This window comes from Antechinus flavipes, chromosome 2, assembly GCF_016432865.1.
Source record: "Antechinus flavipes isolate AdamAnt ecotype Samford, QLD, Australia chromosome 2, AdamAnt_v2, whole genome shotgun sequence".
NCBI classification, from domain to species: Eukaryota; Metazoa; Chordata; class Mammalia; order Dasyuromorphia; family Dasyuridae; genus Antechinus; species Antechinus flavipes.
Window position 1 is genome coordinate 10768816 of NC_067399.1, and position 143485 is coordinate 10912300.

At 44.7% G+C, this 143485-nt stretch overlaps 3 protein-coding genes across 4 annotated transcripts in view; all 3 read right to left on the reverse strand.

Moving 5' to 3' along the window:
- Nucleotides 1–29427: 29427 nt before the first annotated feature.
- On the reverse strand, nt 29428–76278 carry DGUOK (deoxyguanosine kinase). Its single transcript, XM_051974142.1, has 7 exons — nt 73767–76278; nt 64248–64360; nt 49585–49772; nt 37209–37356; nt 34917–35032; nt 33505–33604; nt 29428–32081 (listed from the first exon to the last, which is right to left on the reverse strand). Exons 1-7 carry the CDS (start codon nt 73906–73908, stop codon nt 32052–32054), a joined length of 837 nt encoding a protein of 278 aa, XP_051830102.1. The 5' UTR covers nt 73909–76278; the 3' UTR covers nt 29428–32051.
- A 14764-nt stretch (nt 76279–91042) lies between these two features.
- Nucleotides 91043–114865, reverse strand: ACTG2 (actin gamma 2, smooth muscle). Its single transcript, XM_051974143.1, has 9 exons — nt 114758–114865; nt 105413–105574; nt 102663–102791; nt 101408–101518; nt 99627–99711; nt 97663–97824; nt 94924–95115; nt 92791–92972; nt 91043–91278 (listed from the first exon to the last, which is right to left on the reverse strand). The coding sequence occupies exons 2-9, from the start codon at nt 105536–105538 to the stop codon at nt 91135–91137; spliced, it is 1131 nt and encodes a 376-aa protein (XP_051830103.1). The 5' UTR covers nt 105539–105574; nt 114758–114865; the 3' UTR covers nt 91043–91134.
- Nucleotides 114866–128799: 13934 nt separating this feature from the next.
- Nucleotides 128800–143485, reverse strand: part of STAMBP (STAM binding protein) — a 22713-nt gene continuing 8027 nt past the window's right edge. For both annotated transcript variants that reach the window (XM_051974144.1, XM_051974145.1), the window contains 8 exons: nt 135792–135867; nt 135308–135403; nt 133780–134155; nt 132159–132283; nt 131763–131900; nt 131118–131230; nt 130651–130750; nt 128800–130405 (listed from right to left, as the gene is read on the reverse strand). In XM_051974144.1, the coding sequence (XP_051830104.1) occupies nt 130349–130405; nt 130651–130750; nt 131118–131230; nt 131763–131900; nt 132159–132283; nt 133780–134155; nt 135308–135403; nt 135792–135867 (1081 nt within the window). In that variant the 3' untranslated portion in view covers nt 128800–130348. The remainder of the gene's footprint in view (nt 130406–130650; nt 130751–131117; nt 131231–131762; nt 131901–132158; nt 132284–133779; nt 134156–135307; nt 135404–135791; nt 135868–143485) is intronic.

Here is a 143485-nt window from a genome sequence, read left to right on the forward strand (position 1 = left end):
GGAAACTTGATGTTCCAGAAGTCTGCCCACCTTATGATTAAGATATGATGAACATGCAGATCGAGGCACACATTTTTGAACACAGTCAATATGGGAATGGTTTTATTTGACTGTGCTTATTTATTACAAGGATTTCCCTTTTTGCAGTATGGGGAATAGTGAGGAGGGGAGAAATTGCTGATAATTGAAAAATATGGTGAATATCATGAAAGTCTTTCCTCCATACTCTACGAGATCCAATTGTGTAATTCTGACTGTTGTATATATCCCCGATCTATATATCTAGTAACTATGGCAAAGAAATAATTGAGGTCAATTAAACAAGAATTTTTCTTTAGTTAGTCCATGTCAGCTCCTAGTAAATGCCACTTCCTTTTCTATAGACTTACAAATCATCTTCTTAACTTCTCAATTAATTCAGTATATCTGTCCCCTATCCTCAACCTAAAGGCCCTCACCATTACCATACCACCCCATCTTCACCTCTCCTTCTTTGTCTCAGCCTTCCGATTCAGTATTTTTCACCAAAGCCAACATCTAGCACATTGCATCCTGGCATTCCCCTTGGATCATTCTTTGACTCCCCTCTTTGTCTTCTTCCCTAATAGTTACCAAATTGGCTAAGTTTCCTCTATTTCTAAAAAGCCTTCATTTGTACTTGTTGCCTCCTCTATTTAACACCTGACATCTATCTTCTCCAAACAAGTTTTTTTTTTAAATGCTATGGCTAAAAAATCTTCCTAGACCACAAATCTGTCCCTGGCAATGCTATTCCTTTATTCAAAACCTTTTTTCCCCAATGGTTTCTTAGACATGATTGATCAACAGCAACAATGAGCTAAACTCCAGGTTTATGAAATCCTCAACAATCTTTACCTTTCCAGTTTGACTTTCTACTATTACCCCTCCCAAAACTGGACAAAATCCAGACAGCTGGATTTCAAACTCAGCCCATGTGCCACCACCTCCTGCTGGGCAGAGCTTTTCTAGATTCCCTTGTTGTTTTCATTCTCGCTCCTCAAAGGAACGAGTATAAACAGAGAAATTCCAGGATCACGGGGTTGGAAAGCCCACCACCTTATCCAATCTAAAACTGTAGAGAAATCCCTTCTATGAGTAAGTATATACCCTGGGCTTGGAAATATCAAGTTAGGGGAGAAAAAAGGAGAAAATATCAAGTTAGGGAAGAGGGTTATACTTCCCAAACTGGAACAGTCCATTCTACTTTGGAAGAATTAATGGTGAGCTTTGTTTTTAATTCAGTCAAAGTTTATTCTCTGCATCTTCTCCACATTGGTCCTAGTTCCATCCCAAGCATCCCATTCCATCAAAGACCAAATACAACTTGTCTAACTCTACTTCCCTCTAGGAGTCTTTCAAATCTCAGCTCTCATTCTCTGGCTCCCAGAGCTTCTGGTATAAAACAGGTCTCCCTTTATTCTCACTTACTTCAGGGCCTTGAAATGTCTTCTGATTAATCAGTGTTTATGAAGTCCTGAGTATGTCATAGAAATGTATTTCAGAGCCTGCATGTAATAAGTGCTTCATAAACACTGATTGAATCTACTGTGGCATTTCTATAATCTAGTTGAGTAGAGACACCGAGGCTCACTCCTCTGCAGGTGTCCAGTCTCCCTTTCCCTTTTTATCCACATTTGCCTAGCTTTAGCCTTCTGGAAAAGTTGGCAGAAAAGTAATGAGCAGGAGCCAAGCACAGTAGTGTCACCTATAACCTCAGTTCTAAGCTGCTGCAAAGGGTCAAGCCAAGTGAGGGTCAACGCTAAGAGCAGAAGCAATAAGGGGAGCTTCCTGGAACAGCAAGTCATTAGGCTGCCTAAGGAGGGGTGAACTGACCCGGGTAGGAAAAAGAGCAGGTCAAAGTTCCCCTGTGGCTGAAATAATGGTCAGTGTCCCTCCAGCTTGGGCAGGAGAGGCCCACGTCTCATATGTGTGCGTGTATACATGATGTGTATGTGAAGTCTTCTATCACTTCTGCATGTTTCTTCAGGCTTAAGGATTGTATTCCTCCTGGCCTGGACCTCTGAACCCATTAAATACAAAGACACTTTTAGTTGAATTCAGCAAATTGACTAAGCCTCCCTACCCACTACAGAAAGCCCTGTCCTAGGTGCTGAGAGACACACAAAGAGAAATAAGGCAGAGTCATTGTGAAGAGCTCACAAGTTTGTGAAAATCTCCTTTTAAAAATGCAAGAATCCACTTGCAAGGAAGCCAAGAAGACCCTAAATGTTAGCATCAAGTCACTCATCTGAGTTTTTAGAGAAAGGGAAAAGCATCTTCAAAGCTAGATGAATCAAGAAGGCTTCATAGCATCAGGAGAGAAAAGATGTTTGCAAAAATAGCATTGATAAACTAGAGAAATGCAATTTTCAACAACTCTGAGGTCTCATCTCACACCCGTCAGACTAGCAAAGATGACAGAAATGGAAAATGATAAACGCTGGAGGGGATGTGGAAAAATTGGGACATTAATTCACTGTTGATGGAACTGTGAACTGGTCTAACCATTCTGGAGAACATTTTGGAACCACGTCCCAAAGCTATTATACTGTGCATGTCGTCTGACCCAGCAATTCTGCAACTAGGTCTATACCCCAAGGCAGGGGTCCTCAAACTACGGAGCGCCAGCCAGATGAGGCAGCTGAGGACGATTATCCCCTTCACCCAGAGCTATGAAGTTTCTTTATTTAAAAGCCCACAAAACAAAGTTTTTGTTTTGACTATAGTCCGGTCCTCCAACAGTCTGAGGGACAGTGAACTGGCCTTGAGAACCCCTGCCCCAAGGAGATCAAAGAGGGAAATACATACAAAAATATTTATAGCAGTTCTTTTTTATGGTGGTAAAAAATCACGTAATATGGGAATGCCCATCAGCTGGGAATTGGTATATCTATGCAGTAAGAAATGATGACCGAGACAGTTTCAGAAAAACATGGGAAGACTTATATGAACTGATACGTAAGTAGAATCAGAAGAACAGTTCACATAGTAATAGCAATACTGTAAAGATAATCAACTATGAAAATCTTGCTAACTCTGATCAGTGCAATTACCCACCACAATTCCAAAGGTGATGATGAAATTATTGATGGATGCTGAAAAATGCTGCCCCATAGAGAGATTTAGAGAATCAGAGTACAAATCAAAGCATTTTTTCCCTGTTTCCTTTTCATGTGTGTATGTGTCTTCTGAAACATGGTTAATGTGGAAATTTGTTTTGCATAACTTTTTATTGGTAATGAATTTTATATTTCTTGTTTTCTCAATAAATAATGGAGGGGAGAGAAGGGAGAGAGAATTTGGAACTGAATTAAACAATAAAAATAGCATTGAGAAAAGTTTAATATCCAAACATACCTAGCCAACTGACAAACAGCAATTCTCAACCACATAGGTGTTAAAAGGATGTAATTTTTTCTTTCTTTCTATTTCTTTGCCAAGACTTAGCCTAGGATCAAACAGCTAGGAAGTATTAAGTATTTGAGGCTGGATTTGAACTCAGATCCTCTTGACTTCAGGGCTAATGCTCTATGGACTATGCCATCTAGCTGTCCCAGGTGTAATATTTTCAAAAGAAGTTTTGCAAAGAGCAAATCTATGCTACAATTTACTACTAATAAGAAAAATAAAAAAACTTAAACAAGTTGAGGTTTCAACTCCTAGCAGATTGGCAAAGATGATTGAAGATGGAACAGTTCAGTGTTAGAGCTGTGAAAATAAAGGTATTATTTTCTTCTGGTGTCAGTCATACATGCCTATGGATGCAGAAACGGATTTTTTTTTAAAAGCCACTGGTACAAAAATGTAATGGAATAAGAAATATTCATTGTCCTAAAGACTTCAGGGAAACATGGGAAGATTTGTATTAACTAATGTGGAGTCAATTAATCCAATAAGATTAATTATTCCCACTACATTTACAACAATAGAAATGAAAAGATCACTAAAATGAAGTGGGACACTGAATAATTGGAAAACCCAGGGAAGAACTAATGAAACATATCCTGCCTTCCCCCATCAAGACAGAGAAGCAGAGGACTACTCTGACAGAATAGTGTATACAGTCTCAGAATTGATCACTGTATTGGATGTTTTGTCTAATCGCTTCAATTTAGAGGGGTACTGAAATGGAGAAGGCAATGGAGTAAGCACTTAAACAGCATCTACTGTGTGCAAGATACCATGCTAAACACTGGGTTGATGTTATCTCACCTGATTTTCATAACAGCCTTGGGAGGTAGGTGCTATTATTTCCATTTTACAGTTGAGGTCATTGAGGCTGACAGCAATTAAACAACTTGCCTAGGTCATATATCTAGTCAATGTCTGAGGTCAGGTTGGAATTCAGGTCTTCCCAATCCAGGCCCACTGCTCTACCCACTGTGCCATCAGCTACCTTGAAATGACTAAGGTTAAAGGTTAATACAATGTCTATAGTCTGTTATAGAGTGTATGTGTTTAAAGAGGCTCTAAAAGACTTGAATCACGTGTGTGGTTATCTCTATGAAATCGAGGAAGGCATTTTAGACATAGGCAACATTGAGCTGTCAAGACTGAAAAGTGAAGGAACCAGAGTTGAAGTTCCCAGCGTGTTCTTAGCCTCTCTAAAATTCACTTTTCTTCTCTGTGAGATTTTGGGCTAGGGAAGAGAAGGGAAGGAGGGGAGAGAATATCCTCAAAGTGGCTCAATGGGAGCACACAGGGCTAAGGAAGGGGACGAAACTAGCTGGGTCTAATCAGTAAATCATGGCTAGCTAGCTCGCCTCAAAACTCCTACCAACACTTTCTTGTTGTGCTTTCCACTTTGAAAGTCCCCAGAGAAAAGCCAATGACCTTGGGCTTCCTGCCAAAAGTAAATTTGTTCCCTTCCCTAAACCCCAAGTTGATTCCTCTATAGAATGAGAGGGGAGTGAGCTGATGATCTTCAATGTCACCTCTCCTCTCTACCATTCTATGATGCCATTCTTCAAGTCTGCTGACTTGGATAAGACACACACACACACACCTTTCCTGAATTTATTTAAATTCAATAAACATCGATTGACTTATGCTATGTTTGGGCATTATCCTAATTTGGAGGATAAAGTCAAGCATGACATGAATCTTCTTCATTCTCCCAGAGAATGAAGCTTATATTCTTAGGGGAATGAATTATATAAACAAGAAAATAAAGAATAAATATGAAGTGATTTCTAAAAGGAGAGCACATTGAGGGATGATTGGGGAAGAAGGGAGAAATCAGGAAGTGCTTCATGAACAAGGTAGCCTCTGCTCTGTGCTTTGAAGGAAGCTGGAAATTCGAAGACACAAAGGTGAGGAGAGAAAATGCTTTAGATTTGTTCTAAAAAAACTGAGTCCAACCAAAACTCCAGCTCTAGAGGAAATTTCTAGGGGAAATGGAAAGCACTCCAAAATGGAATTTTGAAGAAACCTAGAACAATTCAGATAAGAAGAGGAAAGAGAAAGAACTGAGATTAAAGTGCTAAGAGAGGTTGAATATAAATGCTAATGACTCGGCAGGAACATCAGGCTTGCCCAGATATCAGTGAGATAAGGTTGACAAGGAAAGCTAAGGGCAGACAAGAAGGAAGCGCTCCAGTCCAGCTATATAGGGGAAAAGATAAGTCCATTACTTAGGGTGGATGCAATGATGACATTAATGCTGGGGAAATGGTAGAAATGCATGCCCCACCTTAAGTGGGGTGGGGAGACAGCTAATCCACAGACTTTTATGACTGGTTGAATGGATTAACAAAACTCAAGAGGGATAAATGTAAATCTGTACACTCAAGTTCAAAAATCTGACCAGAACCAAGCAGAAGAAGTATGTCCAGCTTGTCAAGAATTTGAATTCCAAATGTCTCAGAACCATAGGACATCAAAGCCAAAAAACGTTAGAAAGATTCTAGGAAACCATTAAGGAAAGGCTTATCTTTCTAGAAAAGAGAAAGCCACGGGGCCCTCTATCTTCTGTTCTGGACAGACTAGTCCTTAAGAAGAAGGGTTATTATTGTGAGCTCCATTTTAGAGGGAAAAGGTTGGAGAGAAGTTAGAACTGAAATTAGGACAGTTAGCAGGTTGAGGATAGGAGGAAACAAAGGACTTTGGGAGCTCCAAAGGACTAGTAGAAAGTTAATCTAGACACTGGGAAACGAATGCGAACTATCTGCATCTTTGTTTTTCTTCCCGGGTTATTTTTACCTTCTGAATCCAATTCTCCCTGTGCAACAAAAGTTCAGTTCTGCAAACATATATTGTATCTAGGATATACTGCAACATATCTAACATATATAGGACTGCTTGCCATCTAGGGGAGGGAGTGGAGGGAGGGAGGGGAAAAATTGGAACAGAAACGAGTGCAAAGGATAATGTAAAAAAAAAAAAATACCCTGGCATGGATTCTGTCAATATAAAGTTATTATTAAATAAAATAAAATAAAATATTAAAAAAAAAAGAAAGTTAATCTAGGAGAGAAAATCTGTTGGTCCTCAAACAGGGTTTGCCTATTGCCTCTTATCTCAAGTTTAGCTCTTGGCTTTTCTTAAAAGAATGCACCCTTATCACAGATGGGTGGAGAGAAATGAGTAACTGGCCCAATTCGCTCTTCCTAAATCAGGGTACTTTGGGAGTATAGTGTTCGCTTTGGAAAAAAACGTTTTTAGAAGTTCAACGAGCATTTAAGCAGCATCTGCTGTGTGCAGGCACTATGGTGGGTATAGGGGATACAAGACAAAAGGGCAAACAGGCCCCACCTACTAACTGCTCCAGGAAGAAGGGAAATACCCCTTAATGGAGTCCTTCCAGAAAAGGAGGAATACTCATTTCCCAGTTAATAATGTGGGTTGGAGAGGGAAATTTTGTTCAGATTAAGCTGGATTAGCAGCCTCTAAGGAAGCTCCCTGGCAACCTGATTCTCCACTATCACACTATATATATAAAACCTGAGACCTGTTTATGCGTGGGCCATATGCCTGAAATTAGAGTAGAGCCTCCTCAAGGTCAGGCCCTTCACTTGGGTTCAGGGCCCAGAAATAGTAATGTACTAAATAAATGGCAGTTGACTTAATGGTGGTGAAGAGGGCTAAGGCTGGGCAGAGGCTTGGTAGGAGGAATTAAATCTGGTAAGGCAAATTCCTGAGATTCAAGGGGTGGATTTAGGTGATCTTCCAGGGCTAAATCATTTACCCAAGGCTAGGCTGTGCTTCTAAGAGTGAAGAAGGGGTGGTCCTGTTTTTGAGGATTGATCAAGTAGACAAAGGCAAGTGACAGTGGGATCATGGTTCAGGAGAAAGGACACTGGCTGTAATCAGAAGAGCCAGCTTCGGTAGTCTAACCATTCTGGAGAACATTTTGCCCACAGGGCTATAAAACTAAGCCTACCCTTCGACCCAGCAACACTACTGAAAGATCTATACCCCAAAGAGGGAAAAGCGAAAAGGATCTATTTAAACAAAAATATTTGCAGTAGATCTTTTTGTAATGGCAGGAAATTGGAAACAGAGGAAATTTTCACCAACTGGGGAAAGGCTGAATGCGTTGTGACGGGGTAGAATTGTGCTATAAGAAGAACATCTGGAAAGACTTACATGAACTGATGCAAAGTGAAGTGAGTAGAACCAAGAAACCATTGTACACGGTAATAGCCAACATTTTATAAAGATCAACTGTGAAAGACTTAGCTACTCTGAACAAGACAAGGACCCAAGACAATTTCAAAGGACCGTGATGAAAAATGCCATCCGCCTCTACAGAAAACTAATTAAACTCTAAATAAAAATTGAAGCATACCTTTTATTAAACCCTATTTTTATTGCTTTATTTTGTGTTTTCTTTTGCAATATGGCCGATACGGAAATATGTTTTGAGTGACTTTACAGATATAATGGATATCAAACTGCTCTTCTTCTCAAGGTTAGTAGAGGGCTAAGAGGAAGGGAGAAAATTTGGAACACAATTTTTAAAAAAATGATTGCCAAAAAAAATTTACATGTAATTGGAAAATAATTAATGCAATTAAGTAAAAATAATTTTTAGAAAATTAGAGCCAAGTTTCACTGGGTTACAACCAGTAAATTCTAAAATTGATTAATTAGAAGGGATCTTCCAGGGTCAAGCCACTCAACCTCTTCAGAACCTCAGGTTCTTAAAATGTAAAATGAGGGGATTTGCCTCAAGTCCCTCCCAGTTCTAGAACTGCAGTAGCTATAAAAGTTGGAACATTTGACTTCCCTGGGCTTCAGTGTCCTCATCCATAAACTTGAAGGGAACCTCAGGTCTCCTCCACCTCTTAATCTGATGGATATCTCCATCCTAAAGTTCCAGATCCAAGGGCTTACACATAGTAGGTGTTTTCACAAATGCTGCCAAATTTTAACCAAAACTGCTCCAGATGGCAACACAGAACCATAGCCCCAATATTAGAAAGAAAACTGTGACCCGGGTAGCTGCTGTAAATCTGGACTGGAAGCCTGGGATGCAATCTTACCTTATAGTTAAACGGAAAATTCTAATTCTAATGGCAGTGCCTATCCCTGCTCTCAGAAGGGGGTGGGGGGAACCCTCTTTCTAGATTTCTCTCATTGAAGGGGAGGGGATTAGTAATGGGGAGGGCAGCCGTAGTATTACCCTCAGCCCAGTTTCTCTGACAGGAAAGAGCCTCTAACAGAGCCCCGTCTATGCATCCAATAGCTCCCAAGGGGCCGGAGTTCCCCTTCCGATGCCTGAGCTGTCAAGGAATCCCCAGGTCAGGGCTTCGTTGGGCCATCCCTTCTACTGTTGAAAGCTCTAGTTCTCCCCCCACCCCCAAACCTACTAATTATCTGTAGCTCCGGCCAAGCCTCCAATGTTGAGATTAGAGTCTCTCACAACAGATAGGAATTGGGTGCAAGGGAAACGGCAGGAGGATGGAAAAGCAAACCGATGGTCTGCCATTCTTTAGGTCTCTCATTTCCCCTCTATTCTCTTTCCTTAACCTTCCTTTCTTGCCTTCTAACCACCCCCCCAAAAAAAAAAACCACCCTCAAACCCAAGTATAGTTTAGGGCTCAAAAGGACTTCAAAATCTATCTGGTTTGAGGACCATGGATACAGAGCTAGAGGGGTTGACCTCCCGCAGGAAAGTTAAACGTTTTGACCAAGGCCCACATGTCTCGGAGCGGAGCTGAGAGTTTAAACCAGGCGTTCCAAGTCCAATAATTTTTCAGCTGTACCCATCCTGTCCTAAGGCTCCATATCTAGGACTTCTGAGATGGAGAGGAATGGGATAAAGACAAACAGCCTGTCAAAGACACACGCGGAGCAGACTGACGTCCTTGACGGAGGATTGTGGGAGACTTTCCCAGAACGTTAGGTCCCTAGGTGCCCGTCACTGCTTTCCCTCGCCTGACATTGGCATTAGATGCCCATTCAAGTTCAGTTGAAGGTCTTGCCCCCCCCATCTCCAGAAAGAAATAAAAGCCACATGCTACTCAAGCGGGACATCCCACCCCTCCCAGTAGCCCCTGCACCTTTGTTATTGCCCCTTTCACAGGTATCTATCTCCTCCGTAACCGGTTAAAAGCACCTCACATTTTCTCACCAAGAAAGGAGAAGTTGAGAAAGCTGATTGCCTTCTCCTCTCCCAAGTAAATTAAGGACAAACATCAAAGAAGAGGCTAATGGCTCACAGCTGTCCAAGATTAAGTGGCTGGGCAGGGAGTGTCAGATTTTTTTTGCCAGATTGTTAACCCTGCATGGCTGCTGGACCCTCCCCCCCTTGCCATCCCCCACCATGACTGATCCAACACCTTCCAAAAGGGCCGCCCCAAGTTGGCCCAGCGGGCCTTGCCAAGGAATCCCCTCGTCCTTCCTCCCAGTCCCGTGCCAGGCGGGAACTTTCCAGTGCCACGCTCGGTCCGTGCCAGATGGGACTTTTCGGTGCACCTGCTCACCCCAATGGCACCAAGCTGGGGGTCATCCTGGTGCCAGGGGGACCCCCTCCCTCTGCCTGTCAGGTGGCTTACCTCCTTGAGCAGGCTGGCTTTCTTCTTCAGCAGCTCACACTTGCGAAGTTTGCAAATTTGGTGGGTCCTCCGGTTGGTGCAACTGGTACACGCCCCACAGTTTTCCAGTCTCCGACAGGGCTCACACATCCCACAGCGCTTGCGCTTCTTGCGGCCATCTCCAAACCCCCCGGGCTGCTGCTCTGTGCTCCCTGTCACCCCAGCGGGGAGCCCGGCCCCTCGGAAGCTCCCCGGCATCACTTTGCCCTGAGGGAAGTTGGGAAGGCCCGGGGGCTCCTGCTGGACGGGCACTGGCATCTGAAACTGGCTCATAGCACTGCCAGAGTGGGGGACATAGGACCTGCTGCCGACACTTCAGGGAAGGGCCTCCACACCTGAAGCCAAAGAGTTGAGCTGCCCGCCGTCCACCAGGCTTCCTTACAAGCTCGGCCGCTCTTCACCTCCTATGACCCACCGGGATCTGGCACAGCTGGGGGCCACTTTCCCACTCGCCGGGGCCTGGGATCTGGGGAAGGACACCAGCAGCAGCCTCCTGGGAAGGTATCATTCTGACCCTAGGTGCTGTCCTTCACCCTCCCTGAGGCGGTGCCAGGAGCACCAGGTAAGGACGCTGGATGGGGAACGGGGACTGGTGGGTAGTAATGGGAGGGGAGGGCTTCTCAATGGGGGTGGGGTTTCTCTTCCAGGAACCAGGATGAAGTGGAACGAAGGTGGTACAGCCTGGGAGAGGAACAGAGAGAGAAGTGGTGGGGGGAGAGGCTCATCACCTTGGGATCAGGGACAACTTTCCCAAATCTTTTTTTCCTATTTCGGGGGAGGGGCACACGAGCAAACCTAGACTAGCCTCATACCCTCAGCTTGGGGCGCTGGGGAATTGGGGGTGGGGGTGCGGGAGAGCGGGGGAGGCACTAATATTTACCGAAGGCCCAGTTTAAAAGTGGGGAGGGGGGAGATGAGGAAGGCTCCACCCCTTGTGGGGGACTTCCAAGGAAGTTGGGCCCTAGGAGCCTTCGGCAGTTTTTTTTCTCCCCCGAAATTCTCCGGGGGTGGGGGTGGGGGTGGGGTGGGGGTGCCGGCCTCACCCACGGGGGTCTCTCAGTAGTTAAAATGAAAAGTTTTCCTCCAGCTGGCAGACGCTAAAAGGTTAGGGGGTTTCTACCCCTCACCCCCGGGGAGAGGTGGGGGTAGGGATCCCCCTTCCTAGGCCCCGGCCCCAGTGGCTAAGCGGCGCCCCCCCCACGCCAGTACTGGAGCCTTTTGGCCGGCCCCGAGAAGCAGCACAAGGAGCAGGGGTGCGGGGAGGACGGCCCGGTGCACGGGGTGCAGAGGGCTGGAGGGGCCGGCCGCCGCGCGCCGCAGCTGCCACCGCCGCCGCTCGGGCTCCTTTGTTCTGGGAACTCGGCGGCGGCTCGGGCTCCCGGCGGCTTCCCCCGCCCCCCGCCCGGCGCTCCCCACCCCTCCTGCTTCTCTTCCTCCCCTCCCCTCCCCGCCCTGGCTCCGCTACACTGTATCTCTCCCGCAGCGCCCCCGTGCAACAATGTAGCGGCCGCCGCCGCCCCCAAGCCGGGCCAGGCTGGCCGAGCCGGGCTAGGTTAGGCTAGGACGCCGCAGCCGCCACCGCCGCCTCCCCCGCCCTCGTTCGTCCGGCCCGCCTGCTCACCCCGCTGGCACCGGGGCAGGGTCGTGCCCCGAGCCCAGGCTTGACTGGGGCCAATTTCCCGGCCCCCTCCCCCGCGGCAGCCGGTCTGCCCGCTTGCCTTCTTGCCTGCCTGCTCCCCCGGCTCCCGGCCCCCGGCCCAGCTCAGCCCAGCCCCCCTCCTTCCTTCCCCCCTCCAGGGCCTCGGAGCCTCCCCCCTCCCCCAGCCCGGAGCCGGAAGAGGACCGACTGCACCGACCTGCCCGCCGCCACCGCCTCCGGGGCGGGGCACACAAAGGGGGGTGGAGGAGGAGGAGGCGGCGAGGCTGGGTGCTGGGCTCTGGGCTGGCGGCAGAGCGCCGGCCGGCCGGCCGGGGGGCAAAGTTTCCGCAGAGCCACTGCCGCCGCTACTGGCGCCTCCCGGAGTCCCCGGCGCCGAGGGTTAGAGTCACCCCCCCAGCGAGGGCCCGGAGCCGGAGCGGGAGCGGGAGCGGGAGGAGGTGGGGGCCGCGGAGGCGGAGGAGGAGGAGGAGGAGAAGGAGGAGGAAGCAGCAGCAGCAGCAGGAGCAGCAGCAGCGGGGCAGAGGCGGCGGCGGCGGTGGCGGCGGCGGCTCGAGCTTCCTCGGGACTCCCCGCCCCCCGCGCGCCGCGGCACGTGCTCTCCCGGGGACTCCCCCGCCCGGGACGGCGCACACGTGCGGCTCCTCCCGGGCCCCAGCGGCCAGCGCGCTCCCCCTCCTCCTCGCCCCCCTTTTCTCCTCCCCTCTGCCAGCTGTAGTTGGGAGGTCCTTTCCTTAGAGGAGGGGGAGGGTAGAGGAAAAGGGGGGGAAGGGAGGGAAGGGAAAGAGAGAGGAAATGGGGGCTGGGCCTGGCAGTGCACCTGCTTTGCTTTCCTTTCACCCCAACATCTCCTCGGCCCTTAAGACGGAGGAGAGTCCCCATCCTGCCTCCCCTCTCCTGTCCGGGCCATTGTCCATCCTTCTGACACCGCTGCTGCCCGTGACCTTTTGGCCTGGCAGCCAGCTGGTCACTCGGAGAGCGAGGTCAGCCCCGTGTTGCCCGTCCTGTCCGTATGTTGGCAGGTGCATCCCCAAGAAAGGACGGGTCCTTTTTGAAACTCCCTCCTAGGGAGGGGGGCTCCCCCGCCTGGGTCTCGGTCCCTACCAGGCCCCAAGAGTGCAAGTGCCCAGGCGGGAGCAAGGAGCTGATCCTGTACCCTAGTCCCGAGCCACTGGGACAAGTTCTCCCAACCTGGCACGCCGAGTGCCCTCAGTTTCCTCATCAAGGAACACCCAGAGGCCTCCCCGTTTCCTCGAAGGAACAACTCTCCTTGCCTTCAATTAGGGAAATGAAGATGGAAATTGAGATCGGGACCCGATTGAGCTTAGTGACCCATACGCTTTAAATGAGCCGGTCTTCGGCTGTTATGGCTGGGAAAAAAAATCATCAGTGGGGGGCAAATCTGATTGATGAGCTGCCTCCGGCTGAGCCGGCCCGGCCGGGCTTGGCAAACCGGACTCAAAAGTCTCTAGTCAGGATCTAGAGAAAGACTTCTGACCGCAGCCCTGGGCAGCAGACCAGGAGAGTAGACTTGGACTTTTCTGAAAATCATAGATATAAACCCTAACCTACTGGAAGGGGGGGTGGGAGGGAGGGAGAAGGGGGGGGGGTAATACATGCAAGGTCTCCGCTTTGTCAGATCCCTTCAAACAGGACTTTTCTAAAGAAGCACAAGGAGAACATACAGTTACTAAGATCGCCTTCCTTTTTAGAGGGGTAAACATCCCGTAAGAGGCAAAGAGATCCTGACATGGCCAGAACACAGCTCTGATGCTGGATTCCCACTCCAGCCGGCCAAGATCCCAAAGCTCTGTGCACTTTCCCACTCCTCCCAAGCCTCAGAGAACGGCCTTTTCAAACAAATAGTTCATCCCCTGAGCATTGCCCGGTGCTTTGAAATGCCGCTTATTTAACAAATTTCAGAGCTTCTTGGCAGCCTGGGCCCAGTGCCAGAACAGGCACCGGGAAGGAAAATAGAAAGGTAATGAGGACTGGGTCCTTCCCCCGCCCAAACAAGTTACTTTGTATATATTTGGTGGCTACTTACTTCTCTGTACACAAGTTATTCTTCCCCAATACAATGTAACGTCCTGGACGGCAGGTAATGTTGTTTGTTATGTATCTTATTGTATCGCTGTGGATCCTTATTACCAAGTTCAATGCTGATTGGTTACAGGTAACTGATCAATATTCAGAAATTGACTATGTATCTTTTCCTTCGAAATTGACTTTGTATCTTTTTCTTCTAGAGTGTGAGTTGCAAAAGGGCAGGAACTATCTTTTTCTGTCCTATCTCCTACTGGATACCACATATTAGGGAATTAAATGCGTGGAAGATATGATCACGTCACCCATTATGGAACATGTAAAACGGAGTGCTTTTCAGCAGGCAATCATAAGAATGAAAGACTGGGCCAGATTCCGCAGACCCAGGTGGCTCTAGAGATATCAGATCGTTGCTCCCTTTACGGGCTGTGCAGGTGGAGTTCAAGGCCAGGGTCAAGGGTAGACTAGTTCAATTCTGTCTAATAAGCCGCCTTCTAGTCTCACCATAGCAAAGGCCAGTCCTCCTCCTGGCGGCCACTTGCTGCTGCTGTCCCTTGTCTTAGCCGAGCCCAGATCTCCCGCGTAAGAGAAGGACTGAATTAATAAATCCAGGTAAAGGCACAATTCTGGCAGCCTGTGAGCTGAGAGTTCCTCGAGGGAGAGGGTTGGTGTTTAAGGAGAGCAAATCTCCAGACCCCAAATCCCTGCTGAGAGAGAGATCGTTCCAGTTCCTGAACCTTGAAGTGCCTGTCCCAAGAGAGACCCTTACAATCCCCTGAACATCCCCTGAACCAAGAGCCATCTGCTACTCTAGCCAGGACCCAAGCAAGGGAGCCGGGCAGCCTCTTTCCTGAGAAAGAGCCTTATCTTCCCTCTCCTGAGAACCTCTGCTCCAGCCATTATATATCCTTAGTGACAGAAGCTTGAAAACGAGTGTTTCCTCTGGGTATGGCTTGTTTTTAAGGGGAAAATATCACACATCAGAATGAATCTTCTCAGCTCCATTCACCAGAATCTCTCAGCAGCCAATGAGAACTCCCAGGGCACTGCTGTGTGTGTATGCGTGCGCGTGGGCGCAAACTCTTATGGGAAGGGGGGAGAGTTCTGGGATTGTAACCCAGGGCTGGGAGAACCGGCCAGGATGCTTGCCAGCTCTGTGTATGTGTGACCTTAGCCAAGCCACTCAATCCTCCCTTAGCCTCCATCTCTTCATCTGGGAAGTGGGCATAATAGCACCCACACTAAATAGTTGGCTTGGTTGTTGACGTACCTGTTTAACTTTAAGTCTGCCCAATGAGTGGCCATTGCCACTGTTATAAGGAGTCAGTATGGATGGCCAACTAAATTCAACCCCAGCCTCAGACATGTATTGGCGTGCAACCTTAATCTGATTATTTCTTAATTTCTGGCTACCTCTGTCAGCTTTTCTACATTTGGTGGTCATGGTGGAGTGTTCCTCATCAGGAACATTTCTTTCTGATTCTGTCCAGTGGGAAATCTTGCTTATTGCCTCAGTTTCCCCCTTTGTGAAATGGCCTACTGCCCCTGAAGACATAAAGAAAAGTTGAGATTAGGAGATGCAGAAACAATCTTTCCAACTGAATGAAAAGTTTCACAGAATCATAGAAATCAAAGGAAATCCTGGATCTTTGTCCCTAGAGACTAACCCAGTTCCTTGAGCTTAGGAGGTGCTTAATATATTAGCTCCCCAGAGTTGAAAGGAAACTACAGTTGACATAATGTTCCAGACAAATGGCCTAGCAGATTTTAGTTGAGGATCTCCTGGAAGGGAAAAGGGAATGGGACCCACCTACTGAATTTGACAGATGTGACATCCCTGACTTCCAGAAAACCAACTTTAATATGGAATCACTGATAAAAGATCCAATGCCATAATCTCAGTACTTGGGCCCGTAGTCACAAATATTAAATAGTCACCAATTGGGGGGAGGGGAGCAGAGAGTCAGTCAGTCAACAACTCTGGTCCAGAGACTATATTAAGCACTAGGGACCCAAAAACAGACAAAAACCCACTAAGTACTTGAGGGTGGTAATATTTATAGGGTCTTACCTTGCAGGATTTTTTTGAAGGGAAGTCAGGGGGAGGATTTCAGATCTGTGATTTCAGCTGTGCTGGGAACTCCTACTGGGGAGGCACTAGGGATACTGGCATCCTGAGGCTGATTGGCATCGGATCTGTAAATAGGAATGGTATGTGGGTTCATTTGAAATTGGGTTTTTCCCAAGATCTCACAATGAATCAATCAAGAAATTGATACGAGGTGCCTACTGTGTGCCAGATCCTGTTTAAGCACTGGCCATGCCAAAAAAAAGAAAGAAAGAAGAGCCTTCTCTCAGGGAGGACACAGTCTAATGGAGGAGAGCAAACCTATCTGATGGCATGAATACAGTTTCCATAATATTCTTAGAGAAGAAAGCATTGATTCGGAGGCACTGCCTGGCAAAGATGCCACAATATAATGTGAATGTAAAAGGGAAGGCAGAGAAACTAGGAAGCCATGGGATGTGGGATCTGAATGTAGACCTTCCTGCCTCTGACCAGCAGCCTCTGCCACACCAGGCTGCTTCTTCCACAACAGTTGTGGGGCTCAAATGAGTCTGATAGGCTAGAAAGCAGTTTGCCAACTTTAAAAGACCATAGAAAGATCAGACAACATTAAGACAATAGTTATTCTGACAGCCTGACATTCAGGGAGCTCTCTTGTTTTTCAAATCTATAATCCATTCCCAGGTTCACAAACTACAAGGAAGAAGGATGTTTAGAGATCATCTAGGGTGGGGCTTCTTGTGACCCCTTTTTTATTATTATTAAAGCTTTTTTTATTTACAAAGCATATGCATGGGTAATTTTTCCAACATTGACCCTTGCATAACCTTTTGTTTCAAATTTTCCCTTCCTTCTCACCCTCTCCCCTAGCTGGCAGGTTAAACATGTTAAATATGTTGAAATACATGTTAGAGCCAATATATGTATGCATATTTATACAGTTATCTTGTTGCACAAGAAAAATCAGATCAAAAAGGAAGAAAAAAATTGTAAAAAAAAAAAAAAATGCAAGCGAACAACAATAGAGAGAGTGGGAATGCTATGTTGTGGTCCAGACTCAGTTCCCACAGTCCTCTCTCTTGGTGTATTTGGCTCTCTTCATCACTGAACAAGTGGAACTAGTTTGAATCATCTCATTGTTGAAGAGAGCCATGTCCACCAGAATTGATCATTGCATAATCTTGTTACCATATATAATGATCTCCTGGTTCTGCTCAGTTCACGTAAGACTCTCTAGGCCTCTATGATAATCCTCTTGCTGGTCGTTTCTTACAGAACAATAATATTCCATAGCATTCATATACCATAATTTATTCAGCCATTCTTCAATTGATGGGTATCCATTCAGTTTCTAGTTTCTAGCAACTACAAAGAGGGCTACCACAAACATTTTGGCACATGTAGGTCCCTTTCCCTCCATTAAGATCTCTTTGGGATATAAGCCCAGTAGAAACACTGCTGGATCAAAGGGTATGCACAGTTTGATAACTTTCTGAGCATAGTTCCAAACTGCTCTCCAGAATGGTTGGATCAGTTCACAGTTCCACCAACAATGTATCAGTATCCCAGTTTTCCCACATCCCCTCCAACATCCATCGTCATCTTTTTCTGTCATCTTAGCCAATCTGTCAGGTGTGTAATGGTATCTCAGAGTTGTCTTAATTTGTATTTCTCTGATCAATAGTGATTTGGATCACCTTTTCATGTGGTTACAAATAGTTTCAATTTCTTCATCTGAAAATTGTTCATAGCCCTTGACCATTTATCAACTGGAGAATGTTGTAACCCCTTTTTACCAGAGAAATTTTATGTGATCCAAGATATGTAGGTATATAAAATAGGTATGCAAATCAAAACATCTACTGATAATAAATCATAAAAATATTATTTGAAAATAATTCTAATGAGACGGGTTGCTTATTTATTTTAATATAAGGAATTAAATCTTCACAGAATATTTGCTATCTTTTACAATTGCCAAATTTTTCGTAAGCCCCCTATTCGGTTACTTGCTCCTATATGGGGTAGCAATCGTTTGGTCTAAGGGAGCCCCTTCATTTTTCAGAGAAGGGATATGGGAAGGAAAGGACTCAGGCTCTTAGCATCATAAATCTAGAGCTGGAAGAAACTTCTGAGGTTCCCAGGTGACTCCTATCCTCCATTTTACAAAAAAAAAAAAAAAATTAGGGAAAAGGGACTTCTCCAAAGTCACTTAAGGTAGTAATGCAACATCTTGAATTCAAATCCAGATCCTTCAAGTCTCTGTCCACATTGATTTTCTTCTGATTAATTTCATCGGCATCCCTTCCTCATCTTCCAAGGATAATATTCTCTCAAAATAAAAGTCAAATCAGTTTGTATTTATTTTTTTCTATACATGTTGTCTTTCCCCAAGAAAACGTAAGTTCCCAAAAGTCAAAGATGGTTTCCTTTCTCTTGGCATCCCCAGCACTGGTAGTGGACACAACCACTTGAGTAAAAGAATTTTTTTACAACCGAAATGACTGGACAACAACAACCCTTTGAAGAAGAATTTGAATGTTACAGAACATATAGTAGACACTTAAATGCCTTTTGCTTGGTTGATGAAGTCATTAATGAGCATTTATTAAGTGCTCAGTGCTGGGAATTCAAAGACCAAAAACATAAACAAAAAAAGGTCTCCAAGAGCCCTCAGCTTAAATGCGCTAGACCGGATAAATTGGTGATAGTCTCAACGGAGAAGAACTCGTATTTAGGGGGAATGGAAAGAGTAGAATTTTAACTGGGAACTGAAGGAAGCCAGGAGGTGGAGATGAAGTGGGAGAACCTACTAGGCCTGGGAAATAGCCTGTGGAAACACAGCCCTGACAATGGGGCATCTCATGTGAAGAAACAACTAGGATGCTGCAGCAACAAAGGGTATTTGGGGACTGTGGGGTGGGTAGGTGGATTTAAGGAGTAAGGAGTCTGGAAAGAGAGGAGGGGATCAGATTATAAAGGGGTTTGAATGAAAAACAGATTTTCTATCGGATCCTGGACATGGACCTTTCTGTTTAGTGAATAGCTGGATGACATAACTGACTTAGGAAGATAAATCTGACAGATCCTTGGAGGATTGGGATAGGGAGAGTCCTGAGACAGGAGACTACCCAACACGCTATTATAGTCCATAAGTGAGGTGATGAAGGTGTGTCTATAAACCTTGAAGTTTCTTTCAAGGCTATGTGTTGCAGCTCTGTGCTCCTCCCTCTCTGGATCTTCTCCTTGATGCCAAATGATAGAGGACAGGGAGGTAGAATGGAGGATGGGAGGGGAGAAATATTGCAACCAAGGAGGATAAAGAATTTTCAAAAACACTATCTCCCTCCCATCGGGATGAATACACTTAGATGATATTGAAGTGAAGTCATGTGTGGTAATAGGGCATCAAAGTGAGAGCGAGGAAAGGCTAGCTAGCTTCCACACTTGTCTCAGACGTTAGCATTGTGACCCTAAGCAAGTCATTTAACCCTTCTGTAGGTCTTTTCTTTCTCTCTTTCTCTCTTTCTTCCTTCCTTCCTTCCTTCCTTCCTTCCTTCCTTTCTTTCTTTTCTCTCTCTCTCTCTCTCTCTTTTTCTTTTTCTTTTTTTTTTCCATATCTCCATAGTGGTTGTTTATTGACGGACTGAGTGTGGGTTAGCTTTGGTCACTTGCTTAATTTTAAATATCTCAAACTCCTTTTTGAGGAGTTTGCATTCAGTGACTTCCAAGATTCCTACCAGCTCCCAAGAGATCCCAAAAGAGCGATATTTGCTCTTTCATTCTATCTGCTTCCTAGCTCCTAAAATCAAAGTCTTACCATTTTGGGGAATTTAAGACCCCATCTCAGTTTAATTTTTAGAACTTTATTTGAAAGGAAATTCCAGCCCAGCTCAACCCCAAATAAAACTATCTACACACTTCATTAAGATATAGAGATAGGGATCCAGAGTGCTAATGATATTCCAAATTCTTGGAGTATTTACTCCAAAGCAAATTGAGGGGCAGGGACAAAAACCTAGAATGTAGAAAGCATTGTTCTTTGCTCTAGAATAATGTTATCACAAAACCAAACCAAAAAAAAAAAAAAAAAGAAAGAAAGAAAAAAAGAAGAAGAAGAACCAGAATATAGGAGTCTGGTGACCAAAGAACATCCCCACCCCTTTGAAGGGAAGGGTTTACACAAAATGAGACAGCCAGATTTGGTACGTTTTGAGACAAACTGCTGAGGAAAGCTCACCTTTTTCAGGTCCTTTTCTTCTTGACTCAGTCTGATCAATCTCTGATCAACCCCAAAGTGATTGGCAAAGAAATCTGACTACAATTCACCAAGCTAAGCATCTTGAGAATAATGGTTTCCATATAAACCCAGGTCCCATTCTGATAGTAGGTATAAACTCTCAGAACAGGCCGTACTTGGCACAGAAAGCTTTCTAAGTACCTTTGTCTCGGTGCCTGTAGGTAGACACATGTGTCCGCATGCCCAAGCCTAGGGGAATTTGAGGTATTTAAAGTTAAGCAAGTGACCCAGAGCCAACCCACACTCAGTCAGTCAATAAACAACTACTATGGAGATATGGGGAGAGAGAGAGAGAGAGAGAGAGAGAGAGAGAGAGAGAGAGAGAGAGAGAGAGAGAGAGAGAGAGAGAGAGAGAGAGAGAGAATGAAAGAAAAAGAAGGGAAAAGACAAGAAGGAAAGAGGAGGGAAGGGAAAGGAAGACAATTCAGTAGTTATGGGAGAGATAAAATGCAAATAGCTTTATACAAACATCAGATAAATTGGAAATAATGTCAGAGGGAAGGTACTAGAATCAGGGAAGGTTGAGAAAGGCTTCTCATTGAAGATAGGATTTTAGCTAGGAGGTGAAGATAAGGAGGAAGAGTATCATTCTATAGGTCTGATGAAAAGGAAAAGCATTCAAAGTGTGAGGAATAGCCAATGAAAAATTCTAAGATGATTTGGAGTCAAGGGTATTGTCCGGAGGGACAGCAAGGAGGTCAGTGTCATTAGACTGAAGAATATGTGATAAGGTCTTACAAGGGTCCTCAAACTTTTTAAATAGGGGGCCAGTTCACTGTCCCTCAGACTGTTGGAGGGCCGGACTATCGGTAAAAACAAAAACTTTGCTTTGTGGGCCTTTAAATAAAGAAACTTCATAGCCCTGGGTGAGGGGGATAATCATCCTCAGCTGCCGCATCTGGCCCGCGGGCCATAGTTTGAGGACCCCTGGAAGGTATAGAAAACCTGGAAAGGTGAAAGGAGTATAGATTGCAAGGACTTTTGAATGCCAGATTGAGGGTTTTATATTTGATACTAGGGGTGATAGGGATTTACTAGAGTTTATTGAAATGGGGGAATGTCAAAGTCAGAACTATGTTTTAGGAAGATCAATTTGACAGAAGACTAGAGTGAGGAGAGCCTTGGGGCAGGCCGGTCCACAAACAGATATTGCAATGGGGCAGGCATGAGGTGATTAAGATGTAACTACAGGGGTGTCAGTGTCAGAGGAAAGGGGACACATGAGAAATATTATGGAGGTGAAATGGACAGAGTGAGGCAACAGATTGGCCATAAGGAATGCGAGAGAGTGAGAAGCTAAGGATGGCACCTAGATTGGGGGTCTGGGTGAGGGGAAGAGGGTGGTACTGTCCAGGGGAATAGAAAAATGGCAAAGAAGGGAGGAGTTGGGGAAAAAATAATGAGTTCAGTTTTGATCATGCTGAGTTTAAAATCCCCATGGGATACCCAATTCAAAATGTTAAATAGGGAGTTTGTGATATGAAATTTGAAGACAGCACAGAAGTTAGGGTTGGATACATAGATCTGAGAATCATCGGCCTAGAGGTGACAAATTGGATCCATAGAAATTGATGAAATAACCAAGGAAATAGTACAGAGAAGGAAGAGAAGAGGATCCAATATCTAGCCTGGAGGGACAGCCACCATTAGAGGAAAATGTAACAAAGGAGGTTGAGGCTGAAAAGCAAAATATAGGCAGGTAGGAGGAGAATCATGATCTCATTCTATCCTGATTCTCCTCCCATCTATCTAAACTGGAGATCTCTGAAGTCCTTCCAATCTGAGATTCTCTGATAAACTGTAAACGACCAAAATAGAAGCTTTGGAGACAAAGGTAAAGAGATTCTAGAACTATGTGAGAAATCTTAAAATAGAGGACCGAGCATCAGAGGGAGGGAGGGAGGAGGAACTAGAATGGAGGATATTCTAAGCTGGAAACACTCTTAAAAATAAATCATCTGGTCCATCCCTCTCATTTGTTAGAGAAGGAAACTGGCTCCCAGACAAGGGAAAGTGAGGTGATTTATCCAGGATCCCGTGGTGGGTGGAAATCTTTGGACTTCCACTCCTGAATTATACCAGACTGCCTTCTCAATGTACTGTTTGCTCCTATTATTTCCTTCCTTGGTGAAATTTTCTTGGTGTAAAGACTCGCTCCAGGGACCGCTCCTGCTTCAGGAACTGCTGACTTCACAAACTTGCCTCGAGATGCCAAGGGAGAAACTGACCAGTACATGTTCACACAGCTGGCATGTGAAGGCTGGATTTCAGTTCTGTCCCCTGTGACATGTTCTGGCTGGAATCATCAAACTAAAACTTTCTGGATATCCACAGAATTGGAAGAGATCTTGTGCCCCACTTAGCCTATGGTTTTATAAGTGAAGAAACTGAGGCTACAATCAGGGATAGGTGTGTCATTTCAATTCCATCTTTAGCTCCTTCAGGTAATAAACATCCTAATCTCTGAGCCTAAGAAGGGGAAAGTTAAGAAAAGGATGTCAAGAAAATCATTTATTATAAATGATTATAAAATCAAAATTATTATGATTATTATGTCATCATAATATGTTGAGATTTGTTTGAGGTTTGGAGAGTGCTTTATGAATATTCTCATTATGTTCTCATAATAACCCTGAGAGGTAGGTGATATTATACTCATTTTACATATAAAGAAATGGAGGCAGAAGTTATTGTCTTCTCCAGTCACACAGCTAAAGCTGAAGCAGATTTTGAATGCAATGATTTAAATATATATATATATACACATGGATAATTATATATGCACATATACACATACACCCAGACACATTCATACATATAGGAATTAGGGGGACAGTGGATAGACTGTCATGTTTGGAGTCAAGAAGACCCCAGCTCAGTTCTGCCTCAGACACTTACCAATGAGCAAGTTATTTAATTTCTGTCTGCCTCAGTTTCTTTAACTGTAAAATGGAATCCCACCTTACAAGACTATTGTGAGGATCTGGTGAAATAATAATTTGTAAAATACTCAGCACAGTGTCTGATACATGTTGAATGATACATAAATACAAGGCATTTATTTGAATGATGATGGTGAAATATATGTGTGCAAAGTTAAAGAAATGACTCAGAGGCTCCCTGGGGAGATATACATGTTGTTGTCCTTCATTATCAAAGAGGAACAAAATGACATCACTGTTAGAGTTGAGTTACAGTGTGTCCGACTGTTGTGATACGGGAGCCACCTGCCAGTGGCTGCTGGAGGTCTAACTCAGACCTGTAGAATGGATCTCTTCCTGTGAGAGGATGATGATGATACAAAGAGATTGAGAGGAAGTTGCGTTGTCTGACCTCTCTCCTCTTCCCTCTGCCTCTAATTCATTTTATTCCCGCTCCACAAGGAACATCTGCAAAGGCTGCTTTGCAACTCCTTCAAGTGTTATGATTCACAGCTATGGAGGCTCTCAGGGAATTGACTGGCCCTTCATCTAAGCATGGTCCTTAACATCCAACTATGGCTGATCAGATCAATATGAGCTCGGAATGCTCTGCCACAGGTTAGACACAATTGGTCCATATGAACATTTGCCCTGGGGAGAAAGGGCCTTACTGGTCTTGGACCTAGGTTTTCTTGGCTTTGAAGCCAGCTGTATGCCATCTCCCCATAATGGCACATAGGTGGCAATTAATAAATGTTAATTAGTTGATTGACTGATCACAGTCCAAACAAGCTTTTATGAGGCAACAAAATCTGCAGGTCTCAGAGTCAGGAAGATCAGAGTTCAAATTAGTCTCCAGAGACTTAATAGTTGTGTGATCCTGGACAAATCGCATTATTTTTTGTTTGTATCAGTTTCCTTAACTGTAATAGGGGTACAATAATAGCATCTACCTCCTAGAATGGTGAAGATTAAGTGAGATAATATTAGTAAAATGCTTAGCACAGAAACTGGCCAAAAAAAAAAAAAAGACAATAAAGTATTTTTTTTTTCCTTTAAAGAATGAAACAAAATTCATTTACCCAGGGATGCGTGTGTATCCATAAACATGGCTACATATTCATTAAGGATTAAGGCTAGCATTGGGACCTTAAAGTCACCACTCAACTGAACATGCCCTTTCCAAAGTTACCACTAATCTCTTGATTTCCCCATGGGTGGTCTCAATGTCCCCTGGAGTCTTTATCATCAATCAATCCATTGCTCCTTCCTCATCCTTCCTCCATCTCTCCAGACTCTGCTCATCTTTATTTCCTCTCTGGTTTCATGACATTGCAAAATGAAATTTCATTTTCTTGTCAATGAGGAATTGCTTTTCATTGATAAGTCTTTTAGCTATCTTGGCTGTCGGGCCACAGTGTGTCATAGTGAAAAACCAAGCTGACCTTGGAGGAGGAAAGACCTTGATTGAAGTTTCACCTCCGATACCTGACTGGCTACGAAACCACAAGCAAATCATTTAATTAGTCTTTCGGGGCACAAGCTGGGACCTTAATAATGTTTGTCCACTGACCGATTGACCAATCTTGGGATGAGTTTCTCCTAGAAATGAAATCATTAGTCCAAGTCCCTTCGAAGAATAATAGCAGTATAGTGGTTTATTCTAGGACTGCTTCTAACTGAATATCCATGAAAAAGAGAATGAGATAATAATAATAATAAGTAAATAACAATGAGAATTAACTTAAGTCTGATTCTGAGATTTAAAAAATGCCTTGAACAGAGTTCCATCTGATTCTCACAGCATCCCTGGAGAGATAAATGCTATATCAAGACTTCCTAATCCACAGTACAGGAACTTGGGCTTTATTTATTTAATTATTTTTCTGATAGCTGGCTTCTTTTACAATCCTATGTATTTTATTTTATACATTTCAATGCCTTATTCTGAACTTCATCAGAACAACTTCCAAGTGGGTCCATGTCCCCCTAAAAGGTTAAGAATTCTTGCTTTAGGTATTAATCACGGTTTGACAGGTGAGGAAAACTGAGACTCACTGGTTATACTTTCCCAGTGTCATTTGGTTAGCACCGGCTTTGGAGTGTTGGGATCTAGTCCTGTGACTTCCTGTCTGAGTGACCCTGAACAGGGCACTTAATACTTCCCAGCATGCCTTGGGCTTCTCCTCCAATGATTGATGGGCCTGGACTCTGACGTCTTCAACCTTCCAAGACTATGAAATCTTTAATATTGATTCTATTTGTAGATCACATTGAGTTCAAATTCAGCAGGACACAAACACACACCCACTCACAAATATGCACTCATATTCTCACAGACACATATACTCAGGAACACACACACACTCACAAACACACACAAACTTGCTTAGATATACTCACGTAGACATATACACTCACAGACACACTTGTATTCACACACACTCACAAATGTACACACACACACATATTTACAGAAATATACACTGACATGCACATAGCTTAGAGATACTCACTTAAGACATATACACTCACAGACGCGTGCACACACACACACACACACTCCCTGAGTACAATGCCTCTTCCCAGATCACACAGATACTAAGTGGTAGAACTAAGATTCAAACCCAGACCAAATGTACTGTTTCTTTGCTGAGCTGACCGAGGGCTGACCTTACAAGAGTGCTATTGGCAGTCGAAGGGAAAGGGGGGGGTGGTGTCCTCTGTCCTAGAATTGGGCAAGAGCCCTCCAAGAGCCCCATTTCTTAACCTCTTGTTTGTCCATGAAATGCAGAACATGAGACATAGAAATCCACCCAGTGCCATGAAAACTCTGAGCCAAACCAGGCAGGCTGCCGTTTTGCTAATGAGCAAAGCAGAGGCAGACGCTGTCACTCGAGGCAGAGGATTGCTGGGAGCCCAGACTGGTGGCTTGGGATCCAGCAATCCCACCACAAAGCTAACCGCTCCCTCCTCAGGGCAGCGAGCCCATGGGAAACCGGGACCAAGTTGGTTAGGACTGCCCAGGCTTCTGTGTAGCTGCCAAGTGGGACCCCCTTCTCCCACCTTGAGACGCTTAAACTTGGTTTCATGACCACCCAAGTAGACAGCGGCTGGGAGGGAAATCCATCCAGAGTTTAGAATCTAGAGTCCAGTTTCCCCAATGGGCCCTCTAGTGGGGACATTCTGGAAACCTTTGAGTGGTTCAGGAGTGATGGGAAGGCGTCCCCCCAAAACAAAGAAGCTTTTAACCCAATTGCATAAAACCACAGGATCCTAGCTTAAGTCCAACACCCTTATTGGGGAACTGAGGCCCAAAATTCCACAGGCATTGTGATTGTGACAGAACTTCCCATTCGAACCCAGTTCTTTCTACTCCTAATCCAATGCTTTCCCCACTTGGCTTGTCCTTAAGCAAAACCTTAAGAGAAAAGAATCCTTTTGACAAATAAAATATTCAGGATTAGACAGAGGATTCAAACCGAGCTCTTCAGATTCCCAGATGCTTTCCACAGTGCCTCAACCTGAAGCAGACAGAACCTTGGAACAAAAGGCAAATTTCAGTCGGAAAAGATGTGTACCCAGAACATTCTAGTTGGAGCCAATGCAGGCTGGTGGGAAGGAACCAGGTAAAAGAGAGTCATGGCTAGTTCTTCTCATCAGCCAAGAGGCTGTGGATGGGGGGGAAACCTGGGAAAGCTTGGTTCATCCTGCTATAGCTGAATCTTCAGCTCTATGGTCAAGAACCTTGCTTTAATATTCCAGTGGCCAAAGGCAGCCATGAACAGCTCTTGATCAGGATCTTTAATGGTCCACAGGCTTATTTTTTAGGAATATTCCTTCAAGCAGTTGAATAAAACATGGATTGAAGATGCTGTAGAAGTGACAAAATCTAAAGGCTGTTAGAATAGTAAGAAGGGGAAGAACAGTCCTAGAACACTAGCCTTGAGACAATGGAGACTAATCCCAGTGACTCTGTCCAAGAGTTTAAAGGAGATAGATATCAGGAAGCTCTGGGACTTGACAATTAATTGCACAGGGAGAAGGAAGAGTCAAGACTCAAGACTATAGCATATATGGCCCCTCTTCTCCATTCATGAGGCCATATCTCTTTTCAGTTGGACTGTATAATCTCCTCATAAGGAGCCTCTCTGGGCCCAGTTCTTCTACTCCAGTCCATCCTCCATTCAGCCAGCAAAGTGATCTTCCAGAAGAGAAAATCTGACCACAAACCTGCAGTGGCTTCCTATCATCTCTGCATTATCAACTAAAGCCCTTTATTTAAAGTTCTTCCCAGCCTGGGTTCCACTTAAACTTTGCTCCCTTTCCCAAACTCTAGATTTAACCATATAAGCCTACTTGCTTTTCCTGCCATTCTGCTTGTGTCAGGAATATTCTTAATCAATTAACAAGCATTTATTAAGTTCTAAGTGCTAGACACTGTGGTAAATGGTGGGAATGCAAAGAAAAGGGGCGGGGGGAGGGGGGACCCAGTCCTGCCTTTAAGGAGCTTACATTATAATAGGAGAAGATAAAACATAAATGAGAACTGAAAGGGGGAGGGGAAATACCCCCATCTGTCTTGGTGGTGAAATCTGGAGAGTTGGAAGCTGAGCCGAGATGACTGGCTGCTCTGGGGTCCTTCCCTTCAGTCAATCAGTCAACATTTATTAGGCACTTTCTCTGTGTCAGGCTAAGTATTGTGCAAAGTACTGAGGATACAAAAAGAGGCAAGAAACAACCTCCACCCTCAAAGAGCTCCCTTATCTAATGGTGGACACCCACGGGGGAATATGCACAAGCAAGATATACATAGGATGAAAGGAAATAATTTGCAACAGGGAGGACAGAAGAATTAATTTACAAGGGGTTGGAGAGGGCTTCTAGTGAAAGAGAAGAAGGAGCTTCTGATGAATGGCCTCTGTATTTTCTGTAAAATGGAGGCAAGTTTGTCAGCTGGAAGGTTCGGGGAGGAGATGGGGGAGATTCTTAGATGGGAGGTTGAAGAGCTTGGAAGAGTCCCTGTGGAGAAGAGGAGAGTGAATTGATAAGGGAGGTGCAGGAGGATTGCCTTTCTCAAAATGGAGAAGAATTCTCTGAAAGGAGAAGGGGCTCCTGAAGCAGAAAGATGTTCTTGGATGAGAAGGCCATGGGGGTTGAGGGAAGTTCCAGGAGAGAAGATAGATCATGGTGGTGAAGCTACAGTCCAAAACAGGGCTGAAAAGCTATCTTATCTCTGCCCCTTCTTTTCCTTCCTTCCTTCCTTTCTTTTTTGCTGAGGCAGTTGGGGTTAAGTGACTTGCCGAGGATCACCCTTCTTTTCTTTTCCCAGCTTAATTCAGCACTCAGTTCATAGGTTAATTTCTTCAGGAGATCTTTCCTGGTCTTCCTGGCCTATCTCCAAGGTTATCGTGGGTCCACTTTTTATGTATATTGCATGTTCCTGTTTATGTTCACACACAGTCTCTCCCCAGAAAATATTCCTTGAAAATAGAATTATTTTTGCTTTTTCCTTATATACTTGGCACATAATAAGCCCTTTAAAAATCTTACTTTTTAAAAAATATATAACAAGATTTTGAACTTGGAGAATATTGGTGTCCTCCACAGATCTTTGGAATGATTCAAGAGGGAAGATAATGAGTTCAGTCTTAGCAATGTTTGCCATGAGAGACTGATGGGATGTGTTGAAGATGTCCAGTAGGTAGAGAGGTGGAACTGGAGCTCAGAAGGAAGATGAGGGCTAGATAGAGCAGGAACCTTCTGGACAGAGAACGTAATCAAAAACCTGGAATAGCAGAACAAGAAGGGGGCCACTCTAAGCTCAAGGTTGTGAAAAGAAGAAAGTCTGGCTTTATTTTCACAAATTTTGAGTTGGAAGAGACTTTGGAGATCATCTAATTTAAGAAAAGTGAGAGCACGGGCAATGAAAGGATTAAGGAATGAGAGAGGAAGTGAGAATGGAGGTTAAGATGAGAGGATGTGGTCCACACAGAAGGATAAGAGACCAGACCAGAGATAGTGAGCTCCAATAGCGTTCGACCACTCTGGGAGTCTTAGAATGTAGAGATGGAAGTCACTCATGGGAGTTCAGACTGATGGACCAGGAAGTCAAAATATTCCAAACAGGATATTCCATGAAATTTTAAACTCCTTAAAGGCACATACTGCACTTTTCCACTTTTTGTATCTTTACCAGTTAGCATACCGGTGCATACTAAGTGCCTAATAAATGTTTATTGATGGATTAAAATGTTACCAAGATTACCATGATTATTATGCAGTCAAGGATCTATCAAAGACAAAATCCATGGAAGACTAACTTGTTAATGACATGTGGTTTCATTTGCACAGTAATATTCTTTAAAAAAAAATTTCCTTTTAGAAAAAAATATTTTATTTTTGATCATTGGATCAAGTCACTTGATTTTTTAAAATAAAGTTTTTTATTTTCAAAACAAAAGCATAATTTTCAACATTCACTCTTGCAAAACTTTGTGTTCAAGACTTTTCTCTCCCTCCTCTACCCCGTTTCCTGCCCTAGACGGCAATATATGTTAAGCACGTGCAATTCTTCTATATCTATTTCCACAATTATCATGTTGTATGAAAAAAATTAGATCAAAAAGAAAAAAAAAGAGAAAGAAAAAATATGAGCAAACAACAACAAAAGGTGAAAATACTATGTTGTAATCCGTATTTATTTCCCACAGTCCTCTCTCTGGATGCAGATGTCTCTCTCCATCACAAGATCATTAGAACCATATGCATAGAAAGAAATACTATAAGAAATGATGAACAGGCTGATTTCAGAAAAGTCTGCAAAAACCAACATGAAGCGATGCTGAGTGAATCAAGCAGAAGCAGGAAAACACAGCAACAGAAAGATTACATGATGGTCAACTATGATAGCTCTTCTCAGCCATTCAATGATCCAAGGCAATTCCAATAAACATTGGATGGAAAATGCCATCTGCATCCAGAGAAAGAACGAGGAAGACTAAATGTGGATCGAAGCATAGTATTCTTAACTTGCTTTTTCTTTCACTTTTTTCTTTCTCATGATTTTCCCCTTTTGTTCTGATTTTTCTTTTCCCACATAACTCATATGGAAATATGTTAAAATGAATATTTATGTATAACCTATATGAATATTGATGAATGAATATTTTTTGTGTAATCAGATTGCTTGTTAGCCTGGGGAGGAAGGAGGTAAGGGATGGAGAAAGAAAAAAAAAAATGGAACTCAAAATCTTATTTAAAAAAAAAAAACAATATTGAAAACATTTTTAAATGTAAATAGAAAAATAATATACTATTAAAATAAAAAAATGACAGAGGGACTTTCATCTGGGAAGATTTATATGAACTAATGCAAAGTGAAATGAGTAGAACCAGGGAACCTTGTCCACAACGAGAGCAATATGGTATGATGATGAATTGTGAATGACTTCGCTAATCCCAGCAACACAATGATCCAAGACAATTGCAAAATGCTAATTACCTCTCTAGACGGTACAGTAGATAAAGCACCAGTCCTGAATGCAAGAGGAACTGAATTCAAAGCCGACTTCATTGCACTTAATACTTCCTAGCTGTGTGACCTTGGGCAAGTCACTTAACCCCAATTGCTTCAAAACAAACAAAAAATAAAATAAAATAAAATTTCTGATGCTTGAGTTGAAGCCCAGCCAGACTAAGGAACTTGCCTTTGGGCCTAGAGTTAGTGTTGATGGCAGTCAGTCTTTGAATTCAGGCCTTATTGGATCCAAGTCCAGTAGTCTATTCACACCTATCATATAAAATAATATGAAGGTGGGGAGGAAATAGGGATGAGGAGCACACCAGACATCTGCTACATTATATCCGTATGTATCTGTATGTATAAAAATATGTAATACAAGTGGAATATAGAGATTTAGTACTGAAAGGGACATCAGAGGTTACCTGGTCCAAAGCCTATGTTTTCCAGACAAGGAAACTGAGGGCAGAGACGTGATGAGTTATCTGGGGTTATTCAGTGAGTAAATGGTAGAACCTGTGCCCCATGACTACAAATCTACTATTCTTCCATTGCCAAACACCTGCCTGATATTCAGAGGATAACCAATTACCCATGTATATTTCTATTCTAAAAGTCATTCATCACAAAACGAAGGGGGAAAGGAAGAATGAAAGCATCCCAAGATGCTCCATCAAGGCTGGTGAGAGGAGGGGTGGAGAAGGAAAGCCCCGAGTCCTGGCATGGACTTCCCGCTCTGTGGTCTCATTCTTGCCAACTCGATCTTTTCTGCCCGAGCACTTTCTTTATTCTTTCCCATGCCCACAGTGGGGAGAGAGTGTGGCTCTCTTAGATCTGGCTCTTTGTCCTCCCATGTCTCCAGGGGCTTATATGTGGGGACTCATGGGAGTCAGAGAAAGCCAGTCATGTGGTGGCAGAGAAAGCCAGTCATGTGGTGGGGAGCACTCAGGCTCCTGCATACACTTAGCACATGGATGGCTAACGGGATTTAGGAAAGCAGGTCTTCCTTTGTGGAGAATATCTTCAAAGATTCCAACTAAGACTCCAAAGGACTCATGCTGAAACATGGAGACAGATAGAGGTCTTCTCCTTCTCTCTCTCTGTCTCTCTCCCTTTTTTTGGACATGGTAGCCATTACTTTGCACAACTCTACGTATTTATAATGCATTTCTTTTCTTCTAAATGGATGGGGAAGAGGCAGAGAATTTGGATCTGAAAATAAAATGAAATTGATGAAAAAAGAAAATGTCTTTGAGAACCAAGGAAAGCTTGAACAAGGACCTTCGGGATCCTCCTAGGACCATGAGATAGCAGATCAGAGCTGAAGGGTTGGAAGGCTGTTGAGGGCAACGTCCTCATTCAACAGATGATGGGAGCTGGAGAGAAGGAATCCATAGTTCTCCAAGTAGCAGAAAGGCACTAGCTTGTCAGAAGTCCAGTCCAGGCCCAATGAGCCTGCCTAGCAGGACCACGGCTTCATTCTAGATTCTTTACAAAGGTACTGACCTGTTGGAAAAAAGAGGCAAAAGTCAACTTCACATTGTAGTAGATAGGAGGAAACCATCCCTCCATTTAAGTCCTTTTTGGATAGAGCATAAGCTCCTTGAGGGCAGGGCTTGCTTTGTTTTTTCTCTGCAGGCCCAGCACCTGAGAGACCGCTTGGCACACAGGCTCTTAGTCACTGGTTACTGATGGGCCAGTTGTGTCATCCTGGTGTGTAAGTGGCCCCAAGCTCTTGAAAGCCATTCCCTGTGAGGCAGAGGATGAGGCTCCCATAAAGCCAAAAGCCTTTTAGTAGGGGCCCCTAAGAATGCAGCGTCACCCACCAGCCCCGCTGGATTCACAGAGACTCACGGCATCAGCAGCTACGGCACTGCCAATGAATTTCCCAGCCGTGGTACATTTACCATGTAGGAAGATATTAGAGACCTAAGTCAGTGCTGAGAATACTCAGTGAATAGAATCCTGGCTCCTGAAGCCCTGGGAGGATAGGAGCAGTCAGACCGGAAGCTTGAGAGGAGAAAGGAAAAACCAAGGGGGAGAAGGGGATGGAGCAGAGAGAAGCTGAGTCTAGCCTGCCCAAGCAGTCCAGTCTGCTCTCAGAGTCCAGACTGCCCCCAGAATCTAGTCTGCTTCCACAGTCCAGTCTACCCCCAGAATCCAGTCTGCCCCCAGAGTCTGCTCCCAGAATCCAGTTTGCCCTCAGTCTAGCCTGCCTGCACAGTCCAGTCTGCCCCCAAAGTCTAGTCTGCTCCCACAGTCCAGTCTACCCCCAGAAGCCAATCTGCTTCCAGAGTCCAGTCTGCCCCCAAAAGCCAATCTGCTTCCAGAGTCCAGTCTGCCCCCAGAATCCAGCCTGCCTTCACAGTCCAAACTACTCCCAGAGTCCAGCCTGCTAGGTCCAGAGAGCCAGGATGCTTTGGTGGATGAAATAAATGAGGACAATAACTGTTCTATTAGTCATCTAATTTTGAGAAGATAGCATTGGAAGGAGCAGGGAACCCTGTCCCTGCTTTGACCTAGACAGGTGGAGGGGAACTGTTATAGATTTAGTGCCAGAAGGGGCTTTGGAGGCCAATAAGTCAGTCTAATCCCCTCATTGCCAGCACTCTCTCCTAAGGACTCTAAGTCTTTTGGCCTCTCTTTTCCCCAAGGAAGCCATGGGATCATCAGATCATAAGTTTAGGACTAGAAGGAAGCTTAAAGGTCATCTGATCCTATCCCCCTATTTTACAGACGGAGGCCTTTTGCAGGTAACTTATTTAAGTGGGTCATCCAAAGTCCCAAAGGGCTTCGATCTCTAGGTGTTTGTTTTTAGAAACCAAGTTTTTCCTGAGGAACACAAGGGGGCTTTAGGATGTTAAACCAGGCTGATACCGTTCCCATAGAGTAAAAATCTACTGCAGCTCATCGTTAGAGCTGGCTTGACCTTTGTCATGAGCTCCTCTTGCTTGGCGGCCTGCTCCGAGAAATCCTCATTGACGTCCAGCACCAGAACAGGGGCCTTCTTCAAATCCTCAAAGTGGAGCCTGCGAGAAGCAGATGTGAGGGAGAGGTAAAGAAAGAGTTTGGAGCATTTTTCAGGAGGAGGGGAGGGGAGCTTGGGAGGAAAACAATCTGGCCTTGGAGTCAGAGGCCTGGGTTCAAATCTTGGCATTTGTGAGCTGTGGGACCTTTGGTTTCCTCATCTGTCAGATGGAACATTGGACAAGCTGGCCTCAAGGGTCCCTTCTACCTTGAAATGGATGATCCTCGAGTATTCATTTGCAGAACTTCTCACACAAACAAAAAGGAAACAGATTTTTCCTCCCTTCATGTTGGGATTGTTCTTGGGGTCTCCTGACACTGCTGCTGCTTCCAGTTGTGTCTGACTCTGTGACTGCATTTGGGTTTTCTTGGCAAAGATACTAGACTGATTTGTCATCTCCTTTTCCAGCTCATTTTACAGATGAGGAACTGAGGTAAACAAGAGTAAGTGACTAGCTCAGGATGACACAAATAGTAGGCTGAATTTGAACTCATCTTTGAGTTCCATCCACATTGAAACCTAATTGCTAAAACCCAAAGCCCTTTGGGGGAAGATGGACACTCTTCTGAGGTGGATCAAAAATGAGGAAAACCTTGGGAGGTCAAATTTGCAAAATTAATTTTCAGATCAGAACTTTGAGTGATGTGAGAAAATCCGTACACTCATTTCAGGAAAACCAGGTAGAAACCGCTGGGACAGTTCTGAATCTGGATCCCGGAGTGGCCAAACCCCCCAAGAAGAATCCTAAGAGGCAGCATCCATCTGAAGGCACTTGAAGACTATAACATACTCCAGATGTGTTCTATGATATCTCATTTGAGCTTCATTAACAGCCCTGGGAGATAGGTATTATAATTAGCCCATTTTCCAGCTAAGGAAATAAAGGCACTGCGAGGTGAATTTACTTGCCCATAGTCATAGATCAACATTTAGAAGGGGCCTTGGAAGCCAACCCACTCATTTTATAGATGGGGAAACTGAGGTTAAGAAATTAAAGTAATCGCCCAAGGCCACCCAGATAATAAAGTCATAACAGATAGCACTACTGGAGTCAACAAGGACACCTCTGACAGTTCCCAGATGGGTGACTCAAGGTAAGTCAACTGACCTCTCAATTTCCTCAGTTATAGAATGAAGAAATGGAACCCATCTCTCTCCAAGGTCCCTTCCAGCTCTTACTCTCTGGCAAGGCCATGAAACACAGGTTATTTTGGCTTCAAGGTTAGTTCTCTACCCATCTGCAATACTGTTATGACAGAAGTGATGTCCTTACTCAGTGAGTGGTCCATGGGACAGTTGAGGATTTGACTTACTCAGTCACCTTATGGATAAACCAGTCTTCATGCTGAGCATGGAGCTGTTCAAGGTATCCCAGCTCAAGATCCTTCTCCTCAGCTCTGGCACGTTGGCGTAGTCTCTTGAAGCACACCTAAAAGACAATCTCAGGCTCTGTCAGCGAGGCTAGGTCACTGTGCTCTCCTACTTCCTCTGTTTTTGTGGTCTCTGGCCAGCACTGAATGATAAACCTCTCAAATTAATCAAAGAATCGCTGAATAGGAAGGGACTCTAGAGATCCTGGCTAATCACTACTTGAAAAAGGAATAAATCCCTTCTAAAATACTCCCCCACAAATACTTGCTCAAGCTCTTTAATGGTAATGAACTCATCTCTTTATAAAGTATCCCATCCTACTTTTGGACAGATATTGTTGAAATGAAATCTTCCTCTCAGTAACTTATATTCCTTGATTCTAGAGTCAGAAGGAATGGGTTCCAACTTTGCCTCGATGCTAGCTACTCATGTGACCTTGAAAGATCAGATATCTAGTCTGCAGTTAATTCACCTTAAAAACATAAAAATTAGGTGGTCTGAAAGGTCCTTCTGGCTCTGGATTTGATGAAAATTTGAGAAGCCAGAAGAGAAGCTGGGTCCTTATCCACTTAGAAGTGAATCTGACTTAATGAAAAGACTAAGCAATAACCATGACGATTAATGAAGCTGATTCTACCTTTAAATTAAATAATCTCATAGATAAACAGTATTTAATTGTTCCTCAGGCACAAAACTTGGAATCAGGAAGATTGAGATCAAGTCTTGCTTCTGATACTTTCTGACGGTATGAGCAACCATGAACAGTTCCCTTAAACCTTGTCTACCTCAGTTTTTCATCTTTAAAATAAGGATAATCATAACATCTTCCCAGAGTTGTTGGGAGGATCAAGCAAATCGACAGCTATACCAATACTTTATTATGATTAATATTATTACCTATTATTTCTGCAATGGGCCTCAATGATTAATATTGAGCTGGGGAAAGTAATCCTTCTTCATAAATGGGATTTCAGCTCCAAGAAGGCATAGGACCTGCTTTTCTTGCAGTTTACCTGCCCCATGGCTCATGGGATCCCAGATTAAGTGTTTGAAGTGAATTAATTTAAGATCATATAAGCAGAAGGGCAAAGGAACACCACCAAGTATGGACAAAGTATTTGTTGAGTGCCAGAGGCTGTTCTAGGCTCGGGAGGTACAAAGACTTAAGAGGAAAATGTCCCTAATCTCAAGGAATTTACTTTCTAAAGGGAGAGACAATTCATTAATCAGTCAACTAACAGCATTTATTATGCCCTAACTACATACCAGGAATTAGGCCAGGGGCCTTGGAAACTTTCTAAGCTTTCATTTTACAGAAAAGGAAGGACCTCGGGGGTATCTGACTGCTCCCACTTCCAAGTTTTATAAAGGAAAGTGACTCTAAGGGAGTTGAAATCATCATTGGTCATGGAGCCAGTTAATAAACTCAGTGCTCTTGAAATTTAGCCTAGCAGATCCATGGTTTGGTCACTTCAGAAGGCTGGGTTCTATGTTCTTATGATTTTTATTGGTATGGCATAAATCTCAGTTTCCTTATCTGGAAAATGGGGATTTCAATACTAGTATTAAAGAGATTTAGCAGAAACGGGCTATTATGATGGGAATTCTACTCTTTGACTAGCTTTCACTTGCTAATCCATGACTGGCGTTCTGGAAAAGGCAATTATTCCTCGGCTGCTTTCCTTGGGTAGAGAAGGCAGCATCACAAAGGCAAGGAAGAGAATGTTTAATGGGGGCAGGAAAGAGCAGCCCCCACCTCCACCCCCATTCTCTCCCAGCAAGCCAAGCTCATGCCTTAGGGCTGCATGGGGAAGCTGAGGCAATTGGGGAAAGGCCCCACAGGGCCAGGAGCCAAAAAGGGAAATCCAAAAGAAGACAAGGGATTCCCCTCTCTATCTCGCAAAGATCCCTTCCAGAGAGCCTGACTGGGGAAGGGCTCTGGCTTTAGAAAATAAAGGATCAGATATGGATGATCAGTATTTGTGTTAAGGGAGGATCATGGTCCCAGAGCAAGCCGGAAGGGACATCAGGTCATCTAGCTTAACCTTCTCCTTTTACAGAAGTCGGAGGTGCTCAGATCTCATTCTGAGATGTTTGGGAGGGCACATGACCAAGAAATAGCAGAACCATATTGGAATTCAGGCGACCCCAAATTCAGCACACTCAGCAGAAGTGATTCCTAAAGTCCCCCTCCCCTCAACTCCACCGGCCTCCCGCTTTAACCTCTGGGGTACCTGGGGAGAAGCCCGGAGGTAGATGAAGCCGTCCTGGAAGATGTTTTTGCTAAACTCCTGGAGAAGGAAGGAATGCCAATTCTGATAGACAGCCCACTCGACATCGTTTAGGAAGCGATTTTCAAAGAGATTCTTGGCAAAGATGTACCTGGGTGGGATGAGAGGGGGGGACGGTGGGGAAAAGCAGGAAGAAAAACCAATCAGGAGGCAAAAGAGGGGCAATAATATCACCCACCTCCCAGGGTTATTATAAAGATCCAAGGAGAATATTTGCAAAGCACTGGGAAAACCTGGAAGCACCACGTATAAATGCAATTATCATCATCATCACTTTTATTAGGTTTTGCATCCCAGTCTCCCATTCCTTATCCAGTGTGCAGAGTCTTCCCCCCAGACAAGGCTCCCTCGGTTTGATATTAACCAACTCCTAAAACTGTCAGCAAATAAAGGCCAATTCAATTGTGCAAACACTTAATCAGTATCTATTGAATTCAAGGCTCTGGGTCAGAGGCTAGAGATGGGATAATTAGGAGAACTGCAGAGCAGTTGTTTAGTCAAGTCAGACTCTAAGTGACTACCCCTGTGAGCCTTTTTCTTGGCAAAGATACTGGAGTGGATTGTCACTTCCTTCTCCCGTGTACCCCTGTTTTACAGAAGAGGAACCGAGGCAAATAGCCCCTAAGTATCTGAGACTGGATTTGAACTGACTCTAGATACTGTGTCCTATGCGCTGCATTATTTAGTTGCCACCAAAAGAAGACTAAAAATGATATTTATATAACATGGCAAAGTCTTCAAAACATTGCACATACTCTTTGCTAGAGCCATCAGCCCCCTTGCTACTCTTCAAGCAAGATTTTCCCTCTCTCAACTGGCTGTCCCCTGTGCCTGCTGGCTTCCCCCGAGTCCCAGCTAACGTCCCACCTTCTCCAGGAAGCCTTCCCTCATTCCCTTTAATACTTGTGCTTTCCCTCTGGCGATTATTGCTCATCATTTCATTTATCCAGTCAATGGCTCATTGATAGTCTGCATGACAACTTTTCCCACTGTATCACCAAATGGTGTCAGTCACACAGTAGAGAGACCTTCAGAAATGTTTACTGACCGACCACTGACTTCGATACTCAGTACAATCCCCACAAGAAGCCTTTCCTGCTTTCCCTCCAGCTGCTAACCCTCTTTCCCTCCTGTATATTTATTTTGCACCTACCCATAAATACATGCATATGTTGCTCCCCTAAGAGAATATAAGCTCAAGGAGGACAGGTTTTCCTTTTTTTTTTTTTTTCTATATTGTCAGTACTTAGCACAGATGGGCTCAATAAACGCTTGAAACTGAAATATCTTATTTCACTTGTAATAACGCCCAAGATGTTGAAAAAAGAAGACTCTGAATGCTACTTTTAAGGAGCTTACAATGGAAGAGGAAGAGGAAGACACTCAAATAACTAGGACTTGAAAGAAAGGACTTAATAGAAAGGAAGGCAAAAAGCAGCAAAAGGCCAACTGGGACGCAGCTGGGAGCCCAGGGAAGACTTCAAGGAATGGAGAGTATCAATGAAACAATGAACCCCTCCCCCTCCCCCTTCAACTAAAAGCAGCCCAAGGAAGTTCAGAAGAGGCCCTTCCTCCCTTGCCTTCCCCTCTCCCTCCCTGTCCTCCCTTGGGCAGGGGGGGAGGGGAGTGCAATTAGATCACATTTAATTTACTTTAAAAAAAACAAACAAACAACTAACAAACCACTATGTAATAGAGTTCCATTTCCATATAATAAACAAACACTAAGATACATTAAAAAACTCCCTGCAGGTAGAAGTCCCCGTGTCTGGCCTGGAAATAAGTTAAGAATTCCAAGGAATAGAGTTGGGGATAGGAAGGGTAATTCTATTCCAGGCTCAGGGGAACTGCATCAGCAAAGACAGGAAGAGCAGGGAAGACAGGACAAAGCCAACAAGCAAAGCAGCGCCCAGTTAGTCGGAAATGAAGATTGTGTGAAAGTGACTGAGAAAAGTCAGTGGGAGAGCGGCAGGCTCAGGCAAGTGGACTGGAGTGGCTAAGCCACGGGGAGTGACATCATTAGGCTGGGTCTCAGGTGTGAAGGCTGGAAGGAAGAGGGGCAGATTGGAAGCAAGGAGACCAATTAGGAGGCTATTACAGGGGGGGGGGGGGGGAGGGAAGATGAGGGCTTAAACAAAGATGGCTACAGAGCAAGCAGAGACAAGGGGTCGGGTGCAAAGAATTCTGCCAAGGTGCGATGGGCAGAATGTGGCAAATGACTGGAAGCTGGGGTTGGGAGTAGCTATGGGAGAAAAACTTCAAAACTAATGAACTTTAAAGATACTGCGGCCATCCACAGAAATAGAAAAGTTTGCAGGCTGGAGGAAGGGGAGATGGATACATGTGAATGAAAAAGCATTATTAGGTATTCGATATTTTCCAAGTATTTGTGTTATGAGTTGGTATAATACAGATACAAAAACAAGCCAGAGGGAGTCCTGGGTTTCGGGGAACCTTCATTTCTAGGTAAAACACACAGCAATCATACAATCAATAATAGCCCTTTTCTATATGGCAGTCACACCGCTAGGTTGGAAATGGAAAGCAAGGCAAAAACAGACCTTGCCCTCAGGAAGCTCTTATTCTAAAGAGGGAGAACACAGTACAGAAGAAAACAGAAGATAAGACAGAAACACAGAAACGTAAGATAAGATAAACACAGATTAAATAGAAGGCAACTTTGGAGGGGGAGGGTGGCGAAGGTTGGGGGGGGGGGGATATGCAGTGGCCTGGGAGGACTGTTTTGTAGCAGGAAGACAAGTGGTGATGAATGGATCCAAAGAGCAATCGATGAGGAGCCAGGGACTCAAAATGCTGAGTGGGTTGTGCTAGTGGGCACATCCAGATGGCAGAGGGAAAAAAAAAAAAAAAAAAACAGGACCAGAATTCTGAGGGGTCTGAGATAGAAGATACCGATTTGGGAGGCATTTGTGTTCAATTGAAGCCTTGGGGGTGGATGGGATTGATAAAGAGTGGAGAGATAAGAAAGAGCTGAAGAAAGAGACATCCGCATTTGAGAAGAGTCCTCCATACAGACAAAGGACAGTCCCAAGGGGAGGAGAACTAGAACGGAACAATGCCATGGAAACTCGGGGGAGGGGAAGGCATCCAGGAGGAGGAGAGGCTCCAAGAGAGGAAGTACAGATTTAGAAACTGAGGCAAGACAGGCTAAGTGATGGCCATTTGAAGCCTGAAACAAGGTTCAGTCAGAATTCTTCTCTCAAGGAGATGATAGGCAAATAATAATAATAATAATAATAAAAACTTGTCTCCTTGGATGCTACCCTAAACCTGGTGCAGGTTCTCATCATCTGCCACTTGGATTACTGCAATAGCCTTGATGGGGGAGGGGTTCTCCCTGCTTCACTCTGCCCCCATTATCATCCATCCTCTACTCAGTGATTAAATTGATCTTCCAAAAGTGCAGGTTTGATCATGTGGTCATGATCATCATGAATCATCTAAACTTCAGTGGCTCCCTATTATCTCTAGAATCAAAAATATCCTGGCAATCAAAGCCCTTTACAAGCTGATCCCTTCTTATATTCCAGGTCTGTTTACTTTCCTACAGGCACCCCAAATCCAGTGACGGTGTCTTTACACCCTCTACTTCATTTTTCATTGGCTCTCCTCCATGTCTGAAACTCTCCTTCCTCATCTCCATTTCCCTGCATCCCTAGTTTTGTCAGGTCCTACCTTCTGCAAGAAGCCCTTTTGTAAGCCTTGAGAACAGGGTCTTCTCACCCCCTTCATCCCCTCCCCCAACACTTTTTGTTGTTGTTGTTAACACCAATGCTTACTACGGTGCCTGTGCTAGGTGCTTAATAAATGCTTACTTGCCTTAAAATGTTTAGGGTAGTAGACAATGCAGAGCTGGAGGCAAGACCTGCTGATAGTGAAAGTGGGGAGACCTTTGAAAAAAGATAAGATTTGGAAGCAGCTTTTAAAATTCTGCTATCCAGAGGGGAAAGACATCTTAGAGACTATACAACCCAACTTGCTCATTTTCTGACTAAGGAAACTGAGGCTCCCAGTGACTTGCCTAAAGTCACACTCACAGCAAATAGCCAGGGATTAGAACCCATGTTTTAGGTCTTCAGAGCTAGCTCTCCCAGTATTATGGGGACATGGATGGAGACTCTCTATGTGATATTGTAATGCGGGAGAAATTGAGCAAGATAGAGATTAGAGAGTATTTAATAATTTTTTAAATGGAGAGATATACTGGGATCAAATGGAGATTATCGTCTCCAAGAATCCAGCAAACAACCAGAGTTCTCAATGACATATATACACGTGGCTCAGATGCAGAGGGTAGACTGAGGCAGGGGCAGAGTCAGGGTAGTGAGAGCGGGAACGGGATTCTGATGGGGAGGGGTGAGCCTCTGAAGAGGGGATGATGTAATCAGGGGAAGGCAGCCCGGACACGAGGAGAGGCATCTTGATAAGATGGTATCTGATATTCTAATAGCTTGGGATGGGGAGAGGCATTCTGATGTTCCATCAAGTATTCTGATAAAGAGGGAGGGGAGGTTTTGCAGAACTGAGAAGCAGGGAAACCGAGTCAGGATAATTAGGGAAACTGAGTCAGGACAATAAGAGAACTGTGACATAACCTATGAAGAAAACGATCGACCAGTATCTGAATGTTCACTTCCCCTGGCTTTCAGATGTCCCCATCTCAACCATGATATGGCCCAGTCTATTATATTCTTCATGTAGGATACCCCATCTCCCAAATCCTCGCCTTAGCCCAGAGAAACTGAATTTCAGGCCGGTGCCCGAAGGCCCAATGACAGCACAAGCCTGCAGTTGGAAAATGGAGTCTCCCTGATTGACGGGGGACCATAAGATCAGATCAGATGGGTTGGCCCAGAGACTTCTTGAACTCCCTTCCCAGCCACGTGTGCCTCTCCCAATCTCCAGCTTCCTTCCGCAATCTGATCAAGGAGCACGTTCTCCATTAGGCCTCTGTGAGGCTCCCAGCTGCTAGCCGTCCCCCTCTCCAAATTAGCTTGAAATTGGTTCGGGGATGGATCTGTATTTGGACGTGTTCTCTCCCAGAGGAGGTAAACTCCCTAGAGACAGGTTCTCAAGGCTATGGCCAGTGCCTAGGAGAGTGTTTGGCACACAGCAGCTGCTTAATAAGTGCACACTGATTGATTGGTTGAGACAGGTGATAGGAGTTAGCCAAGGGATAGAAAGGGGATATTCAAGGATAGAAATGCAAACATTATTGATATATAGATTATGAGGTCAAGATTGGATGAGAACAAAAGTCGGGCAGAACCACAGTTGAGAAAATAGGACCTAAAGAAATGATGAAGGCAAGAAGAGGTTCATCAGAGGAAGGGAGTGGCAGGGTTGGGTGGGGGGGGGGGGTAGGGAGGGAAAAAGAGAGAGACACAGAGACAGAGAGAGGAGAGAGAGAAGGAGAGGAAAGAGAGAATAAAGAGAGGGAGAAGAGAAAGAATAAAGAGAGGGAGAAAGAGAAGAAAGAGAGAGGGAGAAAGAAAGGGAGAGAGAAGAAAGACACACACACAGAGGAGGAAACTGCAGAAACAGAGACAGAGACAGAGAGAGACTATGAAAGCATAGTAATATAGTGGATAGACCATTGGACATGGAGGCAGGAGAATTCCCATCCTGTCTTAGTTGTAAGTTTTTTGGATAAATCACTTGTTTAGTGGTTTTTCAATCGTTTCTAACTTTTGGTGACCCTTTTCAGGGTGTTCTTTGCAAAGACACTCGGGGTAGTTTGCCAATTTTTTTTCCAGCTTATTTTACAGATAAGGAAACTGAGGCAAATAGGATGAAGTGACTTGCCCAAGGTCACTCAGCTAGTAAGGTCACATTTGAACTCAGGAAGAGGAGTCTTCCTGCCTTTAGGTGAGGCGCTCTAACCACCAGGGCACCTGCCTTCCAGGGGGAAAAATCACTCTGCCTCCCTGAACCACAGGGAGGTGGTTGTATATGTGCAAAATGAGGGAATTTGCCTCAGTAGTTTTGCAGGTCAAGTGCAGCTTTAATTCTCCTATCCTAGAGCATCAGCTGGGTACATGGTAGACAGGCAGGTGGATCCCTGATCATTTATTAAGAACTTGTTCTACTTTTTTAAGAGTATAAATTATGGGAAGGGTCGCAACCTGTGCTGGTAACAGCCTTTTCCTCACCAGGGAATTCTCCGTTCTAATGAAATTAAAGATCATTTTTCATTTTTCACCTTGTGCCAGTCAGTCCCAGGGCTAAGCAAAGTGAATGGAAAGAAAAAGTGAAACCAGCATTTGCCCTCAAGGAGCTTCCATTCCAATGAATAAACACAAACAGAAGGAGACAGCCTTTTAAGGAACAGGTGAAAGATAACCTTTGGCTGGGAGGGGATTCTCAGCCAGCCACGGAGGATCCTAGAGACCTCCCTGTCTCAGGAGCCCCGGTCTGCAGGAAACCAGAAGCTGAGTGTCAGCTGGGTGGGGGAGGGGGGAAGCTGGTTTAGGAGTCTTCAGGGCTTTAGGAAATTCAACCCTCCATGGCCTAGGCAAACCTGCCCCATCTTGAATAGCAGTCAGAGTCTCAGTGCTTTAGAAGGGCCCAGACCCAGTTGTCCTTGGAGCTGGGAAACACACCCTCATGTTTTGTGCACTGCCCCAGGAACTGACTCTGCAAATCCTCCCCCCCCACCAAAAAAAAAAAAAGTATGTTTCCAATGTATCACTTCCTCCACTTTACAGAAGTCTCCAGACCCAACTGAAGGAAGTAGGGGCAGAATTGAAAACTCGCCCCTTTCCCCCAGCTAAACAAACAACATTTGGCAAATAGAAACCAGGGCTTCAGAAAGGATCAGGTTATCTCATCAGGCCCGCATACAAGCTTAATTCCTCCCCACCACCCAAGCCACAAGATGCAATTGAAATCCTAAACAATGAGGCTTGTTTATAGACTCTAGTTCCTAAGGCAACACTCGATTGCATTTGTCAACCCCGGGCTAACCCCCAATCAGACAGGCCTTCAATTATCCAAGACTCCCAGCAAGTTTTGCTGGAAGCTTTTCTGTCCCGGCCTCGGCTTCCCTGGGAGTCAAAAGGAGCAGCGCACCGACCCTTCCCTCAGCATGTTATAAGGATTAAGGATTTAGGATTCAGTACAGAAGCCATTTCTTCACTGGCCCTTCCCCCACTTCACCCCCCATTAGAAACTCTCCAGATTACTAGCTTTGGTGGGGAGGGGGAGGTCAGGATCACATCTAAATGACCTTTCCAGGCTCAGGATTCTACGTTAGAGCAGAGTTGCATTTCTTGGAGGAAGGCAGTGGCCCGCTGGAGCAAGCACTTCAAGTTTGCCAATGCTTCAAGAGGGCCAAGAACTAGGGAGCTAGGAAAAGCTAGAGTGTGGAAGGGAGCCCAGGGTCTGGATTTAGGAGTGTAATGCTCTCTCGCTTCTCCTTCGGAGCTTGCAAGCAGTCCCTCCCACAAAGGTTTTTGGTAAGGAAATAGCAGAAGGGGGAAGGTAACCTGAAGAACTTAAAGGGAGGGCACCCCGCCCCCAACCTCCCTTCCTCCAACAGAAAGAGGCCATGGTGGTCCCAGGGAGCAGGCAAGTCCAGCTGCCGACCTCCATCTATAGTGGAAGCCATTTGGGATTCATCAATCCACCCTTTCCTAGCAGAGTCTCTTATTACTGGCTACAATTTCTTCTTCGTCAAAGTATCCATATTAATGGGATCCCTCAGACCAGACTATCCAAAGTTTCTATTAGAGTATCCAAGGAGGGCTCTTGGGCTTGATACTTTATCATCCAAGTATCCATAGATAGCTCTGTTACACTCTTAAGTTATCTGGCCTATTTTATCTGCTAAAATTAAAACAGTAGCACTATCACAATAGAAACTGTAGTAACAGATATTAGCCACAGTGTCTACCAGCCACTGTTGGAGACAATATCCAAAAGGTCTTCGGGGGAAAAAAATTGACCCACAAAAGCCTTAAAGTGTGGCCAAGGGGCAACTAGAAGTGGATAGAGCCCCAAAGTCCTGAATTCAAATTCGACCCAAAACACTTGCTAGCTGGGGGGAGGGGAAGGGGGGGGTAAGTCACTTAGCCTCAATTGTTTCATCAAGTAAATAAATAAACAAACAGAGAAATAGGGAAGGGCCAAGGACTAAAAGTCTTTATCTTGGGCTGTACTTATAAGGGGCTCATGGGGGAGGGAGCAAAGATTCCCATCTAGATCACTTCTAGAGTTTTCCAGGGAATCTTCTCCAGATGCAGAAGCCTTTCCTGGGTTCCCCTAGATTATAGAGATGTCTTTTGGTGGGTGGATCTTGGCGGGGGAGAGAGGGGAGGTAGAGGAAGGTGAATGAAAAGAATAAGAGAATGTGTCTGGGTACTCCACAAGCACCACCTCGAAGGCCAAGGAGCAGAAGCTTTCCTGGGCATTGTCCCGCGCTCTGGCGATGAATGACTGAGATCTGGCCCAGGAGGGGCCCTGCTCAAGCTCGTGCCATCGGAAGGAGGGGAAATGGGCCACCGGCACAAAGAGCGCCCGGCTTCACATTTTCCTTTCTAATAACTTGCAGAAGCCTAGGGCCGACCAGTAAGTTTCCCATCAGCGCAGCCAGAACATCCCCTGGATGGGCTGCATCCGCCCCAGCTCTCCTCTGCTCCCATGCTCTCCAAATTGTTTAACCACATGTTGGAAGCATACTCGAGTCTGGCCTCTGTGCCAGGGTCATCAATTCTCCCGCCTCTCTCCTTCGGGGGCCTGAGAGGACTAGCTCTGTGGGAACAGATGGGCCGCCTTCCCAGGCAGGGAATCTGCAGTACAAACGCTTTTTAAAGTCCCTCTCCTGTGGGCAGGCTCACATGCCCTTTCCCTCACTTGTCATTCCAGACCGCAGATCCCTGGAAGGTCTGGGGAAAAAAAAAAATCCTGGTCCTAGCGCGGGGGCGGGGAAGGGGAAAGAGCATAGATTGTGATCTGAAAGGATCTTTAGAGATTGTATAATCCAATCTCATTTGATTGCCCCTGAAGTCCAGGGGGAAGAGGAGGGACTTGCTCAAGTCTTTCATAGAAAGAAAACTGGGTCATCTGACTCTAATTTCACTATTCTTTCCACTATCTGACTCAAATTATCATAGGATTCTGGCCTCAGAGACCAACGAGTCAGGCCCCTAATTCTGCTAAGATTCGGTCATTTTCATATCTGACTCTATAACCCTTTTAGTATTTTCTTGACAAATAAGGTCTTCCTTCCCCAGCTCATTTTTATAGATGAGGAAACTGAGGCAAACATGATTAAATGACGGTCATCTGAAGCTTAGAAAGCAGAACTTTGGGGAAGAAAGGTCGTTCTGATTCCAGCCTTGCCACTTAGCTTCCCACTCATTTTACAGATATGGAAACTGAGGTCCTGGGAAGGGGCATGACTTAGTCAGTGGCAGAATGGGATTCTTACTCCTAAGCTACAGATACAACCTTACTGACCTGTCATAAAACTAAGTTATGTTTTTAAAAACTTTAAAAAAAATCTCTACCTTCTATTAAATAATGAGTCTGTAACAGAGGCTATCTAGTCTCTTCCAGCTCTCCAATTACTCAATTCTATAGTCCCTTCCTCCAAAGCATATGGGGCTGGGGGGAGGGGAGCCAATGCTAATGAGAGAGCAGTCACCAATCCCAGCCCGAGCTCAGCTGGAGCTAGCTGCCTTTTTCTAGAAGGAGAGAAGATTCTAATCACTGCCCAGGAGAGCTGAGGCCCTTCGCCCGTTTCTGTGACACTCACATGGCCTTTCTGACACTCAGAGGGGATTCTGGGGGATATCTCCTGACTAGAGCACTGACTTTCCTGCGAACTTTAATCCATTTTCATTGTAGTGTTATCTTTTTGTTTTCCTTAAAATCCCAGGAAAGTTTTTTATCGGGGTTGTTATCATGGATTCAAATTCAGACCAAGACTTGAGCAATGTAACCTTGGGCAGTTATTAGTGTTACCTTTTCCCGGTGACCTCACTATTTCCCCTAATTATTCTCGTTCTATTTATTATGGCTTCCCTCATCTATGTACTTGTTATACCCCTTGTGTCCCACTCCGCCACTCCAATGGAAGCTCCTTGTAAGGATTGAGCCATTCACAGTCTGAATCCCAAGCACCCGGCCCAGTGTCCAGGATACAGTAGGCGTTTAATAATAAATACTTGTTGCTGGATGGACGAGTCACTTTGGTTTTCTGGGTCTCGGTTTCCTCACCTGGAAAATCCAGATAATTAGCCTCAGACTGCCTCCCTGTGGGACGGAGGTCGGGCAAGCTTTTCTCCTTGTAAAGCTTGGTGAGAAGTCAGCGGAGGGAGGGAACCCTCCTCACCTTCCGTTCTAGGCCAAGGCCATGGCTACAGGGCAGCTACCCAAGCCTGGACCGATGGCTCCCCCCTCCAGAGGGTCTCCTGCAGGGGGCCCGCCACACCATTAATCATGTTTAAAAGGCTCCAAGCGGGGCTGGCAGTCTAGACGCCAGACACTTTCTCGCAAAGACCAGCGCGGAATCCTGCGCCAAAAGGGACAGGACCCAAGCTTCTCAGTTTACAACAAGCAGACCCTGAAAAGTCATTAAAGCAGATTTGCTGGTTTTCTGGGAGAGAAGCTCATTTCGCCTCAGCAGGAGAGGGCTGCTGACTTATAGATTCTTCCCATCTATGAGACTTCGTGCCTAGGGGACAGTGGCGAGAGTCCGCTGGATCTCTTGGGGTCCTGCAAAGGCCCGGCTTCAAATTCTGGCCCCTACACTTACTAGATTTGTGATTACAGGCTAGGAGGTTCATGTCTCTAAGCCTCAATTTTCCACATCTGTAAAATGGACCTGAGAATACTTACAGAACCTCTCTCCCTGATTTGGTATAAAGTGTTTTACAAACCTTAAAACCCTTGATAAATATCTGTTATTATTATTATTACTCCCGTTACAGAATTTAGAGCCGAAGGAGACAAGCTCACAGGTTTAAAGATGTGCTTGTTGATTCATTGATGGGGTCTCGGGGTGTTCATCTATAAAAGGAAGAGTTTGGGTTGGATGACCTCAGATCTCCCCCAGCTCTAAGACTCCGTTAGCATCGGCCTGGCAGCAGACCGTGTGTTTGTCTGCTGTCTTTGGACCAGCCAAATTTAGAGTTTTCCAGGATCAGGCTGGTCTCTGGCAATGGATTCTTCCTCTAGAGGAGTTGCAATCTGCATCAGTGGAGGGAGATTTGACATGGATGAAATCAGAGGCGGGTAAAATATTGGAGGACACGTAAAGCGACAGAAAGAACCTGGTCTCTAGTGGAACACAAAGCCCTAGATTGTGAGGCTGCTCCATCACTGCCACAGACTGGGATGGTCTGGGTCCAGGCTGGGAATCCTAGAAATAACTTCTGGCTTTCTAATTGACAAAAGATCCCCCCCCGAAGAGCAAATGCAAAGGCTTCCTCCTGGACCCCGGCCTGGGACAATGACTACCATTGGAGCAATCCACCTTGGCTACATGGAGGCCAAGAAAGAAAATGGGATGGGGATTAGGGGAGGAGGAGGGGAGGGCAGGGAGTGGAGGAAACTGCCAACAATGTTGCACTGTTTAGACAATGGCAGCTAGGAGGGATTTTGGAGATCATCTGACACTGTGTAGGAGGAAAGCCCAGAAAAGAGAATGGAGGGCCTGGCTATTGTATATTTGCCCCCTAAGAGTCATTTGAGTTTGTGGGGGAAACAAACCAGAACAATGGGGGTCAAAGGAGCAAAGCGGGAGGTCCAGCATTCAGGACTGCCTCTGTCCCCATCAGCCATCGCTGTTGCTTCTGATCTCCAGCAAAAGGAAAGGCCTTGGCTAATCGTCTAGATCCCTTCTAGCTTGAAATCAATGATTTTCTAGAAATGGATCAAACCTTTCCAAAGCTCATCTCATTAAGGTGAACTCTTTCTCCATCATCAAATCTATACAGGGATGTCTCTGTTTTTGTTGAGTCAAGAGTTGGAGCTACTGGCTGTATAAGTATGGGTAAATCACAGCCTCAGTTTCCCCATAATAATCGCACCACTTCTGGAGTTGCTGTGGGAGAAGTAGATGGGTATCCTCACAGTGTCTTCCAAGTACAAGGATTTATTCCCAGTAAACTCTACTTTTTGAAGGTGGGGACTATATTTTTTGAACTGGGCCCCAGGAAAAGATACAAGATTTTGAAGGAGAAAATAAAGGATTTGGACTGGGAGGAGAGAAGGTCTCCACGGGAGAAGGGAGGCAGACTCACACAGCCTGGAGCCAAGCAAACCACCAGGGCTGCTGGCCTGAGCATCTTACCTGTCACTGTACACTGACCGCTCGAAGATTTGTACCGGCTCTTGGGCCTGCATGAGGTTCTCTGGGTAGGGGGCCAGCTGCGATCGTAGCCGACTCAGGAAGGAAAACATCTGGAAGGTGTAGGACCACCGTGAGGGCTGCTGGTACATCATATCCAGCAAATTCCCCACACTCTGGGGAGGGCCAGCCTGGGGGGAGGAGGGGGAGAGGGAATGGAAGGAGGAGGGAAGTTAATGTCACATGATGTATTTTCCTCAGAAGCCCATCTGAAAATCAATGGGAACAATTACAAAATGATCATCTCCTAGGAAAGAAGCAGTCCCCAAGGGAAAGGCTACGTGGGCTCCAGATAACACAGTAATTGTCTTTGATGAGTGAGACCCCATAGCTTTTTGCCCAGGAGGAATCTTTACCTTTTAGGAGTCTGGCAATACTGGGATGGGCTGCCCCAGGAGGGAGGCTCAAGCTTCCGCCACACAGAGGCCTCCATGCAGAGGCTGTTTGAACACTAGTCCCGGATTTCCTCCAGGGGATTCTATTTTAGAATACAGCTCCCCAGAGGGAAAAGGACCCATATGTACAAGTGTTTGCAGCAGCTCTTGTTGTGATGGAGAATTGGAAAATGAGTAGGTGCCCATCCATGAGGGAATGGCTGAATAAGTGATGGTATATGAAAGTAATGGAATATTATTGTTCTATAAGAAATGATGAACAGAATGCAGCTCACCTTGGCATTGGATCCCCTCAATCTGACTCTAACCTGCCTTTCCAGACTCCCCCAGACTTACTCCAGCGGAAAAGGCACTAGACTTGGAGTCAGGAAGGTCTGACTTCCAATCTTGCCTCAGACACTCACTAGCTGTGTGACCCTGGGCAAGACAGTCAATCTCTCTAGGTAGTGTTTCTGCCAAGAAAACCCTAAATGGAGTCATGAAGAATTGGATACAACTGAACAAACATCGAAGCAACAGTTTGGCTGGAGTAAGTGAGGCGCCATGATTTTTAGTGAGTCTAGAAAAGCAGGCTGGAACCTCATTGTGAAGGACTTGAATAAACAGCAGAAAATTGTAGTTTAACTTAGAGGCAACAGGAAGCCTCTTTGACTTCTTAAGTGGGAGAGTTACAGGGTCAGTTTTGCATTTTAGAAGTATCGATTTGGCATCTGTGTAGAAAGGGGTAATGGGAAAGCACAGAGGCAAGGAGACCAATCAAGAAGTCTCTCCTTCAGGAAAGAGGCAAGAATAATATGAACACGGTACGGTATCGGATGTGAGCAGAAAAAAAGGGAGGGATGGGAGGGATGTCATGAAGACAGAAAAACTGACAAGGAACTGGATGTGGCGTTGAGGGAGCAGAAAGACGTAAGGATGACCTTTAGCCTGAGAATCTGGGTAAGGACTCAACAGATGAAAACAGCCAAATAAGAAGGGAAGGACATATGGATAAGAATAAGGAGTTCTCCATTAGATAGTGAGTTTGAGATGGACAATGTCCAATAGGCCATTGGTGGTGTGAGCTCAAAAGAAGCACTAGGACTGGACATGTGGTTCTGGGTCATCTGTATGAAGATGATAATTTTGCAAAAGAAGCAATAGATTTAAAATGTCTTCAAACCATAAACTTTGCAGAAAGTGATTACTGTTTGGTAGTGGTGGTGATGGTGACGCTATGACTGAACCACAGGAGCTGATGAGATCACAAAGACAAAATGCAGAGAGAAAAGGGTTCAGGGCAGAGACTTTGGGGTTACCTAGGGTAAGGAGGCTCTACTTGGATGATGAACCAAAAAAGAGCCTGAGGAGAACGCAGAAGGAGAACCAAGTGACAAGAAAACCCAGAGAAGAGAGAATCTCCAAAAAGGGAGGGTGCTCCATGTGTCAGATGTGTAGAAGAGGATGGAGAGAGACGCAGCAAGCTTGGCAATTTAGAACCTCGGTTATTGTAGAATGGTCAGTTTGATGAGAACAATCCAGATTGTAAGGGTTTAAGAAATAAAAGAAGTGGAGGCAATGAGTAAAGATGGATGTTTTTTTCCTAGGAACAAAAAAAGTAGGAGAATTATAGGGCAGAGCCAAGTGAGAAGTTTGTTTGTTTTTAAGAATGGGAGAAACTTCAGAATAATTTTAACAAGCAGGTAAAAACCCATTAAATAGGGAAATGGAGGTGAAGGAACATAAGAGTAGGCTGCCAAGAGACAGAGAGGACGGGCTCAAAGACTCTAACATTCAAAACCCTCTCCAGTCTGATCTCAATTTTTCTTTCCAGCCTTATCACTACTGTTTTTTATATCGGCTCTTTAACAACAACAAGACTAATCTAATTGTCATTTTCCTCCTCACATTGGTGGTATTTTTCATATAAGTGTCACATAGGGACATGAGCTTTGGCAAGAAGCCTCACGCCTATCAGACTGGCTAATAGAACAGAAAAGGAAAATGACAAATTTTGTTGAAGATGTGGGAAAACTGGGACACTAATGTACTATGGTTGGAGTTGTGGACTGATCCAATAATTCTGAAGAGCAATTATTTTTTTTTCCAGACTCCCCCAAAAGACAATAAAATCATGCATACTCTTTGATCCAGTAGTGTCATTACTAGGCCTGCATCCCAAAGAGATCATTAAAAAAAAGGAAAAAGGCTTACAAGTACAAAAATATTTATAGCACTTCTTTTTGTGGTGGCAAAGAATGAGTAATTGAGGGGACACTCAGCATTTGGAGAAAGGCTGAGCACACGCATACTCTTTGATCCAGCAATGCCATTCCTAGGTCTGTATTCCAAAGGGACCATAAAAAAGGGAAGAGGATCTTCATGCACCAAAAATATGTATAGCAGCTCTTTGTGCCGTGGTTGACTTTGATAGAGTTAGCTCTTCTCACTACTATGATGATCTAAGACAATTCCAAAAGACCCAGGATGGAAAATGTTACTTACATCCAGAGAAAGAACTATGGAGTCTGAATCAAAGCAGACTATTTCCACTTGATTTATTTATTGGTAGTTTTTACCTTTTGTTCTGTTGATTCTTTTACAACATGACTAATAGGGAAATATATTTCATATGATTGCAGATATCCTATTGCTATAATCTATATCAAATAGCTTACCATTTTAGGAAGAGGGGTGGAAAGAGAAGAAGGGAGAAAATTTGCAACTCAAAATTTTATTTTAAAATGAGTGTTATTGGGGCAGCTAGGTGGGTGCAGTGGATAGAGCAACAGCCCTGAAATCAGGAATCAATCTGGCCTCAGACTTTCTAACTGTGTGACCCTGGGCAAGTCACTTACCCCCATTTGCCTCAGGGGGAAAAAAAGAGTGTTATTATATACAGCACAGCAAGATTATATGATGATCAATTGTGACAGACATGGCTCTTTTCAACAGAGAGTGATTCAGCCAGTTCCAATGATCTTGTGATGGAGAGAGCCATCTGCACCCAGACAGAGGACTGTGGGAACTGAGTATGGATCACAACAAAATATTTTCAGTCTTTTGCTGTCATTTGCTTGTATTTTGTTCTCATTTTTTTTTCTTTTTGATATGATTTTTCTCACGCATCATGATAATTGTGGAAATTATGTATAAAAGAATTACACATGTTTAACATCTATTGGATTATTTACCATTTAGGAAGGCAGGGAGGGAAAGGAGGGAGAAAAAATTTGGAATACAGGTTTTGCAAGAGTGAACATTGAAAGTTATCTATACATATGTTTTGAAAATAAAAAGCATTAATAATTAAAAAAATAAATAAAAATAAATGTTAAAAATTTTTTTACATGTAATTGGGAAAAATAAAATACTATTTGAAAAAAAAAGGGTGACCTCTTCACCAGACTGGAGCAAAGCAGCAGAGAACAAGGGATGATCTTAGAGATTTGGAGTTAAAAGGAAGAGGGTGAGAGTTCTGAGATAGATTTTTATTTTCCCAGTAAAATATGAGGCAATGTTTTGCTCAGAGGGATAGGGCAGAAGATGGTGTGGGAGGCTTCAGGAATAAAAAAAAAAAAAACTGCTTTGAATAGTTGCAATGGAGAATTCCTAAATTGGAGAAGAACAAAAGACTTCCCTGACCTGGAGACCCAGGTGAGATCCCATGACATAAAGTCTTGGATGTAGTGCAACTGCCTCCAGCGTGATTTAGCATCATAAAGGTATTGGTAAGAAGGTGGATGACAGAAATAAATCAACAAGGATTTATTTATTTATTAACAACCTGGTGAACTGGTTACCCATGGAGTCAAGGGCGGAATAGGAAGAAAATGAAAGCTGAGATAGCTTAGAAGTGAAATTGGCAGAGCAGGAGGAATGAGCCACAGAAAAGAGAATTAGGGGTGATCAGATAAAGGAATTCTAGAATTCGTGATCACAGAAATACAATCTCTCTGATACTGGTGAAATCAAGGCCATGACTGTCCCGATATGTGGCTGAAGTCCAAGGAAAGTGGAGGCAGCAATGGCAGAGTCTAGGAGGTGGGATGTGGAGAAAGGAGACATGTGTCTCCAGTGTGTGTGTGTGTGTGTGTGTGTGTGTGTGTGTGTGTGTGTGTTACACGCTGAGTTCTCTCTATGTCTCTGTCTCTTTGGGAGAGAGCAGGAATAAGAGACCTGCTTGTCTCCTGGACACCAGAACACAGGAGTGAGGGATGAAAAGAGTCTTAAAAAGAAGGAACTATTGTTAATGATCCAGTGACCAAAGGTTGGGTTGGCCGGGTCTTGGGAGCCTTCCCTCCAGCAGCCCCAGCTCTGCCTTCCTGCTCTAAGGGACAGGATCTGCTAGAGCACTTTTTGGCCGAGTTCTTTCATTTCCCAGGGAAGAAGGTCCATTTGGTGAGGTCTCCTCACTCTCAGGTGGGGGCTGCTAGGGTCTGGAGTCTGCACTTGAGGTCCATGGCTCAGTACAATTCAGCCAACAAATCTGTGCTTGGCTCGATAGTTAGGAGAGCTTTGGTTCCGCTGGGTTTAGATGATGGCACGGTGGCTGTACATGGACACAGGGGCTGTTGTGGCTCCCCAGCTCCTCAGAATCTGTCCTTCCCTCTCCATCTTCTCCTCTAGTCTCTCTTATCTCACTCTGAGTTCTTCCCCAGAGCTGCTGCTGTTCCACACCCCCACCAAACCCTACGCACTGCCCATTCTGCCAGTGCCGGTCCACAATCCCACTGCTCACTGCCCACAGGGCAGAGCCAGCCCAGTCTGCGCTCTCTCCACAAGCTCACTCTTGTTACTCCTTGAGTAATGAGCACTAAGCTCTAAGCCAGTGTTCAGGTGCCTTTTCTGTGAGTGTCTGATGAACTCAGCCTTCCTGGGCAACAGCCGCCCATTTGTCTGCTTTGGGGCACTCGCTCCAGTTCACTCGTCCATCTCTAGCCTTGGAGGTAAACTTCTTTTGGCAGTCTGGCGCTGGGTCTACTCTTTGGCTGCCTTCGGCTAAATCGACTGCTTCTCGAGGTCCCATACAAATGGAATGAACAGAAAAGCATTTCCTGAGCACTTACCACGTAGGAAGCATTGTGCCAAAAGGGGCCATATGAGAGTCGATAGGGCATGAGACTTCCAGCCAGGAAGATCTGGGTTCACCTGCGTGACTCTGAGAAAATCACCAAATGTCTCCATGACTCAGTAGCCTCATCGGTACAATGACGGAGCCAGGTCCCTTCCACCTCTTAAATCTATGATCCTATGAATCCAGAAGAATTGATGGTACCTATTCTAAGGGAGTTCACATCTTAATGGGGGACAACAATACATGTAGGAGGATTCAGCCCTGAGCAGTGTTACTCGTGGTTCAGTATCAGGGCAGATGGGAAGGCCATGTGAACTGTGAAGAGGTTGCTAGGAAAGGATTAGGGTCCCCAAGGTCAGGCAGAGGTGAGGTTGGGATAGGGAGTGAAAATCCAAGATCTGGTAGGAATTAGACAATGGAGGTTGGAATAGGAACAGAGCTCCTCAAGTTATTCCTATTGATCTTGTAGGAATCTAGTAGTGGGAAGGGAAGGTCTCCAATACTCCTGCATTTTGTCCCTATGCCTCCTAACACTGGAACTCAGCTTCTGCCTTTGCTCCCTGAGCTACAGATGGAGACCTTTATCCCCCTTCTACCCTGCCTCTAACCTCCCCCAATCTTCTCTGGTCTGGAATTAGACCTCCCTGGGCCACTGTCCATTGTCTTATTAGAACATAAGCTCCTCGAGGGCAGGAACTTTTTTATTTGTCTTTTCTGTAATTGTCAGATGGCACAGTGCTTGGCACATGGTAAATGATCAACAAATGCTTATTCATTCATTCATTCCAGAAGGCAGATGCTCATTCCTACTGGCCAACCAGTATGAGAATGTAGCTATAAGACAGGCTGGGCATTTGGATTTCTTTGAGAAAAGAATTAGAAAGTGCTGAATATTGAGCATCAAATAACATCACACAGAAAAGAAATCCATTGTTTGAATATAAAAGAAATGGCCATCTGAAATAGGTGAGGGATTTGAGTCTCCTGTCACCAGGCTGGTCCAAAAGCATCATTGGAATGATCTAGCCACCTGCTGGAGCCTGCACTCTGGCAAAAATAGAGCTGTTAGTAATGTTCTGACTTGGCTTGGGGAGAATTTAATTTTTCAAAAAGCCAAGGGCATTTCTGGACCCCCTCCCACCCAGCTCTGACCTAGGGCAGAGAATCACTCAGGTGACCCAATAGCACCACCCCATGGTAACCGAGGAATATACACTCTTGTTTAAGATGCCATGAGTCAGCATGGTAAAGATCCTCAACTCTCTTCCATCTACCCATCAAAAGCAGAGAAAAAGAATGGCAGGTTACCCTATCTAGTCCAAATTTACACAGAGAAAAAAATCAGAAACCAATTGAGGCAGGGAGAAGGGTCATCACAGGGAAATCTAGGTAAATAATCTTGAAGTCCAACTTTGGAAGAGGGGCCCCACCCCCTTATTATATGAATAAACTGAACAATAAACACAATAAGGAAATGCTCTGGACTAACAGAAGCTCAAGAGGTAAACAAAAAAGAAGAAAATTTCATAATAAGTTTAAGTGAAAAAAATCAGAAACCAATTGAAGTGGGGAGAAGGGTCACAAGAGAAAAATTTAGGTAAATGATTTTGAAGGGCACCAACTTTGGAAGAGGGGCCCCAACCCCTTATTATATGAATAAACCAAACAGTAAATACAATTAAGGAAATACTCTGGACCAACCGAAGCTCAAGAGGTAAATGAAGAAGAAAAGTAATTTCATAATAAGTTTAAGCAAAGTTTCAGAGGGAAAAAATGATCTGGCCACAAAGACTATAACCCTGACTCCCAACTCTCTAAGAAAAGCCAGAAGAAATGGAGCAAGAGCAGACTCATGAAGAGATGGCAGTATACTATGGCATGAGGAATCCAGATCTCCTATAAACACTCAAGTACAGCTCTCAAAATGGATCACAAGGAAAAATGATTTAAAAAATTAAAGGAGAAACAACTAGAATTCCCCAGTTCAATCCATGACCACACAGAAAGACTGCCAGAATCTTGAAGTCCAGAACAGGTTGAAAACAAAGTGAGCAGGGGAGGAGGAGGAATGGGACAAGAGGAAATAAGATCAGCCAAGAGCAGCCTTGTGTTTGTTCCAGATGCAGAGCATCATCACCATAATTAATGAAGCAGTACCGAGGCATCTCCATTTGAAGCACAGGAGACAGAACTTAAGACTGCTTACAAGTAACCTAGGAACCATGTGCCACACTGAACACTTCTGTCAGGAAGATCTGAATTCAAATTCACATTCTACTTCAGACACTTAGCTGATTAAACCCAGACAAGTCACTTAATTTCTGTCTTCTTCAGTTTTCTCATGGATAAAGTGGTTATAATTAATATAATGAATCCCTTGTTGTGAGGATGAGTTAACAGTAAAGTGCTTTGTAAACCTTAAAGCAGTTATAAAAATGTTATCTACTCTTACCTAATAGATTGTGAGATCAAGGAGTTTGACCTTTCTTAATATCCCCAGTACTTAGCAACAGTGCTTAGAGCAGAGTAGCTAACCCATCTTTAGAAGTCAAATTAATTTTTAATTTTTCTTCAAAAGCCTTTTATTGAATACAATTCGATTATAACATATAAATATATTGAATATGTTAATATAATAACATAATAATTATTATAATTATACAATGCATCAGGATTATAATTTAATATTTTATAATTTGTATATAATATATCACATATTATATAATAGTATGATTAGTAAGTAATATGTTCCATGCTTCTGCTTTTTCACATTTGTTAATGAGTTTTATTTTATATTTTGAATGCTCAGGACACCATCAATTTTTATAAAGGTGCTATGCCTAGCATGATAAATTCTATTGTGTTCTTGTTCAGCAATTTTCAGAGATCTACCATCAAATGATCTGACCACTTTTCTACAAAATTTTCTACAAAAATGAGACAATACAGCTAAACTTTTGGAACGCACTTAAAGATTTTCAATAAAAAAGAGAATGAACAAACTAATGTATTAATCAAACAATAATAATAAAAACCCTAAGAAATAAAAAAACCCTAACTGAATAACAAGTAAATTCTGGAAATCAGTGACGAGATTAATAAAAGTAAAATTTAAAACTTGAATTGCTAAATAAAACAAGGTTAAACTTTTTTAAAGTGTGATTTTATCATCTACAACTACTCTGAAGGACTTATGATGAAAACTTCTATCCATACCCAGAGCAGAAACTGATTGTGTCTCAATACAGATTGAAGCATTCTCTCTCTCCCTCTAACTGAATTTTTGAGGGTTTTTATTTTTATTAGGTGGAAGACCTATGTTTTCTTTCACAACTTGACTTTTTAATAGAAAGGTTTTGCATAACTTCACATGTGCTTTCTTAGTTGTGGGTAGGGATAAGAGAGAGAACCTAGAACTCAAAAAATTTAAAAACAAATGTAAAAAAGATTAGTCTGAATGTAACGGGGGCAAAAATATCAAATAAATTTTTTGGGGGAAATAAAGTCTGATTTTAAAATGAGAAAGAAAAATGAAATTGAATCAAAAATGAGAAAAAAAATCCCAAATAAAGTTAAATTAAGGAAAGTAAAAGAAATTATTTTTGTCTAATTATATGCCAACAAAAAATAAGTTCTAGATAACTTATTTGATTATAAAAATAAAAATTACCTAATTGTCAGAATAAGAAATAGGTGATTTAAATAATTCAGTATCAGAAAAACAAAATGAATAAGCCATTGAAAAATCCCTACAACCATCTGGATTCACAAGTGAATTCCATCAAATGTTCAAAGAACAATTAACAACAGATGGTAAAATAGAAAAAGGGAGAGATCCTTATAAACTCTTTTTATGATACAAATATGATCTTGATACTCAAGTCATAGAGCAAAAAAAAAAAAAGCATAGAAAAAGAAAACTATAGACCAATATTTGAAATGAACAGCAACATAAAAATATCAAATAAAATATTAACAAAGAAGTTTAATAGCATAATTAAAAGATTTTACACTATGACCAACTTGGCTTTATATTAAGAAAGCAGGATATATATATATGGAAAAATCAAATATAATAGAGCATATTAAAACCAAAAATAAAAAAGCACATGATTATGTTGCTAGAATCTCAGGTTTTTTTTTTTTTTTTTTTTTTTTTTTACAAAATCTAGTACCTGTTTCTGTTTAAAAACAGAACAACAACAATAAAAAGCATCATAGGAATAAATAAGTAGTCCTTTTTGCTTTGGGAAGTATTATCTATTGAAAACCAAAAGTCAGTCTTATATATAATGAAGAAACACTTTCTAATCAAGTCAGGAATTAAGCAAGGATATCTATTATCTCTAAAAATGCCAGTGAAAGTAATAAGAAAAGAAAGAGAGATTTAGGGAATAGACATGAGTAAAGAGGAAATTACTGTTTCTTGCAAGTACAATATGATGGCCTAGCTAGTGAACCCCAAACAATCAACTAAAATAATAAGTGAAACAACCTGAGCAAAAGTTGTGGGATCGAAAATAAATCAGCACAAATCACCAGCATTTTTGGATTCGACAAAGAAAATCAAGTGATAAGAATTAGGATGAGAAAAATCCAATCAAAATAATTACCAAATATATAAAACATTTATTTGGGGGGGTCTATTTGCCATGTGAATACAACTACAAAACACTATTTATGAAAACAAAGACCAACTCAAATAATTAAAGAAACAGGAGTTGCTCATAAGCAGGCCATTTCAAAATAATTAAAGTAACTTAAGTTAACAATTATAGATAAGGAGAAAGTTCTTGACCAAACAAAAGATAGTGAGGATCACTTCAGATAAAATGGGCACTTTTAATTACATAAAACTGCAAAGTATTTTGTGTCAACTAAAGTAATAGAGTTAGAGGGGAAACCATTACTGGCTTTTAAGAATCTTTTGCAAATTTTGATGAAAAAGATCTGATATCCAAGAAATATGTGAAATTGATACAAATTTCAAGAACTATTCTCCAGTAGATGAAGAGTCAAAGGGTAGGAACACCCAATCTATCAGCATACAAAAAAGGCTCAACTGATTTCTAATAAGAGAAATGAAAATTAAAACCAACTCTGCATTTCCCCCTCATATTTTAAGTAATTTCTCCAAGATCACATCACTAATAAGTGTTGGAGTGTTTTAAATTCAGGTCTCCCTAATCCTAACTCTAGCATTCTCTTTATTATACCACCTAGCTATATCTGAAAGAAAATGACAACTTTGGAGGGACTGTGAGACAGATACCCTCACTCTTGGATCTGTATCCCAAAGAGATCAGAAAAGAGGGAAAAGGACCTAGATGTGCAAAAATGTTTCTAAGCAGCTCTTTTTGTAGTGGCAAGGAACTAGAAATTGTTTGGATGGCCATTAGTTGGAGAATGGCTGAATAAGTTATGGTATATAAATGTAATGGAATATTATTGTTCTATAAGAAATGATCAGCAGGATGATTTCAGAAAAGCCTAGAAAATCTTACATGAACTGATGCTGAGTCAAAGAAATAGAAAGAACTCAGGAGAATATTGGACAGTAAGTAACAATAAGATTATATTTGATCAATTCTGATAGACTTAGCTCTTCTCGGTAATTCAGTGAGCTTAAGACAATTCCAATAGGCTTGGGATGAAAAAACACCATCTGCACTCATGGAGAGTGAATAAGCATTATTGAAGCACACTATTTTTACTTTTGTTTGTTTCCTTTTTCTTTCTCACGATTTCCCTCCTTTGTTCTGATAGTGCTTTCACAATATGACAAATGTGGAAATATATTGAAAATGATTGTGCATATATAACCTATATCAGATTGCTTGTTCTTTTGGAGAGGGGAGGTAAGAGAGGGAAGGAGAGAAAAATTTGAAACTAAAAATATTGCAAAAATTACTGTTGAAAACTACCTTTACATGTAATTGAACAAATAAAATATTACTCAGAAAAAAATACACTTCAAAAGAAAGAGAGAAAGAAAGAGAAAAGAAAAGGCACACTAATACAGGGTTTATAAGGCTGTGGATTCATCCAACCATTCTGATTATATCATAGCCTTTTCTGAATGTCAATATAATCGTGTGGTCTTTAAAAAAATTTTTTTTTGGTATAAATATAGTTTGTTATATTCATAGTTTTCCTTATATTGAATCAGCCCTGCATTTCTGATAGCACCAATTGTTATAGTGCAAAATCCTCTTAATATGCTTTTAATATTTCTATAAAATTTTTTTTGATCACTGTTCATTTGAGATATTGGTCTATAGTTTTCTTGCTGTTTTTTTTTTTTTTTTTTCTTCTTCTCCATGACATAATCATTGGCTCATTGACAATTGGGTCTATACCCCAAATATAATCAAAGATATCAAGGAAAGAAGAAAAAAATATATATAATACAAAAATATTCATATTAACTTTTTGACTGCGTGTGTGTGTGTGTGTGTGTGTGTGTGTGTATACATGTGTGCTGGTAAAGAAGTGGAAACCACAGGGATCCATCAATTGAGGAATGGCTGTTTCTTGCAGGTATCATATGGTGGCCTAGCTAGTGAACCCCAAAGAATAAACTAAAATAATAAGTTTAACAACCTGAGCAAAAGTTGAAGGACAGAAAATAAACCAACACAAATCACCAGCATTTTTGAATTCTACAAAGAAAATCAAGCAGAAAGAGTTAGAATGAGAAAAATCCATTCAAAATAGTTATAAAATATATAAAACATTTTTTTGGATGATAAATTATGGTATATAAAGGTTATGGGATATTACTGTAATGTAAAAAAAGATGAAGGAGATGGTTTCAGAAAAATCTGAGAAGACTTGAATGAATTAAAAGTAAAGCTAAATGGGCAGAACCAGGAGAACAATTTATTTACAGTCACAACAATATTGTAAAGTTAAACTACTTTGAAAGATTTAGGAATGCTGATCGAGATGACTGATCACAATTTCAAAAGCCTTAAGCTAAAATATATTATCTACCCTCAGATAGAAAATGGATGGATTCAGAATAAAGATTAAGGCGTATTTTCTTTTCTTTCTTCTTCTTCTTCTTTTTTTTTTTTTTGGACATGGCAAAAGTGGGAATTTGGTTTGCTTGTGTGTGTGTAAAATGGATTTTGTTTTTCTTGATTCTCAGTGGAGGGGGAAGGGAGAAAATTTTGAATTAAAAGTAAAATAAAGTTGAATTTAAAAAAGGAGGAAAAGATCTTAGATATGTGCAAAAATAATCATAATAGTACTCTTTGTTGAAGCAAAGAATTAAAAACCAAAAGGATGACCATTAATTATAAATGGGATACGACTGAACATCATAACAACATCATAAAGAATGTATAATAACAAAAAACATCATAAAGAAAATCAACTTTGAAAATCTTTTAAGATCTTAATGCAGTGGCCAACTACAACTGCAAGGACAGATGATGAAGGAGAAGTGACAGACTAGAAGTGCCAAATGCAATATATTGTTGTGCCAAAGTTCCTTTTTAATGTTGTGACCCAGTTTCTCCAATTTTCCTATTTAGTTATTCTGCCTCAGGTTATAACCTTTCCCTCTTAATGTTTGATGAGATAAAGGTCTACCTCAGTTGCTCTGCCCCCAAACTCCAGGTTATAATCATTCCCTCTTAAATAGTTGATGAGATGAAGGTTTTATATCTTTAGGTTATAGACATTTCTTCTTAATGTTTGACAGGATAAAGGGTTATCCATTTTAGATGTCATTAGTATATCAGTAACCTCCCTCCATTGTGTCATCCTAGGGCCCTCCCCCACCATTAGGTTATCCCTACCTAGGTACCTCCCCCATTATGTCACTGTTCTTGTTATCCTATAAAAAAGCTTGCTGTCCCAATATTTAATGCTGGACTCTTTGAGATGATAGTCTCGTCCAGCCCTGGGACCAAGATCCATTTGGTCCCAGTTTCTCTCTCCATTTAATAAGCTATTGAATTGGTCTCTAATCTCTGTCTTGCTCAGTTTCTTTGACATTACAATATATTTTCTGAGATGGCCGGCGTGTAGATTTATTTTGCTTGATTAGGTTTATTTATTACAATTAAGGGTACATTGATTTTAAAGAAGGACAAGAGGATGGTGTTGTGATAATACAAAAAAGGGGGGGAAGGGAGGGGGAAGAAATAGGGCCATTAAAGTACCTTTTTAAAGCACAGAGGAGAGTTTAAGGGGAGATACTGACAGGATAGCCAACTTTGAGCTGATTATATACTTACATAACCAATGTATATAATAGAGAATCATGGTTCATACACTGTTTTCTTTTTCTGTTCTTTGTATATGGACACATTCATATCTGATTATATTTGTCCAGTTCAAAATGACCAAAAAAATCTTAGAAAGCAAGTTTAGGATGAGGAAAGTATGGGTAGATTTAACAAGCTTTCAGAAATAAGGAGATGGTCTCAGCATCCTCTGCCTTCACCAAATGTCACCTAACATATTGTTTTCAAGTCTCAACCTCACAGTTGAAGAATGACATTGAGAAGCTATAGTTTCCAGCGGCGGCTAACAAGGATAGTACACGGCTGGGAGTCCATGGCATATAAAGATCAGTTAGAGGAATTGGGCAGGAATTGTCCTGAAGAAGAGAAGACTGGAGACTGGGGGATGAGGAATAATAGCAGCCTTACGGATGAAGGATTAGATTTACTCCTTTTGGTTCCAGAGGATTGAAACACACCAGAAGTGAGTGAAAATTGCAAAGATGTCCATTTGGGTTTGATGGAAGGATGAGAGCTGCCTAAAAGCAAAATGGCCTTCACTGAGAGACAGTGGATTTTCCCCTCCTTAGAAGTCTCTAAGCAGAGGCAAGATCACAAGCTTTCAGAGAGATTTTTTTCCTGCATGGCTTGGTCGAGGTGGATCAGGTTGACCTTCCAGATCTCGAATTCGGTTAGTCTAGAACTCCAGGGTCTGTGTCTTTTGTACCAGCCAAACTGCCCCTCAACCAAGTTTTGTCTCCCCTCTTTGGGGCAGTGAAATCGGCATGAGATTGATTCAAGGAAACACAAAGGGCATTTCTTGCCCCCACTCATAAAAATTCAACCATAACAGCAGGTCAGTCTACTACCCTCTCCTACCATCCTTGCTGCCAGGGCTCCAGCGCTTTGCAAACTTACAGTCGGTGTGCCAACAGCCTGGATGTTCTGCCATGTTGTTACTGGTTCGGCAGCTATGTGCCACTCTGGAAAGGTTTTCAGGAGTAGCTTCACAAAGGTGGATTTCCCCACAGCTGCAAAAGAAATGATATTTTTAAAAATTATTTTTTCATTATCAAAATGTATTTCTCTCTTTTCTACTCTGAGTTACCCATGGGCAGGTGATGGGAGGCTGGGGAGGGAAAGGAAAAGCAAAACCTTCATAATATTCATGTCCAAACAAAATAAATTCTTGCAATGGTCATGTTCAAAAATATATTTCTTATTCTGCATATGGATCCCTTTACTTCTCCATTGGGATACGGGAGCATTCTTAATCATTGGTCTAGACTCCAGAGTCATGGTTACTCATTGTGTTGATCAGGGTTCTTGAGTCTGTCAAAGTTGTTTGTCTTTAAAGGGTTGTCATTGTATCATTTCTTGTTGTTTTTTTTTTTTTTTTTGGTTCTGTCTACTTTACTCTGAATCAGGTTTCTCTGAAATTATCCTTTTAATTATTTTTTACAGCACAATGACTATTCCACTATATTTTCATACACTAACTTTGTGAGTTCTTGATAGACATCCCTTCTCTTTGGTTTCCAGTTCCTTGCTTCTACAAAAAAGAGCTGCCATAGTTCTGCATATATGAGTCTTTCCTCTTTTTCTTTGATCTCTTTGGGATATAGGCTTTCTAGTGATATTGCTGGGTTAAAAAAATACAGACTAGTAACTTTGGGGACATAATTACAAATTGTTTTCCAGAATGCTGTACCATTTCAAAGTTCCTCCAACAATGCATTGATATATCTGTTTTTCCATAGCCCTTCCAATATGTTTTCCTTTTTTTTTTCTTCCAAATCTGCCAATTTGAAAACTGTCAAATAGAACCACAAAGTTGCGTTAAATTGTATTTCTCTCATTATTAGTGACTCGGGACAGTTTTTTATGGTTATTGATAACTCAAGTTTCTTCTTTTGAAAACTGCCTATTTATATTTTTGACCATTGAAAACCACTTGCAAGTGGCTCTTATTTATATAAATTTGAATCAGATCTCTATGTATCTTGGAAATGAGACTTTCTCAGAGAAATATATTCCCCAAATACCTTTCCTTTCAATGAACTTTTTGCTTTCTAATTTTGATTACATTGGTTTTGTTTATACAAAAGATTTTAATTCTAATAATCAAAAATGTCCATTTTATCTTCAGTGATTCCCCTCTATCTTTTGTTGGTAAGGTGTTATAAATTTACATGTAAACACATAATATATTATTAATATTATAATAATTATTATACATTACATAATATAATTTATGTGATTATAATTATTAATATATTACTAACATTATAGTATATAATATTCATATTATATATAATATATATTTAAATATAAATGTATAAATCCAAAAGACAATTTGTTGCTTCTATTAAGTGCTTATGGTGATCTCTTTTATAGCTATATCACTTTTCAGTTTATAGTTAACTTGGCATGTTGATCTACATTGAGTTTCTGCCAATCCTCTCTTCAATTCTCCCAGTTTTTGTTGAATGGTAAGCCCGAGCAGCAATCTTTAGTTTTGTCAAACACGAGTTCAATAGCTCATTTGCTTCTATTATGTTATTTATTCTATATTATTCTATTCCATTATGAGCTTCTATTATTCTATAGAAGCTCATTTGCTCCTATTATTCTATTTCCTTCTATATTGTGTTTACAATTTGTTCCAGAGATAAAGTATAGTTGATATTTGGTATTTGTCTCAATTTTTTAGAAATTTCTTTTCCCTGAGCTTTTTTACCCTTTTCCTTTCAGATGAGTTTGATTATTATTATTATTTTTCTTTCAAGTTCTATAAGGTACACTTTTGGTAGGTTGGTATGGCACAGGACAAATGTAAAAGGTAATATTGTCATTTTTATTACAGTGTCTTAGCACAAATGGCAGCGTGGGAAGTCCAACCATATCATTTCCCTATTCAGGAAGCATCAATGGCTCACTATTACCTCTAGTATCAAATACAAAGCCCTCTGTTTAATCTGAAAAGTTCTTTGTTATCTGGATCCCATGGGCAGCTACGTGGAACCAGTAGATGGAGTGCCAAGTCTGGAATCAGGAAGACTTGAGTTCAAATCTGGATTCAGACCCTTACTAGCTATGTGACCATGGGCAAGTCATTTTGCCCTGTTTGCCTCAATTTCCTTATCTGAGCTGGAGAGGGAAATAGCAAACATTCCAGTATCTTTGCCAAGCAAACCACAAATAGGTTCATGGAGAGTCAGACACAACTAAAATGACTGAATGACAACCACCCTCTGGGGCCATTGCACATTTTTGCATTATTATATATTTCTCTCTTTGCCTCTCCCTACACTTTATGATTCAGCCAAACTGACCTTGCTGTTTCTCACATGAAATAGTTCCTCTCCAGTCTCTATGGTCTCCTCCTGATCATGCTCCTGATTAGCATAGCCCCCTTATTGCCATCTTAGAATGTCCAGCTTCCTTCAAAGCACATTTCAAATGCTATCTCCTTTATGTTCCCTTCTACTGCCAAAGCGTCCCCCCAAAAAACTGCCTTTTTTTACTGGGGTGGGGGGAAATGTATACACCCCCCCCCCAACCTCCTCATACATAGACATACTGTCTGGATTCCATAGGCAATTTCATTTTTGTTTTCTATTCCCCACGAGGGGAGGAAGAATGCTACATGTCACATATTTAAACTTTAAATTTATATTCTTTTTTTGGTTAGATATCTTTTTATTTTTTATTTTTATAGCTTTTTATTTTCAAAACACATGCATAGATAGTTCTCCGCATTTACCCTTGCAAAACCTTATGTTCCAAATTTTTTTTTTCTCCCTCCCTTCCCCTAATCCCTTCCCTAGATGGCAAGAAATCCAATCTAGGTTAAACATGTGCAGTTCTTCTATATACATTTTCACAATTATCATGCTGCACATTAATTTAAATTCTTTAAAAAACCCAACATAACATTCCCTGTTTCATGAACAATCCTCTTTTTTTGCTCTTCTCTATGGAAATGTTTGTGTCTTTTTCATCTTTACCATCATCATCATCATCATTAAAGAGTTCTTTATTTCCTTCATTTTAACTTAAGCACAACCTTCTCCATGCAGCCTCTACTGACACCCCCAGCTCCCCAAATGACCATACCTCTATTTTGTAGTATTCGGTATATATTCTGATCTGTACATTTCTTTTCTTTTTTTCCCCTGAGGCAATTGGGGTTTAGTGACTTGCCCAGTGGGTCACACAGCTAGGAAGCGTTAAGTGTCTGAGACCAGATTTGAACTCATGAAGATGAGTATTCCTGATTCCAAGTCCAGTGCTCTATCCACTGCAGTAGCACCTAGCAGCCTCTCTCGGGATCTCACTTTCTCTAGAGGTGAGATTAAATGTAGAAGGCATCAAATGTACTTGGTGAGTCAGATAAGAAAATGACATCTTCAAACAGGAAAAGTAACCGTTAAATGACTCCAGCTTCATTTATCACTGAGCCCATTGGTCTCCCAGCTTGGGTTTTTAGGACTACGGCTTCTCACTGTCTTAACTGAAGCATAACCACAGATGATTTCTAACTTGGGGTCAAAGGAGTTTCAAAAACTAATGGACCTGGTGGGAAATGGCCACTGAAAAACTCCAGTAGAGATGACAACAAAATGGGGTGATTTCCTCCTAAAACTGAGTGGGAAAGCAAATCTTTAGAAAAGCAGCTGAAAGTGACTGAGGTAAAGCCATAGTGATTGACTGAATGGTAGAGGTAGGTAGAGGGCACAGAGTGCAACGAGCTTGGACTCAGGAAAACCTGGATTATCTGACTCTCAGGAGCTGTGTGACCAAAGAAAAGTCCCATAATTCCTCTGAACCTCAGATTCCCAATCTCTAATGAAGTTCAGTAATACCTGCAGGGCCTTTTGAAAAACAAACAAACAGACTGTGGTTATGGGATTTCAGTAAGATAATGTATACAAAAATTTTTTGTAAACTTTTAAGTGTGATGTGAATGTGGGTCATTAATAACTGCTCAGTTCTCCAGTTTCCTTCTCCTTTACAACCATTCAAAGGGGCCCAGCTCTTCCCCAAACCTAGGGCCACTGCTACTTTCCTCGAGCCTAAATTAAATGAGCAGAGACATGGGACCCAATGGGTCTGAATGGAACTGAAAAACACAAAGGAGATTTACAGAAACTGGAATTTGCCAAGCAATAAGTTTATGATCTTGTAGCCTAACTCAAATGGGTGATATATGTATACAGGCGTGCTCAAGAAGGCCCAGTTCTGCTTGATATAGAGACTTTGGAGTCTTAGCTTAAATCCCATCTGTGATATCTATTACCTGTGTGGCTTTTAGCAGCAATTTCTGAACCTTAGTTTCTTTACTTATAACATGAGTGCAGTTGGACTTAATACATTCTTTTAAAAATTTTATATCTTATTTTTTCAATTACTTGTAAAAAACAATTGTCATCCATTTTTAAAATTTGAATTCTGGGGCAGGTAGGTGGCACAGTGGATAGAGCATCAGCCCTGAAGTCAGGAGGACCTGAGTTCAAATCTGGTCTCAGACACTTAACACTTCCTTGGGCAAATCACTTAACCCCAAGTGCCTCAGAAAAAAAAAAAAAAAAAAAAAAAAAAAAAGAATTCCAAATTCTCTCCCTCCCCTACCTCATCAGTGAGAAGGCAAGCAATTCGATATAGATTATTCATGTGCAGTCATGCAGAACATATTTCCATATTAGCCATTTTGTGAAAAAAGAAACAGATACTGCTCCTCCATCCCCCCAAAACACCCACAACCAAACCCTAGCAAAATTTCAATGTCCACTCAAACTCTCTCAGGTCTCGCAGGCAGGTAGCATTTATTCATCATGAGGCTTTCAGAATTGTGTTGCAATATTGTATTGTTGACACTTAGTTATTCCCAATTGATCATCATACAACATTGTTGTCACTGTGTCCATTGATTCCTGCTTCTGCTCACTTCCCTTTGCATCAGTTCCTGTTAAGACTTTCCAGGTTTTTTTGAGAGCATCCTGCTCATCATTTCTTTATAGCACAATTATATTCCACCATAATTACACACCACAACTTGTTAAGCTATTCTTTAAATGATGAATACTTCCTCAGTTTCCAATTCTTTATCACTATAAAAAGTTGCTAGAAATATCCTTCCTTCCCTTCCCCCCCTTTTAAAATGATCTCTTTGAGATATAAACCTAGTGTGGTATTGCTGGGTCAAAGGGTATACCCAGTTTTACATCCCCTTGAGCATAGGGACATAATAACTTCCAAGGTTCTTCCAACTTTAAATTTAGGATTCTATAGTCTAGAACTCCTGGTACCCAAGGAATTAAGAGTGGACAGAGAAAGACCAGGAAGGTATAGAAGAATCACACATGTTAACACATATTGGATTACTTGCTGTCTAAGAGAGGGGTAGGGGAAAGAAATGAGAAAAATTTGGAATACAAGGTTTTTCAAGGTGAATGGTGAAAACTGTCTTTGCATAAATTTTAAAAATAAAAGCTATTTTTAAAAAAAAAGAAGACCAGGGAGAAAGAGCCCCTGGATGTCATAATGTCATTACATAGTCCTGAGAACAGAGGCAATTACAATAAAGTGCTCGATAAAGAGAACTTGAAAGATTTACTCTGGCCTTCAGAGAAAGAACTTCAGGCCATCAGAGAGTTAATAATTAAAAAGACCAGTTTCTATGGCATCCTCAGTTTTTCCCTACATCTGGCACTCATTTCATGACCTAATGAGAAAGAAGCCAAGTTAGGGCTCATCTGACATCTAGAATGAGTGAGGTGATCAAAACAACTGACTTTCATAAGCGGCCTTCTTCCCAGTGGGCTAAGATGGCTCATTTCTTGGCCGAGAGGACAGAATTATGGCTGTTAAATGAGGGCACACACAGGAGGATGTGGTTACTGTTTAGGGCCGCTTTTCCTGCTTGATTATATCTGATAAGATCTCTCCAATCTTCCGGGCAGTTGGGTAACAGCAATCGTAGTAGTCAGTACTAATAGCTAACATTTCTATGGCACTTTAGAGTTTGCAGGGCACTTTCCACGTGTTCTCATTTGATCCAAGCGAGCACTCAGTGAGGCAGGTGCTGGTATTTCCTTCTTTTCCAGATGTTGAAACTGAGGCCCAGAATAACACATGTATAAATGATATATAAGACTAAACTGGTTATATTCTAACATTGGGAGATGCTATAAATGCGAACCCTATAACTGTCAAGGATCATGTTTCTTGTAGTTCGGTTGTTTTCAGTCATGTCTTATTCTTTGTGACCCCATTTGAGGTTTTCTTGGCAGAGATATTGGAGTGGTTTGCCTCTCCAGCTCATTGGATAGATGAGGAAATGAGGAAATTGTACAGATGAGGCAAACAGGATAAGTGACTGGCCCAGGATCACACAACTAGTAAATGTCTGAGGCCAGATTTGAACCCTTGCCCTCCTGAGTTGAGGGTTGACACTCTATCTGCTGCTCACTTAGCTGCTCTAGGCAAGAGCTGGGAGTGATTCTCTTCTATCTTAATGATGTGAAGAGACTAATGGAAAGAGGAATACACAGGGCAAAGAGAGGAATGGTGGGTAAAATTATCATAAATAATCAGAGCAATTAAACATCTTTACAAATGAGAAGTAGGGGGTAGGAGGAAACAGCTGACAGAACAACTTTATTCTCATCTGGATGAAATACACACACACACATACAAAACACTTGAGTGCAAAACTACTTATCACTCAATGGGGAACTTAGTAGGAAAGGGGAGAAGGAAGAAGGAAGGAATTAGAGGGAAGATAGATTAGTTAAATTAAATTTATTTGATTAGAGGAGAAGCTAGGTGGAATAGTGGACAGAATATCTGACCTGCAGTCAGGAAAACTCATCTCAGTGAGTTCAAATACAACCTCAGTCACTTACTAGTTGTGTGACTCTGAGCTAGTCACTTAACCCTATTTGCCTCAGTTTCCTCTTCTGTAAAATGAGCTGGAGAAGGAAATGGCAAACCACTCCAGTACCTTGGCCAAGAAAACCCCAAATAGGGGCATGAAGAGTCAGACATAACTAAAATGACTGCATAACAATAACAAGAGATAAAGGGAAGAATTAGTCCAAAGCAAAACAAATTTTAAGGATATATTTAAAATGTTTATAGGTATTTTTAAGATGGCAATGTGGGAATCTGAGGGGAGGTATAAATTGGGGAATGACTAAACAAACTGACATAAAAAGATGAAAGAAAACTACTATGCTGAAAGAAATGATGGAGACCCTTACAGAAAAACTTGGAAAACTTAACTGAATTAGCTTAGAGTAAAATGAGCAGAAACAGAAGAAAAATTTATAGAAAACAATAATATGTTGTAAAGACAAACAACTTTGAAGGGCTTAGAACACAGACCAGTGTAATCACCAGCCACACTATAAAGGGTCAATGATGAAGCAAGCTAGTCTCCACCTGACAGAAAGGTGATATAATGAGAATATAGAATAAGGTGTGTGTGTGTGTGTGTGTGTGTGTGTGTAAGTAACTTGGATACAGCCAATGTGGAAATTTGTTTGGCTTGACTATACATGTCTGTAACAAAGAATTTGCTTTTCCTTTTCTTTCATTTGAGGGATAGAGTGAGAAGGAAAAAAAAGGTTTTTAATTTTTTTTTCTGATTGAATAAAATTAAAAAAAAAACAATTTAAACAAAAAGGGATGTTTGGAGAAAGAGAGGAAGATAATGAGTCCCATTTTGGACATGTTCACTTTGAGATGTCTATGGGACATCTAGTTCAAGATGTTCAAAAGGCAGTTGGTGACATGATCCTGGTGAGGGCTGAGACAATGATACAGGAATCATTTTTTGCTGATGGCAATTAAACTCATGAAATCTTTAAGCAAGATAGTATGGAGGGAGGAGAAAGGGGAATCAGGACAGAGACTCTGGGAACCCCCATGGTGAAAGGGCATAATCTAGATGAAAAACTAGCAAAGGAGATGAGGGGCTAGCAAATAGGAGAAAGCAATTTCAAGAAAAACGAGAGGACAGAAAAAGCAGTAGAAGAGGAGATCAATAGTGTGACAAGTGGTAGAGAGCTTAGGAAGGATGAGTCCTGAGAAAAGGCCGTTAGATCTGGCAAGTGATCTATCATTGATGCCTTTTACAACTCTGACCTGGGAGGCAGGCAAAGGGGTTGGAAATCAGTCGACCATTTCCCTAATGCTGCCACTGAGGAGTTATCTATAATTAAGACAGGTTAGGAACTGGGCAAAGTCTATCAGCATCTTGGCTTGGACCCACAACGTCCGTTTTCTGCTACAAAGAGCCCACATGCAGGAGCAGGGACCTTGTGCTTTATCTCCCCGGCAGATGGTGCCTTAGTGATTACAATCACTTCTTAGGGGGAAACTTTGTAGTGCCTGGTGTATACTTTGTATTAAATCATTTGTCTCTAAGTTGTTTCTCCTCAGTAGAAATGTAAACTCCTTCAGTGTAGACATTGTTTCTTTCCGCCTGTATCCCCAATGTAGCGCCAAGCCTTCCACAAACCAGGTGTTGGTTAAATTTAAATGCCAAGTCAGCCCCTCCAGTATAAGGAGGGGGGAGGCGCAGAGCCACAGGCAGCTAGTCTGAAAGGGCTCTGGAGGAGCTGCTGAAGACCCACAAGATCACAGCCAAAGCTAATGTGATATCAGGAGCGCTGAGGGACTTGGTGTCTGGCACTACGAGGAGGAGTCAGCAGTTTTCTGGCCCAATCAAACCACCTCTCTCTCTAGAGGCCCGTGTCCATGTTTTAGGAAGGGCACGGGTAAGTCCTGCTAAAGTCCCGCCAAAAGTCCTGCTCTCAAACTAACTGGTAGATTACATCTTTGTATATATCTCTACCTATTTGCTTTCTGTCTCTCCCAATAGATTGTGAGCTCCTTGGAGGCCGTATCCCTAGAGTTCAGTACATTCAGCGGCACATAGTAGGTCCATAAATGTGCCGCCTGACCGCTTTCGGTGCAGACAGGCCGATCTGCCCTGGGCCTGAGCTCCCCGTTATGGCAGGGTTTCAAGTGGAAACTTTCCATTTTTGAGTGAGGATGAAGAGTCCAGTGTGGGCTCCTGGGTCAGTGGGTCCCTCTCGCCCCTGAAGGCTCAGGGACTGCATCGGCGAGGTCGCGCATCCCAAAATACTCTCCGCTTTTTCTCCCCTCCTCCCCATTCCTCCTTTCCTTTCCTCTTCCTCCTCTTTCCTCTCCCTTCTCCTCCCTCCTCCGAGCAGGTACCTCTCACTGCGCAGGCCTAGACCGGGCCTTCGGCCGACTCCACCCCCCAGCCCAAGGGCCTATCTAGATCAGCCGTCCAGGCCTCTGCTCCAGCAAAATCAGGCCCCGCCCCCGGTCTCGGCCCCGCCCCCTCCGGCTCCCGCCCCGCCCATGGCCAGACGCACGTCCTGCTCGTGAGGACCTTACCGATGTTCCCTTCCACCGAGAGGCGCCGGGGTGCGCGCCTCGGAGCCGGAGCAGACGCGGAGCGCTGGCTCAGAGCCATGGGCCCGAGGAAGGCGCGGAGTAGGAGCCGCAGCTGCGGAGCCGGCCTGCCCAGAGCCGCCATCCTCCTCCTCTTCTCCCTCCGCCTTCAGTGCGTGCCCCTCCCCGGGCGTGGAGGTGCGGCCTGCGCCGCTGCCCCGCCCCGCGCTGGGACCCTGAGGGATGAGCCGGCTGAGCGCCTTACGGTTCCCGCTCCATCCCTGCCCAGCCCAGACCCAAACCAGAATGCTCCGGATGGCAACCTCCCCTCTCCGCCCTCCCCATGGGCGGCGAGCCCTTGCTTGGAGGCTGCCAACCAGCCACGATATCCCGGGGAGATCAGCCAGCCAGTCACTGAGTCCCTACTATATGCTGTAGGTGCTGTTTACACAAAGGCAGACCCCTCTCTCAGGGAGCTTATTTCTTTCTTTCTTGGTTTTTATTACAGCTTTTGATTTTCAAACATAGGCATGGGTAATTTTTCAACACTGACCCTTGAAAAACCTCGTCTTCCAAATTTTCCCCTCCTTCCCCCCACTCCTCCCCTAGATGGCAAATAATCCAATATATGTTAAACATACATGTTAAATCCAATATGTGTATACATATTTATAAAATTATGCTGCTGCACAAGAAAAATCAGATAAAGGAGGGAAAAAAAGAAAAAAAAAAACAAAACTCAAACAACAACAAAAAGAGTGAAAGTGCTATGTTGTGATCTACACTCAGTTCCCATAGTCCTCTCTCAGGTGTAGATGGCTCTCTTCACAAGATCATTGGAACTGGACTCAATCATTACATTGTTAGAAAGAGCCGTGTCCATCAAAATTGATCATCCTATGATCTTGTTGCCATGTATAAAGATCTCCTGGTTCTGCTCATTTCGCTTGGCAAGAGAGCATATCTCTAACTGGGGCTTGAGGTAACACACAGAATAAGAAATAAACCAGACATAGGTTACTTCAGACACACCAGATGTGTGCATCTGGGCAAGTCATTTCACTTTGGTTTGCCTCAAATTCCTCATTTGTAAAATGAATATCACTGGTGACCTTAAAGAAGACCACAGAATAGGAAGAGCTGGGGGTGGTGGTGGTGGATAAATTAAGTGAGATCAAGAAGGGGTAACTTGATATTTCCATGGCACTCAAACTGTTAGCATTTTAAAAAGATGGACTGCTAGAAGGATCCATTTTATTTTATTTTTTCCAATATTATTTTATTTTTCCAAATCCATGTAAAGATAGTTTTCAATATTAATTTTTTGGTAAAACTTTGTGCTCCAAAGTTTTCTCCTTTCTTTACCTCCCCCCATCCCCAAGGCAGCAACTCTTGATATAGGTTAAATATGTGCAATTTTCAAACACGTTTCCATATTTGTCACATTGTGTGAGACAAGTTGTTATTTGTAGAATGTCCTGTAGAATTCTACAGGAATCAGGTCACACATCTCAAAATACACTCCGCTTTTACTCTTCCACACAGATCAAAAGGGGAAAAAAGATAAAAACATGAGAAAGAAAAAAAAAAAACAAGGAAACAAAACAACAGAAGGTGAAAACACTATGCTTCCACCCATATTCAATCTCCTTTGTCTAGATCCTATTGGTATATCCCATCCCAAGTCCATTGGAATTACTTTGAATTACCTTGAATCACCTCGTTTTTGAAAAGTGTCAAGTCCAACCCAATTAATCATTTCATAATCTTTCCCTGACTCTCCAAGACTTTCCAAGATTTTCAGTAAGTCTTTCCATGCTTTTCTGAAATCAACATGCTCATCCTTTCTTACAAAAATATTCCATTACCTTCATATATCATAAGTTATTCAGCCATTCTCCAACTGATGGGCATCCTCTCAATTTCCAGTTCCATGCCACTGCAAAAAGGGCTGCCACAAACATTTTGCACATTTAAAAAATACAAAACACTAGAGTTAGGAAAGTGAGGAGGGGAGGGAATTTGTTTTCTGCTACATTGGAGACAAGTATAATAATACCCCATAAACTAAGCTGGATTATCTTTGATTAAGAATTTGGTGATGGATTGTATTTTTCTGGTAGGAGGCCCAGACTAGTTAAATGCAGTGGGGCTCATCACCTGAGGGACAGTTTAGGAAAATCCTATAGAAGTTCCACTTGAGTAAAGGGATCATAATAGAGATGTTTGGAAATTGTCCTGAGCAGCCTACAATGGAGTAAAAGTAATTACCTATGTAGCTTCATAATAAAGAGGGAAGAAATTCAATCAGTCAGATGGAATTCTGGGGAATTGGCCACTGGGTGAAAATAACTAATGAGTCACAGATTGCTAGTGATGGGTTGGGAGTTTGTCAGGCCTTTGTCAAGTCTATGCAAAATGGGCAAGCTAGCTTTGTTCCAGAATTTCTCTGCATCAGTTAAGATGAGAACCAATTATGGAGGAAAAACTCAGCTCTTGAATATGCTCTAACATTCCCTTGGTCCTCTTTCAGAGTCCACCAAGGATAGGGAAAGAAAGGGATTTCTCCCTCATCTCTCCACAGATAACAGAATCTTGCAAGAGCAACATTTGTGGAATTAAGTTCCATAAAATAAAATACAATTTTCCTCAAACTTTCCTTCTACAAAGCAAAGAGATAGTCCAAAACCAATCTATTGTCCGTTACTTAATGTGTCAGGGAATCCAATGATTTCTGCTGGTTTTAAAGTCCTGTAGCAGTCTTACTGACAATTTTTGATGTTCATGAGTCAATTGCCATAACTGTCATGCTCTTGCAGTGGTGGGCACAGACAGCGATGAACCTGAATTTTTGTGGAGGGCTCTTCAAGCCATCAGATTCATAACTTAAAAGAATTCCTGACCCTTCCTCCTTTACCTCTCACATGTATTTAATTTTCAAATCCTGTCCATTCTACAGTCATATTTGTCACATCTGTTACCTTCTATCCATTCAGAAAGCCTCTTTCCCAGTTGACTCAATCAACCGACAAGCAGTTAGTTATTAAGCTCTTTCAATTTGTCATCCTTTGTGCTGTCAAGTCCTGAAATAAATCAAAGTCACCAGTTGAGGAATAAAATGCCTTTGACTGAGATAACAAAATACCAATCCTGCTACCTGGGAGATATCCCACGAATGCATAGCACAGTAGATCACCCAGCTCCAAGATACAGGAGGAGGGACTATAAGGTAGCAAGTCCTGGTCATGAGACTCCAGTGATCCTTGGCAGTCTGCAATGATTGTTTTTCTCTTCATGCCATGAATCCCAATAGAAAGGGGCAAGTGTATTAAGAGCCAAGATCCAATTAAAGTTAGTTTACAAGATAAAATCTCTAGGTGGATGTGGTTCACCTCTTCCTAGTGAAGAGTAATTATTTTGGGAGTAGGAATCTAAAAACATTATTGAAATCCTGCATTACTAGGATGATTTGTTGTTTCACTAGGATGATTAACAGATCTCAGTTAATATTACATTTGGTATTAACAATTTTCTCCCAGTGCTAAGTGCTGAGAAGACTCTCTCTCTCTCTCTCTCTCTCTCTCTCTCTCTTTCTCTCTCTCTCTCTCTCTCTCTCTCTCTCTCTCTCTCTCTCTCTCTCACACACACACACACACACACACACACACAAGATAGTTTGTGCTCTTAAGCTAATCATCTCTTAATTTCTTACAATGGAGTAAAAGTAATTATCTATGTAATTTCATAACAAAGAGGGAAGAAATTTATTCAGTCAGATGGAATTCTGGGGAATTGGCCATTGGGTGAAAACAACTAATGATTCACAGATGTTTTCCTTTCTTTTTTTTCCAGTAGCTCTCAGCTCCAATTCATCCTCATAGGCCAAAAAGAAAATCCTAAAACACAAATCTGACCCTGCCACTCCCCTTGTCAGAAAACTTTTCTGGCTCCCTATTACCCGAATTGGATTTCTTCAATCAGAAACTACAAGACCACTCATTCCAATTTATGAATTCCATCAAATGGTTGCTGCCTTTCCTTTTATATCTCAAACTCTGTCATATTGCCTCTAGAATAAAATACAAACTCTTCAGTCATTTGAAATCTCCCACAATCTGGCTGTTACCTACATTTTCTGCCTTCCTTTACCCCTCCATTCTGACCAAATGGCCAACCCTCCCTGAATGATTTTCATTTCTTACCTACATGACTGCACAGAGTATACTGTGTCTGGAATTCCTACTCTTCCTCATTTCCATCTTTTATAATCTTTGGCTTCCTTTAAAGCACAGTTTAGGTGCTAACTTCTTTGCAAGGCTTTGCCTGATTTCCGCAGTTAATGCTTGAGCTCTCTCTGTCTCTGTCTCCATTTCTGTTTCTCCAGTTTTTGAAATTACTTTCTATTTACTTATTTGTACAGTCTGTATCTCCCTCATGGAACGTAAGCTTCTTGAAGGCAGGAACTTTTTCTGTCTTGTGCCTGGCACAAAGCAGAGATTTAATTATTGTTTACTGATTTGTATTGAACTGAATATGGTCCAACTCCTCCTTCTGTAAACAAAGCGATTGGCTCGGGTTATTTCCAATTTCTTAATTTATGATCCCATGATAAATCTTAGCCTCAGGAAGGTTGCCCGGGGCAAAGGTGAGATTCATATCCAATCCCCTTGAGTGTTCTTGGTGCACTGTTCTTCACAATCTGTCTCCTTGTCAGTCACCCAACTAATAGAGGATGGACCTGGCACTAAAAATAAATACTTTTGAAGCCTCCGAGGTAAGCTAGGTTCTATTCTGCTTTGCTTTTCATGTTACCTACCTCTAAATACTGTTTCCAGGACTGTCAATCCCCTAATTTTTAATATGGAAATTGACTCCTGGCTCAAAGGAGGACTTCCAAGCAGCCTGAATGGTCTTGGGGAAAAGATTTCCACACGGCACTTTTGTGATGCTAAACCAGGTTCTCCCCCTGCTGGGATACAGGGGTCAATCCACAAAGCAGCTGGGTCTGCATGCAACTATTTCTCCTTGACTATTTTATCTGAATTGGCCACTCACCTTTTTCTCTCCTGCTCTCTGAATAGCTCTTCAGATCCAGGCTTAGAGAATAAAGGGTTGACTCTATCCCACAGAGATGTGACCCTGAATTATTGATTCCACATCCTTTATATCAGGGTCCCAGGGAACCATGGGAAAAGAATGGCAAACCATCCAGGTGCTTCTAGATTCCAGGACAATAGGGATGGAAATGCTTAAGAGGATGACTGGCTCTTCACTCTGGCCTCTTAAGAAAAGTGAATTTAGAAGCACAGAATCAGAAGCTATCTTGTCCTGTCTATACCACAATACCAAACCACGTCTCTGACAAATTCACCTTCTGCACTTGATAAATGTTCATTGACTGAATGAGTCTCCTCCTTACTTGTTGGGTAGGGTATTAGGCTTGGAATCAGGAAGATTTGAGTTCACATCTGACCTCAGACACTTACTAGCTGTGTGATCCTGGGTAAGTCACATTTAACCCTGTTTACCTCAGTTACCCCAGATGTAAAATGAGCTGGAGAAAGAAATGATAAACCACTCCAGTATCTTCCCAAAAAATTCCCAAATGAAGACTCAGATATGACTGAAACAACTGAACAACAATAAACAAAAATATCCCGTCCCCCAGTAACTGAATGGATTTGAAGTCAGGAGATGCAAATTAAGATCTCAGCTTGGCTACTTACCAATTATGTGATCTTGGTCAAGTCACTTCTCTTTCTCTAATATTCTGCTTTCTCATTTTTAAAATGAGGGGTTAGAGTAGATACTCTCTGAAGATCTTTCCAGTTCTCAATCTATGATTCTTGAGGATAAAAGACTAGTTCATTTTCACTTCTATATGCTCAGCACCTAGGACAGTGCCTTAGACTTAACCTGATAGTGATTTATTTCTTTGGTATAGGGAACTCTTGGTGAAAGCATTTATTCCCTCCATCTATGAGGGTCAGGGCCTACCCTACTAGCAACTTTAGAGCTTAAAGCAGTTTCCTGGGGCACTGAGAAAGTGAGTCACATATCTAGATTATACAGTTAGCCTCAAAGGCAGGAGGTGAATTTGTCTCTCTGGCTTATAAGGCAACTTTTTATTTACTGTTATAGACTTCTGCTCTGTCTTGTACATAATAGGTACTTAAAAAAAAACATGTTTTAAAATTGGATTGAATTCCAGAGAGCAGATATGTTTCTCCTTCCTTTAGTCTTCATACTCTCTACTAAATGACTAAATCCAGCCATAAGTTGGAAGACAACTGACAGAATGAAATCAGACAATCCAAGGAGTATGGCATGCACTCCAGACCGAAGATTGCCCAATGAAACTGTGTCAGAATGTATCAGAGATAAGACTTGAACTGATTTTTCATCCATTGGCCCTCACCACTTCTTGCCTTGTCCATGGTATAAGGATTAGAGTTACAGTTGGTAATCATTTACTTCATTTAATTGAAAAGGATACAAATGTGGGTGGGGAGAGGAGAGAGAGGACAAGGAAGAAAGGCATGGAGGAAAAAAAAGGAAAAGTGAGAAAAACAGTGTCTTGATGAAAGTAGGCATTTCATAAGTTTATTGAATTGAATCAAGGACTTTAAAAGATACACAAACTGATCAATTCAATGACCAACCACAATTCTAGGAGTGGAAACATGATAACCATCTCCTTAGAGAGGATTGATGGAGCAAAGATATAAAATGAGCCATATATTTTAAGACAAAGCCAATGTAGGAATTTTGTTTTACTAGGTATATTTGTAATAGAGGGCTTAAAAAAAATCTTTCCTCAATTGGAGGTAGAGGAGACAAGGGTTATATTAGTAGCAGTTAGTAATAATAATAATCTTTGAGGTTACAAAGTGCTTTACAAATATCTTATTTGAGTCTCACAACAATCCTGCAAGATAGATGTTGTTAATACCAACATTTTATAGATGAACAAACTGAGGTTAGGAGAGAATTAAATGACTTGCCCAGGGTCATACTAGTAGTAAGAAGTAACTGAGGTCAGAATTGAACTCGGGTCTTTCTGACTCTACAGCCAACACTCTCTCCACTATACCCCTGAGCTTCTACAATGATGATGATGATAACAAATACTTGCATTTATATAGCATTAGCTTTGTAAAGTACTTCATATATTTATCCCATTTGTTAGTTTATATAAAATATAAAAAGAAGAGAAAGAGGATCAGTGAAGAATATATGTTTTTGAATAAACCAACGAGAAGAGAGAAGGGTAAAATCATAAACAAGGGACAGTTTCAAAACATGTTGAATTTTTAAAAAACCCGATATCCATAATAGAGATACATGGTTTCAGGGGCAGTTCTTTTTTTCTGATTTTTTTTTTCTCTGAAGAGAGAAATGATGATTTTATTGAGTTTGTTGAATTTAAAAAGTTTTAAATGAGCAAAAATAATGAATTGACTGGAAGAGAAAATAAGTTGTGGGGAAAGGAAGATGCCTCATTCACCATGGGAGACATTTCTAGGTGTTTAGTGGAGTCTCTCTTGTCCTCAGCTGAGCCCTGATTTGGAGGGAAATGTCAGAGGTCAGGCAGGGATTCCTACTTCATAGTGATGTATCTTCTTGAATTCTTATAACAGTGCTCAGCCTTCATTATAACTCCCAATCTATCCTAAAAATCTCATCCTCCCCCACAAAGCCGAGCTCCTAGGAATAGGTATAGCTACTCTCATTGCCCCCACATCCTTTCCTGTTCCTCTAACACCTTATCATCTTATTCCATCTCTCTGGATAGAAACTGTTCTCTCCAAAGTTACTGGCAGTTTCTTAATTGCCAAGTGAGAGATGACTGATCCTTCTTTACTTGTTTTCAGCACTCAGAACTGCTGATTTCCCAGGATTCTGCAATTGGGCTTTTTTTTTTTTTTTTCTGTGTGATAGTATCTCCTTTTCATTCTTTTCCCACCTGATCCTTCTCAGTCTTATTTCCTAGATCACAAGGCCAGAGATTTATAGCTAAAGAAGGAATCTTAGAAGTCACCAAGTCCAGCTCCTTCATTTTAAAGATTAGGAAATTGAAGTCCAGAGAAATTAAATCACTTGCTTAAGATCACACAGCTTGAAAACCAGCCAGTCAGTCAGTAAATATGTATTGCTTGTTACATGTCAAACACTTTGTAAAGTACTGGGGATGCAAAGAAATGGAGATTCTGTCAAGAAATTCACTGTATAATGAGGGAGCCAACAAGGCAAACAACTATGAACAGACAGTCTAAATAGAGGATAAATTTGAAGCAGTCAACTCAGAGAAGATGCAAGAATTAAAGAGCATTGGGAAAGATTTCCTGTCAAATGTGGGATTTTAGCTGACACTTGAAAAAAGCCAGATACAAGCCAATCTTCTATCTTATACATTTGGCTAGTTTATCATGGATTATCTAATCCCTTATGCCCTGCTCCTAACTGTGAGCATGTCCCAGGTCCTTACCCTGGATTTTTTTTTCTCTCCATGAATCTTCCTTCTTGGTGATTTTAGCAGGTTCCTTAGGTTCAAAGATCACTTCTATGAAGATGACTTCTAGATTTCTTTATACAGTCTAGTTCTCTCATCTGCCTATATGGGATTTTGCTCTCAATATTCTATAGGCTGCTCAGACTCAACATGTCATGTCCAGAACTGAGCCTGTTATTCCCCCCACTCCTCAGTTTCCAAACTTCCCTATTTTTGAGGGCAACCTGTTGTTCAGATCTCAAACTTGGTGTCATCCTTGACTCTTTTCTCCCCCACTCCATCCTGAGTTCAAAATCTGGCTTGAAACATTTATTAGGCACCTTAGGAGATTCTGGTCTCCTAGCCTCAGTTTCCTCAACTGCAAAATAGGGGAAATAATGATACTCATCCTACCTCTCAGGATTGTTGTGAGGATCAAATGATTTGTTATTTGTAACCTGCTTAGCAAAATTCCTGGCATACGGTAGGTGTTTTAAAACAGTTTATTCCCATTTCCTTCTTCTCATCACATCAGCTGCCAAATCTTGTTGATTTACCTCCATGAGATCCCTTATATCCACCCCCTTCTCCATCCACACCTCATCTCCTCATCTCTTCTTGCTGACAAGACTACAAAAAGCCTCCTAATTGGTCTCTCTGCCTCTTCTCCAAATCATTGTCCACAAAGCTGACAAAATGATATTTCTAAATCCCAGGATTAAGTCATGCTCTTTTGCAAAAAGCTCCAGGGGATCCTCTGATTTCTTCTAAGATTAAATACAGCCTCCTTGAGTTGGCTCTCAAAGCACTTCAAAATTAATTATAGTCTACCTTTCTAGCTTGATTTCCCATTACCTCCTTCATGCAGTCTTTGTTCCTGCCAAATAGTCCTATTTGCTGTTCCCCATGCACAATATTTCAACTTCTGTCTCTGTATCTTTGAACTGACTGGCCGTCCCTCATGTCTGGAACCATTCTTGCCTAGGATCCTTCAAAATTCCATGTGAGCATTAACCTTTATGTGAGCTTTTTCTTGATCTCACCATTCTGTTATTGGACTTTGTCCTAAATTACATTTTACTTATTTTATGTTTATCTTGTATTTAATTTCATGTATACAACATATATTGTTCACCGCCCCCCCCCTCCAATCCACTCTTTGGAGGCAGTGATTGCTTAATTTTTGCATTCAAATCTAGTCCATGTTATGCCATAGTTTTCTTTTATTGTCCTGCCTCAGTTTTCCTGAATTGTACTGCCTCAGTTTCCCTGAATTGTGACCTAATTGTTCTGGTCATTCCTGCAACATCCCTCCCTCTTAATCATCAGAATATTTGAATACCGGAATGCCTCTCCCCAATCCAATCTATCAGAATATCAGATACCATCTTGTCAAGATACCTCTCCCCATCTCAGGGGTGCCTCCCCCCATTATGTCATCCCCATCTCTGGTGGCTCCCCTACCCTGTCAGAACCAGATTGTCAGAGTCCCATTCCCACTCTCAGCACCCTGACTCGACCCCTGCCTCAGTCTCCCCCCTGTGTCTGAGCCACGTGTATATAGGTCATTGAGAACTCACATTGGTTGCTGGATTCTTGGAGACGATAGTCACATTCAGCCCTGCGACCAAACCATGGATCCATTTGGTCCCAGTAAATCTCTCCCTTTCAAATAAAATATTAAATGCTCTCTAATCTCTATCTTGCCTCAGTTTCTCTGACATTACAATCCAGAGGAGTCACATAAGAAATGCACGCTGATTGATTAACTCTTAAGATTCTTATCTCATCTTGTATTGGAGTTATTTATGTACCTGGCCAATCTCTCCTTTTGGAAAGTAAACTTCTCAAGTTCAAGAACTATCTGTGAAGACTTCTCTATGTCTTTATCTTTTGCATGGTTACTAAATGTCTTAAGGGAATATAAGCTATTTGAGTGTGATGAGTCTTTATTTATGGACTTTGGGAGAGTACAGTGTCTTGCACACAGTAGATACTTAATAAATGTTTATTGCTATAAAAAAACTTGTTGCAAACTGTGAATACATAATGAAGGTAGAAATGAGGCTGGGGAAGGGGAAGACAATAAGCTTTCCCACTAAGAATATTAGAGTGCTAGAGCTTTCAATGAATAGTGAAGTAAAACTAAATTTCTTTTCGTCAAATTCTCTTAATACACTCCCTTTAAAATAGTCTAAAATATGTGCCGAACAGAATTTTGGGCAGTAAAACCAAGAAAAAGACACAGTGAATCATTATCTTAGCTCAGAACAGTAATAGGTCATGATAATGACAGCAGTAATAAGGAATAGTGCAACACCCAAGGATGATAAGGAAACTTAGCACCTGGTCAGAAAGAGATCCTAGTTATCCCATACTAGCATTGAATATCATTTAGCAGTTCCATTATCCATTACCCAATTCTGAGTCACAGTTCTAGGATGGAGAGGAGTGATTACAATCATAAAGGAGCAAAGACTTCACCAGGCAGAGATCAGAAGGCCAGTGAAGAGATCTCTTCACACACTTACAGGCCCCTTGCCTGAGCCATGAAAACCCCAGAAAGACATAAAAGACAGAAGACAGACCAAAACATGTTCCCCTCCTTCCTGATCCCAAAGTGAGCAGGGCCTAACTCTAACATAAAATACAAAGATAAGAAATAGGCTGGAAAAATAAGCAAACAAACAACAACAACAACAACAACAAAAAACAAAGAATCTGGCCATAAAAAATTACTATGTTGACAGGAAGCTCAACACAAAACTCAGAGGAAGACAACAATATGAAAATATCTACAAGTATTCTCAAAGAATAATAAATGCAGATTGGACACAAGCTCAACAAAAGTTCCCGAAGAGCTAGAAAAATGATTTCAAAAATCAAATAAGATTGATAGAGAGGAAATTGTGAAACTAAATGAGAGCAATGCAAGAAAATTATAAAAAGAGAACTAATATCTTGATAAAAGGACACAAAAACGCTGGGGAAAAAAAAAAAAAACTCTTCAAATAGCAGAATCAGCCAAATGGTAAAAGAGGTACAAAAACTCACTGCAAAACAAAACAAAACAAAATATTTCCTTAAAAATTAGACTTGGAAAAGCAGAAGCTATCAACTTCATGGGACTTCAAGAAAAAATAGAATTCAAAAGAATGAAAAAAATAAAAGAAAATGTGAAATACCTCATTGGGAAAACAACTGACCTGGAAAATAGATGAGAGATAATTTAAGAATTATTAGACTACCTGAAAATCATAATAAAAAAAATGGAATAATCTTTCAAGAAATTATCAAGGAAAATTGATATTTTAAAACCAGAAGGGGGAAATGACAGGAATACCAGAGTAGAAATTGAAAAAAGGCACTGATCACTTTTTTTTTTCCTCTGAGGCAATTGTGGTTAAGTGATTTGCCCAGAGTCACACACCAGGAAGTGTTGAGTATCTGAGGTCAGATTTGAATTCAGGTCCTCCTGACTTCAGGGTTGGTGCTCTATCTACTATACCACCTAGCTGCCTCCTCACTTATCACTTCTTGAAAGAAATATCAAAATGAGAACTCTCTGGAACACAATAGTCAAAATTGAGATCCACCAGATTCAGGAGAAATACTGCAAGTAGCCATAAAAAAGAAATAAATATATTATAGAACCATAATCAGGGTGATACAAGATTTAGCACCTACCACTATAGAGAACCAGAGAATTTGGAATATGATTTTTCAAAATGTAAAGGATCTAGAGTAACAACCAAGAATACACTAGTGGGGAAAACTGCATATAACTCTACAGGGGGGAAATGGATATTTAATGAAATAAAAGATTTTCAAGCATTCTTGATGAAAAGACCAGAGCTGAACAGAAAATTTAACATTCATTCAAGGTTAAACTGTTTGTTTAACCTGTATGGGAAACTGAAACATGTAATCCCTAAGAACATTATCATCACTAAGATTTTTAATGGGAGTCTACTTAAATGGAGGAAATGGGTATGAAGCTAATATGTTGGCACAATTTTGAAAGAAGAATACAATGGGAAGTGGAGGAAGGAAGATGTGCAAGGAAGAGTTTATACATTGAAGGGTAAAATGGAATAGAATAGAAAATGCTTACACTGGTTTAGAGAGAGAAAAATGTACATATACACACAGATAACATCTAGATGTTATCTAGAAGAAAAACAGGAGAGAAAAAGGGCTGATGGAAAGGAGGAGAAGTATAAAATGGAGGACAGATTAAGGGTGGTAGTGGTTAGAAGCAAAACATTCTTGAGAACAGTATAGGGTAAAAAAGAGAAAGATAAATATAAGATGGATGGAGGTGGATACACATTTAGCAAACATAGCAATGAATGGAATTCACTATAAGATGGAAGCAAGTAGCATAATGGATTAGAAGCAGAACCCCTTCCCTCAAAAAATATTGTTTTCAAGAAACATACTTGAAACACAAAGATACACGCTGAGTTAAAATAAAATAAAATATTTCGGGAGCAGCATCTATTATCCTTCAGCTGAAGTAAAACAAAATAAATGATAGCAATCATCTCAATTCAAAGCAGAAGCAAAAATGGATACAATTAAAAGTGATAAGGCAATAACATTTTGCTAAAGTACTATAAACAATGAATTAATATCATAATTAAACATATTTGTGTCAAATGGTTTGGCATCCAAATTCTTGAAGAAAAAGTTAAATGAATTGTAATAGAGAATAGTAAAAATATACTAGTGGGGGACCTCAAATTTATCCCATTCAGACTGGGATAAAGCTAATCATAAAATAAGAAATAAATACAAGTTTTTAAAAGTTATATATGATAGGTCTCTGGAAAATATTGAATGGAATTAGAATTGAAGGGAGTATACCTATATACCATCACACCTTTGCAAAAACTGACCATATATTAAGGTGCAGAAACTATACAAACAAATGCAGAACAGCAGAAATGTTAAATGAACCCTTTTCTGAGTATAACATAATAAAAATTTACATTTAGTAAAGAACCTAAAAGAATGAATAGGTCAAAGAGCAAATCATAGAAACAATCATTACAACAATTAAACAACATGTCATTCGTGGGATGCAGCCAAAGCAGTACTTAGAAACAAATTAAATATTTACCACAATAAAGAAAGAGCATATCAGCTAATTGAATATACAACTAAACAAACACAAAATTGCCTCCCTCCCCTAGTTAAATACCAAAATAGAAATTCTGAAAATCAAAGGAAAGATGAATAAAATTAAATGCAAAATTACCAAACAAACATTGGGCTAATAAAGAAAAGTGGAAGCTGGTTTTATGAAGCAACATCAACAATAAAATAGATAAATCTTTGGCTAAGTTGATTTAAAAAAATAATTCCCAATATAAAAAATGAAAAGGGTGAATGTAAAACCAATAAGGATGAAATAAAAGCAATTATTAGGAGTTATTTTGTACAACTATGACAATAAAACTGACAATCTAAATGAAATAGATGAATAATTGCAAATGTATAGGGAAATAGAATACTTAAATAATTCTTAGAAAAAGAAATTGAAGAATGTATAAAATAGTTCCTTGGGGGAGGGAAAAGACACAGGAACATATGGATTTACAAGCAAATTCTATTAAACATTTAATAAACAATTAATTCTAGTACCATTTTAAGTTGTTTGAAAAATAGGTAAAGAAATACTACTAAATTCCTTCTGTGAAACAAATATGATTTTGATAGTGAAATCAAGGAGAGCAAAAACAGAAAGAAAACTACAAATTAGTTTCCCTAATGAATATTGATGCACACATTTTAAATAAAATACTAATAAAGAGATTACAACAATATATCACAAAAGTCATACATAATGATCAAGTCAGATTTATGCTAGAAATGCAGGGCTGATTCAATATTAGGAAAATTGCCCATATTAATAACAAAAACATTTAAAAATCATATAATTACTTCAATAGATAGAGAAAATACTTGACAGAAATATAACATTCATTCCTGGGGAAAAAAATACAAATCACAGGGATATATGAAGCTTTAAAAAAGCTAAATAATGTCTATCTAAAAACAAATAATATCTATAAAAGAATAGAAGAGAAACCTTTCTAATAAGATAAGGGTAAAGCTAGGATTTACCCATTATTATTTAATATTTACACAATTACTATTCAATATTGTACTAGAAATGCCTATTCTTACAAGAAGATAAGAAAAAGAAATCGAAGAAATAAACACAGGCAATGGGGAAAGAAAACTATCACTTTTTGCAGATAGCATAGCACACCTAGAAAGCCTAAAGAGTCAAGTAAAATTGTTTTGGAAACAATTACCAATTCAGCAAAGTTTTAGGAGAGAAAACAAATCTAATATAAATCACCAGCATTTTTATAAACTACCAAAAAAAAAAATCCAGCTGGAAGAAACAAAAAGAGAAATTCCATTTAAAATAACCAGAAACAGTATAAAATATGAGAGAATTTACCTGCCAAGACACATACAGAAATGTTATTCATATAATTACAAAACACTTTTCATATGAATAAAATCAAATCTAAATCCTGGAGAAATGTTAATTGCTCATTGGTAGGCTGAGCCAATATAATAAAATAACAATTCTACCTAAATCAAGTTACTAATTCAGTGCCATGACAATCAAATTACCAAGGAATGATTTTCCAGAGCTAGAAAAAAGTAATAGTAAAATTCATCTGCAGGAAAAAAAGATGAACAAAATCAAGGAAATTAGTGAAAAAAAATGTGAAGGAGGCAAATTTAGTAATATTAGATCTCAAATTCTACCATAAAACTGTTATCATTAAAACAATAGAAATAGTGATTGATCAGTGGAATGATTAAGAAGTATACCGAAACAAATGAGCACACTAATCATGTTTGACATACCCAAATATCCCAGACACTGGGGCAAGAACATACTGTTTGATAAAAACCACTAGGAAAACCAAAAAGTAATCTGGCAGAAAATAGGCACAAACCAACATCTCACACCATATATCAAGATAAACGTGTGATTTTTACATAAAGGGCGATAGCACAGTCAACTGGGGAAGCATGGAAGAAATTACCTGTCAAATCTATGCATAAGGGAAGAGATCATAACCAAACAAGACATAGAATGGTTCATGGGAGGTAGAATGGATAATTCTGATCTAAACTGGATAATTTTATTTGCCTGGAATTAAAAGTGTTTTGTGCAAAGGATGTTTGTGCAAAATAATGTAGTTAAAATTAGAAGGAAACAATAAAATAAAATTTAAAGCAGGGGACGGGGGAAAGTTTCTTTGAAAAGATCACATTTCTCAAATATATGATATAAGAAAACAACCAAATTTATAAAAAATGGATCCATTCCCTGATTGATAAATGATTAAGGCATATGAAGTTTTCAGAGGAAGAAATCAAATCTATCAATAATTATGTTAAATACATTCTCTGAATCACTAATAATTAGAAAAATGCTAATTAAAACAACTCTGGTGTACTACTTCATGTCCATCAGATCAGCTAAGATGATAGAAAAGGAAAATGACAAATGCAGAGGATGTGGTCGAGTAGGTACACTAATGTACTGTTGTCATAGCGAAGAACTAGTCTAACCATTTTGGAGAGCAATTTGGAACTATATGCAACATCTATAAAACTTTGACCCGGAAATACTAAGTGTTGTATCCCAAAGGAAGCAAAGAAAAGGGAAAAGGACCTATTTGTACAAAAATATTTCTAGCAGCTCTTTTTGTGGTAGCAAAGAATTGGAAATCAAGAGAATACCCATCAAGTGGGGAATGCCTGAACGACTCGTGGTATATAAATATGATGGGAAACTATTTTGCCATATGAAATGATGAAGGGGATGGTTTCAGAGATTTGTTTGGATTGGTGCAAAGCGAAGTAAGCAGAATCATAAAAACAATTCACACAGAAACAGCGATATTGTAAAGATAATTGACTTTTCACAGATTTAGTAACACCGATCAATACAATCCACAATTATTCAGGACTCATGATAAAAAAATCCTACTTCCACATATAAAACTGATACTCTCAAAGTGCAGATTGAAGCATATTTTTTCTCCTTTTTCTCCTCTCAGCATATGAGTAATGTAGAAATATATTTTGTAGAGCTTTATATATATATGTGTATATATATGTATGAGTAAATATGCATATATGGATATGTTTATAATATATATGTATATAAATGCATGTATATATATCTGTATTATAATTCTTGCCTTCTCAATGGTAAAATGGCAAAATGGTAGGGGAAGTAGTGAGGGATCAGAGAATTTGGAACTGAAAATAAAAACAAAACTGAATTTAAAAAATAAACTGCTGCTCATTAGATGGAGTTTGGCAAACATTAAGTAGGGAGCTATCAGGAATTTTTTGCCCTAAGTCACAGTGAGGTTCCACAGAGTTAAGCGATCCATGTATTATCCTCCATTTGTACATCAATCGCCATGGTTACTCCCTCAGGGCCAGGGCAAAGGGTGCCACCAAGAACTACACTGAATTAAAATGAATGAATATTTATTGAGTTAATGGACTAGGTTCAGCTGGGATGTAGGAGACCTGCTTTCTACTCTTGCCTCTGTGTGTTCTCAGGCACTTCTCTTCTTTCTGGGATTCAGTAAAATGAAGTGACCGCTTCGGGATCCTTTCCAGCTCTTAGTCCAATAATTTTAGGTCCTGCAAAGCGTAAACTGGTCTCCATTCCCACCAACTTTCAAACTAAAGGCATTACATAGGGAAAGAAGAGGCCCATACGGAGAGATAAGGCTTGCGAACTTTAATGCATTGGGATCAGCAACAGAGCAGAGGGTGCAGGAGGAAGAGCAGCGCCAAGGAGGCCCAATGGACCCAATCTTAGAAACACTTCCTGTGGACAATGGAAGGCCCGGCTTCATCGTACTCTGGTTTGCTGATCCACATCTGCTGGAAGGTGGAGAGAGAGGCCAGGATGGAGCCCCCAATCCAAACCGAATACTTGCGCTCAGGAGGAGCGATGATCTGTGAAGAACAAAAGGGAAATGTGATGGTCAGGGTTGGAGGCAGTGGGAAAGGATATGCTGACATCTCCTTGGCCCTTCCCAGGACCCTTCCTAAAGGGTGATATTCCACTCTAAGACAATCAAGACTGAACCTTAGAGATAAAATTCCTTCACCTGAAAGTTGGAAGATGCCTTAGAGGCCATTGAATGAAACCCTCTTCATTTTACATTCAGGGAGTGAAGTCACTTGCCTATGGTCAAGTATAAGTGAGGATCAGAATCAGATTTTCTTTTTTTCATCTTTTTGCTGAGACAATTGGGGTTAAGTGACTTGCCCAGGATCACACAGCTAGGAAGTGTTAAATGTCTGAGACCAGATTTGAACTCAGGTCCTCCCGACTTCAGGGCTGGTACACTCCCCACTGGGCCACCTAGTTGTCCCTAGAATCGGATTTTCTACCCTGGTTTCTGGCTCCAAATACAATGTTCATTCCAGAACGGTCCATTATCTCTTAGAAATAGGCAGCTCTGAGTTTGGGAGAAATTTCCTTCTGACATTTGAAGATACCTGCCAGCTCATCCAAGGTCCAGCTTCTTTAATTTCTGAGCTTAGATTACACCAAGCTGACCCTCTGAGCAACTCCCTCATGGTTCCACCTATGCCTTCTTGATTCCAAACCTGGTACACTTACCCATGATCCCTTTTTCTCTCTGTCTCTCTCTGTCTGTCTGTCTCTCTCTCTCTCCCTCTCTTTTAATAGTTTGATAGATGTGCCTGTGTGTATGTATGTGTTTTTCACATTTTTATTTGAATTTTATATTCATTGTCTATTACCAAAAACCAAACCAAAAAAAAAAACAAAACCCAAAACCTAAACCCTCAGGCACCTCACAATGGCTTTTGGAGAGGTTAATAAATGTTACTAAAAGGCCATTAGCCATGTTTATAACAGAGCCCATCCAATTGTTTTAATCAGTCACCAATTTATTCAATTCCCTAGTATATGCAAGGAACTGTGTTAGGTGCTGGCGATACAGATATGAAAGTCTTTTCTATCATGAGGTGAAATTTCTACTACTTGTACTAAGTGATCCCCTATAGCAGGGGTCCTCAAACTACGGCTCTCGGGCCAGATGCGGCAGCTGAGGACGATTCTCCCCCTCCCCCAGGGCTATGAAGTTTCTTTATTTAAAGGCCCACAAAACAAAGTTTTTGTTTTGACTATAGTCCGGCCCTCCAACAGTCTGAGGGACAGTGAACTGGCCCCCTATTTAAAAAGTTTGAGGACCCCTATTCTATACTATCCTGTCATAGATCTGAACTCTAACTTCCGCATTCTCATTAGGCACTGGAAAGATATTGAATTGAGTAGGAATAGAAACTGGGAAGATCCTTCCCTCTTTCAAGAGCATTGATTTGAATCAAATCTGTGCAGTGAGAGGAGGGCATAGGAAGGATTGTCCAGTGACCAAAGCAGAGAGAGCCCTTCTGTGCCGGGCTGGGAACCGAGAGAACTGGGAAATGGCCCACCTTAATCTTCATGGTGCTGGGGGCCAGGGCCGTGATCTCCTTCTGCATTCTGTCTGCAATGCCAGGATACATGGTGGTCCCCCCAGAGAGGACATTGTTGGCGTACAAGTCCTTCCGGATGTCAATGTCACATTTCATGATGGAATTGTAAGTTGTTTCATGAATGCCTGCAGACTCCATACCTGTGGCACATGATAGCCTTTAGTTAGTACCTTGGAGGATGACATTCATCAGGATTTTCCTATTACTACCAAGGGTAGCGCCATCCTTTCAGTCTCCTTGTTTTGAAACCCTCAGGTCCATCCTTGACTCTTTACTCTCCCTTACCACGATTCCCATATGCATCAGTGACAAAGTCTTGTCTTTACCGAATCTCTCACATTTCTCCTCTTCTCTCTGCTCATATGGTTACCTTCCTCATTTAGTTCATTTCTCCTTTTGATATCATAACAGCTAGTTAGTCTCCCTATGTCATCTTTCCTCCTCTCCAAAACAGCCTTCACAAAGCTACCAATATCATCTTAATGTTCAGGTCTACCTCTCGCACTTCCAGCTCAAGAATCTTCAGTGCTTCCCCGTTGCTTCGAGGATAAAACACAATATCCTTTGTTTCACATTCAAGGCCCTCCCGATCTCACACCGGTCTATTTTTCCATGTTTATATATTTATTCCAGGTTTATAATTTCTCTTTATTATTTATTATTAGGCTGTTAGCTTATCAGGGACTATCTTTTTCTTTTCTTTGCTTCCCCAACACTTAGCTTGGTACATGTAGACATTTAATAAATGTGTAGAGGGCTGGAACAATGAGGAGCCAAGCCAGATATTGTTAGCAGGCTTCCTCTGGGCCGAAGGATCTTATACCTCCCCCAGAGTTCCCACTATCTGCGGCCCTCTACAAAATATACACTGACTGATCAGTTGACGTCATGCACTCTTGTGTTTTAGGCAAACTGCCTGATTCTACAGATTCCACGCTCTCTCTTTCATTTCTGTGGCTTTGCACGTTCTATAGTCCTGCATTCTGCCCCCAAACCCCACGCCCAGAATTATCTCTCCAGTTTAGAATCTGGAGTTGCCTTCCAGGGTGATTCCAGATTCCATTGCCTTTAGGAAGTCTTCCCTGATATTTTTAGTCATTAGTGTTCCCTTCATCCTAAAACTATTATTTTTTCTGTTTAGATATTGAATGTGTTCCCTCCTTCTCCACCCCACACAGGGATTATAACTTCTTGGAAGGCAGGGACTCCTTCTCCATTTGTCTCTATATCTCCAGGCCTATCAGAGAGCAGTTACTTAATAAATTCCTGTTGAATTAAAGCAAATTAAAGCAAAAGTAGTTAATTCTTAATGAAGTTATATTTTATCTCCCTATCTAGAATTTTATGCTTTAAGAGAGAAGGTACTTTAGTTTATGTTTTTATGTGTCCGCCATTTTACCATGCTCATGCTAGATGCTCAATTAAAGTCTGTTGACTGATTAATTTGATCAGCCTGGAGGAGGCAATAATCCCAGAGATGGATTTTTTTTTTTCTTAGTACTTTCTGTATTGTACAACTGACTTAATTCCCAGGGATTCAATTCCTATTCATGGAACTATTTTCACACTCCTTTGGGAAATCGTTTCAGTACTCTAAGCTGATTAGGGCTCAGTCACATTAAAAAGTAGTTTACTCCAAGGTCTTCCCAAAGGAAAATATCCTTCCAAGTTCTTCCTCTCTGGTTTGCCATCTGCTTCTCCACATAGCAGTTAGTATGATATAGTTGAAGGAGCATTGGACTAAGAGTTCAGATGTTCAGGTCTACAACTACCTTCTTCCATTACTAAAGTGGGTGACATCTATGAACAGAGTCAGTCCCCTTCTTTGGGGGAGGCTGTTATAGTCACCAAAAAGAGACATGACAACTCACTGAACTAAACTAGGGAGGATCATGAGTAAAATTAGAGTTCTGGATGAGAGAAAATATGAAGGTCCTTTCTGGTTCTAAATCCTATAGTTAAAAATTAAAAGAAATTATCTAGGCTGTAAAATTGGTTTCCCCTTTTCCTACGTGAAGAACTCAGTCTTCCTCTCTGGAACCCAATCTCTACAAGGTCCCCTCAACACTTCTTCATCTTGCAGGATCTCACCAATGAAGGAGGGCTGGAAGAGGGTTTCTGGGCAGCGGAAGCGCTCATTGCCGATGGTGATGACCTGACCATCAGGTAGCTCATAGCTCTTCTCTAGGGAAGAAGAAGTGGCAGCTGTGGCCATCTCATTCTCAAAGTCCAGGGCCACATAGCAGAGTTTCTCCTTGATGTCCCTTACAATTTCACGTTCAGCTGGTGAGAAAATCAAAACGAGAGAGAACAGAGGAGTCACCTTTTTCAGTCTTCAAGTTCATCATTCTGGGAACATTGGGACATTTGCTCCCATTCCCATCAACTACTCAATATCAGTCTTACTAAGATTGTATAAATCCTTTAAGCTATTGACACTGAAATTTCAGTGTCAGTGTCATTTCATGATGAACAAAATGACTTATCTCATTTATCTTTGCCATCTTAAAACATTAAAGTTGAGATCTCCAAGAAAAACAATTTCCAAATATTTTCTCGCTCACAAATAGAGCTTAGTTGGCCCCAGAAAATCCCGGGGGGTGGACTTCCTTCACCAGTGGATATCTATAGGAGCTGTTTGAGTGGTAATTATTGTCAACTCTGCATTTGTTGCAGAATAGCCAACCGCCTCTATAGTGTTATTTGAAAGAGGCCAAGAAAGGCCTTCTTAGAACTCTCTGCTGCCTAATAATGAGGCTATATTTTAGCTGTGGCCAATGTGCTGAATTGCTTTTGTTTTTCTCCACTGATCTCTTTCAAGGGAGGGCTTTTATTTGGGGGAGTGACAATGATAGTGATAAAAACGAGGAGAGAAAAAATAGCACCAATGAAACATTTAAAAATTACAGAAGAGCAGAAGGAAGCTCCTAAGGGAACACACAAAACTAGGGCATGACTGGAATTGCCATGGGAAATTTCACATAAAGTTAAAAAAAGTGAATTTGTACATGATCTTTATCATCCTAGTATCATAAATAACCCACTTTTCCTGTTTGTTTTTTTTTTTTTTCTGTTTTAGGATAAATTCATCTTTGTTGATATTTGTGAAGTTTATAATAATAAAAAGAAAACAATTCTTGAAGGCAGGAAAAAATCTCTAGTATTGATGTCTGAAACAGCATCTTTAAGGTTTCTGACCTGTAGTTTATGGCTTCCTGCCTTCTCCAGAGACTCTTCAAGTCTTTATATGGCATTAATATCTTGGTGTGAGTTGGTTTATCAGCTTTCCCCAATGGATAGTTAACACGGGAAAAAGCTAGGATGGGGGGACAGGGAAGGGAGGTGACCCAGATCATGAATCGCTGTCCATTGAGGGCAGAGAGAAAGGCAAAATAAGGTCACAAGGTAACCAGAGAAGAAAAAAAGCAGGGGTGCTGACTATGAACTTGACCCACTTCAGTCTGATTTTGTAAGAGTTAAACGTTTCCTTGCTTCTCATTAACCTCCTCCCCCTTTTTATTCTGTGCATCCTCAGAGACTGAAAGAGTCAGATTGCCAGATCTATATCCCTCAGGCTTAATGTATCCCATCTGTAACTCTTAAAATTCTTCTCTTCACTAGAAACAAAGGCAATGTCCATCACTTAGGGAAAAACCAACTGTGAGAGATGGATGTTATTTTTCAGAAAAAAAATGATGAAAAAGATTTTTGAGAATGTAGTTAGACAGTAGAGAATTAGAGAATTTGAGAGGTGGAAAGAGCTTTAGTGGGCACTGATCTAGTTGATCCAGGAAAGAATCCCCACTGTGACACAGCCAAGAAGTGGGTGATCAACCTATACTTAAAAGGCTTTGAACACCCCTCATTACTAGGAATCTCCCCTGACATCAAACCCAAATCTGCATCTTCAAATGTCCCTACATTTACTCTTGGTTCTTGTCCTCTTGATGTGGCCATCTTATTCCCAACCTTTTCACTTTCTCCAGTCATTTCTTATATGGCATGGACTCAAGACCTTTCTGCAGTCTGGTTGCCAGCCTCTGGATGATTTGTAGCTTATCAATGCCTTTCTAAAATCCTGATGCTCTGATTCATTTATAGGAATATGGTACTTCAGAGGTAGGTCTGCTCTCATCAGAGTAAGGGACATTGGGTGATCATCACCCTATTTCTGAAAGCTCAGCTTCTTCTAGTGATGTCTAAGATTGGATTAGCTTTAGTAGTGACCACAAATCATTACTGCATCTCACTGAGCTTGTACAAGGTTCCCTAAGACTCCTAGATCCTTTTCAGAACAACTGCTGTCTCTCTATGCTTCCTCCAGCTCACATGTGTTCATTTGTTTTTTATATCTAAGTGAAAGACTTGATGTTTATTCCTTGTAGAAACTTGTATAAAACAATCCAGAAAGAAGGAAGCAGAGCCAGGGGAAAAATATACAAAATGACTTCAAGAACACGAGTGAAAATAACATTAAAAGAATCCAGAGCCTGAATAATTCTAATGGACAATTTTAATTCAGGAGATAACCTAATAAAATACATATCTCTCTTCTCAACCAAGAGATGGGTGACTGAGAGAAGAATATTGCATACGTTGTCATATAACAACATTTAGCAGGTTTTTTCTTATTTTTCTTATTTATTTTCTTTTCTTATTTCTTATTTATTCTTTTTTTTTTGTTTGTTACAACAAAGAGGTCAATTTATGTTGGGATAAAGAAAATGAGAGTATTGTAAAAATAAACTTAAAATAAAAGCAGTCCTTCTGCTTATCTTACACCTCTCTAAAGCCTTCCCTGAATCCCTCTCTTCTCCCTGTCCCCTATACCTGTGGTCACAAAGGAGTAGCCTCTTTCTGTGAGGATCTTCATGAGGTAGTCAGTGAGATCCCTGCCAGCCAGATCCAGACGCATGATGGCATGAGGCAGGGCGTAGCCTTCGTAGATGGGCACGTTGTGGGTGACCCCATCTCCTGAGTCCAGGACAATGCCTATGAACAAGGGAAGCAGGATCCATGAAACTCTCTTTCCCACTTTTCCCCAATCATCTCCCTGATTACTGAATGACTCCCAGATGCCTAGCTTTTATTTTTTCATCTCCCAAGTCCCTCATCTGTAAAATGAAGTGATTTCAAGTTGATCTCTGAGATCCATCCAGCTCAAAAGCTCTGACCTGTGGTCCACATGAATACTTTTGATTCAATTGCGATTCACTTGATATGGTTCTCCAATCAACTCTACCTCCTCACCCCTATGATCAGGATCCTGATCTTCATGGTCAGGGTTTACACGTATGCAAGCATACGTGTGCATACAAACACTCAACCACAACTTTGATTACGGCTACCACTAACTATTGCTTGTCTTACATCTGTTGTGGTGTAAAGGTCAAGTGATCAGAAAGGGAGGTGGCTCAGTCATATGATAAGAATGAGGGGTAAAAATAACAGTCCACATATGACACATGAAAGTTTGCAGAGAGCTTTTCTAGATATCAACTCACTTAATCATTGCAACAACCTTGTGAGTTAGGTGATAATGTTATACCCATTTTTCAGAAGAAAAAATTAAGAGAAATGCAATGATTGACAATGGTCTGAAGCAGGATTTGAACTTGGAATTTTAGATACCAACCCCAGAACTCTGTCCATTGTTTCACTTAGTTACTGTAACAGATGGATAACTCTTGTGCTCCATGTTGACTCTCAGAATGTAAAAAAGATTCAAATGGTAAAGGGCCTTGAACATATCAGTTTGATATGATGGGAAAATTTTTAGGAAGAATCTAGAGGAGATTTGGGGGAGACATGTACCTACTCACCAGCCTGAGAAGTCAGGCTCACCATCTGCAATGATGAAGCAAATGGCCCCGAAGCCCAACTCATTGATATATTGCCATATTCTTTTCACTTTATAGTAAGAATAGTGGTGGGGAGGGGGCAGCTAGGTGGCACCTGCCCTGAAGTCAGAAGGACCTGAGTTCACTTAACACTTCCTAGCTGTGTGACCTGGGCAAGTCACCTAATTGCCTCAGCCAAAAAAAAAAAAAAAAAAAAAGAATAATGGTAGAAATCTAATTGCTCCAACGATATAGCAATAAGCACTCTGATTTCTACAATAACCCCAAACTCCTCAGCATTGCTCTGGGAAGCAGGGGGTACAAAGATAAGTTTTCCTATTTGACTAGATCGATTGGTCAGCTCCTGAGAATTGTGGTCATCTCATTCTCTTGTGTAAACCAAATAATGGGTATATGTCTCCCCCATATTTCCTCTACTGTCTCTACTCTCTTGCCTGTTAGGATGTCCAGCAGAGGGTGAGCTGGGCTAAGGGAAGGTAATGAGACCAGAATAAATGCATTACTTAGAATTCAGAGGATTAGGATCTCAAATAGAAGAGGAAAGAGACCCGGGAATGGACCCTCATCAATTATTTATTGAACGGTAGGAGTGGGGAGGAGTTAAAAGCATCGGTCAGATTCGAAGGGTTGGTATTCTCTGTGTCCTTCCATGGATCACACATCTCTAACACTTATTATGGCAGAGTTGACTGAAATACCACCAGGGAAACCTGGCTCTCCTACTAGAGTGTCAACCAGTTCCATAATCTATAGATTAGGAGGAAAAAGGGACCTCTGAGGTTATTGAGTCTAATTATCACGTCTAGTCTTCCGGGCCTAAGTAAGCTCTTGAGAAGCTGAAATTCACCTCTCTCTGCCCCATCTACTGTTTTTTCTTCCACTTTCCCCCCAATTTCATCATTTCACAAGGGCAGGGAAGTCAAGGCAGCTCACCAGTGGTACGGCCAGAGGCGTAAAGAGACAGAACAGCTTGGATAGCGACATACATGGCAGGAACATTGAAGGTTTCAAACATGATCTGAAATGTGGACAGGAGACAGAAAGTTAATTTAATTAACAGATATTTCTTACATACTGTGTATCTGATGCTCTCCTTGGAATATAAAAACCCCAAGTTTTCCCTGATCTCTAGGTGCTTAAATTATCCTCAGGAGATACAACATGGAAATAGACTACAAGGATGATGGAGAATGGAGAAAAGGAAGAGGAAGAAGGAAAGGAAGAGAAGCAAAGGAGAGGGGAGAAAAAGAGCAAGAGAAGGGGGCAGGAGAGAAGGAAAAGGAGACAGAAAAGACTAAGGGAGGCCTTATTTAATATGTGACCTGAATTAAGCCTTGAAGGAAGGAAAGACCTCTGAGAAGGAGAAAGACTTTCCAGGTATGGGGAAAAGCTTGAAGAAATGTATAGAGATTGGAGGTGAAACAGTGTTTGTGAAGAATAGACTAGAAACCATTTTCACTAAAGTGGAGAGTTGGTGAAGGTGCTATCAAAAGAGGCAAATGGAAGCCAGAGAGTGGAGAGCCTTAAATGACTACTCAGGTGTTATCTTTTATCCAATTCATCATTAAAGGTTTTTGAAAATGGCAGGGATATGGTCAGATTTGTATCTCAGAAAGATTATTCTGGCAGTTGTGTAGAAGACTGAGTAGGATTGGAGAGTAGAGTGGGAGAAGCAAAATCAATGAGGAGTCTATTGCCATCACCTGGGTAAGAATCGATGAAAACCTTACCTAGGATGATGATTATAGGAGTGCAGAGAAGGGGACAGATGCAAGAGGCCTATGGAGTTAGAACTGACAAAACCTAACTGATTGGCCATGGGGATTGAGGGAGAGAGAAGATGAAGGATGATTCTAAAGTTGAGAATCTGGGTGACAGGGAGGGTGGGGATGCCCGCAAAAGAAGTGGGGAAGGTTACAGGAGGGGCAGGATTAAGGAAGAAGAAAATGAGTTCTGTTTGGATTCTATTGAATTTGAGATGTTTAATGGGACATCTAGGAGCAGATGTTGATGAATGTTGGCAGCTAGGAAGAGGCATTAGAAATGGGTGTATAAATCTGAATGGTATCTGCGTAGAGGTGAAGGATTCCTTCAGAACTTTAAGCCTCTGTGATTGTATCCACATGGATGGTTCATCAATTACCGCTGAAGATCAAAGGCTCTCCACATCTTAGCAGATGATTTCATGAATTGCTTTACCATCACCTGATGGCCAATTTTCTGTGATTGAGCTTTCCCAAATTTAGCAGGCTGAGCTTCTAATATGGATATTCAGTATCACCAGGGTCAGGCTTGAGCCATTCCTACCTTATTAAGACCTGCTACACTTTGGGAAAAATCCAAAACAAAACAATAAATGTGTGTGTGTATGGGGGGGGGGGAGAGACAGACAGAGAGAGAGAGAAAGAGAGAGAGAGAGAGAGAGAGAGAAACAGACAGACAGACAGACAGAGACAGAGACAGAAACGGAGAGAGATAGAGAGAGAAAGAGACAGAGAGGCAGAGAGAGAGAGAGAAAGAGAGAGAGAGAGAGAGAGAGAGAGAGAGAGAATGAAAGAGAAAGAGAATGAGAGAGAGAGAAAGAGAGAGAGAGAGAGACAGAGAGACAGAGAGACAGAGAGACAGAGACAGAGAGACAGGAAGGGAGAAAAAGGTGACCTAGATGAGATGGCGCCTAAAGCATTCCCCATTACTGCTCTTCCTGCATCTCTTACTTGGGTCATCTTCTCCCGGTTTGCCTTAGGGTTTAGAGGAGCCTCTGTCAGCAGGGTGGGGTGTTCTTCTGGTGCTACCCGCAGCTCATTGTAGAAAGAGTGGTGCCAGATCTAAGAAAGACAGAAGTCACCTTCGATAAGCAAGCTCCAGCCAAGCCAGAGGATCCAGGGCAGAAGTGCAATGATTATGCTATGTTCCATCCAAAGATGAACTCCGCAACAGAGATGAGACTTGGAGACCTGTTTCCCTCTATGTAAAGCAAATTAGCTCTTAAGTTTTATACTCTATGTTCCAAAGTACTTCCATGGTCTGATGTTCTATATTCTAAGATTCTTTCTAGCTTTGATATTATATGTTCTCTGTCTATGGTTCTCTCAGCTCTGATATTCTAGGATCTCCAGTACCTCTCAATTCTGACATTTTAAAAATCCACGATTTTGTGACAAGGAACCAAAATTCCCGGGGTCTATTCTTGCAATTCAATAGGTCCTTGGCTTGAATAAATCCTTTCTTTCTTGTGTACTAATTTTCTCTGCCACAAAATGGGGAAGGATGGAGCTTGATGCAGAGAACTGGGGCCGGAGAGTTCTGAGCTCCTTAGAAGCAGGTACAGGGCCAGGATAACCTATTCTCATTAAAAACTGCATTCAGTAAGTTATGGCATATGAGTGTCATGGAATATTATTGTTTTATAAGAAATGACAAGCAGGCTGATTTCAGAAAAGTCTGGAAAGATTTACATGAACTTATACTAAATGGAGTAGAGCTGAACCCAGAAAACATTGTACACAGCAACAAGATTATGTGGTAATCAACTGTGATGGACTTGGATCCTTTTCAACAATGAGGTGATTCCAGGCAATTCCAAAAGACTTATGATGGAACAAGCCATCCATATCCAGAAAAAGAATTAAAAAGACTGAAAGTGGATTAAAGCTAGTGTTTTCATCTTTTTTTTTTTTTTTTGGTTGTTTGCTTATTTTTTTTTCTCATTTTTTTCCCTTTTTGATCTGATTTTTTCTTGCACAGCATGATGAATATGGAGATATGTTTAGAAGAATCGCATGCTTAACCTATATTGAATTACTTGTTGTCTAGGGGAAGAGGGGAAGGGAGGGAGAAAAATTTGGAACACAAGATTTTGCAAAGGTGAATATTGAAAATTGTCTTGGCATGTATTTGGAAAAATTAAAAAGTATTTAAACAAAAAAAGAAAAAGAAAAAACCGTATGGGGGTGGGGTGGGGCTCAATACCTTCTCCATGTCATCCCAGTTGGTGATAATGCCGTGCTCAATGGGGTACTTCAGAGTCAGGATACCCCTCTTGCTTTGGGCCTCATCTCCCACGTAGCTGTCTTTTTGGCCCATTCCTACCATCACACCCTGTAACCCAAAGAAGAAAAAAAGTTTAGGCAAAACTTAAAAAATGCAAACTTCCTCAAAGATGATTTTTTTTTTTTTTGCCATATTGAATCTGTAGCAGTCAATCTGGAAGTTAAGACTAAACCCTTCAATGCTTTGCATTCTTTTCTAATTGTTCATTTGTTTTGTTCTAATCTAACAGGACTATTAATTCCTGGAGGGCATGAGAGCCTCCCCAATCCCTGGATCCCTGATCTCTGAGTTGAAGGAGTTTTGGCCAATTTTGTAAAAAGAAAGAGAGGAAGGAGGATCTTGTTCCCACTCTGCCAAGTCATACAAGCTTTTCTTGGATCCGTCCCTTCTCCTCCTCCCTACAAAGAAAGCAGCCCAGTCTGTTTTTGGATAATTCTCAGTTCTTGCTAAGTCCCTCATGCGTTAGCTGAACTCTCCCCATGCAGCTTCCCCATAGTGGGTCTGCTCCCCAGGGACAAAGAACAAAGTGGATCTCTCTTACACGTGGCAGGCCCAAGAAGACATGAAACAGTTATCTTGTCTTCCCATTTGAGCTTATGATACCTTTGAGGTGTCCTTTTCTGGACATTGTCTAGCTTGTCAATATCCTTTCTGAGGAATTTGGTTCCAGAGAATGGAAGTCTTCTCCGGTAGTTGAATTTTACACTCATGTATATGATTCTTACATTCTAAAGTCTAGGTTATTTTCCATTTCTGTGTTTTCCAGTCCCTTTCAGCTAGCTGACATAATGGCTAGAACACCACCTCTGGAATCAGGAAGACCTAAATTTAAAGTTGTCCTTGGATACTTACTTACTACTATGTGAACATGGGCAAATCATTTAGCCTCTATTTCTCTCAGTTTCCTTATCTGGACCTACTTCCTAGAGTTGTAAGGCTCAAATGAGATAATTCTGAAGCATAATACCTGACACATAGTAAGTACTATCTAAATGTAAGCTATCATCATCATCATCATTATTGGTCACAGTCATCATCTACTGAAAAATAAAAACCAAAAAACCTTCCATGGTAAAACCAAACTCTAATCTTTGCAAGATTCTCTTAGTCCTGAGAAGAGATTGGGAAACACTCGTTTTCTTTTTCATTGAAGATGTGGGGGGTTGGATGTGAAATGTGGCAAACACGTTAGATGAAGTCATTGTGTAGACTGACTTTATTTAACTGCTTTTTTTTTTTTGTTTGTTTGTTAAATGGGAAGACATAGAAGAAATGGAAGGAAGAACTAGAACTAGCAATGACTATGATAGAAGAACAAATGGCATCAATTCAACTTAAAAAAGAAGCATTAGCTATTTTTCATAAGAATATTCATATTCTTCAAACCCTATAATCCAAGATAAATCCCTCACCATCCTTTGGTCATTGTGAGTGAACTCTCCTATGCCCCAGGTATCATAATGTAATACTAGAGAAACTGAGGCAAGATAAAGATTGGTTTTTAATCTTTTAATGTGGAGTGTTCCAGACTGGCCGGCTGGATTGGACTCATGTCCAAATCATTCAGCACCAGAGGAACCGAGGCAGGGAATTTATATAGGGTTTTAGCTAACTAGGGTTTGCAAGCAGGACACAGAAGTCGAGAAGGAAATTAGCCTAACAGTTTGCAGTTATTATTTTTACTAGAGAGAGAGAGAGAGAGAGAGCAGGGAAAGAGGAGTTAACTTGGTATTTACAACTTGGAGATTGGCTCTGGTCCTGTCAGACACAGTAAGATGACCATTCTTGGTTAAGGGAACTATAACGAGGGCACAATTTAGGGCAAGATAACATAATTCTATTTCCAGGGTAATTTTGGACAAGGATGGAGTCAGAGTGATGGGCACCTGGATAGTGTTTTTCTTTTCTATTCTTCATTGTGTTATAATGATATGTGAAGATGGTCAGAGCTTCAAGGTTTTTCCTGGGCTCTTTTTCCTAAGGGCAAGGATGGGGAGGGTGGGGGTAATGGGGTGGGGGAGGCTCTACAATCATCATAGTAATAGAACCGGTATTTCTGCAGCACTTTATGCTATCTAGCTCATGTCTTCCCAAACTTGATGATGATGAGGGATTTTCCCCAACACCATTAACCAAGACTCAGAAGCAAAGCTTCCAGTCCCAGCTTTGGCATAAACATTGCTGTGACTTTGGGCCTTATCTCTGAGCCTCAGTAAAATGAAACAGTTGGATTACATCCCTAATGTCTACAGATGGCTAGGTAGCACCATAGTGTACTTCCTGAGTTCCCATGTGGTTTCAGGTACTTGCTGGTTGTATGACCCCAAGGAAATCACTTCCCCCTCCCTGAGACCACATGGGAACTCAGGAAGTACACTATGATGCTACCTGGCTGCCTATAGCACAGGGAACTCCCTCTATCAATGCAGAAATAGTCATCCAGTTGCCCAGGTAACAGAGAGAGTAAATGAATTGCCAAAGACCAGTCTGCAAAGACCAGGACTTGAACTCAGGTTTTCCTGACTTTAAGGCTGGCTCTCTCCCCACCTATCTAAATTGGCTGCCGAGAATTAGTTAATGGGAAGGGGAGTAATGTGATCTCCTCTCATCCATCCACCATTCACTTGCGGCCCTTCCAAAGCAGTGACACATAATGTTTGGACACTGACCTGATGTCTTGGGCGCCCCACGATGGAAGGGAAAACTGCCCGGGGTGCATCATCCCCAGCAAAGCCAGCCTTGCAGAGGCCGGAGCCGTTGTCACACACGAGGGCGGTGGTCTCTTCTTCACACATGATGGGCTGAGTGAACAGATTAAAGGACACGAACACCTAGGAGAGTGCCAGAGAGGTTGATGGTTAGAAAGAGCTCTAATGCAAACCTGAGCATCTCAGTGCAGGAAGTCGACCTCCGGTTCTCACCTACCCTTCAGATCTGATTCCCTGTAGTCAGGGAAAGCTGTCCAGTGTTTTGAAGAAGAGCGCCATGGAGTCAGGCCTGTGAGACCTCAGGGGAGTCAACATTTCTATTCCACAAAAACTTAGCGAGATACAAAAGTTCCACCTCTTCCATCTCATCTTCCAGAGCATGTAAGCTCTTTTAGGGCGGGGATAGTTTAGTATTTATTTTTTTTTTTAGGTAGTTAGATGGCTAGTTGTCAGAAAGCTGGACTTGGACTCAGGAACATCTGAATTCAAAAGCTGCCATTCTGGGTAAGTAATTTAACTTTTCTCAGCCTCAGTTTCCTTGTCTAGAAAATGGGGGTTATAATAGCACTTCTTCAGAAGCATTTAGAGCATCAACTAAGATAACACAAGTCCAGTGCTTTGCAGATTTTAACATGCTTTATAAATGGTAGCCACTGCATTCTTGTTGTTTGGATTCCCAGTGTCTAGCATAATACTTGGACTCCCCACGATGCCCGGGTGCATTGAACCTGGCAGATAGAAGAAGCTTAACAAATATCTATTGAAGGCAGGATCCTGGCTCTAAATAATTTGGTGCTCTACATGCTTCTAGAGAAGAAACTAAGGAACAAAGGTAGGCAGTAGGAATACCAATACAAAAAGGAGACATTTCTTTTCCTTGAGAAGCTTACGTTCTCCTAGAGAGCTACAATATTTTCACAGGTAAATATAAACACAAAGTAAATACACAGTGATTGAGGCTGGAGTTGGGGCTGGGAGGAGACATGAACAAACACCAGATAAGGAAGCACCAGATAAGGAAGTTGTCTCAAGCTGAGTCTTGAAGGTAGCTTGGGGTTCCAAGAGGCAGAGGTGAAAAACAGGCATGATGGCAGCTCGTGTAAAAGCATAGCAAAAAGAGATGGACTGTCATTGAAGGGTCTTTATCTGTGACATGGTTGGATGAAATCATAACATCATGAGTCTTGAACTGAAATGGACTTTAGAAATCATGTGAAAGGCAGGAGATTTGTTTCTGAGTACTTTCTACAAACACTTAGAAACACGTGGTGGACAGCATACTAGATTAGAGTCTGGAAGATGTATATTCAAAAACTGTCTTTCGATATTTGCTAGATCTTAGAGCAAATCCTGTCATCTTTCTGGACCTCAGTTTCCTCATCTGTAAAATGGTTATATTAATACTTGCTGCTACACGAGGTGGTTTCCTATAGGTCGAAGACTGAGGTTAGTATTGTTTTCTCTTGGTTGCAAGCGAATTGGATTTAAGTGAGGCAACACTGTGCAAAATCAGCAATCTCACGCTCTCCTTCAGAGGCCATCTGTGCTGAACAGCAAGACATAGATCAGGATGCCTAGAGATAGCCCCAGATGCAATAGGAGACTTTGATCTTTTTAAGACAAGGTCTTTATGAGATTTAAGTTGTCTGAGGCAAGACCCATTCAATCATTAAGGCTAGGTAAGAAAAGAGGCAAAAGATAACCTTTCTTAAAAAAAAAAGAAATTAAAAAGATCCTCAGGGTTTTGGATGGTAGTTTCTAAGAAGATGCTTTCTAGTTGCTTTTTGAGATTCAGAGAATGAGGGTTTAAATTATTGCTCCTCTATTGACTAGCTACATAAATTCAAGTAAAATGTCTCAACTTTCTCAATTTTAAAGGAGATGAATGTTGGTGTTTCCCAATCTTATCTTTATTATCAGCTTTCCAAGTTACCCTCCCCCCAAGCACACACAGAGAATATTCCTCTGTATCTATATTCATTTAAACAAACCCTATCCTACCACAACCCATTTCAAATGCAGCTTGTACCAGGAAACTTCCACTCAACCTGAGATTGGAAGGGAATTCTTCCTCTTCCATACTCTCAGAGAAGTTGGTGCTTCTCCTGCAGCACTCCAACTCTGACATCTACTTTGTACAAGGCATTCTTTTAGAAGCTGGCGAAAAAGATGAAAAAAAAAACTACCTACCCTCAAGAAATTTAGGGACTATTAGGCAAGTAAGGGCAGAGATAAAATGGGCACAGATTGGAGGCAGGACAATGCAGTGAAAAGAGCTAAGTAACTACTTTTTTTGTTGTTAATCTTTTCATTTGATTTATCATACTCCGTTAGTAAGTTATTGAAGTCTCCCAATTTGATTTTTATAATTTTTTTGGGGGGAAATTATTTGGTTGTGTTCGATTCCTACATTTCTGATTGTTTAAAAGTTCAATATTCGTAGTATCTCATTATCAGTGGCAACTTAAAGTATTATATAAGTTCTTTTCTAACCTCTTGATATTTTTGAGCTTGAATTGAATTTTGTCACCTATATCATTAATTCAATCTCATACTTTCTTGAGCTAACTGTAATATGGCATCTTTTAACATTAGACATATTGCTGACATTTTACTGGATTGTCTTAATCTCTGGTGCCTCACATATTTGCTTAATACACGTTTGTCAAATTTAATTGAACTGTTTAACCTAAAGTCAGAGGATCTGATTGTGATCGTTGTGACTATTTGACTATGACTGTGGCAAATCCCTTAGTTTCTCTAAACCTCAGTTTCCTCCCCTGTAAAATGAAGGGCTTAAAGATCCTTTCTATCTCTAATTTCTATGAGCTAAGTTCAAATGTAAAGGCTAAAAGAAGAAACCAGACCAAATAACTCTGAGAAGAGAGCAGGGTAAAGACATTTTAGTTGGAGAGATTAATCACAATTCTGCCTGGTCTTACAATTAATTTCCCTCCTGACTTTTCCTCTTAACGACAGAGCATTGAATGGTAGAGCTGGGATGGACTTTGGAACAGAGAAAATAGAACATCAGAGTGGGGAGGACCTTAGAACATAGAATATCAAATGCCAGATCTAGAAGAGGCATTAGAGCCATATAGAACATGGATCATTAGCTGGAAAGGACCTTAGAGGGAAGAAAATATTAGTGTGAAAGGGGCCTGAGACTAGGAAGGTCACTGCTAGAAGGAAGCACAAAGGTCTTTTAGGCCCATTTTCTCATTTTATAGATGAAGATATGAGTTTATTGAATTAAGTGGAAATAGCAAAAGGCAGAACCTACAAAGAATTAGAAAACATTGCCGCCTGGAGAACATGGTCTAACTCCATTTGTAACTGTTCAAAGGTCAGGAAAGGGGGGCTTAGTGAAATGAATTCTGGGGATTCTTCTTTCTCCTCCTCTCTCCAATAAAAGTCTATCCCTCAGCTCCTTTGGGGTCCGAATGATCGCTTAGCAACAGAGACTGGCCTCAGTGTCAGGTCCAGGTGAGGGGAGAGAAGAGATGTCCAGAATTTGTTCCACTAATCCCTCTTCTATGAATCACTTCTTGGGTCTTTCAAAGGCAGGTAGACAAATAGAGATAACCAAAACTACAATAATAACAGCAATAATAATATGATGATGATGATAGTGATATTTATAAGTACACAGCAGAAAAAGTGATCAGAAAGGGACAAGGAAGAGAAGGGGACAAGAAATCTATTAAAGATTGAATATTCATTTAAAAATTGTAAACAATTTGGAATCTATTCCCAACAAAGTAGAACAGTGGATAGCATAGCAAGCATTTTATAAGCAGTTTTAAGGTTTTCAAAGAGCTATATGTGTTATCTCAATGGGCTTGGAGTAAGCAAATCATGAGTTCAAATCCTGCCACAGATACTCTGTGATTCTGGACAAGTGATAACCTCCTTCAGTCTCACTTTGCTTGTCTGCAAATGGGAATAATAGCAGCACCTACCTTACAGGGTTGTTGTGAAGATCAAATGAAATAGTATCTGTAAAGCACTTTGCAAACATTAAAGTATTATATAAATGCTATATATTATTATTATTTTTGCTGAGGCAATTGGGATTAAGTGACTTGCCCAGGATCACACAGCCAAGAAAGTATTAAGTATCTGAGATCAGATTTGAACTCAGGTTGTCCTGCCTTTAGGGCTAGTGCTCTATCCACTGCACCACCTAGCTACCCCTACTATTATTACATAAGGCATTTAAATATGTTTTATTTTTTCCAGTGGCAGTGAATCAATTTAGAAGAGCAAAATGATAATAAATCAGCCAATGGAAGAATTTGGGCTAGATGACAATCTGGGGTTTCTTCTACCTGTAAAGTTCTGAAATTCTGACCAAAAATGGTGGCCCAAGAGGAGACAGAGCAAGGGAGCCCTGGAAAGATACCGATCTCCTCAAGAAGTCTTTGAGTGAATGAAACCAATGAATCTCCCATTCATTGTGCTGAAAAAATACAAAGTTGAATTTGGTTCTCTTTAATGTTCTCAAGAGACACTCAAGAGCTGCCAACTCATTTGGAAAATGGTACCTGGATTGCTCCTTGGCTGATTTTTAACTCTTTGTTGTTTATCTTCATTTTAAAATAAATGTCCCTGTTACCTTATTGTGATTGTGTCACCTGCTTAATTTTTGGCTGACTGGGAGCAGGAATGGGGTAGAAATTCAGAAAGAAATGGGTGCTCATGAGTAATGGTTTTAAGTAAGAGATGGACCAAAATGGATGCTAGAAACCCTCATGTAGTTCGAGGGACTATATTTGTAGTGCTACAGTGTTAATTCTCTAGCTTTTTAAAAATGTGCTCATTGAGTTACATCTGGAGACCTTAAAAGACATTCAGTCCCATTTTACAGATGAGAAAATGGAGGCACATGGAGTGGGATTTGGGCAGTCACATGAGTAGCATTTGAGGCAAAAAACCCCAGGAATTCTGTTTCTAAGCCAGTGCTCTTTCCATTGCCTTTTCCTTGTAAAGCAGTCCTGGGAGGTAGGAAGTACACATCCCCATTTTACACATGAGGAAACCGAGACAACAGAGATTCATGTCACACAGCTAATATGTGTCTGAGGGAGGATTTAAAGTCATTCAGGTTTTCCTGAATCTGAGATTGACTCAGTCTCCACTTCAGATTACCTTCCACTTACCATACTGTAGAGCTACAAAGCCCTTTCCTCCTAGCATCCTTAGATATTCTATGCCTCTAGAATTACTTTTCAGGAATAATGACTTTCTTAGACTTCTAGATTTGTCCCTAGAAGGGACCCTTGCCACTCCCTCTTCTCCTGGGTCAGAAATTCGAGGGAAATGACTTGCTCTGGTCTTTAAGAAAGGGCTGTCCTGAGGAAGATGGAATAACTTTGCTCTGATTGATCCCAGAGAGCAAAACCAGGATGGAGGGTGGGTTGTGGAGAAGCAGATGGAGAATCGGGGTCTGGAAAAATAACCCGGAGGAGCTGTCCAAAAGGGATGAGTAATCTCCGCTTTGGGGAGCTCTTCCTCGCGTGGAAGTCTTCAGGGACAAGGCTGGAGAATGATCTGTTGGCTGGCTTTGCCTGAATTCTTTTTTAAAAAGGCATGGATTGCATTAGCTCCTGGCTGCCGAAGTTCCTTCCGTTCTAAGCTTCTGTGATTCAGTGATTGGGAATCAAGTTTTCTGCTCTCTCTCCCCATCTGGGTGCACAAAGGACCCAGTCACCCCCTTCCATTGGACCTCGGGCTCCGAAGGAGACAAATGAAGGGATCTTAGTGGCTCCATTCAGCTCTAGAGCTGATGATCCTGGAAGTCTTTTCGTGTCTGAACTTGGATTGCCTTGTCTACAAACTAGAAGGTCAAAAGCCTCGAAAGCTCTCCTTCACAGGGAGGGCCCTGATGGTGCTATAGTGGAAAGAGCCCAGGGCTCAGAGCCAAGGGAGCTCCAGCTTGTGTTCTGGACAGTGGCCAGACTGCCCACTCTAGAACCAGGGGAGCCTGAGTTTGTATTCTAGACAGCGGCCACACTGCCCACTCTAGAACCAGGGGAGCCTGGGCTTGTATTCTGGACAGCGGCCAGACCGCCCACTTTAGAACCAGGGGAGCCTGAGTTTGTATTCTAGACAGCGGCCACACTGCCCACTCTAGAACCAGGGGAGCCTGGGCTTGTATTCTGGATAGTAGCCAGACTGCCCACTCTAGAACCGGGGGAGCCTGGGCTTGTATTCTGGACAGTGGCCAGACTGCCCACTCTGGAACTAGGGGAGGTTCGAATTTAATTGCTAGTATTTATCAGCTGTGTGAAAATGGCACTTTTCTCAGCCCCTCTGATTCTTAGTTTTCTCTCGTGTAAAAGGGGGGAGGGACAGTCCTCCCTCCCAGTGAGCACTGAGATAAAGAGAGCAAAGGGCTTTCGCAGCTTCATTTCTATCCTAGCAATGTTGGTTGTTATTATTATTTCAAGGTTCCTTCAGTCCTAACAACTTGCCAGTTTTGTAAGTCTGAGGGGGACCCTACAAGTCTAGGGCTGGCGTACAGAATGGGTGGGGAGACTGGATTTTTAATTTCCTTGGCATGAGGAACCTCCTGCCAAAGCAGGCTGCCATTTTCTCTACAAATTATGGTCTTAAAGAGTTGCCTAGATTCCTGAGAGGGGAAATAGAGTCACAGAGTCAGTGTCTGCCCGCAAGGGGGACTTGAACCCAGCCAGCTCTCCCTAGCTTTAAGGACACTTCTAGCTTTGATCTGTCCCATGGGCTACATACAGTGCCTCTCCTAGTTCTAAAATCCTATATTAAAGCAAAGGATCTGGTTTTTCTCCTCATGTCCTGTCCCCTTGAGGGTCCTCATCTCTATGAGACCGAATGGATTTATTTATTCACCCTCCGCCAAGAGGAAATCTGAAGGCAGGAGTCCCTTAGATCATCAGTCAAGCCTGAGGCAAACAGACCCAGCTTCTCCGAGGGAAACGCGATTCCCATTTCTCCCAAACATGGAAATCTTATTCCTACAAGAGATTATCTAGACAGGACATTTCCTCTGAAGTCCCAGCCACCACCAGTTCATTCAGAACAATTTGCGTGGCAGACATAACGTCGAGATGAACCATGGGATTGACTGGAGCCAACGGTCTGCTGCAACTACCGCCCTCCTCTCAGAACAATATTTTTAAATGCATAAAGAAAAATTCACGGGCTTCCAAAAGGCAATAAATCACACTGAAATCTATTTATCAAAACTTTTTTTTTTTTAAAGTTCACAGACCTTAGCTTAAGAACTCCTGATTCTAGTTTGACCTCTCCATTTTCCAGATGGGGAGACAGGCTCGGAGAAGCTAGATAAGGGAAGGGATTTGTTCTCTCAAGGACCCGGGCATAATAATAGCAGAATTTGAATCCATGCCTGCTACTTCCAGACAGGGTTCTTTCCACTGTGCCTTATGACCTTCACTTTATTCCCCCTCAGGACCTAGAAAGCCCAGCGGCCCCCAAGCCAAGGGCAGGAGAAACCTCCACATCACCCTGTAGTCTCCCTTTTTGAGGGAGCCTTGAAATAAATAATCCGTGGCTATACGACTCACAATCCAGCCTCCTTCCCTGCACCATCACGCCCCCTAATGAGTTTTGCTCCTGTTGTTTAGTAACTTTCAGTTGTGTCCCATTCATCGTGACCCCTTTTGGGATTTCCTTGACCAAAATACTGGAGTGGTTTGCCATTTCCTTTTCTAATTAATTTTACAGATGAGGAAACTGAGGCAGACAGAGTTAAGTGACTTGTCCAAGATCACACAGCTAGTAAGTATCTAAGCCCAGATTTGAACTCAGGACTGCCGTCTCTCCACGGCCCCACAGCCTTTCCCCCCAAATTGCGAATGGTGGGCTTAGAGCTCGAAGGCCTTCCGCTACCAGACCCGAGTCGGAATCCCGCCTCTGACGCTTGCTAGCCGGCCAAGTCTCAGTTTCCTCATCTCCAAAATGGAGAATAGATATGTCACCTACCTCTCAGCATCATTGTGAGGTTCAAGGAAGAGCATGTATGCAAATTGCTTTGCCAACCTTTAATTGCCCCTCAAATTTTAGCGGGTCTTCCTTTTCTTGCCTCTTCATCATCCTCACTGTCATAGGCAGAACGAATCTCCGAGATCTGCTTCCAGGCTCACCTCCGGCCTGAGCAAGTTGTCTCGATGATTCTGGACAGGTCACTCGACCTCCTCAGGACCCCCTGCTCTGGGCAACTATCTAAGGCTAGAAGTTGTGGCTCTGTATGGGGTGGGGGAGGGGAGTTTTCTCAGTGAAGTCACAGTCCAGCACCAAACAGTGAGCTCAAGGGACCCCAGAGCTCCCTGACTACAGCCTCCACCGGCCCATTGTACAGATGAATAAACTGAGGTACAGAGAGAAGCCAACTTCAGAGTCCGGATTGGAACCCAAGTTCCATGACTACATCCAGGATTCTTTCCACAGGAAAAGCCTCTTCCGAATGGACCAACCTTCTTCCTAGTCTTAGTCCCTAACATTGTTTTCCTTGTCCCTAACATTGTTTTCCTTGAGAATGCTGGGAGTTAGAGCTGACCGGGAGTGGCCATGATCTCGGGCTTGTGGGGGATTGGTGGAGGGTTCCTGGTACGGCAGCACATCCAGCAAGAGGCATCCTGCTGCCCAGTGAGGGGGAACGCCCATCTCCCAGGGTGACCTCAGAGCAGCCCCTTGTGACACGGACCCAGGCAGTTAGCAGCAGAGCCAGGTCGGGCCCCAGGCCCTCTGGGGTGGCCTGGCTTTCCCTTATCTGTCCCCACAGCCGGGCTGGAGTCCTCAGAAGTATAGAAGTGAGCTTAGGAAGGTCGCTGTCCACACAGCACCCCTGGCAGTCTCTGCCCCAAGTCAGGCACTAAACAGATGATTATTGACGGACCCTTAGATCCCAAGTCTCAAGGAGGGCCTGGGGGAGGAGGTGGGGAGGGGCTCCAACTTCAAATCTCACTTCACTTCTGGAGACTCACTTTCCTCATCCACACAGGGAGGGGACTGGGCTAGCCCTCTGAGGCTTCTCTAGCCCTCCCCCACTCTAAATCTATAATGGGGGAGGAAAAGTGCTGAAGACCTGGATTTAAATCTAGCTGCAGGACCTTGGACAAGTAACCTCCCCGACAAAGAGGTCGGACTGACTCGGCCACGGAGGGTCCCCGATCCTGTCATCCAAGACCCAGTGTCACCCACTCAAGCCGCCCAATCACATCCCACGCCCTCCTCCTCCCTCTCTCTCTCTCCCTCCTTCCCTCCGTCCGTCCCAGAGGCCTCAGCACGGCCGCAGCTACTCACCGAGGTCGCAGGATTTCCTGGTTTCAGGGCCCTGGATCTGCTGGGGCTTTGGTATAAATACCAGAGCAATATAAAAGTTGGGAGGCGGATCTTCCCCGAGCAGATCCCCTAAAAGGGATGACTTAGGGTGTGTTGGAAGGATTGCCATATAAGGTGTTTTATTTCAATATATTGACCCGGAGAGGGGATGCCGGGGAGTTGAATGAATTATTCCTTGAAAAATGTATGCAAAAGGCCCGGAGGGGTGGAGCCAGGCCCTGGGTGCTACTAGCTCTGTTCCCTTCCAGCTCTGCTTTCATAAACAAGCAGAGCACAAGTCCTTATAAGTTGTCTTCTGGAAGGGCCCAGAGGCATCTCCAAATTACTGGAAGAGAAAGCTACCCAGAATGGCAATCTGCTGGAGCCTCCCTTCCTGGGCTCTCGGGGCGCACAACCTGCAGCCCCCCTCCTTCCCTTCCCCTCCCCAAGCTGGGCAGCGGAAATCTGGAGCTGGGGGCTCAGAGAGAAGAGGTTTCCCCACAGGAGAAGGAGAGTAGGAATGTTGGACTCCATGGCCATGATCTCCAGGGACCAAACATGGGGGGAAAAGACGGGGAGCACAGCCCCGGGAGAGCCCCGGAGTCCTCACCCATAATCCCCCACTTGGGGCAGACCTCCAGTTAGTCATTAGTGTTAGTAAATGGTAGTTTAAGACAAAGGATCATAGGATCACACATGGAGTGTTGAAGGGGACTTCTAGGGCCAAGCCCTTTATTTTACAGACGGGGAAACTGAGATCTAGGAAAGTTAAGTGATCTGCTCAGGTATATATAAGTAACAGATATGAGAGTCAGTGACCATGTTGAGCCTTCTGTACCCTTTGTTTTAGAAAATGGCTCACCAGCAGCAAGCAGGATGACCCAGATTCGAACCCTCAGGCTTTCACCATTGCATTAAACTTATTTGTGGACTTGTCTTTCGCGTCAGTACAGAATCACAGAATTGGTTGAAAGGAACCTCACCGATGGTCCAGTCCTACATCCACAAGAGGAAATGCATTATGGGATTAGATTGTAGGCTCTTTGAGGGCAGCATCTGTGTCCAGCTTTATGATGGAGATGGGGGGCCAGAGCCTCTCCTTGGGTAAAAGAACAGAGCTAATGCCCACAAAAGGGTCGGAGGAGCTCTGTAGGTCTGCAGGAGTGCTCGTTTCCTTCAGAGCTCAGCCAAAGTGCCACCTCCTACACGAAGCTTTCCTTCATTCCCTCGAGCCGGTACATATACCACATTGCCCATATATCGTGATGGAGGCTGACTTCTCCACTAGGTGAAAGCTCCCAGCGGGCAGGATTTTTATTTTCCTTTATGAACCAAATTTACCACTTGCATGACACTGGACGAGTCATTCTCTCTCTCATCTGTAAAATGGGAGCATTGGACTTAATGGATTTTCACTTTTATTTCTAATTTCAAAAGAATAAATATATGGATTTCAATCATTTGATATATTTGTTCTCTTGTTTTTTTCAGTGAACCGGTTTACTCATTTTTAGTTCATTTTTATTTTAATTTCAGCTCACAGCTTCAGGGTGAGGGGAGTTTGTTTGGGTAGCAGGTATTCTGAAAACAGGGGTTTAGTGGACTTGAAGTTCACTCTAACTCATCAGCAAGATGGCATCTGGGCACAATCTGGTGAAAGACCTTAGTTCAAATCATATAAAAATCAGTTGGAGGAATTAGACATAGTGACCCTAGATTTAAAGGGATTAAGATGTGATCAAATATCTTAAGGGTACTGCCAAGGAGGAGGGAGGAGACTTGTTCTTTTGCCTCCCTGAGAATGAAGAGACAGGAAGAAGTTGCTGAAACACTGATTTCAGCCTAAGAGCAGGAGAAATTTCCTAACACGAAGAGCCATCCCAAAGTGGGATGGGATTCCTTGGAAGGTGGTCGGTTCACCCTTTTTGGAGACCAGACAGAAGTACTTGTTGGGTATGCTACCATGGTATGCGAGTAGTGCTAGATGGTGAAGTGCACAGAGTGCCAGGTTTGGAGTCAGGAAGACTCATCTTCATGGGTTCAAATCTGGTCTTGGACACTAACCAGCTGTGTGACCCTGCACAAGTCCCTTAACCCTGTTGTCCTCAGTTTCCCCATTTATAAAATGAGCTGGAAAAGGAAATGGCAAACCGCCTCAGTTCAGTCAGGAAAATTCTCGAAAGACTCATGAAGAATTAGACAGGGTTGAAACAATTCTTGAAAGAAAGCTGTTTGATAGTAGGATGCTATGTCCTAATGGACAATGGCTTCCCTTCACTAGATGCTCCTGTCTGTAGGTATTGTTGAACCGATTGAATGAGGTCCTAGTCTGCTGTGAGCCTCCTCATGGAGATCAAATCACTTCAGCTTAACTATCTACATGGGGAAACCCAAGTGGATGAAAAAAGCCATTTGCTCAGATGATGACATGAAGGGCAGGCCATCGAGTAACTTCATACGTACATATCTGAAACAAGGGCTGCAGAAAGACAATCCACAGGCCCAAGAAGTGAAAGGGGGGAAGAAATTAGGCTCAGTTGCTTTGGGGAGCTTAGGTAGCTCTTTCAATGACTCCAAGTTGCTATTTGCCGTAAAATCTTCCATTATCACTGTTGTTGTTTGTTAATGCTCTACTCTTCATGACCCTGTGTTCCTGGGCTTTTCTTAGCAAAAGGATTTGGCAAACAGAGCTTAAGTGTCACCATGACCACCCTGATATCGATCCTCCTCACCTTATCCCTGGATTATTGCAATAAATGGATCACTGCTTGGGCTCCCTGCTTCAAGTCTCTTTCTATTCCAATTTATCCTCTCAGTTTTGGTTTATTTATTTATTATAGTTTTAAATTATGTTTTTGTTTTAATAATATTTTACAATATTTTATTTTTATTTTAATAATTTTTTTATTTATTATATATTATATAATATCACACATTTATTAAGCACCTACTATGTGCTAACTATTGTACTAAACACTGAGTGTACAAATACTAAAGAGAAAGGTGGGGATGGGGGAAGAGAAGAAACTTGAATTTCATTTTGGTCTCTGTCTTCCTATCACTTAGCACAGAGCCTGTGTGTCCATTGAACTGGTTGTGACTTCATGGAATTTGACAAGGGCTGTAATAGAGTCAGGAACAGAGATAGGGAGGGGCCTCCCTCCCGGTTTCCCAGGTTACATTCGAGGAAAGGAAAGTTATCTCAGGAAAGGGTTGTATGGTGGTATAGGACAGGCTCTGGACTTAGAAGTCAGCAATTGAATGAACTTAAGTCCCTTGACTCTCTGATCCTGTTTCCCCATTTGGGAGAATGATCCAAACTAGAACAAAATTCCATGACTCTGTAAATCGAGGTATGGTCAGGTCCTAAGGGATAATGGGATAATGAGAAGTGTCTCACTTAGAAACAGGGCAGCTTCCTTTTTAGACAGAAAACCAGAATTGTTCTCAGCCTGGATTATTACAAATTGTCCCGGTGGCTTGGGTATTCAGGCACAGTGCACATTCCCAGTGGGAAAGGCTGAGAGGGAAGGAGCAAAGGAGCAGGAGAAAATGGCCTGAGCCCTGGAAACTTCCCGGTCACAGGTCTGGCATGTGGAGAATTCACCTGGCCTGTTCCGAGAATGCTGTTCTGCTCTGGAAAAGTTTACTCCTTATTGAAGATAAGATCTTGAGTAAGTGCATTCTCCGGGCTAAGTCTTTCCCTTAAAAGCAAGATTTGAGTGTTTTTCTCTCTATCTTTTTCTTTTTCTTTGTCTCTCTCTGCCTTTTTGTGATTCTATCCGTCTCTTTTCTCTGTTTGTCTGCTTCTCTGTTTCTATCTGCGTTTTTCTCTTTCTCTCTCTCTCTGTTTGTGTTTCTTTCTGTCTCTGTCTCTGCCTCTGTGTTTCTGTTTTTGTCTCTCTTTGTTTGTCTCTCTGTCTCTCTGTTTCTTTCTGTCTCTGTCTCTGCCTCTGTGTTTCTGTTTTTGTCTCTCTTTGTTTGTCTCTCTGTCTCTCTGTTTCTTTCTGTCTCTGTCTCTGTGTTTCTGTTTTTGTCTCTCTTTGTTTGTCTCTCTGTCTCTCTGCTTCTTTCTGTCTCTCTTTTTTTGCCTCTCTTCCTGTGTTTCTCTCTATCTTTGTTTCTCTCTGTCTTTCTTTCTTTGTCTTTGTCTTTCTCTAGCTCTTTTTGTCTCTCTCTTTCCTGTAGCACTTTCTCCAGTTAACAAAGTACTTTTCTCACAACATTTCTTAGTGTTCTTAGGTGGGGCAGTGATATTATGTCCCCCATCTCCCTCCCGCCCCTCCCCACTCACACTCTAAATACCATGAAACTCAGGCTCAAATGAGAGAAGAGACAAATGATTATTCTCCTAGAAAATGGCAGAGATAGTTCTGGAACTCAGTGTTTCTGAGGCAGAGGGTAGCTCAGTGGAGAGAGCTGGGTCCAGAATCAAGAAGACCTGAATTCAAATCTTGCCTTAGATACTTTCAAGCTGTGTGACCCTGGGCAAAGCCATGTAACCACTGTCTGATTCAGTTTCTCAACTGTAAAAATAATAGTAGCACTTACCTCCCAGGGTTGTTGTGAGGCTTAAATAGGATAACATTTGTAAAGCACTGAGCCCAGAGCTTGGCGTAGAGTAAGCACTATATAAATGTTAATTATCGTTATTATTTTCTGACTAAATCTTGTCCTCTTTCCACTACATCATGCTGGGAGAAGTCCCTAACATCTCTTCCAGCTCTAACAGCAGTTCTAAAACAAAGATCTGCACGTCTCACTTCCCTACGCAAACATCTTCAATAGCTCCCCATCACCTCGTGGCAAATACAAACTCCAGTCAGCAATGAAACATGCTCTACAATCTTCTTCCTTGTATATGCAGCCAGGTCTTGCCCATTAATTGTGACAGTCCCAGCACTCAGCCTCTTCTTACTCGGTACTACTTTACTTGGTGATCGCATGAACTCCCATGAATTCTGATTCTCAAATCTCCCTCTAGGTCCCAGCCACTCTGCTGAGCTCATCTCTGCAGTCATTTTTCAAGCAAGATGTCCACGTCCCAAACTAAGCTTATTTTCCCCCCAAGTCCTTCCCCATGCCTACATTTCCTATTATTGCAAAGGGCAATGCCATTCAGTCTTCCCTCCGGCTTTCAATCTAGGAGTCATCTGGATTTCTCACTGCACCTTAGCTTCTCTATCCAAGATTTTACCTCTGTGTCAGCTCTCTCTCTCTTTTTGAAATTTTACATTTTTAATATAAATTGCTTTATGAATCATATTGAAGAGAGGAAAAATCAGAAAAAAAGGGAAAAACCATGGGAGAAATAAAAAAAAAAACAGAAAAAAGAAGTGAGCATCTTGATTTACATTCAGTCTCCTTAGTTCTTTTTCTGGATGCAGGTGGCATTTTATATCCAAAGGTTATTGGGATTATTTGGATCACTGAACCACTGAGAAGAATTTCATAATTTTATAAATGATCAGCACACAATCTTGTCGTTATTGTGTACACTGCATTCCTGGTTTTGCTTGTTTTGCTCAATATCAGTTCATGTAAATCTTGCCAGGCCTTTCTAAAATCGGCTTGTTCTTCATTTTTTTATAGAACTAATTCTCTCTATATATATAATAACACATTATATTATATATTATATATAGTATCAATTATTATATAGTATAATTATATAATGTATATATTATTTTATAACATATATAATATTCCATTACCTTCATATATCACAAACTGTTCAGCCATCCCCAATTGATGGGCATTTACTCATTTTCTAGTTCTTTGCTACCACATAAAGAGCTGCTGCAGGCATTTTTGCACATGTGGGTTCTTTACCCTCCTTTATGATTTCTTTGGGATACAGACCCATTAGTGGTATTACTGGGTCAAAGGGTGTGCAGTTTGATAGTCCTTTGGACATAATTCCAAATTGCTCTCCAGAATGGTTGGATCAGTTCACAACTCCACCAACAATGTATCATTGTCCAGTTTTTCCACATCCCCTCCAATATTTATCATTAGCTTTTCCTGTCATCTTAGTCAATCCGACAGGTGTGTGAGGCGGTACCTGAGGTATCTTCATTTACATTTCTCTAATGAATAATGATTTAGAGCATTTTTTCATCATTTCATCATCTGCATATTCTTTATCAATCGGGGAATGACTTGTATTCATGTAAATTTGACAGTTCTTTCTCTATTTTAGAAAGGAGACCTTTATCAGAAACACTGGCTATAAAGATTTCCCCCTAACTTTGTACTTCCCTTTTAATCTTGTTTCTCTTGGTTTTGTTTGTGTGACCAACTAACGCTTGAATACGCTCCCTGCTCTGGTCCGCCCATTGTCTCATGCCTGGATTATAGCAATAGCTGCTGGTGAGTCCGCCTGCCCTAAGTCTCCCCCCATGCAATTCATCTTCAGTCACTGGAATGATTTTCCCAAAGTGCAGGTTTCATCTTGTCCCTCTCCTACAGCGGCTCCCTGTTGCCTCCTGGAGCAAATATACATGCTCTGTTTGACATTCAAAGCCCTTCCTAACCCGGCCCCCTCCTGTTTTTCCTTACCTCTTAATCCTTGCCTTGTGCTTTCCCTAGAAAAAGACCCTCCATTCTCTGCTCCGGGCATTTCCCTGAGCTGCCTCCCAGCTTTTCACCCTTTTCTCTGCCCCCTTTTCAAGCCCTAATTAAACCCCCCTTGTACAGGAATTCTAGAACCACGTCCCCTTTGAAGCTAGCTTCTCCATAGCTTGCACAGAATTCTTGGTGTCTTCCCCATTAGCCCGGGAGCTCCTGAGGACAGGGACTGTCTTTCTCCTTTTGTGTCCCCTGTGCTTAGCCCAGTGCCATGCATACAGTAGGTGCTGATAAATGCTTATTTACTGACCATCTGCTATAAGTTACCTGACAGCCCTTCCTTCCTCTTACTCCCATTCGTGCATTCTCTGCATCCCAGTCTCGGGCTTTCTGCTCCTATCCAGGCCTTTGCAGAGATGGTCCTTCATGTACAGAATTGATTTCTTCCATCCCTTTTAATCCCGATTTGCCTTGAAATCAGGATTTTGGAGGCTGCTTTCTGGGTGCATCAGTTGTATCTCTCCCTTCCCCACTGCCCTTTAGTTGAGGCAGCTGGATGGCCCAGTGGCTAGAGCATCAGAGCTGGAGTCAGAGGGCCTGAGTTCAGACACGACACTAGTGTGTGACCCTGGTGGTACCTTAACCCCAACTGCCAAAGCCTAGGTCTCTCCTCACATCCATGGCCATCTATATCGGGTCTCCTGGCCCCAGCTGGCTCTGGAGGGGAAGGTGAGGCAGGTGCCCTTGCCCAGCCCTCCCTCACTGAAATCCAGGTCCTCTTCCAGACCGAAGGAGAAACGATAGAACATAAGCTTTTATTTGAACGAAGTTCCCCGAGGGCAAGAACTGAATGAATTTTCATTTTCCCCCCCAGAGCTCAGCCTAAGTCCTGCACCCAGTAGGTGATTACTAAATGTTTATTGAAGCTAGCTGAACCAGTGGGTTATATAAGCTGTACAACCTGGGGCAGAAGAGCTTCTTGCCTTTTTAGGGACTCGATGCTGAGGTATGAAGCTCTGGGGCATCAGGTGGAGAGTTAGGGGGGGCAGGGAGAGGGGACCAGCGGAAGCCACCCCCAACTCTGCCAAGGAGCGGAGAACAAGGACTCTATTCTTCGGGCTTTTCCTTTCAGCCGCTCCTCTTAGGAAGCTCACCCTGCCTGGAGTCTCCTATTCATTCTCTCCTGTCACATCTTCCCAGAGCCTGAGGCCGGGGAGCTAATGCGCTGCCTCAGTTACCCTGTGGGCCCCAAGCTTTCCTCTGAAAATTGATAGGAGGCATTCTCATGCTTGCATTGGCTCCCCGAGGGTCACGATTGGATTCAACCAATATTGGTTCAGAGCAGCCCTCTGGGGTAGTGGAGGCAGCTCACTTAGCTGGAAGACAGTGGGGCCAAGAGGGAAATTGGGGTCATTTGTCCCCCTCCAGGGGGTGTTCCTTCTGATACGCAGGATCCCGAAGATCTGTGGGGCAGTCTAAGATAACAGTGTGGGGGACAGGCAGTGTGGCCAAATGGGTAGATCTGGTCTTGAAGTTGTGAAGATGTGAGTCTCTGGTCAGCCTTTGATCCATCCTGGCTGTGGGGTTCTGGGAAAATCTCTCAATGTGCCAGTGCCTTCAGCAAGTCTCAGACTAGAACAGACGAAAAAGAAATCTGCACCCCAAAGAAACCGAACTTTCCTGGTCACTGAGCTTTCTCCACTCCTGCTCCTCAGTTAGCGACTTGTGCCCTCCAAGTACCTCCAGGGCTTGGCTTAAGATCTCCAATGTTCCCCCAAATCATGACCAGGATAAGGGGCTTGAGACCTCCAATGTCCCTCCTCAAGCCATTACCAGAGACTGGGGATTTGGCTTGAGATTGCTGGTCCCCCCCCCCCCCCCAATCACCACTGGGGATTAGGGGATTAGCTTGAGATCTTAATATCCTCCCTTAAACTACCCAGGATTTGGGGGCTTGGCTTGAGATCGCCAATCTTTCCCCACCCTCCCCGGCCCACACGTTCCACATGTTCTGCCTGTTTTGGGCACCTCCGATCTGTCCCCTGCCACTCATTCTCTCCTGCCCGCCTCTGTCTGTGTGGGCCCCAGCGTCCGCCTCCTCCGCTTCCCCTCCCTTCTGTTCAGGCTCTCATGGGGTCGGCCCCAGCCTACGTGGTCCTCTTTCTGCTCTCCCTTCTCTGTCTCTGGTCCCATGTGACCTAAATCATCCGTCCACCCCCTCCACGGACTCTGTTCTTGCCTCCCTCCAGTCTCCCCTTCCCTCCCCCACCCCTTCCTTGGGCTAATTTACATTATGCAAAAATCCCTAGAAGTAAAGGTCTGTATAATGTAAAGGGAGAACTGTCTGTTAGCGGGAGAGGATGCCAAGGGAAGGGAGAAGGGAGTTCCCTCACCTGGGAGTTCCCTGACTGGTGAAATGTCAGGCCAGAGCCCGTCCCTATTCTATGATCTTAGAGGCCTCGGAACAATGGAAGGGACAAATGCCAAGCCCGGGTTAAAATCCAGCCTCAGGACCACTTCGTGCTTATTAGAAGTGACAAATGATGGAGGGGGAAAAGTATAGTCAGGAATAGTTGGTAGAGTAGTGAACTGGTCCAACCATTCTGGACAACAATATGGAACCAGGGACAAGGGCTGTAATACTGCGCATCCTCTGGGACCCAGCATCCTGCTAGTGGGCCAAAGAGACACCGTGGCCCCAGCGTGGCCCCGGAATTGGTGTCCACCACCCGGCTCCCTGCCCCTTTCCACCTTCTCTCCACGTATGGCTCTGGGCAAAGAGACCCCGCGTTCCACCCCTCCCCACCCAGGCCTTCTGCTCCCAGCCCAGCTCCCTCCTCTTCCTCCGCAGGATCCCTGGGCCCCCGCCTCTCAGAGGCCAGCTTTGGCCTTGCCCTGCTACAGCCCAGGCCTGCTGAGCCTGCTCGGCCCGCGCCTTCCCAGCATGCCGAGGGGATTGGCTCGGCCCGGCTGTGCCGCCCCAACCCAGAGGCGCCGTCAGGCCCGGACCCGCTCCCTGCACTGTCCCTGGGGTCGGGAAGGCCCGGGGTAAAGGGTCCTGGTTCCTGCCCCAGCGCACTACCCTCGGAGCTGCACTCCACAACTTGAGCCAGTCTGGGTGAGGATTTCCAGCTGTCAGAGCCCCCAAACCTGCAAATGGGCTTCATAACAGCAGCCACCACCCAGGGTGCTTGGGAGGATCCCAGAGGGCTTTGTAAGCCCAAAGGTGCCATCCCGCCCCACGGGGCTGGGGATTCAGAGCTAGAAGGGGTCTCACTGGGCCCCGCCCACCCATTTTACAGATGGGAAGGAAAGGGATTGCCCCAAGTCACCAAAGTCAGGATCCGAATCCGGAATTTGGATGGAATGTTGCCTCCATGTAAATGTGAGTTACTCTTACCTGGCTTTTCAGAGACAGATCCTGAAGGGGGACAATGAAGCGGCTTCCCCCGTGTCTGTGACCCAGCAGAGAGCGGGCTAGGTTTGGGGTGACAGGTTTTAAGGAGGACTTGGATGAGCCAGAGACAGGCTTAATGGGCAGAGTATGAGTGTGTGTGTGTGTTTGTGTGTGAAGGGATGAGAGGAGGGTCCTCGGCCCTGAGCCCCAGCCGAAGGATCCCGGTTTTCCGCCTGGAAACCCCGAGCCTTGGCGGAAGCTGAAGGGAAGGACGAGGGTGATGGATCCGGCGGAGGAGCCCCGGGTGGCGGACTTGGGCTCGGTCACAAAGAAAGCAGCGCTGTCCGGGAGGGCCCGCCTGCTTCCCGAAGTCCTGGGGAGGCTGCGGCCCAGCTTGTGGCAGGCCCGGCAGACTCTAGGACGGCGGGGACAGGCCATGTGACCCCTGCCCCAGCACTAAGTAAGGACGGCCGGGCCGGCTGCGTGGCTGTGCGGACGGGTCCCCCGGTTCTGGCCCTTGCCTTCTCCGGGCTGGACACATCCTGGTTTAGCCTCCTGAAGCTGACCCTCTTCTCGAGAGACAGGACTGATCGAAGTCGGAATCAGGAGGAGGTGGGACCCTCCGTGGGGGGCGGGGACAGGCTATCTGGTCACCGGAATCCAAAGGAGGGGCGGCAGCGTGGGCTGGGGCCACCGGGGAAGGCTTCAGGCGGGCCCTCTTGACCTGGGCCGGGCCAAGGGAGAGAGAGTCGCAGAGGCAGGACGAGGGTCCTTCAGGGGGAGGCAAAGCCCGGCGCACCCTGGGGAGGCCGGGGAAGCCCTTCCGTGAAGCCTTAGTGTTTTCCAAGCCCCGGGGAGGCCCTGAGGCGCAGCGGGAGCCCCCTCCGCAGGACTTGCAGGAAGGGAAGCCGAGGCCGGTGCACAGCTGTTGCTCGGGTTTTTGTTGTGTGTGGGAGAGGATGGGAGTGGGAGGGAAAGACAACAGACTAAAAAACCCGATTAAGTGCCGGAGCGTTGGGTGGGCGTGGCCAGGCTGGGGCCTTCCGCTCTGCGCTAGGAGATCACAGTGGAGCTCTTGGCTTGGTCCCCCAGCTCCCAGAACCCCCAGAACCGCTCCGCGGTGGCAGCAGCAGGAGCCCGGCGTCCTCTCTCTACCTGAGGGCGCTAAGGCCCGCAAGTGACTGGCCTGGGATCCGAGTTCACCCGGTACCAGAGAGAGTCCCTTCTGGGGAACCCCCAGGAGCGATCCCCACTTTGGCTTCCTCTTCTCCACCGAGGAGGTCGGCACTAAATGTCAGGAGGAGCCTCTGGCTCGGGCCCTGCCCTGGTGCCCCCTGGCTTTGCTCTCATGAGGAAGAGTGGGGGAGGCTGGGATGGGGAAAATGGCGGCTCCAAGCCGCATTCCCTCGTGGAGAATGGGAAAAGCAGCACCGCTGGGCAGCCCGATGCAGCTCTCCGGGCCGGGGAGGCCGAGCGTGGCCCCTTATGTCAGAAAGCCGGGAGAGGCGGCGGCTTTTTCTTCTGGGGGGATGGAGAGACAGAGGGGAGTGGGATAAATCCGAGCCAATTTCTGACCAAACGTTAGAAACACACGCGCCCTGGAAGGCAGCCCCAGGATGCCCATGGGGGGGTGCCTGCCCTGCGGCATCTCAGGGCTCTGCTCCTTAATAGGCTGGTGAGGGGCCTCTCGATCCGCACCATATGTGGCCTGGCAGGAGGAACAAGAGACATCTCCCAGGAAAAGAAGCCTTAAGGAAGATGGCATTGCTTCCTTCCAACGTTGGCAAGGCCGCCCACTGGGAGAGGGGCGAGCCGTTCTGCTCCCCTCGGGAGAGAGGGACCAACTAAGGGCTGGAAGTTCCAAGGAGTCAGATTTCAACCCGGCAGCGGGGGGAGGAGGGGAGAGAGGAGTTTCCTGTCCTGGAAGCTGCCTGATCCCCTGGGGAGGAGGTCCCAGAGGGATGGGGCGGGGGGGAGAAAGGAGTTTCCTGTCCTGGAAGCTGGCTGATCCCCTGGGGAGGAGGTCCCAGAGGGACCGGGGGATGCTCTGAGACCCGTCCCATCTCCAGGATGCCCCGGTTCTCTCGGAGGGACCGTCGGGGGCGGCCAGAACGGGCACAGCCTGGCGCCATGATGCAGCTTTCTGGGTGGTCCTTCCTCTGCCTTCCCCATCCTATTCCCAGCAGTCCGAGTCCCTTGAATGTTTCTTCTTATCTTTCCCCACTTCCCCCCTCCCCGCCCCTGCAGATGCTTTTGTCCCTCCTGGACAGGAACTGCTGCTTCCAAGTTTCTGGTTGTTTCCTGCTAAATAAATGCACTGACTTTTTCTCAGACCCCTCCTGGACCCTTAGTTTTGGCCTTGAAGGCTGACCTGGCCCAGTTTCTCCCCATCCCATCTCCTCCCGGGCTTGTCCTGTTACATGCTGCAGTAGCTTATGGGGAAATGATGCTCTGAAATCTTCCGAGACCCCTGCCAGGGCCGCTCAGTCCAAAAGGCTTCCAGCGGCCAAATAAGGCCACATTGCTGGGATCCGGCCAATCACGTGTGGCAGGAGCCTGGCCGAGGCAGGGGGGCGGGCTTCCCTCGGCACCCGGGGGATGGGATCCAGATCCAACTGACGATGGTAGCTGGTGGCAGGGCAGGAGGAAGAGGCAGGGAAGGAGGAAGACGAGGGAAGGCCATTGCTATGACTCAAACTCTGAAAGCCTGGCTCCCCCTGCAGCCAGGAAGGCCTGGAGGAGACGATACGGAACCAGAGGACTTGCCATTGGGAGAAACAGAGTAAAAGTGGGGTCCTTTGGCAGAGCCAGGTGAGCCAGAGACCTTGGGGAGCCTTAAAGTCACCCCCTGCAGGTAGGCCCGCAGCAAGTGAGCCTCTTCAATGAGCCTTTCCCCCTTAATTTCCAGCTCCTCTGTACCCCGGGTCTGGCTCTCACAACCCGACCCCCCTAGAGAAGGCTGCCTCACTTTCTTACCTTCAGCCAAGTCTTCACTTCTTGCCACCGGCCACTAAAACTACTGGTGATCTCAGAGCATCTCCTGTGTGACTGACCCTGGGTGGACCCTTCCTGGGTGTGGCCGTCTTCCTCCCCCACCCTCCTCCTAGGCCTTCATCTGCCCCCCGTCCATGGAACTCGGGCCGCTTCCTTTCTCTCTAGGGCACGGCCCTGGGCGCACACGTCCATGGACCACATCTCTGCCTCCCGCACTCCAGGCTGCAGGGTCAGCGTGCCGTCCCCCCATAATCCCTCAGCAAACCTCCGTCCCAGAAGCGGGGCCGGATCCTAAGGTGGATTCCCGGCCTCAGGACCAGAGCATGGTCAGAACACGACCTGAGTGCCAGAGTGCTCCCAGACGGGGAGAGGCAAGCTCACGCCTGGAGGGAAGGAGTGATTGTAGAGCTGGGCCTGGGCCAGTGGGCCCGGTACAGCAAGGGCAGAAGGGAGGACTCTTCTGGGACGGACAGAAGCAAAGGCCCTGAAGGGAGGGGAAAGCCCGGCGTGGCTGTGGTACCGGGACCTGGGGAGGAAAGGAAGGAAAGCTGGAGACGGGAATGGTCTCCTCAGGGAGGCCCAGGCCAAGCACCGAGATTTAATTCTCTGAAGAAGGGAAACCTGGCCAGGAGCTTCTTGGGGCAGCACACGCGACACAACTGAGGGCCCACAATGAACACTGGTGAAAATGACTGAAAAGCGTCCAAGGGCTATGGGAAGACGGGCACGCTGAAACGGGGGTCGCAGGTGGGCGGCCGTGCCGAAAACGCCGGCACCCCCGGCGGAACCGCTCGGCCTGTTCGATGCCGAGACGCCACGGCTGGGCTCCTGCTGCCCGGGAACTCGGAGACGAAAAGAGAAGCTCTCTATGTGGCGACATAACGAACTGCAGGCAAAGCGGGTGCCCACTGATAGCGGGGGCTGCCTGGGCCGACTGGGAGGCGGGACACGACTGGGCCGTAAGAAATGACAGAGACGGAATTTTCTCAGGCCGGCGAGAGCCGTCTGCGCCCAGAGACGATGGTGGGGGCCGAGTGTGGATCACAGCAGAGTATTTTCACCCTTTCTGATGTTTGCTTGCTTGCATTTTGTTTTATTTTTCATTTTATTTTCCTTTTTGATCTGATTTTTCTAGCGCCGCATGATAATTGTGGAGATATATAGAGAAGAATCGCACATAAGTTCAACATATATTGGGTTATTTGCTATCTAAGGGAAGGGGTGAGAGGAAGGGAAAAAAATTTGGAACAAAGGTTTTGCAAGGGTGAATGGGTGAAAACCATCTTTGCATGTATTTTGAAGAAAATATATTATTAAAAAAAAAACCCCAAAAACCCAAATACCAGAATTTCAGAGAATTTAGAAGCTTTGTATGAACTGATGCACAGGAAAGCCGCAGAACCAAGATAATAATAAATGAAAAATAAAAACGTAAATGAAAATATTGGCAAAAGAAGCCAAACAGTGAAAACAACCCAGGCCCCAAAACGAACAAGACCCAAACCCAGCCGGTCCTGGGCCTCTCCTCCCGGCAGAGGGCAGGATGTCCATCTGTTGTCTGCAGAATTCACCGTATTTGTGTTTGTAATTAGTTCTTTCTCTGAAACAAGGGAAGACTATTCTGGAGGAAGCAGAGTGGGGGGAGCAGTGCTCCCAGAAACCACCGTGATGTAAAAACAAAAGGTCTCGATCATTTTTTTTAAGAGATAGGACGGAAAGTCGACAGCAGCTCCAAACTATCCCTCACTTGGGATACGATGTGGTTCAAGGAAAGAAAGCCAAGGCGATGCGTCCACAGAAGACGGCCGGGGTGGAGACGGTACGGGACGGCAAACGGCCGGAGCCCGCCATTCTGGACAAAGAAAGGTTTCCTCGAGGCACAATAAAGTCCTCCCATCCCAGGGAAGGGCACCTCTCCATCTGGCGAAAGACGTTCTGGCTCATGAGAAAACAGAGAAGGCAGGATGGGGGATGATGGGGGGAACGTGACAGGACAGATGCCCACTGCTGGGCCGCCCCAAGCCCGAGCACACACACCGCGGCTCCAGCCGGTTACTCCAGGGCAGAAGGTAACGGGTGAGTTTAATTAGCCACTTTATTTCAGGGAACTACTTGTTAAACAACCAAAATCTCTGGCCAGCCGCACCAGAGCGTTTTGTGGGCCGCGTTTCCCTCGACCGCCCGGCCAGATTTAACTGGGCTCCACTCGTTCTTAAGGAAGCGACTGCCTGCCAGGGGACCCAGAATTCTACCTTTAAGGTGTCCCCATGTTTAACCCCTTCCTAAGTGGAAGGAGCGTCGAGCGGCGCCTTGGATGGGTCGGCACTTTCTGCCCGTGCAGATGCTCACTGGAAGCAAACCCAGCAGTGAGCCAAGGAGGGAAAAGGAGGAGCTAAGTTAGAGACAACTGAGAAGTCGGGTTAATGCTACCAGGGAGAAAAGGGCGTTCCATGGGCCCCGACACCGCGGAGGCTGGAACAGCTCTCCCTCGGGGAGCCAGACGGCCCCCGCTACCTAAAGGCAGACCTCGCCCGCGAGCCCCCAAGCTTTTCTGGACGACAGAGAGAAGGGCGAGATCTTGACAGTGTCTGGAAGGGGTTAAGGCCAACTTTTCATCGGAGGTCGGTCATGACGACCGCCCGGTCCACAACGGTCACGTGGCTGCAGGTCTGCAAGGGAAGGAAGCACAAGCCTTAAGTCCCGGGCCAGGCGTCCCGCCCAGCCAGAGGCCCTCCCTGGGCGCCCCCGCCGACCTGTCGGCTTCACGAGGAGCCACGGCGGAGGCCCCCAAGGGAGGACGGCCCTTGTCTGTCTTGGGGGTCCTGGAGCACCCCAGACCTGGGGCTTTGGGATGGGCCGGAGGCGGTGCTCATGGGGCCCGGTCCCTCCTGGGTCACTCAGCACCCACACTCACACAGAACAGAGGGGGATCCTTGCAGTGGGGATGAAATCCTTTTTGGCGACAGGAAGAGATCTCCTCCAGTCCGTGGTCCGTCAGCCTAAAGAATCCTGTTCTGAAATGAGACCAGAGGGTCACCGGTGAATCCCAACAGCCCGGACACACACGCTACTGAATCCGTGCTCCCCCCAAACTGACCCTGCTCAAGAGAAGCAAAGGCGAGGACAAATCCCATGGGGAGAAAGGACGAGGTGGGCCCAGGATGCTCCGGGGGCCCAGTCCCATTTCCAGCCTTTCCTGGCTTCCCTTTGGCGAAGCCTCCAAACTGTGGTCTGGAAATGACCTGAGGGGGAGGGGGCGGGCCAGCCTCCCCGGAGGGGCTTCCATTACGGCGCCCGCATATTCACAGACAGGGTGGACAGACCCGGACGGCCCCTCCTGCCAGGCCAGCGGGCTCTCGCAGAGCCCACTCATTTACTCACTCCTGAAACTTGGGGGAGCAGACAATGGCGATCGACTCCGGCAGCATCATCTGGTAGGAGCAGTGCGTGTGCAGGTCCACGCTGGACAGGAAAGCCGTCTGCGTGGGGTGAGTCTGCGCGGACACAAAGCAGGCGAACGCCCGTCACCCTGAGGAGCGGCCCCGTCCCCAGAGAAGGCCCGAGTCCTAAAAGCCAGGCCGGCTTTCTCTCGCCTTGCTCCCCGGGGCCGGGCCCACAGCCGGTGCTTGGGAAATGCACCGGAACCCTGGGCTCTCCGGCCTCCGTGCCGGTGCCCTTCCCCATGCAGCACACGGAGGAGAGAGCAGGAGGGGAGCATCCGCACTGGGGACAAACTGCTGGAGCGGAGGAAGGAAGGCTGGAGGGCATTTCTGTGACAAAGCGGGGCCGGGACAGGAAAGGAGGCGACCTGCCCCCCTCCCCAAACGGGGCCACAGAGTGCACCCTGGAGAGACAGAAGCCGCCGCCTGAGCACCTCGGGACACCCGGGCGGCGGGCACTGCCACGGTTACCGGTGCTCTCCTCGGCTGCGCTCACTCCCAGCTTCTGCTCATGGGCCGGAGCAGCCCCGGCCCCCGCCGGGCGGAGAGAGAGGGGGGCAGGGGCAGCAAGGCCGGGGGCGCTTACGTGTATCCAGCCCAGGGTGATGAGGCCCTGCTGGTCCTGGATGAGGAACAGCTCCTCCTCGTTCTCCGTGTTGCAGTAATCGGGCCCCGAACTCTGCTTGGGGATGAGGACGTGGGTGATGGTGAATTCATTCTTCATCTGCCGGAGGGCACGGAAGGAGAAGCAGAGTCACCCACGGGCAGCTGCTGAGGCTGCTCCTGCCGTCTCCACTCCACTCCCGACGGCCCCAGGCCGGGCCCTGGGCTCCCGGCAAACTGGCCCGAAGCTCGCCGAGACCTCCGGGAGCCTCACAACTGGGGGGTCCTGGGTCAGGCACGGGGTGCGGGGGACCCCCGACATCCCATCATCCCTCTGCTAAGGGGCCACTGCCGAGGAGACCTGAGGGCTCTACTTTACCAGCTTCCCACAGAGGATCCCGCACGTCTCCACGCCACGGACAGTGTTGGCGTCAGCCAGCTGGAGGAACTGTGGGCACAGCATCTGGGGTACCACCACGTGGCGGAGGCCATCTATCGCAGACGCTGGAAAGGGCAAGGGGGGAAGGTCAGAGGGGGATACGCCGTCTCCGCTGCCCCGGCCTGGGCTCTGCCACTACGAGCCCGTTCAGTGCTTGTCCGCGGGCACCGAGGGTACATTTCTCCAAGACAACAGAGACTGAAAACGTCTTAACAACCGGCATCAACAAAAGGGTGTAACTTCTCGTTCCAACAGGAAGAGGGCAGCCCCCAGCATCCCCGGCCCAAAGCAGGCTGGCCACCGTTTGCTGAGCAGCCATGTCTGTATTTACTCTTCTTTTCCATTACTTGAGCTTTAAACACCAGCAAAAACAACCGCCTTCCCCTCCCCCTATCCCGCCTGCCCCTTTGGCAGCAGAGGGTGACTTGGGGGTTATTTTGGGGAGCTCCAGGCCGGTCCTCCACCCCCACTAGCTCGCTGGGTGACCTGGGCATGTAACTGATTGATAAGTCTCTGAACCTTAGTTTCCTCACCTGAAAAATGGAGAAAACAATACCTACGGCACTGAAGGATGGAAAACACCCACACTCTGAAAAGCAGCTGTCCAAGCAGCCACTGCTCCTCTTCCTAAGTGAGGGATGGGCCCTACAAGGTTGAGCTCAGGGCCCTCGGCCGTTAGCCCGTTAAAGTCAAAAAGCAGAAGTCAGGAGCCGTGGGGAAAGGGAAATCCTGCATTTTCTTCCTAAATATCTGGATTTCTGTTCCATGAGAGCATGAGCAGTAGTAGAACCCAGTGGAGTCCGAATGACGGACAATTCGGGGATCTAGAACAAAGAGTTTTTCCGGGCTCCCCTTTCCTGTGCATCTTTCTGGAAGCCATTATGCAGTGCTTCCTTAACTGGCGCTCCAGAACCCCTGACCCAGTTGGGATTGCCCCGAGAGTATGGGGGATGGTCTGCGCTGAATCCCCCCTAGGATTTCTGTCTCCGCCCCTTCTCAGGTAGCCGGTCCTCCAAGCACCATTCACCAAGGGGAGTCAGGGAGGCCGGCCATAGGGGAAGGAGCGGAAGGAAGCCGGGAGCTGTTTTTCTGACCTAATTGTCCAGAATGTTTATCTTGGCCAAGGCCCTCAGGGACCAAGAGTACTTTCAGGGGGAACACGATTCCCTGGCGTTACCCCAAAAAACAAAACCAGTTTGGTGCTGGGATGGAGCCCGGGAGGTGCAGAATTTCCTCTCAAAGGAGGCTGGACATAGTGAGAAAAACCCAAATTTCTCCATAGTCCTGAGGTTAGCCCCAGCAATGAGGGCTCTCACCCAGGGGTGCTGAGACTGAACCTTTTCTAGTTCAGGGGAAAAACAGACAGCCTCACTGCTAGCCGTGTGGCCTGACCCTTTTCTGAACGTCTCTGTGGCCACAATCCCAAGTGGGTGGTACAAGAGAGGGGCGACAAGTGGCTCTCTATGGCCAGTCTTCTCGGCCCACAGGATGGGGGACATTTTCACCCAGCTCCACTTCGGGCACCCCCTGGGCCAGGGAAAGAGGCAGTAGGGAGACTCACTGTGTTCTGGGCTGCTCAGAGCTCCAGGCTTCAAGGACCTGTCCACCAGCGGGGGCTTGGCTGGCGTGGGCCCCGGGCTGGGCAGGCCCGGCACTGTGGGCGCTACGGGCGCTACGGGCAGCACCTCCGTCGGGGGCCTCTCCACCCCGGGCACCAGGGGCCCACCCGGAACCTCGGGGCCCGGGTCCGGCTTCCCAAACTCCTGCACTATCCGCAGCCGCTCCTTTTCCAGTTCCTGCCGACGGATCATCTCTTCAAAGGCGTGGAACTGTTCCTGCTCCGCCTGCTGCTGCTTCTGCTGGGCCACCCTTTGCCGTTCCTCCTCCAGCTGCTGCTGGAGGGCCAAGTTGCGAGCAAACTCCTCAGTTTCTTTCTTCTGCAAAGACAGAAAGTGATTTGGGCTGACACACTCCAGTGATCTCAAACCGCAGAAAAACAGGGAGGAAGGCAGCCCAGCAGCAACACTCAACTCTGCCGGGACCGGCTCCCTTATTGTGCCATCCCTCCCCCCTCCTCTATCGCACCTCCTGGAAGGCCCTCCTCGCTACATGGGGCCGGTGCAACGGCCTTCTCACTGGACTCTGCGGACCCCGTCACCCCTTCTCAGGGAGGTTCCCGGCTCCCCTTTGCTCAGTGTCAACAACAAAGCTCTTTAAAGCTCTCCACACTTTGCCCCCAGCCTTCCCAGTGTCTTTACACAGCCTGTGGCAGCCTCGCAGTTCCCAGCCCATGCCGTCCATCTCTCATTTCTGGGCCTGTGCTTGGGGGGCTCCCGTGCCTCTCAGAATCCCCTCCGCCCTCTCAAGGGGCAAGAGGCCTGCCGTCCTCCCCGGCCCGGCCCCCACGAGAGGCTTTCTCTCCAAAGCTGCCTTCCCTGCCCTCAGTGGGCATCTTCTGGGACCGAAGGCCGGAAGGGTCCGGCACGTTAGCGCTTTCCCATTGGGATGCAGGCTCCCGGAGGGGAGGGACGGCCTTTTTTTGCTCCGTTAGCGCTCTGCTCAGTGCCGGACACCCAGTCAGGGCTTACTAACAACTGCCCCTGCCCCTTGGGGTTCACAAGCCCTCAGCCCTCCTGGAGCTTCGCCGGGCCCCCCTCCCCTGATCTGGGGCCCGCTGCGTATTTCTGAGGGCCCCGTCCCTATTCCCCGAATTCCTATTGCGCTTAGTGTGGGTGGGGATGCCCCATTTCAGCATTCCGGCCTCTCCCGGGAGACAGGCAGCCCAAGGATTCCCGGCCTCCTTGCTGACTCCGGGGGGCGACACCTGCCCCCCAGTGCCAGTCATGGCACGAGCAGCCCGTCTTCCCCACTGCCTCTCCCATGACACAGAGGGGAAGTGGAGGAAGCGCCAGACTTCGAATCAGGAAGCCCGGGGTTCAGAGATGAAATGTGTTTGCAAATCTAAAGCGCTACAGAAACGTGTGAGCTGCCACCAGCCTGTCCCACTGCAGCTCCCTCAGGTAATCCAGCCCCCAAGAAATCGGCGCGGGCTCCAGCCGCCGAGGGCTCCGGGTCCGGGACCGACTGACCTTTCTCCCAATGTATTCCACATATTCTTTGGTGTATCTCTTCAACAGCTCCTCCTTCAACTCTTCCGCTTTGGGAAAGGCGATCTCTTTGAGTTTCTGGGACACAACAAAAAGACAGGAGGTTAAGGGGCATCCCCATCTTGTGGGGGGAGGGGGGAGTCAGTGATGAGTGAAAGAATGGATAAGGCCCCAAACAGTGATCTGAGCGGCCCCTCCGAGGAGCTGCCGAGTCCCGGGGTCTCAGAGCTTGCCATGATTCTGATCGGGTCTCCTGTTTTTCCCTTCTCTTCTCCTCTTTTTCTTTTTAAATTTCTTTGCTATGGGGGACCGCTCTTGAGGAGGGAGAAAGGAGAAAGACGGGGAAATCTAGGCAATAAAAATAGGCCAGGGAGAGACTCGGTGTGTGCCGGCCCCATGGCCAGCCCTGCTCTGCCCCCCCAGGCGGGAGCTTCTCGGGGTTCTGGGGGAGCGGGAGCGCGGGCACCTTCACAGTGTCCTTCTTTTCCGGGATGACCGCCGTCTTGTAGTCTCTGTGCTTCGGGAGCTTCTCGAGGAAAAGCCTGAAAGAGAAGAGAGCGGCTGCTTAGCCTCCAGGGACCCAGTGGGCCTCCTGTCTCAGTGGGCCCACAGGGCTGGGTGGGCTCCGGTGGGCAAGAGCAGGGCCAGGCCAGCAGGGGGCAGGCTGGCCTCGGCGGGGCCCCCACAAAGCCCCACGGGAGCCTGTCCCATGTGCATCGTCCTCCAGGTACATCTGCCTCCAGGCAGGTGGTCCGGAAGCCCACGCAGAGGGAGCCTCGCTGACAAAAGGGCTTTTTCAGGAAGTCGTCTGAGCATGGGTTGGGACTGGACTGTGGCCTCCCGCGACGGATCCAGGCCCTGGGAGGGGGATTAAGCCTCCCGAGGTGCCTGCTCTGCAAAGCAACTTCCTTTCCTGAGAAACGAGAGGCCGGAGACTGAGAGGTTAAGCCCCCCCTCAGCTCTCCTTCGGGGGGAGCCTCCTCAGCCGCAGCCGGCTCCAGCCTTTGTCGGACCGCTCACTCCAGGCCCCGGGAAGCGACTGAGACTGACTCACTCTGAGACGGTCAGTCACGGGCTCGCTTCCGCTCCGCGTGGAAATCCGCCTCCAGCAGCTAACAGACGTGCTGGCCGACCTCAGGACCGGGGCTGCTTTTAATAGTTCTGATCCAAATAAACGGCAGCGGAGGCCAAAACAAACAGCTGGAGCATGCACTGCCAATGGCCCGGAGATCCCAGAGCCGGGGGAGATCCCAGAGCCGGGGGAGATCCCAGAGCCGGGGGAGATCTCAGAGCCGGGGGAGATCCCAGAGCCGGGGGAGATCCCAGAGCCGGGGGAGATCCCAGAGCCGGGGGAGATCCCAGAGCCGGGGGAGATCTCAGAGCCGGGGGAGATCTCAGAGCCGGGGGAGATCCCAGAGCCAGGGGAGATCCCAGAGCCGGGGGAGATCCCAGAGCCGGGGGAGATCCCAGAGCCAGGGGAGATCCCAGAGCCGGGGGAGATCCCAGAGCCGGGGGAGATCCCAGAGCTGGGGGAGATCTCAGAGCCGGGGGAGATCTCAGAGCCGGGGGAGATCCCAGAGCCGGGGGAGATCCCAGAGCTGGGGGAGATCTCAGAGCCGGGGCAGGCTGGGCTGGTGGCCTTCCCTCCCTCCTCAGGAGTAGAGGCCCAAGGGGGACAGGGTGGGGGTAGCCCATCCGGGACAGAAGCCTCGGCCCAGGGTCAGCAGAGCAGCCAAGGAGTGAAGACCCGGCCTGTCCCCTGGGGGTGGAGATGCTCTCCCCGAGGTCCCCTGCCAGTCTGGGTGCCCCTGCCCACCGAGCTGCTTCCCTTCCTCTCCAAAGAGAAGTTTCCCTGCCCTGCCCTCAAGGAGGCCGCAATCTAGGGAGGGAGCAAACAAGATACAAACACTAGAAAACCAGGCCTGAGTCAGAGAGACCCGGGTTCAAATGTCTCAGAACTCACTATCGGTGCAACCCTGCCCCCTCCCCACTCTCAGTTTCCTCGTCTCTAATATAACAGGGGCCACTGACAGGACCTCTGCCCACTACTGCCTGCCTGCCCGGGCAGGGAGGACATCAGAGCTCCTTCCACAACCTCCACTGAGTGATGACAATGGAGCTGGTGGTGGATGCCATTTACACGACGCCTCCCCTGTGCCAAGCGCTTTAGAACGGTCTCATTGGTCCTCAGAACCCCGGGAAGGCAGGCAGAATTATGACTCCCCGTTTCGTGGACTGGGAAGCTGAGGCAAACAGGGCTAAGTGAGTTGCCCAAGCTCACACAGCCAGTAGGTATCTGACCATCTGCACTCAGGGCTTCCTGCCTCTGGGCCTGGAGCTCCAACCATTGCAGCACCCAGCCAGTGGTCCCACTGCTCCTTTGGCTGCAACTTCTCCCATCCCCAGGCTGGAGAGGAAGATTCCTTCCAAATCCTCCAGTTTCACCTGAAAGTGGACATGGGCCTTGGGCTGGGGGTTTGCCCCCATTAGGGGCCCCTCAGAGCCGGCGCTCCTTCCGCGGCCCGGGCAAAGGCTGCCCAGCATTTCACTCTGTCCCAGTGACCTTGGCAGAAGGCCACTGACGGGCCACTGATGGAAACACCCGCTGAGGCCCCGGGAGGTGGAGGCTTGGCCCGAGGTCGAGGGCCGAGCCAGGGGGAGGCGGGTGCTTCCCTTGGCACATGCTCTGTGGGCAGAACACTACTGTACTGTCCGCATCCCTGCGGGCTCAGGGTACCTGCCACCCCATCCCCCCCCAGGCTATGGAGGAGACACTGACGGGGGAGGAGGCCCGGCCTCCAGCCAGAATGATCCTCCTGGCTTCCCCAGCGGGCCCTCCCCCTCGCTCCTGCTTTTCAATCCTCCGCTGTAGCCGGGAAGCTCTCTCCCGAGAAGGCACCGCCAGTGCCTTCCCCCTGCCGGAGCCTCTGGGGAGACTCCCTTCACCGCTCATGCAGCCTCCTGGACCCGCAGGAGGAGGGAGGGCCCTCTTGGAGGAGGGGACAGTGCAAGCAGAGGTTCGGGAGTGAGAAAGGGCAGCTGTCCTACAGACGGAGGAAAGTGACAGGGCTGCCAAGGCAGGTCGGAGTCAGAGGGTGGGGATCCCTGAATGTCAGCCTGAGGAGCCTGGGAAACCTCCTGGGGGCATTTGGGTCAGAGACCGATCTGGCAGCAGGAGGGAATGGAAGGGGAGACCATAGGTGGAAATGAGGGCTTTACTGGGCCTGGCAGCTGAGGGGCTGGGGAGGCAGGAGCTACTGGCTGGGCGGATGCTGACGGAGCGAGGAGGAAGGGAGGGTCTCAGGGAGGGAGAGAACAGGGGAAGTTGGGACAAGAAGATCCAAGGGGAAAATGATGAGGGGAGTCACTGGCAGAGGGAGTGGGCAGAAGGAGTGGGCCGAGGGCCTGGAAGGCAGGGGCAGCCCCTCGCCACTCGGAGACCTCCAGAGGGCTCAGCGTCGGTCCTCCACTGCAGCAGGGGCGCAGACCTTTGCCCAGTCCCAGGGGGAACCTTAGGCTTACTCCCCACCTGAACGAATCTGGAGATTATTTCCCTTGGACAGGGACGCAAACAGGCCAAAACAAAGGCAGCCCCGAGCCGCCATCCACACACAGGAGACCTCTGGGAAACCTCCCCTTCAGATTTCCCAGACGCCAAGTCACTTCTTTAAAGTCTGTTTGTAAAGAAACCACAAGGCACTCATTGGCTCACCTCCTACTGAGAGCCTACTATGTGCAAAGCGTCCAGTGCCCCGGGTTCAAATTCTGTCTTAAAGCCTTGCTCCCTGGGGCCGCCGGCTGGGCCCCGTCCTGCCTTTTAAGGAGTGGAGCAAGAGCTCCGCCTGCCCGGCTGTGCTAACAAGGAGGGCCTGAATCGGCCCGGTGGTCACCACACATGTAAACGCACATGTTCCCCACCCGCCAATATCACAGCCTTCTGACCCCTGACAGGAGAATCTCCAAGGAGTGACCGTGGCCCCGACCTCACCGCAGTCTCTACGACAGGGCAGAGGATCACAAAGTGCTCCCGGCATCGCTCGGCCCAGTCCTGACCTCCCCCCAGGTGCCGGGCACAGGGCTGGGCCTTGGAGAAACAAAACCACAGCATCATCTGGTCCCCGCGGACTCACGAGGGAAGTTGGGAAGGGGGACAGTAAAGTTACAAGGGGAGAGCGGTTTTGCTCTGGCGATGGCAAGAGCCGGCTTGGCCAACTGGGGCCGGCACAGGGGGCTGGGCGGGCAGACCCGTAATCCCAGCTGAGTGATGCTGCCTAAAACGGGAGAAGGGAAGGGCCAAGAAGGTCCCGCAGGCCACGAAGACAAGAGACGGACGGGCCGGACAAAGACGAGCTCCGGGTCTTGGCTGGGAGGGGCGACGGAGGCTCAGGGAGGGGGACACGGCGGCTCCCGGTCATCCAGCTCCTGGCCGAGCTGGGGCTCCTGGGGGAGGTGGCGGCTTTGAGGCCTTTTCCATAAGGGTTGGACTTCCCGGTCACTGGGGGCCTAGTCCAGGACCCCACCTGCTCTGCCACCGTGAATGCCGTCGACACCGGCAGCTTCCCTGGCCCGAGAAGTGCCAGACTCCCACCCGCCCCCAGCACGGCGATAGAAGGGGCAGACCCGCGAGTGCTGAACAGCTGCAGCCCAGATGTGGCCAGGCAGCGGGGTCACATCTGACTGGGGCCCAGGGCGGGCAAACATGTCAAAGGGGAGAGATTCATCAAAGGCTGCACAAAGGCCTCCAGTCCCAACGCCCGGGGGCCTCCCTCCCTCCCCTGCACGCAGGGAGGGGAGCACAAGAGGCTGCAAGAGGCCCTCGGGGCCCAGGGAGGACCTGCCTCGCTACAGCCCGGATCCCTTCCCTCAAAGCTCACCAATGCCCATAAAAAGCTTTGAGAGCGTCCGGCCCCAGCAGGGGTGGCTCCTGCTCCGTTAATCGGGGAAAAATGCGCCGAATTCCTCCTGCTGAGGATCCTTCCCTGAAGCTCGGGCCTACAAAGGGCAGCACATTCCTAGGGGAAGGGGGGCTTCTGGGAGACCGCCGACCGCAGGAGCCTCGGCGGCCCGCGGCAATCGCTCCGAGCGAGCCTTCTGGACCTTCTTTGGGGCCCGGCCGCTCAGGCTGTGGGCCCCCCAACACTCACATTTTAAATGCAGAAAACTACAAAGGGAGCCGAGGGCTTCTGTTGTTCCCTCTGAAATCCTCCTCCGGACTCTGAAGCCTGAAGAGCTCGGCTTTGGAACCCACTTGTAGGTAGTGAGGCTGGGGAGGGGAGCAGCTACAAGGAAGTGGGGTGCACTCCCAGCAGCCCCCGGGCAGATCTCCTTAAGGGCAGTAGAAAGAGCGCTGGATTTGTGGCCGGGGGTCACGTCCCGGAGCAAGGCCCACCACTGGGTCTCTGGGTCCGAGGATACAGTGAGTTCTCTGACTGCGGAGAGGAGACGGGCTGCCGGAGAGCTTACTCCCTTTACTTTTGTCTCTCTGCATCTAGCCTGGTGACTAGTACCCAGTGGGCTCTTCATAATGCATACCTTTGTCTGTAGGAACTTGGACAAATGATGAACCCCAATTTCCCCGTCTATTCCCCAGCTTCCTTCAAGGCTGTTCTAATTGAGCTTTCTACAGGTTTTCCCCTTCTAAGATGACCGCCTGACTACTCTGCACCCAATCACGTTCATGTTTATTTCCCCATAGCACGTGCTTCTGAAGGTGGAGGCTGGTTTGTACCTCAGTGCTTGAGCCTGGCACACAGCAGGTGCTTAATAAGTGCTTGGCGGAATGTCAGCCTTCCCTTGGAGGGGGCTGCTCTGGACCCTCCAGCTCACTCTCTGCTCCCCTTCTACAGTTCTGTTTGCTTGGACTCCATGGAACCTGATGCTCTGTGCCTCGTACCTGGGGACCCCCCCTTCCCCCACAGGACAGGGACTGTCTTCTTCCTCTGCAGTCTCAGTGCTCAGCAGCGTCTGGCACACAGTAGGTGCTTAATACATGTTTACTGAATTGGCTCCTATCTCCCCAGGCTGCTGTGGGAGGCCGAAGCATCCGAGGAATGTGAATGTTCTTGTCCAGAAACATTCAGAAGTTTCACAAGGAGGGAACCGAGGACGCCCCCACGGCTGCCGTTGGGCAGGAGCCCCATTTGGGGCGGGGCACTCGGGTCCTGGCCCCCTCCCCACATTCAGCCTGCCCCCGGACAGCCATCCACATCCCTGCAGGCTCTGACCCTTCTCCCTGCCCTCGGGAGCCCAGGAGCAGCAGGGAGGCCGGACCCCACCACCACCGCCGCTCTCCCAAGCAGGCTACAGAGCAGGGGCAGGTCTGCCCTCCGGGCGTCCACAGCCCGACACGGGAGGGAAAGCTGGCCCTCGGGGGGGCCGCCGCCGGTCCCTTTCTCTGGGTCTCTGTGAGACGAGCCCGGGAGCTCTGGGCACACACGGTTTCTCAGCACCGGAAATGCCTGGGGTCCGAAGGAGCCCCATTCGATTGAGATGTAACAAAAAGCTAGAGAGCCAGGGAGCGAGGGGGCGTGTGGGTGAGACTGTGTGTGAGGGGGTGTGCTCTGTGTGAGAACGTACGTGCGTGTGTGAGGGGCTGTGGGAAGGGCTCCCCCGCACAGAGACACAACCACCAGAAGCTTCCCTCGGGACGCCCGATCGCCCCATCGGGCCCCGGACAAGCTCCGAACCAACCACTTGCCGGGCCGGGCCCTTCGGCTCTGGGGCCGCCTGTTGCGCCTTCCTGGCAGTGACGCATAGAACAGAGCAGACCGTACAACCAAGAAAGCGACTGCAGACATCCTGCTGGCCTCCATGTAAGAGCAGCGGGCGCCCAGAGCCGTCGGCACCACAGGGAGAGAAGGAGCCAAGAGCGGGGACGAGGGGTCGGCCGGCCCGATGACCTCATCTTCTGGAGGTGTTCACACCAATGGGGGGAGGGTGCCCATGGAAGGGGCCAGAAGAGGAAAAGCAGGGAGGGGGGCCCTGACATCAGCTGCTTTGGGAGGCTAATTTCCTTAGTGCACTGAAAATCTTGCCTTTGGGATTCCTTTTGCTCCTCATGACAAAAAAAAACCCCACAGGGTTTTTCAGGGAGGTACAGAGTATTATTGTTCCCTGTTTACAGATGAGGAAACTGAGCATTCGCCCCGAATCCCCCCTGACCCAGCCAGGGCTGTCTCCCCTCCGCCAGGCTGCCTTCTCTGCCACGTGATTGGTTTCATGAGCTCTCCTGGGATATGGTCCCGGGCTGAAATGGCGGGCTCGGAAATACACCCTGTGCGCAGCTCAGAACCAATGATGGGCCACAACTGAGGGGACTCAGATAAAGAGACAGAGCAACTAATCTGCTGAGAAGCCTGTGCCTGCCAGCCCATGCCCGGGCTCCTGAGGGCTCTCCCTTCCTCTGGCCTCTCTAGCACAGCCCCTTCTGCATTCAGCTGGGCCTTGTCAGCTCCTGCCCTGCCAGCCCGTGCCCAGGCTCCTGAGGGTTTTCCCTCCCTCCAGCTTCTCTGGCATAGCTCCTTCTGCATTCAGCTGGATCTTGCCAGCCTGCACCTGCCAGCCTGTGCCCGGGCTCCTGAGGGCTCTCTCTCCGGCCTCTCCAGCACAGCCCCTTCCGCATTCGGCTGAACCTTGCCAGCTTCTGCCCTGAAGCCCATGCCCGAGCTCCAGAGAGTTCTCCCTGCCTGTGGCCTCTCCAGCATAGCCCCTTCTGCATTCAGTTGGGCCTTGCCAGCCCATGCCCGCCAGCCTGCACCTGCCAGCCTGTGCCCGGGCTCCTGAGGGCTCTCCCTGCCTCCGGCCTCTCCGGCACAGCCCCTTCTGCATTCAGTTGGGCCTTGCCAGCCCACGCCCGCCAGCCTGCACCTGCCAGCCTGTGCCCGGGCTCCTGAGGGCTCTCCCTGCCTCCGGCCTCTCCAGCTCTGTCCACCCTGATGCTCTTCCTAAAGCTGAACTTGAGGACTCCGGTCTCAGAAAGCTGCAGAGGTTCCTTCCCAGAAGTAGGACCGCACTTGGGCCTGTTTGGCATTTGACCAGTAGCGCCCCATACAAGCGCCACAACCACTCTCCTGGCATTTCTCACACACGACGCTTTGTCTCCCTCCCCCCTCCCCCCCAGCCTTTTCTCAATCCCTGCCCTCCTTCAATACCCCCTCAGGG

Bases quoted from the DNA above. Each gene is read 5' to 3' on its own strand.
- DGUOK (XM_051974142.1), bottom strand. From the start codon at position 73,908: ATGGCGGCTCTGGGCAGGCCGGCTCCGCAGCTGCGGCTCCTACTCCGC. The intron at 64,361-73,766 runs GTAAGGTCCTCA...TTTCTTTTGCAG, and splicing joins CTCGGTGGAAGGGAACATCG to CTGTGGGGAAATCCACCTTT. The intron at 32,082-33,504 runs GTCAAGCCAGCT...TTTTTCCAACAG, and splicing joins AAGAGGAGCTCATGACAAAG to GTCAGTACCTTTGTAAAGAA.
- ACTG2 (XM_051974143.1), bottom strand. From the start codon at position 105,538: ATGTGTGAAGAAGAGACCACCGCCCTCGTGTGTGACAACGGCTCCGGC. The intron at 99,712-101,407 runs GTAAGAGATGCA...TCCACATTTCAG, and splicing joins ACCGGGAGAAGATGACCCAA to ATCATGTTTGAAACCTTCAA. The intron at 97,825-99,626 runs GTGAGCTGCCTT...CCTTGTTCATAG, and splicing joins CGCCTCTGGCCGTACCACTG to GCATTGTCCTGGACTCAGGA.